Below are 144,179 nucleotides of genomic sequence, written 5' to 3'. Positions count from 1 at the left end.
AAAAGCTGGTGGTATTGTGCCCAAATATACAATTAAAAGCAATATGGCAAAAAAAAAATCGGATGCTGGGAGTGTCATTTCAGCTGTAAAGAGTTTAAGAAAAAGCTGTCTTACATAACAAGTTAAGATTCTAAATGTCAACAATTACACTACCTGAGTTATGGGATGACTCTTCTTTAACTTGTGTGCTTACACGTAACTGGCATGGTATTTTCTTGTGCTGAGCAAGATTGTGGAGACTTGTGAATTGAAGTTTACAAATGCCACAGATAAGAACATCTGGCCCTATTAAATATTTAATGAAAAAGATGTATTAAGATTCAAGCTCATTAAAGTTGTGTCAAATAAACTGTCATGTATAGAAATGTTTTTAGATACATTTTAAAGAATATTGCCAAATCTTTGTCATTTGCATAAATAAAAATATAAAAAATTGCGAGTATTTAATTTTTTTTTTTTAGTAAAAGACTGGATATAATAATTGACATCCAACATTTCTGTTAGAACAATCATGTTTTATTATGCGTTGTTAAATATTATACTTATTTAGGAAAAAGCTTATAAACTTTGGTCCCTCATATGTTCACCAAAAAGTGAATTAAAGGTTTAATAACTTCTCAAAAAGTCAAATGATTTTGAAAAATAAACAAATTGATCAGCACAAACTTTTGCTGGGTTGTAAAGAAGTAGAAGCCGATACAAACAAAGTAAACCCACTATTTGCTTCTATCACCATAGCCTGATTAGGGTAAGATGGAGCTTCCACCTGAGCAGCAAAAAATGACATTTTTAGAGGCCAATTGCTTCACATGTCTAGGAAGTGTAGTTAGCAAGGATTAGGGAATAGATGAGGCCATCAAAAGCCACATCAGCACCCTCGCATAATGTGGATGTTAAGAGCACTGGCTATGCTTTCCAAAGACAACTGTAATAGTCGCACATTTTGAACATCAGGTTGCCGGAGAAAATTACCAACACCAAACTATCAAAGAAAAAACTGGGCGAAACCCCATTGGCAATGGAATACAAAAGGAGAAATGGGGATGTAGTGGACACACCTTGCATAAACCAACAAACATTACCAGAGAGTTATTAGCTTGGAATACCCAAGGAAAGTAGGAGGATCAAAATGAACTTGGAAAAGATCACAAAAAGCTGTGGACCCAACATGAAGAAATTGTCCGAAACAATTGAGCTGTGCTTGCATCCCTATTCTCCACAAAAATGATTATGTAATGTCTTTTTAAAATTCATTTTTCAATGCTTTTAAAAAGCCGTATTGATAATCACAATCATTCACCATAACTCGGGGCATCAAAATTTTAAAATTACAGCACAAATAGTAAAAGTATGCAGCCGTATTTGGTTACATCAGTTACCTATGAAAAAGATATATATCCATTTTGCAAAATGAAAAAGGGAAGAATGACAATATTAGGCTTGCATGTATAGTCTAATGTTTAATAAGCAAACCCAAATTAAAAAAAACTTACATGTAGTTTTAACAGCAACAGGTTTGTTAGCAATGTCTGATGGTTTTCCTGCACTAGTTTTGCTGGATGATGATGTAGGTCTGACAATGGCAGGGGATTTTGTTACTGTCTTCTTAGTTACTGTAGCCAAAGCACGCTTAACTGCATTATTGGCTGCCATCTACAACAAAATATACTTTTAGTTAGTGTGACACAGTTAACAGTTTACGTTGCTGTTTCGGATAATTTCTAGAAATACGACCAAGAAAGATGTGACATTATTCTTTCTAAGTGTGATGAAATTACCAATCAATCTCTTTCATGATATAAATATATGCTTTTGTAAAATATTTATCAAAGCATATGTATTTAAAAATGAATCTACTTTATTCAATATTTTAGAGTAACCGGGATCTTTTTTTTAAAATGCTTGATGTATGTGTATATGGAACATATTCTGACTTTTCCTGGACACAAAACCACCCTCCTTTTTTTTTATCTCTGCAGTTTCTTTTTTCTCCCTGAGCAAAAATAGACGTTTTGAATTTTCAGATGAATGCCCATGCATAGAAGCTAGTCATAATTCCTATCACTCAACTTATTTCAAAATGTATCATGTATATAGATATTTGAGCACACACTTTTAAAATTTATAACTTCTTATAGCATAAACTAAAAAGGTAAAAAAAAAATACTTATTATTTATTTTATTAAAACTCAAACTTGTTTCGATGAAAAAAAAAATGCCTAAAGCATTACAATTTTGCATTAATACCTATTTAGATTTCAAAGTCGACACAGTATGTTAGTTTGCATTAGTTTAGAAATCAGCAGGCCAATTGAGCATTTGTTACTCAGGGTCACAGTGAGTTCACATCAGCTTAAAAATCAGAGACTGTTGCTACAAGGAGGGTCGTCTAACCATTAAAAATTAATTTGAGGGGTTGAAATTAAACAGTAAGCAGCAGGAAATGTTAAGTTTCAAAATGGAAGGTGTACTAAAACTACAGGTAGATAAATTATACCTAGACTATCATGCATGAGAGATTAAATGTAAAGAAATTGAGCTTGGTAGATGTACATTTCCCCTTTATAGATTGACTATATTAGATAACACTTTTCCAAATTTGTTTCTTGTAAATTTGCCAAAATTTGGATACGTCACATCTCTGATAAAAGACACACAGACATATGCTTTCATTTATGTATAAACTAGCGTACCCGTCCCCAAGCTATGCCGCGGGGATAGAAGAAAGTCTGACCAAATATATAAGAAGGGTTTCATCAATACGTTACCAATCCTATATTCTTTGACGTGTGACATTATTTTCTAAAACTAAGTTGTGTCTGCGCTTGGATCATATTTTTTATCGTGACACGGGTTTTCCTACACTACCGCTTGGAGGCCTTGAGTGTACGTTAATCACTCAGCGAAATAATGAGGTAGAACACACTTCGGTGACTGCCCATGTGTCAGGGACGCAGAAGCCCCCAATTACACAACCGCAGAGACGCCATGCATGGCCGCTGGCTACTTAAAACTAACATACGCGCGATATATCTCACAGGATAACCCAGAGCACCAAACACATCCTGGAACAATGTTGCAGATTACGTCATTCGCTAAAGTGACACAAATCAACGGGATTTTTTCTTTAACATGTATAAAAAATTATTTGACGTGCTAAAAACATCAGTGTGACTGATGCAATTTGTTAGCATTACTAATGGTGTATAATTAGATGCTTGATCTCAATTACTGATAGGAGCTTCTAAAAAATAGATACATATTTTGTTTAATGACCTAAAACAATGCAGATCTAGATTTTTTTCTTAAATCTAGTAGTAGACCCTTATTAAAAATGACCACGTTAAAATTAGATAAACAGTGCTTGTAGAACTGCTTAGACAGTGAGACACAATTGTGCTCGCGTGGTCTGCGCGACCTTGAAGAAGCAGGAAAGAGGTGGTAAAAAGTGTCCATAAAGTTGAGTGAAAACAGCACAGTTCTGTTTCATACATAAAATAGTCCTTCAATAGTTCAAATATATGTTTCTTTTCTTTTAGCAATACCAGACAAAAAAAATAAATATTTCAGTTCTTTTTCTTAAAAGAAGATGACTGGCGATGCTAGTATAGTAAGCTTGTTATGGTTTGACATATTTTTATTACACATCCTAGCGGTAGCCCATTGATGAGGTCACGTAAATAATGCAAATTTTACCCGCAACCCATATAACAATAAATAGCCAGACAGCCACACCACGAATGACATTGAAAAGTTCCATCTACAGCCTCACCCGTCTGATACAGCCGATTTGTATTTAATTAATTTTTAACGTACATAATGAATAGGCCTATTGACATTAGGAAATCTTGTAGGTTAATAGTTACAGATCTAGACCCACCACTATACTATACTGAGAGGTCACGGTAAGTTAGGATAGACCTAGAAGACAACCTAAGGTCGCAGAGACCGAAACGTCCCCATGATGTCGATTAGACAAAGGCCACGAAAGAGACTGCGTAATAATTACAATAATGCTAGGTTTACACAGCAGTGGATATTGTACTATCGACGTGTAAAAGGCGGAAAGGGCCATTAGTGGGAGTCTTGACGATAAAAACGATTTCTACACTACCAAAATTTTCAAGCTGAACACTATGTTAATTTTTTATTAAACTGCAAACCCAGAAATTTTCAAACTCAAATCTTGCAAATCCAGAAAGGGAAAAAAATATGATTCTCAAATCCGGAAATCCAGGATATCCCGGAAAAGTGGCACCACTAGCGGGGCGCCACCCCTGCGAATTTGAAAAAAAATTTCCAGCAGAAACCTCCCAAGGAGTATGCTCAACAACTTCCAGACGTTTCATGCTGATCGGATGAAAGGTGTAGTAATGCATAAAAGACAAACAAACACCCACAGCTTTTTATATATATAGATAGATTAGCCCCTTGACCAGTAAAATTAAAAACCATATGCATACCTCTAGATATTTAATTTTCTATTGATTACTTTTGGGGAAAGTTATAATATTATGTACAAATGCACAATATTTTAGAGAAAATAAAAGCTTATCACTACAACATTATATAACAGCACAATAATATTACTTGTCAAACAGTTATAACTAAATAACTGAATTGTTATACATACTCTTTTATTTGATTCAGTAGCTCCACTCAGCGTGACAAGTGTTCTCTGCAAGGACTGATTAGTTCCTGGATTATCAGTGCGCGATTTTTTAGCTGGACTGCTGAGAATACATACAGTAAATGGAATAATTATTTTTTGTAAATGACTTTTAAATATCTGCCAAAACCAGTATTTTTTCCAAGTGCTTAGAGATTAGAAAAAAGAATATAAATAGCAACACAAGCAACTTTCAGACATCCTTAAAAGAATACACTTCATTTAACAAATGGATGATGCTGTAACATACTAAAATTATTTAAACTAGAAATTATAAATCTACAGTAAATAAAGGCATATGAAACAACTACTGTACAGTTTTTGTCTGAAATAAAAGCAGCTTAGAAATGTACAATAACATTATTAAAAATGGTATTTTGCATACAAAAAAATACTTGACATTGGTAATTGAACTGAGTCAAGAACACAATATTGTATGTAAGTTACGCCTTTAAAAACAGAATTAAAAACATTGACAATGTTTAAAAAACAACTGTACATCCATCAGAATAAAATTTGAAAGCAATTTTACTTTTACGTACAATAACTTGAATAAGTTGCTTAAACTTAATGATCAGCATTGATGACAAAAAAACTTAAAGGTAGGACAAAAATGTTTAACTTTTTTTTGGTTTACATTTCACAATGAAATGTATGCATAGAAAAATCTAAGCTATTACAATGTAATGAAACTAATAGTTACATTCACACAAAAATACTTGAGACTATTTCTTACGCCATTTATTAAACTATATTAAAGCAATTGATACTACTTGAGGAGAGAGACCATTCTTTGCAAATGAGGGAAATATGTAAACAAAATTAAAGCAATAAAAATGATAATTCAAAAATTTATATTTTTTCTTAAGTACAAATATCTTTCTTATTCATAAATTTACTGCTTAAAACCTAATATAGTTTGACATTAATCTAAAATAGGGCTATTACTTATTTTTAGTTTCACAACAACAACAAATAGAATTTTAAAAACTTACCATTTAATACTATGAAAATTTTACTTTAATTAAATATTTAAAATAAATATCCAAGTATTCAATGTAAAAATCGAAAATTTATTATTGTAATAAAGCTTAGAAGTAATACCTAGGAAAAAAAACAAAAAACTATTAAATATTTTCAATTTAAAAATTCCCACCCTTACCATAAAAAATGTATTTTATTTGAAAAGTTTACTAAAAAACCTGTTGGCTTATTTTTAAAAAATACAAAACAAAAAAAAAAAACAGATTTACTTACGTATCATTAACAGTTCTTCCACCAGCAGAGCGCTTGAGCGCATTTCTGTTTTTAGGCTGAGACACTATATTGATATCTAAAAAACGGGTAGAAAAATGGGTGACCAATAGAAAAAAACCTCTAATCCCTTGAGGTAAATTAGCAGCATGGTCTTATAAAAAATTAACTAGATCTTGTTTCATCAAACTTATTTCAACATCGAGTTAAATTATTCTAAGAAAAAAAAGTATTCAAAATTTATCTTATTTTGAAAAATGTTTTAGCAATTTCAGCAAACTAAAAAAATCCCAAATTAATTTAATTTTTAAAAAAATTATTAAGCAAAGCTCAGCATGCACTTTGCCAGATTTGATTTTTCAAGGACAAAAAAAAATTAAGTTTAATATTGCCAACAGATTCTTCCATGGGTGAAATTCTCCAAAAGTGAGACTGAAAAAAAGTTAATATGTTACAAAGTATACCCTTCTCTTGATCTGTAGGGTAAAAAAAATGAGAATATAAAAATAGTTACACAAAATCACAAGTTCTGCTCTCCTCATTTGTAATAACCACGGGAAAAAATACCAAAAATGAACTTTTCTGCATAAGAAATCATTCTGCAAATGCATTACGCCAAAGAATAAGAATGAAATGTTTAAGTAAGTACAAGTGAATAGTATGGTATGAATTGAAAACTATGAGGGAAAAAAAAAAAGATACAAAAATTTATTTTGTTAAAGCTGTCTGCCACTGTAAACGACAATGACAAATTTTAACTGACTGCTGATTAAATACTAATATTTAAATTTTATGTATTTAACTTGATATTATTTTAAAAGTCACACATACACTTTTAGATAACAAATTGGTTTTATAATTTGCAACTTAAAAAAAACTGAAATTTTGGATGTGTGAATTATGAGGAAAAAAAGCAATGGAAGAAAATGAGACATAACGGGGTACATCTGCACCCCTTCTCAGCATATTTCAAGAAATGCACATAGAAAATGTGTCTGAGCCCAGTAAGCTGAACCAGAAGATACATACAGAAGATACATATCAAGTAAAACTAAAAAATTATTTCTAAGGTTAAATGTATGAAAACTTTCAAGTTTTAAATAAACCATAATGCATGAAATTATTGTAAAGATGAATGTTTATTTTGCTAATAAAAAACATCACTTAAATATAAGTCTATAACAATTGTTTGCCAAATGTAACATCGTTATAGAAATTTATCCATTTCCTCAAGTTTTTTAACACCTATAATTTCAGCAGAAATCAACATCTCTTGCATATTTATGTTATTTATAGTTTACTTAGTTTTGTTAAAAACAAAATGTTTAAAAGAAAGGATTAAGATGAAACTAGGTATAATACATCATAGGAAGTCACTTTTCTTAGAAGAACATCCCTGTAATAAAGTATTATCAATACTGGACTAGAAGCCTCAGGAAGAGACATGGCACAAACATTGAGTACAGAGACCTTAAGCAGCAAACTAAGTTGGAAACTAGATTTTTGTAGAAAAAAAATTGATTTACAACTGAAAGAATTTGTTACTGAGGACACTATAGTTATACCAAAAAATATTACATCATAATATTCATGTGAAACTGTCATAATAAAAAACTGACACATGCCATAAGAGTATGTGCTATGCAGAATGTTGGAAGTAGACAATTTTAATGGCCAGAAAATTACTTTAAACTACTTTTGTACTTCAATTATACTCTAATTATCTAATGAAGTTTATTATTAGGGATAATGCACATATTGCACACTTAATATAACAGAAGAAAAAATTTCCTTGCTATACTGGAATGGGAGGGGTGATATGGTGTTATAGAAAAAAAGCCTTTGATTTTTAGTCTACTATCTATATATATAATTATCTTCTGGGATCAGTTAGAAAAAAAGCTGCAAGCGCGCCTTTGCAGTCCCCTCTCTTCCTCTCTATCACTATCACTACCACCCCCACCCCACATGATCTGGTGAGCGGTGTTCACTCTGTTTACATTTTACAATCATAGAGACGGGTTTGGTGACGGCTATTAGGGGCAGATAATTTAGTTTGAAACGATTTTAAACTTGGAGGAGGTAACTAAGAGGAGGCTGCTTTCACGTGGGGGGGGGGGGGGGGGGTAGTGTTTTTAAGCAAATATTTTCAATGGCAGCATTGGTACTGTCGAATTCACAAATTGTAAATTACTGAAAAGTAGAAAAAAAAAAACTAAATAGCGGCGTATGATACGCAGCGGGTCGGCTCGTACACTAAATTTTTGTAATGCAGAATGGTTGGTTGTGCAAGGGGACACCACAGGCTTAAAAATGTTTCTTTTTTATAAGCTTTAACTTTCTTCCTCTGTCTGTCTGAGTCGAAACGGGCAAGCAAAATTTTGACCTCCTCTAGCCAACCTATTTTTCCCAAAACTTGACAAATGGGTGAAAACCAAACAATCTGACATAATTGGATGTTTTATATTTAAAGAATTAATTAAAATTTCTTATATAAAGTACAATTTACTACGCTATTATATACACATTTTACGAGTTCATGTAGTGTGCTGTTGTTTTTAATCTTACTCAGCAACTCTATTGTAATAAATATTTTAAAGTACTGAAAAAAATGTTTTTATAACAAGCTTTTATATAATTATGCACGAAAAAGGAGATAATAAATGATTTCCTTAAAAAATATAATAATGAAATACTATTTAAAACGGCTAAGTCTAGTCCTTTTAGTCACATTTTGCAATGATTTCAATATTAATTCGAGGTTACGAAACAATATAGAAGACAGAGACTAAAAGGATAGATGGGATAGCTTTAAAAACAGAGGGTGAGTTAGAATAAAGTTAGACTACTGCACATGCAATATTAATAGTAAAGAAACCAGGCTCGGGAGATGTACTTTTCATATAATATTTTAAGAGAGGCAAAAAAAAAAAAAAAAAAACAACTTCGTTCTGAAAAATTCTGAGAACATCAGAAAATCTCTATCTTGACAGACATTATATCTTAATATAGCACCACCAGACCTACTGTAATCGTTTCAGGTTATTTTTTATTAATTGGGGGAATAATTATGAGAAGATGAAATTAGCGCAGGAAATAGCAGCTGAAACAGAATAATTGGATTTTTGCTAAAAATTGGAAAAGTCACATCTTTGAATTGTTCAGCTTTACTGTAATAAGTATGTAAAAAAAAAAAAAATGGTGATTCCCATGACCCTAACACTAGAACATCCATTTCTCCCAAAATAATGGTGCAACAAATATTAAGTAACATAAATTAAAATATAAGGATCTCATAACTTTAGACAAAATCACGGGTAACTTTTCCACTAGAATTACTTAGTAGTTAATCTGTTAACCAGTTGTGTGAACCTTCTCATCCAATCATTTCGCAAGATAAAAACACTAGGCAGTATTAAATATCATTGATTTCTACCACCACTTAACCTATATTAACACAACTGCAACGAAATGATGAGACAATCCTTGGCCCTTTAGCTTAGTGTAAAATGTGTATGATCCCAGACATCACCTATATGAAATATATTTGAACTTTTAGCCTAATCACAAAATAAAATATACTCCAGACCAAGATATAAATTAGTCATTTTAAATTAACATACATCATGGATCTTGTCAGAGGTAGAGAGGAAAATATCTTGTAGCAAAAAACATTATGAATATTTGTTAAAACATTACATTTTGTTGTGAAAAAAAATATAACTGGAAAAAATGACATAGCAAAATTGTTTTGTCAATTGTGTTACAAGTGCTAATAGATAAAGTGCAAAATTTATACTCTGCTTTGATAATATACTGATGTTATAAAGAAGCAGAGAGAATGTATTTTAAAAGTGTGGTTTGATCAACATAAAACATCAAATTTTTACAGGCGATTTTGTTTCATAAAAACTTCACTTAAAACAGAGTTTTTGTAACTTGTTCAAATGTGACGAAATGTTTCCAGCTTACATTCCAGAAATGGAAATATTGATGAATAAGGGGTCATCCATAAATGACGTCACGCTTTTTGACAATTTTTTACCCCCTCCGTCCCACGTCGTCACAAAAACCCAGACCCCGGCTCCTTAAAATGACTTTACACCTCAGCCTACAACACCCCCTCAAAAATGCTGTCGAATTTTTCTTAAAACATCGATATTTTTATAAAATCTTGTCAGAACTCTGTCAACATAGAGTACTTTGATTCAATCCCAATTACAATATGTCAAAACCGTTTTCTAAAACGCGAAAAAACGGCTAAAACTCATTTTCTAGCATTGCTTTTTTATAATGCAAGAAGTGACGTCACACCACCTGAACCCCCCTCATCACACACCGGCACAAAATTACGGGCCCCCCCTCCCCCCTTTGAGTGTGACGTCATTTATTGATAACCCCCTTAACAGAAATTTAATCTGTCATGTGTCTTGTAACTGAAAATTAGTAACGTTAGTGTATGGTAACAAATTTAAGAAAATTCCAGTTCCTTGATGAAAACTTACAATGTCAATGTGTTTCTAAAAAAGTGTATATGTATATGTATATATGTATATATATATATGTATATATATGTATATGTATATATATATATATGTATATATATATATGTATATATATATATGTATATATATGTATATGTATATATATATGTATATATATATATATATATATGTATATATATATATGTGTATATATATATGTGTATATATATATATGTATATATATATATATATATATATATGTATATATATATATATATATGTATATATATATATATATATATATATATATATATATATATCTTAATTTTTGCCTCGATTTGAAATGAAGTAGATGTGGCACCTGATTGTGAAGGAACATTTTTTCTTCTTCAATTGAAATTCATATATAGTTTGAAAAATTTGTAACAGCATTTTTACCTAACCTAATCTGCAGGCTGCTCATTTTATTTAGTAGTTATGGACACCTATTCAACATTTCTCTATTTAAAGATTTCTGGCTACTTTGTTAAAAAAAATTTTTTGGAAATAAACAGTGTAAATTGCAGTGTAGAGTTTAATTATTGCAATGAAATCTATTGTCTTAGCTCTTAGATAGTGAAGTTAAGAATTTTGGGAAGAAAATTAATTAGAGAAAAATGCTACAAAATAGACATCTACTTACAAGTAAAATATCTATGGTATAAATTAAACCCCACTAAATAGTCTAAAATGATAAAGTTTGACCCAAAATGCAATTTAAATTAAATTTTGATTTTACAATTTGTGAGGAATAAAATTTCTGCTATCACTAATAACACCTAAAATAGCAGTTGAGGTGTATAACCAAGTGATGAAAAGAATCATTTCTATTCAATGAATTGCTATCTGTCTTTACAATACTTTTTTTCTGTACATTTGTCTCATTAGGGTACCGAAAAAACACAATGTCTAAAGTTGACCGTACATTGTTTTTAATTACAAGTTGCCAATTTAAGTAATAGCTGGATTATCTGCTGGTTTTCTTTAAAAACAAAGTACAACTGTTTCTGGCATGTTTGTGAAAATATTGTATTTAAAGCAACACATTGTTTGGCCATCTAGAGAGATGATCTGTTTTTTTTTTCAATGATTCTATGTCTTGTACATGGGCATGACCAGCATAAGTGATGTTAAACTGAGGTAGAATAAAATAGGATATGTATGAATCAAGCATTTTCCCACACTCATGCCGCCAGCCTCTAGACCAGTTTTATTTCTTCCAGGTTCTTACTTTATAACAGTGCATTGCATGTTCAGGTTCTGGCAATAGGTGTAAATAACCCACAGCCTCAAGCCAAAGTACAGAATTTCTGACTTTCAGGTTAGCAAGCTAACTTTTCTGTTTAAATACTATTGTTATGCTTTTGACTGAAGTTGTAAACAATATCTCTCCTACATTGCAATAACCCTAACCCTAAAACCAGAAGATTACATAAATTATGAAATATGAGATTTACAAAATGAGAAAGAGAAGGTTAAAAATTGAAGTTTTCACTAAATCCTATCTAAAATAGCCTTTTTTTAAAAAAAAAAAAAAACTGAAAACAAAATCTGGTTACATGGTTAAAAAATTTAAACACAAATCTGAAAGTATTCACATGATCATTTAGGCTCAGTTTTTGTGACTAAAAGGTTTTAATACACGTTACCTATTGCTTGTCCAGCATAATGTTTCCCATCCTCACTTGCTCCTGCTCGCCTAGCTTCATCTGGATGACTAAACTGAACAAATGCATAGCCCTTGTGCATTGATATTCCCATTATCATACCATAGCGACTGAATATTCCTTCAATAGCTTCTTTGTTTAATACCACTGTATTTAGATTTCCAACAAACAAACGAGAGTCCATGGAAGCTGGATCATTTGAGTTAGTGCAACTACTGACCATTACACCAGGACCTGGAGGTGGACCCATGCCAGGCAATGGTGGCATTCCAATGCCAGGAATTGGTGGACCCCTTGGTCCTAAATGTGGAGGTCCTCTTGGACGCATTGGGCCCATTCCAGGTGGCCCCATTCCTGGAGGACCCATTGGAGGTCTTGGTGGGCGACGCATCATCCTATTCTAAACAAAATAAGTAAAACAAAACTTTACACATTTATTGAAAAGCCTTTTTCATTAATTTTTTTAATGATACAGTATATCTGCTTTTTATCTGTGTATACCTGAAACAAGACAATAATTATAGGAGGAAAATCACAGCTGAAACTGAAAAATTACTTCCCTGATCTTTTTAAAAGGTCTTATCATTGCACTCTAAATGACCTAATGTCAACTTGGTGTTTTGGGCCCTTAGTAACTTTAAAAGGCTGGGTGTTTTGATCATTTAGATCTACTAGATATAAGTTATAACTTAAGATTAAGTCGTAAGAAACTAGACTATCCACTTGATATTCCTCGAGAAGTAAAAATGCTGCTTTGTGGTGGTTTTTAATGACCATGTTGTTTAATAAATATGTTAACCTTAAAACAGTTAACACTTAGCAAGTCAGCCAAGTCACAGTGCGCATCCCAGATGAAAAAATTGTTGGAAGTCATGAGTCCGGTGATGACGCCATATTTGTGTTAGCAACCGGTCTGGCCTCCAGGTTAGCCAGCAATACTTAGCAATAGGCCTACATGCTCATTTTTAAAATATAAATACTTTTACTAGTATTGCTCGCTACCCCGGAGGCGTGGCTGGTTGCTAACAACAATATGGCGTATAGACCGGATGCATGACTTTCGACGATTTTCATCTTAGTTCCAGATACCTTAAAATTACTTTTAAAACTGTTTCCACAAGCAAAATATGCTATAGGTGGCAGGGCTAAATATGCCAGAAAAGCATTTTAAAATTTGCTCTGGAGAATGAAGGCTAAATTTAAAAGTTGGTGCCATTAAAAATAATAGAACTTTTTAAATATCCACCCGGGGAGTACAAAATAAATTGGAGTCTGTAGAACTATTAGGTTTATCAATCTATGAAAAAAAAATCAAATACCGCAAACAACTTATTTTATAAAACATGGCTTTTGAATGACAACCAAATTTTTTTTTTTTTAAACCACATGACTGCTATTTGGTGATCACTAGTGAGGAACTCTGCTGTATAGCCAAATAAAAAGTCAAACTGGATTTGTGGTTTGACTTTACTTCAAATGTAAGAGTGATATAACAAGTGTTGTCATGGAGAGGTGGGTCATGCATGGCAGTGAGTGCCAATAAATATTAAATTAAGTAATTTAGTTTAAAACAAACTAAAAACTTCAAAATTAGTGCCTAATGGATTAAATATGGATGTCTATTATTTTATGATTTAGTCCTAGTGGTCATGTTTAAATTGAAAATTGAGTAAATTTTAGAATTTAGTAATAAAATCAAATTCTTACACAGGGTTCGTACACCTTTTTGAAAGTGAAATTCCAGACTTTTTTTGAAAAATTCCAGACATTATACAGATAATGTGTTAGCGAATAATTTATAAAATTATGCAACATTTGTACTCTCATTATAATTACTTATACTAAATTGACATTTATTTTAGGCAAATGAGCTACATTTATATTTATATTGAACTTTCTCTAGTCAAATTGACAGAAAATCACTTTTCTAGGTTTGCCTACTACATTCCACCTAAAAATTTTAATAAGTAAAATAATTGATTACAATGATGCACCTATTTTGTTTCCAACATTAGAATTATGTAATCTGTTCATTATCTAATTGCTTATGTTTTCAATTAAACTATTATTAAAATGGTATTGCATAATAGTGAGAGTAAATTACTTTAAATAGGCCTAATAATAATGTATTAATTTAGGTCTGCTCTTGTTGAGTAGCCTAATATAGGCTACTTGTAAAGAAAAAATTGGAGCAAAAAAAAAAACTACATTCTGCAGGCTAACCACACCATTCACTGTTTATGCTTATAGCTGAGAAACGGGTCTGCAATAAAAAAAAATACCAGTATCCTCCCCCCCCCTTCCACACACACAAGACACGATGGGTTCTGTTCCATGCTGACGTCCACTAGTTGCACTCAACTTACATTCCAAAACAAACATTAAACGTGTATCCTGCGTGTAGAAAGTAAAATTAAGGCAACTGTGCTTGTGTTTTAAAAACCATCTTAGCGTGTAAATAAAGCACGGTATTAGTAGCTACCTTAAACATTATTGCACGAGCGTGTCGTCAAACTTTCTGAAACGCTCCTCCTGACTTTCCGGAGTGTGACGTCATTTATGCACGACTGCTAAATAAAATAGTACCTCTTTGGTAAGCGACCACTGAAGCAAACAGGTATGAACCCTAGGAGGCCTTGCAACGTACTAATCTTATAAATGCTAATATTAATTATTACATCCAACGAAAGTGAACGCAGTATTAATCTTATAAATGATAATATTAATTATTACATCCAACGAAAGTGAACACGTGAGGATAGGGACGGGTCTAAAATCTGAAATTTTATTGGACGTCATAAATTTTCATAAATTGATAACCCCTTACAGACAGATAAATTATAACTAAACTACCATTCACACACCTCCCATTATTTTTTGTTATGACTGCCTGCATGCAAACTCAAAACAATAAAAAATAGCGGGTAAAATTGAGAGCCTAACAATTCTGAGGGCGATTATTCTTCCATTAACTGACAATTTTAAATACTCGTAACACATTTACACGGTCAGTCGCGCCACAAAATATCTCTTCCCCTTCCTTCCCCTCCTCTCCCAATGACGTAGTAACTGAGCATGTTGTTTTTTCTGCGAACTAGCGAAAAACGTCACAACACAGTGTAGACTTGTGCAAAAGTGCGGGGAAAAATTTGAGTAAATATGGACTTAGTGGAGGAGTTTTGTTTCTAAAACTGGATTCCAGACTTTTTCCAGACTTTAAAAAAATCCAGCCCAAAAACTAGCGATTTTCCAGACTTTTTTTAAGTCTGAAATTCACTTTTCTAAATTCAAGACTTTTTCCAGACTGCGTACCAACCCTGCTTACATAGGCCTAATTCGGTCTAGTTCTATATAATTAGTTAATTGAATCACTTGTGATTCTTATTTAACTAGTTTAATGTAAATAGATAATTTTTTTTGAGAGAATGTTTATTCCGGTAATTGAATCTCCTTTAAAAAGGGGGTTAGCCTACTGGTAGTTAATTAAATACACACATGGCTGGCTAATGTCAATGCTAACCCTGTCTATAACCCTAACATACGCCTAACCCTATTTTCTAACCCAAAAATTAGTCGAGATTACAATACTACTAACAACCCAACACCCCTTTTTAAAGAAAATTCTATTAGCGGACACAGGTATCTATAATCATCCGCCTAATTAGTCATAGTTTTCGAAATAAAACTGCATAGGATTAGCAACAATTTACAAAAGATAATTCAATTACGCCTAGTTTTCTAAAAAAAAAATTTTATAGGCTAGAAAATGTAATAATAGCGTCCTTGATGCCGTCCTAAGTGTTAGGTTAGGCCAAAGTTAAACACAGTAAGCCGATCCAGTTAGTAAGTAGGCCTAAATGTATTATATTTTGATCAATAAGAGGTTGAACAGTGTCTGTAGGACATTTTAATTTCGCTGGGGCATAAGTTACCTTTTTTAAATGATTGAGCTCAAAATGCGCTAATTAGGATAGAGTTTTACTCAAGTGCCTCGGGTAAGACAAAGAACATAATTAGGTCACGAGCGCATTTTATAAGTCGTCATTAACATATTTAAATATAGGGGTCACTTCCACTGCAGTTAAGCGATAACTATGAAATTCTCATTTTTAACAACTCAGTACTAGATCTAGATCTACATGGGACAGGATATTGAAGCCATTTTGGAAAGTGCTTCCTAAACGAGGATAATATGATTATAAAGTTATAAACAAACATTGAAATCGAAAGCAGACGAACCAAACAGCCTAAAATTAAAATTCATTAATTCCCTCTCCCACACATTACTAGATCTAGTTTAGGGCAGATTAGGCCGAATTTAAGACGCTAGACTAAGGTTTTACCCAATATTCAATAGATCTAAATTAGATCTAGATTCTAAATCTAGTTAGCATCTAGAAATCTATTAGAATTTAGATCTAGATCTAGATTCTAGATCTAGTACTAGATCTAGTACTAGATCTAGTGATCTAGACTAATCATTCATTCTAGAGTCTAGACTTGTGATCAAATTCTAGATCTATCACTATCATCATCTATCTAGACTCTAGACCTAGATAGATATTGTAGATATCTAGATCTAGATAGATTGTAGGCCTAACTCTAGTCTAGTAAGTCTAGAGATCTATTCTAGATCTAGAGTTAGAAGATTCGGTTTTGATTAGCGAGTGAGTTGTGTGTGGCGCGGCGACCGACAAAATAATCTTATTCTAAATTCGAAGGCCAGCCAGAGTCAGTTGATCACGTGCTATTTTGAAAATAATTTAGGCATAGGTCTAACAATTCTAAATTTCTACTGTTAAACTAGCCTAGATTTTATCACACTGAAATACTTTTAACTGGATAAAATTTACCATTTGATGAACACTTAGATCTATTTTCCGACCTGGATAATCGATTACAATTTCCTAACTCTAGATCAAGAGGCTTAGGCCTAGGATAGGCGAACCAATTTCCACAGACTTTACTTATTTAGTGGGGGAAGCTAACTCCGCACAGAAATAAAGTTAACCGAGTATCTAGCCGAAACTACTTCCACGTTTCCAATGGCGTGCAAACTTTAGTCCAAAGTTGGAACAAAATAACCAAGCATATGTAGATCTAATAATTTATGTCAATTTTAGTTTGGTTTATTTTTTAACGTGTACACTAGGTCTAGTAGGCACTGTGAACTTTTGTTTACATTGCCATTGGATTAGGGTTAGGCCGTTAGTAACAAACTTATTACATAATATACAGATCTATCTTGATCTATATCTAGACCTAGATTTAGATCTAAAAGAAATAAGACAATAAGTAACATCGACCATGTCATAGTAATAAAATTTCAATCGCGTGTAGATAATAAATACATAATAATATAAAATAAAAGTAGCATTTAAATATTGGATAAAGATAGATCTATATTTGCATAGAATCTAGTTAGAGTAGACAATGCAGTGAAATATAATTAGATCTAGATCTAGATGAATAAGAAGGTCACGAAGTAGTTTTTTTTTTAAAATATAGATCTAGATCTATTTTCACTTACATATAGTCTAGATCTAGATTTCTAGACCTAGCTTTATTGTGTTCAGAGTAGGTGAGGCTATGACTGATAAAATTATTAAAATGTATATAGTTATAATATAGGCCTAAGCCCTACACTAACCCTAACCTTAACCCACATCCGACATGTAGCCTATACTAAAAGTTTCTAGAACACAAACCCCGCCAAAAGTTAATTTTATCTGTAAACATCTTCACAGAACATGCATACTTTAGCGTCCGCAATTGGAGAAACTTGTTACAGAACATTTTTAGCGCAATTTCCATACTGACAATTGCGATTATTAACACGTCAAGGATGGATGTGTGTCCGATGTGTGTCCGCAGCTTTAAGTCGTATCTCCTCCTCAACGAAGCAATATCGAGGACTAGTTCCAAAAGCAAATATGTTAAGCAAATTCCGAGGATGATTGTGGGCCAAAAAAATTCCCGGAATTCCTTCCTGGATTTCCCGGAAAAGCCAAAATAAAAACTCGAAAAATGCAGTTTTTGGCCCATATCTCGGCTTGAAACATTTACCAATCGATTCCTGCCATAATTTAGAACAATATTGCCGAAGAAAGTTTTCAAAAATATCCTTTCGTTCGGTCACAAAAAATTAATTAAGGAAATTGCGCTTAAATTATCACTAGACTTTTTATTAACTTGTTTAAACAAACATGTGACCTGAAGGGGGTGTTGGGAAATTGCGAGACGCGAAATGGCAATGCGGTAAACTGCGAGAACCGTCGGTCACGTGGCATTTTTGCCTCGCATATTATCACCACAAGATACTTACGCATTGTTGTGGTAGAATGCGAAATATCTGCGAAAATGTTACCGCACCCGATTTACAATGATATTTGATGCAGACTTTGCATTTCGTTTACATTGTTAAAACTTCCGATTTTTCCGTCGCTAAACATTCGGATGATTTGTGCAGAGTCTCTTCCAGGCATCTCTTCGGGGGGGGGGGGGGGGGGCGAAGAAAAACCTACCGCCCCCCCCCCCGAACGAGATGGAATTTATATAGTAAACATATTTTTACTAATGTCCGCCCCCCCCCCCCCCCCGAAAATATCTAGTGCCCCCCGGAGAAAATAAGTCTGGAAGAAACACTGGATTTGTGAACTTCACCATCTTTTGTGTCGACTTAGCATACCACCTTAAGGGTTAGGGTTAGGACCGCCCGAAATACCGACGACGATAGATCAACTCTTTGTGTAGAACAGGGGTCTCCAAACTTTTCAGCCAGAGGGCCGGATTAACTATCAAATGTACGTTCGGGGGCCAGAATTTCTTCCAGGCATCTCCTCGGGGTGGCGAAGCCCCCCCCCCCCAACAGAATATATATATATATATATATATATATATATATATATATATATATATATATATATATATATATATATGCAAATTTCAAGTGCGCGCCACCGAGAAAAAAAGTCTGAAGAAAGAAACACTGTCGGGGACCGACAACACGCTCGAGGTCCAAGTTTGTTCTCAAATTGTTCTTCCCGTAGGCATACTTCATTCTTGATAAAGTTTGTATGTTGATCCAACATTTGAAAGGTACTTTGAGGCAAAAGTTTGAATATTAGGAAAGTCTTCCTTGGGCAAATACTTGCCCTTATTTGAACTTGTCTTTAAAGAGGTCATTTGCTGGGCAACTGGTCACATTTACTTCGATGTTATTTGCGCCCAATGCTACATTTTCAATTTGTTATGAATTTTGCTCAGCCACCTTCAACAAACATTTTTTTTCCGCGGACAAAAAGATCTCCAAGGGCCGGATGAGAGGACCTCGCGGGCCGCATCCGGCCCGCTGGCCGTAGTTTGGAGACCCCTGGTGTAGAACACCGAGGCCGTCTGCCGCCATTAACATATTGTATTGTTGCAAAGTAATTTTTTTTAAAATTTCGTAGCAGAACGAACCCCCGATGTAGCCTCAACCACCCGGCGGGTTACTCCATTGAGTTAAATATAAACTCAAAACAATAATATATTTAATAGGTCAGGCCACATACCACACACGCATAGTGTTGTGTGTCGTGCCTTAATAAATTTTAACTAAAAAAAATAAAAATAAAATATCTCCCTCAATTTTCTTTAGCGGTTAGGTAAATAAACTAAATAATTAAGTAATGAGATTACAAATTTCCTGTAGGCCTATAATTTATTTTTACTATTAAAGAAACAGCTTAATTGTTTCAATACCACCCGCTCCTATTCTTGAATCAAACGTTACACTTTGACACCGACCTCGTTAGTAATTTTTAAAAAAATGCGGTGAAGAAGAGAGGGGGAGGGCCTATATACTGACTGAAACCGAGCGAAAAATAATTCACCGAGGTATTGACCTTGAATGACGTTGTAGCATGCGGGTATACTTTTCCCCCTAAAAAACAAACTAACAAGACAGAATGATATTAAGGTCGCGCAGTGTCTTGTCACGAGTTAAAGTGGGACGGCTTGAAATGTATACCGTCCAGTGGCGTAGGCAGGGGGGATACACCCCCCCCCCCATGGACCCCACTGTTACTTACTTAAATCTATTTCTGAATCAGTATATATGTATAAATGCATAGAAACCGTCATCTAAAAACTGAGGCTATGTTCACTCTGATTTGGTTTCCCCCAACCCCCCAGCCCCCCCCCCCCCCTACTTCACCACCTAAAACGGGACACAACATTAATGTCACACCTAGGTATACGCTGGGTAGGATAATTGACCTAAAGTGAATGAAGTTGAACACCCCCCCCCCCTCTCCCAACCCACCCCGAACTGATCTATTAAGTACATTTGGGAAAAAGCGTAAAGAGGTACCAAAGTACCATGCCGCCTGAATCATAATCATAGCTTGTGAAACTGGTAAAACTCTGTAAATATTGTTTTTGCACTTACCACTGAAGAGGTGTGCAATACAGTGATCTAACCATACCTTATCATTATGTTCATTAGATTTTAAAAATATAGTCTTAAATAATATTCTCTATATCAGTGGTTCCCAATTTTTTTCTAATGTCGACCCCCCTTTCATAAAAATTAAGTGACCTGCGACCCCATAGAGTTAAAAAGTGGAAATTAGTAAGGAAATTAATCAGTGCTAAAATTTGACTTTCTAGTAGACTTTCAATGTGAATTATTATTGATAACTGTTTTAATACGATGAGTAAAAATGCATGCTATTAAATAGCCTCAGGGGTCGGCGTGGTCGAGTCGGTAAAGCTCATGGTTGCTAAACCGAAAAGTCTCGAGTTCGAACCCTCGGGCAGAGGAGGCTCGTTAGCTGGGGACAGCCACTCTTCTAGGAGAGACAACTCCAAAATTAAACAACTGCTGCCTTGTAGTTTGTTCTTGGTTGGGCAAAGGCTATGGAAGCAAATCCAAAAAGAAAAGCAGGCTGAAATCGGAGTCAATGGCCTCAATGGCGCATAACCAGTTGACACGTAACGCTTAATTGTGTTGGAGGCGTGGTCGAGTCGGCAAAAAGCTCACGGTTGATAAATTCGAACAAAGTTTCGAGTTCAAACCTACTGGCAGATAAATCTCGATCCCCTTCAACACTAATAATTAAGAACGAAGAAGAAGAAGAAAGAAAATAGCCTCGACATTCGCGGTTGAGGTTTTGTTAACGCCAACCTTATGTCATTCTTAACATTTAATTTATTTATTTGTTTTGTTTTTAATTGGAGAAGTGTTGAAAATCTATTCTAGCAAAGATATGTATACACAAAAGGAACTAAAACTCAAAAGGCAATCAATTTCACGTTTGGGTATGAATGGTGCATACTACACCAAAATTGTGTGAGCAGTTTATCATCTGACGCGGAATCATTCCGCACATTCAAGAATCCATCTTGTAACTCATTAGGAATGCTCGCAACATCAAGGGAAGCAGAGGATGGATAACGTGTCAATGCAGATTCTTCTTCTTTCAGCTCAGGGATAACGCCGCAGTTCGATGCCAAGAGATTCAAGATGCCCAGAAATCTTCGCTTTCAAATTTGTATTTACCTCACAATCATAATCACCAAACACGGCAATATTTCCAAGATTTATTTTTCTTCGCCAATTTTGCAGCTTTGATAGTCATGAAAAGATGGCGCACCATCCGTACAAACCCCACAGCCCTTTTCCCATTTTGATCATCCAGTTTTAAAAAACGTATTTATTTTCTCCATGATATCTTCACAAAATAGAAACTCTTCTTTCTCTTCTTTCCTATCATCTGAATGAATATATTTCACAAAGACCAGAAACTGCGAACTCGAATTCACGGCTCTTGATTCATCAACTCGAAAAGCAAACAATGATTAAAGCTTGATTTCATTTAAAATGTATCCTTTCACATCTACAGACATGTCTGCTATAAGCCGCTGAGTAGAAATATTAGACAGAAATATTTGTTGCATCTTTACTGCACAGAAATCCCCAAAAATGAATTTCACCATCTTCAACATTGAGGGTTTTATGAAATTTTCTCCTATTGTGTGAGAGTTTTTTTTTTTAAATTGGCTTTTTTAAGGCAACTTTATATGATGCTTCTGCTGTATAGGCTTAGATTAATAATAAAAAGAGTAGGCCTAATCAAAGTAAAATAAACAAGTAGATCTAAAGATATTATTTTATACGAGCCGACCCGCGGCGTATTATACGCCGCTAACCGCTATTTAGTTGTTTTCTTTTCTACTTTTCAGTAATTCATAATTTCTGAATTCGACAGTACCACTGCTGTCACTGAAAATATTTGCTTTAAAACACTATCAGTAAGTCGTTAAGGACGATAACCCCCCCCCCCCCTCCTTTCCCCCAATCCTTACCCTACCCCCTCCCCCATGAAAGCAGCCTCCTCTTAGTTACCTCCCCTAAGTTTAAAATCATTTCAAACTAAATTATCTGCCCCTAATAGCCGTCACTAAACCCGGCTCTACGATTGTAAACATTTAGCGTGAGCACAGCTCACCAGACTTCCTAGAGAGGAAGAGAGGGGACTGCAAGGCGCGCTTACAGCTTATTTTCTAACGTCTCCAAGAAGAGAATTATATATATATATTTAAAGAAAAGAATTTATTTTCTACTTTTAACCGCATTATTACATAAAAGCTTGTTATTAAAAACGATTTTATTACAAGCTTTTATTTAACTCACTTCCTCGTTAATTTGTCGTCAGTCTGTCTAGATCGAAACGCCCGAGCAAAATTGCAGGCACTTCTAACTGACAGATACGGTTCGTAGTTGGTAACCGCTTTTCTTTATAGTTATTTAAATAGTAGTGTATAATTTAATTTCTTCTTTTTAGTACATTAGTATATAAAAGATTGTTATTAAAACGTTTTTTTAATGATTTTTTTTTAACAAGCTTTTATTTATCTTGCTTCTTCTATCGTCATTCGTCAGTCTAGATCGAAACGCCCTATCAAAAATTCGGGCACTTCTAACTGATAGATTCGGTTCATCGTTAATACATGGGTAAAGACATAAAGACCATGCAACATGACATTAAATTTGACTTAATTGGATGCCTAATTAAATTTGTATGAATTAATTAAAATTTTGTCCAAATTATTAGGCTGTCTCATCAAACTATTCCGCGCTATTAGACACGCGTTTTCACGTTCATTAGGTGCGCAATGGTTTTTAGTCATGCAACTCTATTGTAAATGTTAAATAAACCGGAGTGATCTCCCCTAAACTTTCTCGAATATTCTTATATAACACTACAGGGGATGGCAACTCGGGATATAGACTTCTAGACATGATTTTTAATCCATTTTAAATACTCACATTTCTTAAAATAGAATATAATCTCGTAGAAAAAAGAAATGCACACCAAGTGAACGCGAAATAAAAAAGCGCATAATAGTGCGCAATATTATTAGTACTTTATAAATTTACATGCGTTTTTTGAGAAATCGGAAATAGCGTAAATAAGTACTTCCGGTCAACGGAAATTACTCAAAATTTGATAGAAGGTAGAGAATTAGCTCTTTTACTTACATATCAAATTTCATTTATCTATCTGAAATAGTACTCAAGTTATAGGCTTTTGAAAAATTCAAAGTAGAAAAAGTACAACTTCCGGTTATCGGAATTCGCTCAAAAGTTGATACGGTTCTACGATTTTGATAAAATACTTATATATGAAATTTCACCAGCCTAGCTGTAACGGTACTCAAGTTATCGTGTTTACACACGGACACACAGACACACACACACATACGGACAAGATTGCAAAATTATGTTTTTCCGTATCAGTGAGGTGTAAAACGTCGAGATTTGTAAAAATCTCGATTTTTTTTTTTTGCACGATTACAATACTTTCTCTATACTACGTATATACGAGAAAGTAAAAATTAAAGCACTGAAAAATTTTTTAATAAAAAAACGTTTTAATAACAAGTTTTATGTAATAATGCACTGAAATGTAGAAAATTAATTTTTACCCTACTATTTAAATTACTATAAAGAAAAGCGTGGGTCTCTTCCTAAATATTAGTAAAGGTGTCCAATAGACACTAAAGTGACCCACGCCTTTTTCTACTTTTTAGTGCATTATTACATAAAACCTTGTGATTTAAACGTTTTTACAAGCTTTTATTTAACCCACTTCCTCTGTCTAGATCAAAACGGCCGAGCGAAATAGCAGGCACTTCTACCAGACAGATACGGTTCGTAGTAGGAACGTTGATGATAACTCATTCACATCAACCGTGGCCTCAGTTGTAGCAATCAACAATGGTGAAAGTCTACCGCCCCTCAGAACATGGAATTTATATAGAAAACATATTTTTACCAGTGTCCGCCCACTCCCCCCTGTTGGGTTCTAGAATCTAGGGGTATATAAATAACAACAGACAAATACGACGTATACTACAATAACACTAACACTCTATAATAACAATAATAATAAGATATTTAATAATATATACAGTACTAAAATAATAAAAGGATCAAAAAGGGGTCTACAACATAGATACAATACTCAACACCACGTTCCACGTTCCACGTCCACAGCCACACCACAACTAACTGATTCACACACTGGCACACGCTCTGACACCCGTCACCTGACACACCTCACGTGAACACCTCTCGCTCCATGTAAACACACTCAACCAAGGGATACAACTATACACCAAAGGGAGGGTACCTGTCGTTCCAGCACACAACACACACACACACACACAAGCAGGGGACATGTAAGGGACGTAACATCCCTCCCCTCCACCTTCAGATCTCTTTTCCTTAAAGAGATCAAACATCTCTTGTTCCATTAGCCACTGTTGGTGCCCGAGCTCGACTATTTATTCTTCAGCCCTTAGGACGCCTCGCTTTGACCGGTGGGGACAGCGTTTGGCTTGTATCCAGCCTGGACAGTTCGGTCCAGAGTGTGGCTCGCATCCAGCCTGGACAGTTCGGTCCAGAGTGTGGCTCGCATCCAGCTTTAACATTTCGGTCCTGAGTGTGGACTATGGTTTTCTCCGGCCGGGCACCAAGCTCGTGGTCTGACTATCTCAACCTATGAAGATACATGTGAGAAGCCACAATAAAAAAATTTGATTTGCATAATCATTCTATACTGCATCAGTAATACCTTTCTCAAACATTTCTCAATATAATCATATCATAATGCCTCAATAGTAAATTCCTTAATATAATCATACTGTACTCCAACAATAATACATTTCTCAATATCATATAAACTAGTTGTCGTAAAACACTCGTGATAGAATGTCTGCTACAAAGTTCTCAGTTCCCTTGATATGTTTCCCAGTACAGGCTAATTCATGTAGAGCAAGGGCCCATCGGTAGATGCGTACGTCGCCATAGATGGTAATCTTTTCTTAAAGGCGATCAAACTTAGTTCCTTTCTCGATAGCCGTTTTAACTACATTAATCATCTCCAGCCCGTAATCATAATACACAGCTTCTGCAAAAAAAAAAAAAAAAACAAAGAAAAATTAACATTGATTGAATAAATTATCTTAACAAAAAAAACTTACCAAGGACACTACCTTTGTAAGGATACGCCTCCAAATTTCGTGCTTTACCTCGCTCTCATATGCGAGTCTTTAAGCCGGGAAAAATTTCCTAACATATCACGCTGAGCTGTGGGACACACCCGTGATATGTGACCAACACCACCGCAGCAATAACACTTGAGATCATCTGACCGTCGATGTACATTTTCAGTACGCCAGTTGCTCGCTCCACTGGTCCCGTTGGGACAGTTTCGTTGCATGTGGCCTGGCTTTCTACAGCTATAACAGGCGCCAGTATCTATATCCATACTGCACTCTTTGGCAATATGACCTTGTTCATTGCATTTGTAGCACCGATAAGGTCTTTTGTTGTTTCCATACTCCACAACAGCTCTTTTATCTGACCTTCTTCTTCTTCTTCTTCGTTCTTAATTATTAGTGTTGAAGGGGATCGAGATTTATCTGCCAGTAGGTTTGAACTCGAGACTTTGTTCGAATTTATCAACCATGAGCTTTTTGCCGACTCGACCACGCCTCCAACACAATTAAGCGTTACGTGTCAACTGGTTATGCGCCATTGAGGCCATTGACTCCGATTTCAGCCTGCTTTTCTTTTTGGATTTGCTTCCATAGCCTTTGTCCAACCAAGAACAAACTACAAGGCAGCAGTTGTTTAATTTTGGAGTTGTCTCTCCTAGAAGAGTGGCTGTCCCCAGCTAACGAGCCTCATCTGCCCGAGGGTTCGAACTCGAGACTTTTCGGTTTAGCAACCATGAGCTTTACCGACTCGACCACGCCGACCCCCTATCTGACCTATTTCTCCAAGTAAAGCCGCTATTAATATTGCTATGACAATCCCTGGCATAGTGTCCATAACGTCCACATGTGAAACATTTACTGCTCCGGCTGACCTTCCTAACACCATGCATAGGCTGTACACCAGGGCAAGTGTGGTGTCCTGGAGATCGCGGTGTCGTGTTTTGCAAAGGTATCCTCTCTGCTGTCGAACTAGCAGCGACGTACTGAGGGGTTTGATTTACTGGCCTCGTCACTCTAGCGTTTTGAGTGCTCTTATAGTTGTCAATAACTTTAAGATTATCTTCCACACTTACCTTAGCAGCACCATTCAGCCTCTCCAACAGATCACATGTGACCACCGATTTTATGCGATCAACAATCAGGAGGTTCACCAAGTCCTCAAACGTTTCCTTTGTTCCCGACTGCTGGACCCACGCTCTCAAAGCGGCTTCTGTGTTGACTGCGAAGCTTCTCATGTCGTCGTGTGTTGGTACTAGCTGGTGGAATCTGACCCTATACTTTTCCTCGTTGAAACCTGCGTGCGTGAATAGCTTTACCTTTACTGACTCGAAGTCATGATGCAAGTTCAGTCCCGTCTCAACGAGGAAAGTCTTCAGTTGTCCACTCATCTTGTCCGTCAGAAGGAGCGACCAGTCCTTGGGGTCAATGCCTTGTCTCTTTGCTTGACTCTCAAAATGCCTCACGTACGCACCCAGGTCCTCGTCTACCGTCATCGCCGCCACGTCCCTCAAGCGGGGTACAGGGTTACATACCTTTGCTACAACCTCGACCTTCGCATCTTCTACCCTCCTCAACTCTTCCTTTACCCACTCCGCCAAACTGTCATCGGTCAGCCCGATTAGCTTTCCCTCCTCCTTCAAGTCACTTATTAACTGTCTTCTGGCACTCCTGGTAGTCGCCATGCTAAACGGACGAGCCCCCAAATGTTGGGTTCTAGAATCTAGGGGTATATAAATAACAACAGACAAATACGACGTATACAACAATAACACTAACACTCTATAATAACAATAATAATAAGATATTTAATAATATATACAGTACTAAAATAATAAAAGGATCAAAAAGGGGTCTACAACATAGATACAATACTCAACACCACGTTCCACGTTCCACGTCCACAGCCACACCACAACTAACTGATTCACACACTGGCACACGCTCTGACACCCGTCACCTGACACACCTCACGTGAACACCTCTCGCTCCATGTAAACACACTCAACCAAGGGATACAACTATACACCAAAGGGAGGGTACCTGTCGTTCCAGCACACAACACACACAAGCAGGGGACATGTAAGGGACGTAACACCCCCCCCCCCTGGAGAAAAAAGTCTGGAGGAAACACTGGCAATATAAAACTGGAAACTCTTTTGTAGGGGATAACATACAGCCACTCCACCCCCCCCCTTCTGGCATGTCCCCAAACTGTCTCCCCTCTCCGAAATTCCACCCATTATTACATTTGTTGAGTAAGTCATTCCTTTGGATTCATCCGCATACAGTGCTTTCAAGAGTTTAGTTAGGTCAATTTTTAGAAAAAATCTTTTCTATTTGTATTCTGTTTAATAACATAATTCATGTTGTTGCAATGTATCTTTTATTGTACTGCTATTAACACTTTAAACACCGTATGATATATATATATATATATATATATATATATATATATATATATATATATATATATATATATATATAAGGTGTGGGGGCATCTTCCCTTGGGTTGGCCCCGGGCATCGAAATAGCTCTGCACGCCACTGGTCGGCAACCTTTTGAGACGGAAGATCCAAAAGTTACATTTTTAAAAAATTTACAGTTTCTAAAGAGCCACTAACATTTTTATTTCAATAATATTATGGCATTTAATTAGGATTAGGTAAATAAATGTTATTTTTTATTTGAAATATATAGCTTTATATATACAAAATATTTATTCGTTTAAAACACACAAATGTTTTGCACAAAACATATTAAAGTATTTTAGCTAGCTCTGTTGTGACAAAATTAGTAATCAAATAATATAACTTTCACAATCCATTTTAGAATCGAATACATTTTTTTTGTCTTTCTTTACGGACATCACCGGCTCAGGGGGTGTTTCCCATTAGCCAGGCAGGCCTCAATACGGCAAACGCCGACTAACTGGCTTGGATGTTGGTTTGATTACCGTATCGGTCACTTCTGTCCTTCGTTTCACACCCTACTCGTACCCCACCGTCCAGTACCCGGCTCAACCGTAGGAAGTTAATAACTAAAAAACTAAGTCACTCGGGTCTAACTAATACATACTGACCGATAGAGAAATGCATTCTGAATAAAATAACATTCCCTATTGAACGATATTTGAAAAAGTCGACAGTGGCAAGCATGGAACAGTCGTCACTGGGTTGGCTACAGCACGGCGGTGAGGCTGGGTCTGGTGCCCAAGCGGCTATAAGCTGTCCGTATACTTTCTACCTCACCTACTCTCATTGTTCTCTGATGAGTGTTTTTATCCCGTTTTTACTTTACAGTATAATATTTTTAAATGAGTTTTGAAAAAGAAATAACGTGTGTATGGAACTCCAGAGCCGCATCTTGACATCAAAAGAGCCGCAGGTTGCCGACCCCTGGCTAAGACATTACCCACCAGCTATTACCATGCCCTCAACCCACAGTAGAATTGTCCCTACTCGCCCCCACCCAGAGACGTAGCGAGGGCGGAGCGTGTAACACCCAGGCGAAAAATTGCAAAAAAGTAATGAAGAAAAATGTTTTTTTGTCAGATCCATTAGTGATTAATTAAATTCAAATAGTCTTTTAAGTACAAATTAACAATTATTGCAAAATGGCAGCGTATTATAGGCCTGTGTAGGCCGACACACACACACACATATATATATATACTTTTTTCTTTTGGGGGTGGGTGGGTGGGTGAACGCGACCAAGCGACGCCAATGCCCCCACCCAATGGCAGGTAACCATTTCCATAGCTTACTGTCATTTTAAGGTACTTGTAACTGGAGAAGCATGTAGTTTTCTGATGTACCTTTTCAGAATTAAAAAGTTAACTAATGCCGAAATAGACTTCAAAAATTAAAACAAAAACACCATTAACTACTTGAGTGGAGAGGAATTTTTTGCTACAATGCAATTACCCTCCATCGCCCAATTTTGGAAAGGTTCAGGGGTCACTATCAAAGCATTTCATGATTTTACGAGATTTCTAGTTACAATTCCAACTATCTACAAGTACACTACACTGGCTATGTGTTTTTTTTAGCGCAATTTCCATTCTGGAGAATTGCGTTTATTAACCCGTCATTTCTGGATGTATGAATGGATGGATGGATGTGTGTCCGCAGCTTTAAGTCGTATCTCCTCCTCAACGAAGCAATATCGATGACTAGTTCCAAAAGCAATTATGTTAAGCAAGTTACGAGGATGAACATAGGCCATAAAAATTCCGGGTTTCTTTCATGGATTTCCCGGAAAAGCCAAAAAAAACCTCGGGAAAAAAGCAGTTTTTGGCCCATATCTCGGCAACCAGACCACTTAGCGACTTGAAACATGTACCAATCGATTCCTGCCATAATTTAGAACAATATTGCCGAAGAAAGTTTTCAAAAATATCCTTTCGTTCGGTCACAAACATTTTTTTGAATTAATTAAAATTTGGACCGAATTAGTAGGCATTTTTTCCAACCACACCACACGCGTCATCACGTTCAATTGCTGCGCCATCACGTTCAATGGCTGCGTCATCACGTTCAGTAGCTAGGCGTGCAATGGTTTTTAGTCATGTAACTCTATTGTAAATAAAACATGTAAAATACTGAATTTTTTAAAAATAAAAAACGTTTTAATAACTAACCAATGGTTTTACTAACCCTGCTCTTGATTTACGCCACGACAGAGCTATTTTTAGATAACATAAGGAAATTGCGCTTAAATTGTCACAAGACTTTTTAATTACCTTGTTTTCTTTTACCTCAGTGCAATTTGTATTTTAACTGGGGATTTCATCCTGAAAGATGCATTGCACACGTGAACCCTCTTTGGAATATGATTTTTTTTTCGGGGCAAAAGATAAAAGCCATAACAATTAACATGGTCAACTAAAATTATTTCAGGCAATGTAAATAGTAAATTCTTAAAAGTTATTTTAGAGCAAACTGGCCGACCTCATCATCTTTTTTTTTAATAGCAAAAATTAAATATACTGATATTTGTGATATATACAAAGAATAACGGACACTAGACAATCGAATAAAAAACAACAACAACAAAAAAGATCAATTCCAAAATTTAATTATGCAGATATGACAGATTCTTTTTTTTTATTTCTAACATTAGCTTGTAGTTTCATGTCTCGCTGAAACGTAAAAAATATTTTTATGAATTTTATACACTGACAGGCTTCAAAATTATAATTTAAAATTTTTACCAGCTGTAAAGCTTGTCTACTTACAGGATTAAAAAAAAATGTGTGTCTTCAATAGTCAAGATCAGTTCTCAAAGATAAAGTTTCATGGAGACATGGAATGTCAATATATAATTCATCAAATTGAGTACCATTGAAAATCCGCTAATCTACCGCCCGTCACACACACTCCCGACCTCCACGGATGTAGCCACCCATTCCGGCGGCGGGGTGAACTATCAATTTTACGCCCCTTCCCCTATTTAATACTATAGAGTCATCGTTGAAACAGAAAAAGCATCTTAGCCGAACACCCCCATTTTAACATATTACTTACCAACTAAGTCAAATTACAATAAAATATTGTTTAAGGTATTCCTAGGAAGTCGTTTCACTTAACCCATCACGTGGTTAGGGTTGGTGACATTGTAGTGTAGAATACTTCTATTCGAATTTTTTTTTCTTCGGTGAAAATATATAGATGAAAAATATCAGAGAAAATATTCGGAAATCCGCCGATATTCGGAAACGTCAAATACCTAATTTTGTACACTTCTAATTTTTCGATCGTTGTAGCTTTTTTTTGGATAAAATATCTGCTTGCAATGGGGTATACATAAGAGCGACATTTTTCGATAAATGATTAGGAAAACACAATTAAAACAATATTTTACCTCTCTTTTTAGACAGCGCGACATAACCCTTTCAGCTTCATTGCATGCCCCTAGAAACTTTTTCAGTGGATGCTGTATTTATAAAGAATTTCAAAACAATTAATTAATTTTAAAAAAGCTAATAAATGAGTGAGCTCTAATCCATATTTGAGTGTTTCAAAATAGCATTTTGATTGTTAAGTACAAAAATACTTCCCTATAATAAAGACAGCTAGATTCAGGTAGCATACCTGCCATTACCCAATTTCTATGACATATCCCAAGTTTAAATTTTACTATAAAGACCAGAGTACCCGTCTTGGGTTGCCGCGATATCAAACTGACGTAATATTAAATGCGTTACCAAACAGTATTTTTAGTCGTGTGACTTTGATTACAATTAAATAACTCGGTTCTAGAAAACAATGTTGGCACTAAATTTCATGGATTTTTGTTACTGACAAACAGCTTCATCCACTCCACCGCCCTGACGCCCCAATGGTGATGAATGAAAACCTTGAGTGTACGTTATCACCATCAGGAAATGTGAAGTTCGAACATTCCCCAGTGACTAGAGAATGTTAAGAAGGGAAAATAGTTTGTGAATGATTATTTCATTGTCGGCCAAGTTCTTTACTGTGTATCTCAATTTGGTTGAACATCTAGTCCTTTTTCTTTTTACTACACTCAGAGATTTCCGATAACCAGTTTGCCTAATATTGTATTCAGTACTAGCGTGCCCGTCCGCGCGTTGCCGCGGTGTCAGAATAAAGTATGACGTAATATTTTAAGAGGTTTTCATCATTGCGTTACCAATCCTATGTTCTTAGACCTGTGACCTTGTTTTCTACAACTGAGTTATTTAAATGTAAACAACGACTGTGCTATATTTCTTGGATCATATTTTTCGGGACACGGGTTTACTTACACTACTGCATGGAGGCCTTGCGTGTACGTTCATCACTCACCGTAATAGTAATAATAGTGAGGTAGAACACTCTTCGGTGAACGCCCATGTGTCAGGGACATAGAGGGGTGCTCTCACGAGCCCCCGATTATACTACCGGCCGCGTACGGCCCCTGGCTCCTTAAAAACTTAGGTAGGCACCATAGTGCTTACAGGATAACCCTGGGCGCCCAATCGTTCACGGGATAGTCCAATTGCACTCTGCCGGGGCGCCGACGAACGCGCCTGATACAAGTTAGTTAATAACTATAACGCCCATCTTATCGATTCTATTTTTCTCTTATACAGTATATAAAAATAAATGTTTTTTTTTTATTTTGTAAGGGCGGCGCCCCGGAACGGTGCGATTTTTCTCTATAAATGGTATGTTTTTTAAAAAGTGCGAAAGACTATGCAGAAGATGAGCTAATAGAGTCGTTCACCCATCGTAGTCTCGTGCGTCCCCCGTCGCACCGGCAGAGATTTGGCGCTCTGGGCTATCCTGTGAGCGCTATGGCGCCTTCGTTCGTTTTAACAGTGCGATAGACTATGTATAAGATGTGTAATTATAGTCGTTCATTAAATAAAATCAAGCGCGTCCGCAGGCGCAGAGGGCTATCATGTGAGCACTATTGCGCCTACATTAACCCTAACCCTTACCCTACAATATTGACATTGTGGCACACGACATTCGATGATTAAACCTAGCCAGGAGCCGTGCGCGGCGCCCCTACGGTAGTGTAACTGTGGGCTCCCTAGAGCACCCTTCTACTTCCCTGACACCTGGGCGGTCGCTGAAGTGTGTTCTACCTTAACTTCTTAACTTTGACTGTGTATAATTAAATACTTCAGCATAAAATGAGCTTTTTGTAAAAAAAAAAAATAGATCCCTTTTGATCAGGGCGCCCCCCCCCCCCACTATGCCAATGAGTAGTTAAATATATAAATTATATAAATGTGACACTTTTCTTAAACAACTACTCACTGTCCATAAATTAAGCCTGTTTATAAACCCCCCTCCCCAGCACCAGTTCTAAGGCCTGTTGTCACAAATTCATCTCATAAATTTCCCACCCTCCCTAACCACAAAAGAAATAAATTATACAGAGATGTAAACAGACTATTGAAAATAACAGTTCTTCTTTATTATCCCACCCACCCACCTCCCAAAAAAAAGGAAAATTTCACAAATTTAAAAATATTAGAAAACAATTTCAGCAATAAACTAATTTAAAATGTTAATCAATTATATGTTTGCACTTTTGTTTTCAATTCAATGATTACTGAAATAGTGTGAGTAAATTCACTTAGTAAAATAATTATAAATTATTTTAGATGTTTGCTACTGAGAAACATATTGAGCCTAGCAATCATAGCTATATCCCAGTGTCAAGTGACGTAACACCTCACCAATGTCATCCGTACTAACAATGTCAATTATAAACAAACAGAACAGCTGAAACCATGTCTTGTCTTTTAAATAATTATCATTAAAAAAGTTTTTAAAAACCCACGTTTTCTGATTGAACTAAAAAGTAGAAAATAATTGCTATACATCACAATAATGCAAGCGATCACTCTACTATAAGTAGTATAAGCGATGAAAAACGTGGGGCGCCGAAGTAAAAGTTTTTTATCGGTCATTGTTAATATAAGATAAAAGTTATATTACTATTGATTAGATAATACTATTGACTTTTATTAGGGAGCTTGTAGAGAGTCAACAGTATTAGAAACTGTAAGAAAATCACAGCGCCCCACGACTCGAACACGCCTCCAACACAATTAAGCGTTACGTGTCAACTGGTTATGCGCCATTGAGGCCATTGACTCCGATTTCAGCCTGCTTTTCTTTTTGGATTTGCTTCCATAGCCTTTGTCCAACCAAGAACAAACTACAAGGCAGCAGTTGTTTGATTTTGGAGTTGTCTCTCCTAGAAGAGTGGCTGTCCCCAGCTAACGAGCCTCATCTGCCCGAGGGTTCGAACTCGAGACTTTTTGGATCAATTTAGTAATAATAATAATTGAATATTGTATTGTGATCGGAAACAAAGCTTCCCTGAAAATTTCAGCGCGCTAGCTAACTGGGAAGTGCCCGAAATTTCGATCGCAAGATTTGATTGGAAAAACAGACGCGAAAGCAAGTTAAAGAAAACGTGGGAAAATGGACATGGCATTGTGATTTAAATGGGAGTCTTCAACAGTAAATAGCCTAACTGTAATTTTAACTTTTTATCATTTGATGAACAAGTAGATCAACCTGAGTAGCTTAGATTTGTCCTACTGGAAATAAACTGTATACTATTTAAACTGTATAGAAAGTAGATCTAGAGCCTATCGGACTGTAGATTCAAATTAGCTGCGCAAAAACTAGATTTTGGCCTAGGCCTACTTGAAATTTCCAATTTTAAAAAAAAGTCAGGCCTATTAAACAGAGCCGCACACATAGAAAGACGTGAGAAAAAAAAAATTAAACCAAACCCACATGTTAAAGACAGCTTTAGGTCTATATTTTAAAATGTGTGCCTTGTAATGCGAAGAATTCTAATGCGAGAAAAAAAATATTCGCTAAAATTATCAATGCGAGTAAAATTCCAGGAAATATTACAAAATTTCAGGAGAAATGTTAAAATTCCAGGAGAATTCCAGGACTTTTCTGGGTTTTTTTTAAATTCCATGAGAATTCCAGGACATCCTGGAATTTTAGGAGGCCGCGGGAACCCTGATATAGAAAGTGTTCTCAATTAATCAATTCAAACCAATGCTTAAATACTCCATTTATAAAATACTCACATCATTGTGGCATTTGTGTAAAGCTTCAATGAGAACATTACATTCCGCTGTATGTAGATGAGGCGACAAATCTGGATGCATCACAAATCTGTACAGTATAAGTATAAAAGAAAAAAAGTAGCCAGTCAACCATCTAACAATATAAATCTATTTTATCTATTGGTCTATTGGGCCTATATCCTTTTTTTGTGCAAACGGTCTTTGTTTTAGTCATTTAAATAGTTGCGGAGTCACTTTCCAAAATTGACGCCACAGTTGGAAAATGTATATAATGCTGTGTTTAATCTAAATGAGCAAATGCAATACCAGAGGTTTGTTTAGGCATGAGAAGTAAATCAGTAGTAATATGATCATTTTATCGCCCAAACTGTAAGAATACTACTACTTCATCGTGATGACAATGACGTTGTTAACCGTGTCAAAATTTTCCCCACCGCTACGCAGCTTGCCCATAAGTAAATTTAAATAGCGGTGCCACATCAGTTGTATTTGTTTCTGTATTGTAATTTTCAAAAAATTAATCACACGATTCAAACTGTATATATAAAGTAATTATGTGTGAAGTTTTATGAATAACATTTTCTAATGCAATTATTCGTAAGCAAATACATTATACAGTTGCCTTAAACTTAACACCTCTCTTGCCAAGTGGTACTACCGTTAGAGGATTTTTTAAAATTCCAATGCATCGTAATGGTTATTTTAAGAATGACAAACTGATGCAGCTGTTAATACGTGTTGTAAACGTAGACACTACTAGACTAGTACAATAATGCTTAATTGCTGCATGAAAAGAAATCTTGTGATTTACATAGAATGTTGATACCAAATACCCAAAACATGGGGTTGTCCATAAACGATGTCACATACGCTATGCTAATGTGACGTTAACATACGCAGGATGATCGGGGGGAGGCATGCGTGACGTCTATTATGGAAGACTTCTATAAAGCTGTGCTATATGAAAATGAGGAACATAAATGATAAAAGGTTCGGTTTTATGCATACCTTTGCTCATAACGAATGATCATAACTATTTCATGCCTGTTGTCCTAAGCGGTGTTAAACAACCTCAGTACATCATCCCCGCCAAAAAGGGCCTGCCACTAAATGCCTACCGACGAAAATAGGCCGCACTATATTGACTCCAAATGAAATAACTTCTGGCAATAAGGCTCAAACCAAGTTGCTCCTGGCAACAATATTCGACAAGAGTCCAAAACAGTTAGTGACTTACAGGTAAAATTGGACAAAACAGCAAGTTTCACGACATGGGGCATAACAAAAGATGAACTCTTAATAAGACAGCAGCAAATGTAAAGCCACAGCTCAGTATAGGCTTTAGTTTAACATAAAATGGTGTTAGCCGTGGACAGCCTCTAAGGCGGTGCATTAGGAATACGGCCGTCGGCAAAACGCCCGAGTCCGACGATATCTGAAAATCAATTTTGTCTTTTATGAAGTGTGGAGCACCTTTAAGAGCTGAGCTTGTCCCCTGTTGACACCACCACTAGCGCCGCTTATGTCCACATATTAATCACACGTTTTGCGTGGAGCTTAATGGACAGACGAAGTTTATAGGTGGGACCGGGAGCCTACGTGCATTTACGGATGCCGCTGTGTCACGGGCATTTTATAGCCGATCGTCTCAGGGCAGCAGGTTGCAGAAATTAAAAGCACGTGAATTTGTATAGTAGAGGGAGAACAGCATGCCACTGTAATAAATTAAACACCAATATAATTTACCGAACTAAAGTCATTTAGATCTATTCGTCAGGCTTAACGTCGCTAAAGTCTCATCGCCATAGTGATTTAGTGCCTGTTTTGATTTTTTTTTTTAAATTATGCGGTATCTCTTTCTTTAACATTAGCCTAATGACAAATGCCGTCACGCGCGCCGCCGCGAACTTGGAGACGTCGTGCTTAGAGGGGGATGAAAGGCGGGGTTGAGAAAAATGACGTATTTCTTTTTTTTTTAAACAGACGAATTAGTGATAGATTCTAATTTTCCTACAAACTATAGGTTGATCTAGTTTTTTTTTCTAGAGAGAGATATTACTACATAGTTGGTGTTTTTGTTATAATGGATGGGGGGGGGGGGGGGGGGGGGGTAAACATTGACTACTGAACAAATCAAAAACTGATGAAAGCAGTAGGCAAAGAAAAAAAAAACAACAACCATGTGGTAATCAAATGTAACTTATTATAATTTAAACCTAGTTTCATAAACACAATAATCTTAATTCAGAAAAAGTCTAGGGGGTCATCCATAAATGATGTCACACTTTTTTGACGATTTTTACCTCTCCTCCCTCCCCTATTCCACACGTCATCACAAAAAGCCAGCCCCCCCCCCCCCTAAAATGACGTCACAGCTCAGCCCACAACCCCCCTCCTTAAAATTGCAGTTGAATTTTTTTTTTAAACATCGATATTTTTTCTAAAATCGTGTCTAAACTCTGTCAAAATAGAGTATTTTAATCAATTCCTACTACAATTTCTTAAAACAGTTTTCTAAAACGCGAAATAACAGTCTAAAATTCGTTTTTAACATTGCTTTTTTATATATGCAAAAGTGTGACCTCGCACCATCTCAACCCCCTCCCCCCTACGAGCGTGACGTCATTTATGGACGACCCTTAAGCCTAATGTCTACAGACAAAATAAACGACTAGGCTTAAATGGATCACCCATAAATGACGTCATACTTTTCCCAATGATTTCCATCTCCCCCAATCGTCACTAGAAGCAAGATGATAATTTAATATTATATCGCAGTTCTACTAAACCCGAACCCTTAACCCTATAACGAAAACAAATATATTCTTCATCATTAAAAAAAAATATTTTTTACACCGTCCCATTTTCAGTCCAACATCATTTATGAGGAATATGGACGACCTAATAATTGACAAGTTAATCAGTACAAAACTGTTTAATAAATGTTGGACCTCCCAAAATTTTGTGAGATCTTGGATGTACATACATACATAGCCTTCATTTCACTTGAAATTAAAGATAAGAAGACGGCCCTCTGTCCAACTTATATTAAGCAAGACAGGTATGTATATTAAACAACGAAGTCAACACAATATACATACGAATAGACATTTTTATCAAGGGAAACTACTCTAAATTTTATTTCAAAAGATGGCCGCTGTTGTTTTTTTTTTACTAATATTTATCTCAAACACCTAGTTTAAAGTTAGTTTCATGTTATTTTACATTGTTTTGGTCACTGATTGTTATTTTTAATCAATTATCGGTTATATTTTGTAAAATTTGACTTAAATATAGTATTTAAACAAATATATTCATCAGTTACACCTCCCGCAGATTACTACTGCAGCCGAATTGATTAGTCAGATTACGCTATGCTAACGATAGATTACCAGAAATAGGGCCTAATTCATTTAGTTACTTAGTTACCTCCACCGCACATTGCTAACTTCGTTGTAATTTACGACGCTAAACTAAGGTTTTACCTATTATAAAGACTTTTTTTCAGAAATATGAAAATGTAAAAAAAAAAATTTTAAAAATCCAAAAAAAAAAAAAAAGAGAGTTCTACCTCACCTCGACCTTCTGCGTAACCAGATAAAATTGTTGAAGTTCGACCAAAACAATCAGAATCAGAGGAACATTGGTGGCAATTGGCCGGCTCTCTTGGCCAAAGCCCGAAGAGCTTTGCACTGAGAGCGTATTTCGTACATTGGCCGGTCAATGCGCGCACTGGCAGGGACGTACTGGCCAAAGTCCGAAACGCTTAAACTTGACAGTATATTTGACACATTGGCCGGCCAATGCGCGCACTGGCCGGGATGTTGTGATCGCGTTTTCATTATTCTGGGTGCGTTTTCTTTGTGAGTAATAACGTATTGTTTGGCTCTTGTTTGTATAGAATTCTATATGCAATGCGACATGGACCAAAACGACCGTCAGATCAAAGATAGACATACCAGATGGCTGCCAAAATAAATAATCCAAATCCTAATGGAAAAGAATTTGTGAATCAAGTTATTTCTGAACTAAAGAACATGTGGCATAAACTTCACAGAAAACCAAGGCATAGCCAAAGCCAATGTTCAGTAGAACGTGCCAACTAAGATGTTCAAAACATGATGATGACAAGGATGCAGACAAATGAATCAGCTTATTGGGCTGAGAGTCTTAAATTAATTCAATTTATGAAAAACCGTAATTTTCGTCAAGGAATCCAACAATCGCCATACGAAAACTTGTTTGGGTGCAAAGCAAAAGTGGGACTTAGCACTCCAAATCTACCAAGAGAGGCTTTCGATAATTTAGCTACTGATGAAGATCTTGAGAACATTGAACAAGAAATGGAGGTTGCCATAAATGCAACGACATCCTCAGTTAACACACCTGCTGCCGTGGCGCAACTTCCAGACCAGCTGCGTGACAATAATAAGGCCAACAGATTCTGTGTAGTTTGTGAAAAATATTGTAGTGCAGCCCATTCTTGTGGATCCTGTGGCAACGATGTCCATGCAATATGCGGAATAGCCAATGAAGCAGACTAAGGGTACGGAGGGAACATTACTTTCAGGACATGTCACAATAAACATGAAACCATGCACAAGAGGTCAGCATCTTATACTACCTTGCAAACTCAAGGTGCCAAGATGCTAACAAAATTTAAACAAGCTGAAGTGGGAGATACTGGTCGCATCCGTATACCAGATGTTGACAGAGGTCGCGGTGATCCTCGAAGCGTCATTGCAGTTGTCATGAGCGTCGAGGGCGCTTTCTACAAGCTAGGAACGGAACATGGTGTATTTAAACAGCTATATGCTAGAAGTGAGTTTTCAATTCTTCACGAAAAACTGCTCTCATTGTCGCCCGCTGGCACTGAGGTAAATCACTACGAACCATCGCATCTTCACAATCACTGACCGGCGGCCAAGGCTACATTTACTGCAATTGCACAACCTATTGCACAACAAATCGCTGCAAGCGTAAAAATAACAATCTAATTCTAAATAATAATCAACTTAGACTTAATTTTTATGATCCTTACGGTATAAAAAAATCAAAATCTGCTCGTGATCGTCTAATTCGGACTTTGACAGGTCGTCCCTAGCCAGATGATTTTCTAATTCGGACTGGCCGGTCCACCATGGCCGGTCAGCGGATTGGCTGCCCAAAGGCCGAAATGAAGTAAAGTTTCGGACTCTGGCCGATCAATGAAAGGCTATATTGGCCAATGCGCGCATTGGCTGGCCAATGCGCGCATTCGCCGACTTCGGGCTTTGACCCTAACAGATCTATCTAGTAGGGAGAGGTAATCGATATGAATCACGGTTAGCGAAATAAATGTTCACAGGGAAAGCCATAAAGGAAACATTGTATAAATAAAACGGGAGTGATCACCCCTAAACTCGAATATCTGTATATATAATTCTCTTCTTGGAGACGCTAGAAAACAAGCTGTAAGCGCGCTCCCTATCATCCCACCCCTACATGGTCTGGTGAGATGTGGTTCACGCTAAATGTTTACATTAATCTTAGAGCCGGGTTTAGTGACGGCTATTAGGGGCAGATACTTTAGTTTGAAACTATCTAAAACTTAGGGGAGGTAACTAAGAAGGGGCTGCTTTCACGGGGGGGGGGGGGGGGGGGGGTAGGGTAGGGGTTGGGGGAAAGGAGGGTGGGGGTAGTATCGTCCTTAACGACCTACTGATAGTGTTTTAAAGCAAATATTTTAAGTGGCAGCATTGGTACTGTCGACTTCACAAATTATGAATGACTGAAAAGTAGAAAATAAAACAACTAAAATTCTTATATAAGACTACGTGGGATGGCAACTCGGAATATAGACATGATTTTTAATTACTTAAACTTTTTTTAAAATTTCATAAAAAACGTTTTAATAACAAGCTTCTATGTACTAATGCACTAAAAGGTAGAAAATAAATTATAGACTACTATTTAAATAACTATAGTATAAAGAAAAGCGTGGGTCACTTTAGTATCTATTCTATTGGATACCTTTAGTGGAACTTTACTAATGTTTAGGAATAGACCCACGCTTTTCTTTATAGTTATTTAAATAGTAGTCTATAATTTATTTTCTACTTTTAAGTTTATTAGTACATAATAGCTTGTTATCAAAACGTTTTTTATGAAATTTTTTTTAGTACTTGTTATGTTTTTATTTACAACTAGCGTACCCGTCCCCACGCGTTGCCGCGGGGATAGAAGAAGGGTTTCATCCATACGTTACCAATCCTATATTTACCTACACTACCGCGTGAAAACCTTATGTGTACATTAATCACTCACCGAAATCATCAGGTAGAACACACTTCGGTGACCACCCATGTGTCAGAGACGTACATGGGCGCTCTCAGGAGCACCCCCCCCCTCGATTACACTACCGCATAGGCGCCACGTACGGCCCCTGGCTCCTTAAAACTAACAGGCGCCATCTTGCCAAATAGCATCCTGTTAACAATGATGCAGATTGCGTCATTCGCAAAAGCGACACAAATGAACAGGATTTTATTTTGCACGTAAAAAAGTATTTGACGTGTTTTAAACATCAGTGTGACTGATGTAATATGTTAGCGTTACTAATAGTCTATTGTTAGATGCTCGATCTCAATTTCTGATTGCCTGTCTAAAAATAGATGCAAATTGCATCATTCGCAAAGTGACGAAACTGTTTGAATTTTTTACGGACAAAAAGAAACACCCCAGTTAATAATCTAACCTTGGTTAGTTTTTCTGGTTATTAAAATAAAACGTATTACATGGCCCTCAGCGGCCCATGTGAGCCTTTGGGGTACGAAACTGAAATTTTTGTTTGCAGCCAAATTGCACCCTAACAGGGCGCCGGCGGACACGCCTGAATCAATTTAGTGAGCGTTTGTAACGCCACATCCTATCCATTGTCTATCACCATGTTTAGACCCAACGTAGTCACCAAAGCGCTCACGGTAAAGAACAGGGCGCCAAATGGCATCCTGCCGGGGGGTCTCCCGTGCAAAATTAAATCCCCAGCAATCGACGTTTATTTTTATATACCGTATATAGAGACAATCGCACCCTCTTGTGGCGCCGCCCTTGCGAAAATAAAAATGACTTTTTTTTTTACAGAACCCTTCCCTGGAGTGTTCTAATCGAGTCCCTGAAGTTTGATGGCTATCGGATAAACGTTGTGAGACCGCAATCGACTTTTATTTTTATATACCATTTATAGAGAGAAAACAAATCGCGCCCTGCCGGGGCGCCACCCCTGCGAATTTAAAAATGTTTTTAGCGCAGAACCTCCCCAGGAATATTCTCAACATCTTCCCAAAGTTTCATGGCGATCGCGTGAATGGTGTCACCGTAATTCACTTTTACTATTTTTATATACCGTAAAAAGAGAAAAATCGCACCCTCCCGTGGCGTCGCCCTTGCGAAATTAAAAATTATTTTTTTACAGAACCCTTCCCTAGAGTGTTATAATGAACTCCCCAAAGTCTCATGGCTATCGCGTGAACGATGTCAAACAAAAAATCGACTTTTATTTTTATATACCGTATATAGAGAAAAAACAAATTGCGCCCTGCCGGGGCGCCACCCCTGCGTATTTGAAAAAAAAATTCCGCAGAAATCTCCCCAGGAATACTCACAACAACTTCCCAAAGTTTCACGGCGATGTAATGAGAGGTGTAGTAATGCATAAAAGACAGACACACACACACACACACACAAACATACATTGCTTTTTATATATATAGATAGATAGATAGAGTTTCATGACCAAAAACCATTGCGCGCCTATTGAAAATGATGACGCGCTATTGAACGTGATGACGCGTGTGGTGTGGTTCGATAGAAATGCCTACTCATTTGGTCCAAATTTTAATTAATTCATACAAAATTAATTAGGCATCCAATTAAGTCAAATTTAATTTCAGATTGCATTGTCTTCATGTCTTGACCCAGTGCCAACTGTGAACCGTATCTGTCAAGTAGAAGTGTCCGAATTTTCGCTCCGGCGTTTCGATTTTAGTTAAGGACGATTACACCCCCCTCACCCTCCTTTCACCCAAACCCTACCCTACCCCCCCCCCCTCCACCGTCAAAGCAGCCTCCTCTTAGTTACCTCCCCTAAGTTTAAAATCGTTTCAAAATAAATTATCTGCCCCTAATAGCCGTCACTAAACCCGGCTCTACAATTGTAAACATTTAGCGTGAACGAAAGCTCACCAGACCATGTGGGGGTGGAGGTGGTAGGAATATGCCTATATAGAGAGGTAGAGAGGGGACTGCTAGGCGCGCTTACAGCTTGGTGTTTTCTAGGGTATCCAAGAAGAGAATTATATAAATAGACTAGCCGTCCCGGCCAGGCCCTGCTCTGGCTTCTGTGAAAAACCTTTCTGTTACAGACCATTACCTGTGTGTTTAGTAATCATCATAAACCCGGCATTGCCCACCCAAACCACAACCAACCAAAGCAACAAAACGCAAACATAACGCTAACACAATTACAAATACAAAAGAAAACAAAAACCTAACAACAAACCCAACCACGACCACAAACACCAATACAAACACAAAGAAAAAACAAACAAAAAAGCAAACGAAAACAAAAACCTAACAACAAACCCAACCACAAACACCAATACCAACAAAAAAAAAACAACGAAAAAGCAAACGAAAACAAACCAAATCCAAACGCAAAACCAACCAAAAACACAAATACAAACCCAAAGAAAAAAACACAAACAAAAACGAAAAAAGAAAGAACAAAAACGAACCAAATCAAAACGCAACCACTAACGCAAACCCACATAAACACAAAGAAAACACTAACGCGAACATAAACGCCCGGGGCGGAATCACCTGTTTTGGCTTAATGAACGACTATAGTACCCCAACTTATTCATAGTCTTTTGCACTCACTTAAACGAACGCGCCTGTTTCAATTTAATGAACAATTTTAATACTCCAAGCTTATCCGTAAAATACCTACAACATTTGCACTTGATCAATCCCCGCTAATTATGTAATTATTTTTATTCCCAACACCAAAACAAAGTAATTAAAAAGTAAATTATTTTCGACTAATGCAATGGTTTTATAAAGGGAAGTAATTGTGTTTTCCTAATTTATCAAAGGGAAGTAAGTGCTATAGGACTAAATAAAGACATAATTAGAATTTTTGTAAAAGATGATATTTTTTTAAAACTTGTGTTTAATGAACATGCCGACAATTATTACTGTAATTTGAAAAATGAAAATTATTTCCCAACACTTTCAATAGTAATTTTTTAACTCATAAATTTAGACAAATGCGCACGATAATTGTCTAACACTTAAATCCATCCAAGACCAACGACAAACATATGTATTTTTACATACAGAAGTGAGCTTTATATATTAGATGAAAAGCTTATGCTTGTTTAGTTTAAAACAAAAAAATATTTTAAAAATATTAAATAAGCAATAAGCAAAACTTTTTTTCGCAAAAGGTGTCTCACTATTTACCCGTGATTCCGCAGGTATGTCTCGCATTATCTTCTCGTAGTTTACCGCCTCGTATTTCGCTTTTCGCAATTTCCCAACACCCAGTATATTAAACTTTTTATTAAAGCTATAGGCCTATTTATTTACTATTTTTAGCCTTTGTTATTTATTTAATTTACTAGATCTAGATCTATTTATTTTATTTAGAATCGACTTCTGCTCTGGGAGCTGGTTTAGTGACAGACTTTGGCATTGTTTTACTGTTTTTTACTGCTATACTGCAGCTATACGATTCCGGAATAATAACCGACGCTAAACTAAGGTTTTACCATAAGTTTTTGCTGTTGAGATGTCAGAAAAACGCAAGGTTTTTGAAACAAAAGAAATTTTGAAATCAGTGATTTTGAGATGCAGATCCTCAACAGTTAGAGATACAGTTACACAATGGGGAAGAATAAACAATTCTCAGCTTAGTCTTGAAGTTTTTAATGGAACTAAACAGCAGGTTGTTAAAAAAATTCTTGATCTTGTTGAGGTAAGAAAATAAATAATAAATAGGGCCTACTGTAGGGATTTAGGTAAAAAAACACTAATCATCATATAAAAATAAAAATTACATATTCTTGTAGAGCTCAACTATATGAAAACAAAACAAAAAAGATTTTCTGTCTAGCTCAAATAGTTTTTTTTTGGCGAATTTTTTTGTGAGGGGTGGAATCCCCTTGCTTTTGCATTGGCCAATTGTGACAAATCATGGTATACCTGAATAAATTGAGCATAGTTATTTTACTTGCAGTTGTATTTTGTTCATATTTGCAGAGTTTAACTAGAATGATATATAGAACTTGTAAATGCTGTTGAAATTAATAAAAATAATACAGAACTTATATTTTTGTGTTGGCTTCCTCCCATAACCCCAAAAAACTGTGTGCTGCGCAAATATGAAAATGTTTCTAAAGCCATATTTTATATAAATACAGCAAATGAAAGAACTACAAAGTTAGAAATCTAAAGTAAATGACTTGAACACTGTTATGTGCATATAATTGCCTCATTATTTTGGGCAGGTGAAGTAGAGTCCATCTTTAAGCCATTTTGTTATAAAACTGCTGCGCAAATATGAAAATGTTTCTAAAGCAATATTTTATATAAATACAGTGAATGAAAGAACTCCATAGTCAGAAATCTAAAGTAAATGACATGAACACTGTAATGTGTCTATAACTGCCTTGTTATTTTGGGCAGGTGAAGTAGAGTCCATACAAAAGCCATTTTGTAATAAGTGAAATGAAGTTATCAGATCAATGTTTTTATGTGTGAATTGTGTATGGATTCTGATTTTCAGCATATAACTATATCTAAGGGTAAGTAGAACTTGAATACTTAAAATTACAGTTAGCACAATGTTAGTGTATAGCAACAGACAGGTAACCTAGATCTAGATCTAGGTCTGACTCTTGTCAGTCTAGAGTCTAGTCTGACAAAATTGGATTTTTAGGAAAAACATATTCTAGAAAACTAGAACTAGAGCTGAAAAAATTAAAGATGGGTATGTAAATATATTTTGAAATAAAAAATTAGATTTGTTTGCACATGCCATAAGATTGCTGTTATTAGTGGACCAAACTTAAAGGCAGGAAGATCGGGATGAAAAAATATAACAATGGTGGCAGCGTGACCTACATACAGTGTCTACGTTCGGAGGGGTATAACTAATGTCGGAGTCAAAATATCCAAAAACAAATTTCATTTCCAATTACTTAAGATATGTCTGATCAGTAATCTACTCTCATCTAGAGGAATCTTTTAAAAAATCGAGATTCCAACGTATTTGAAACTAACCTTGATACAGGGGGAAGACCAAAGCAGAGACAGCATGCAATCAGGTCGCAAAGCCATTAAAACTAAGGGACAACCACTCTACTTTTTAATTAACCTTAGGAAATGACCTTTTAAACTTAATTAATTACCATAAATTAAAAACTTATTAGTATGCAAAACCAAATCTCGTGGGTCCGGTATCAGAAAGTAATGGGCGATTTCGGGTCATGTTTTTACCGCGAACTCGGCGGATGCCGACAACCCTACTACTAGATTCTAGATCTAAATACGGCTACGGTAATCTATCGTTTTAGGTAGGATCTAGCTTCTAGATCTAGATCTACGTAAAATCGCCCGCGACTAGTAATGTGAAAAACAGGGGACTCCTTAAATTAAAAATTTTAAAATTATTTCACATTTTGCGGAGGATTTATGTTTTGAAAAACACAAAAATGTTCCCTTGTTTCATTTATTATGTAGATTCTACCTGTTTTTAAACAATTGAATTAAAACTATTTATATGAAGACTAGCGATGGTTCCAACAGATGCAACCATGCTCATTTACTATAGCAGCCAATGGCTGAGCCATCTTGTTTATTTTTTTTTTATAGTAAACGCGCAAGATTCAGGGGAAGCCACTCTAACTTACAGATGGCCGCTTTTTATATAGCAAATCCTGCTCGCAAACATGCTGTTTAAAGATAATTTCTTGCCTATAACTATAAGCCTATTGATATATTTAGCCATTGATTTAGGTTTATTATTCATTTATCTATAACGAGCCGACCTGCTGCATTTCATACGCTGCTATTTAGTTGTTTTATTTTCTACTTTTCAGTAATTCATAATTTGTGAATTCGACAGTACCAATGCTGCCACTGAAAATATTTGCTTTAAAACACTATCAGTAGCTCGTTAGGGAGGATAACCCCCTCTCCTTTCCCCAACCTCTACCCCACACACATCTGCCCCTTATAGTTATAGCCCTCACTAGTAAACCAGGCTCTACGATTGTAAACATTTAGCGTGAACCACAGCTCACTAGACCATGTAGGGTTGGGGGTGGTAGGGAGCGCGCTTACAGCTTGGTGTTTTCTATCGTCTCCAAGAAGAGAATTATATATATAGATATTTGACACAAATATATCACTATATACTTCTATTAAAGCCTTGACAATGAGCTAACTTTTTTGTACATTACTAGCCGCGAGTGATTTTACATACCTAAAACGATAGATTACCTAAAATACTTCAAAATACTTCAAAATATTATTAAATAATAGTAGGGCCTAATAATAAAGTAATAGTTTATTTAAGTTTATTAGTAGGCCTATTAGATCTACTATTGCCAGACTATTGGCTATTAGATTTATAACAAATAGATCTAGATCTAGCTATACTACAATAGTAGGCCTATAATTAACTAGCTGCATCCCGTGCTCCGCCACGGTAAATCTTTTTTAAATGTACCAACTTGGGAACAGAACAAAACTAAACACAACACAAATGAACGCAAAAAAAAACGAAAAAACAAACACAACACCCATAACATAAACACAATTTAAATGCAATCATAAAGGCATATTGCTCACAGTCTAGCCCGTAGCGCCAAATCGCGCCCTTTCCGGTGATTTGCAACCCCCTCAATCTTTCGATTTGCACCCCTCTCTCTCCCCCCCCCCCCCCCCGCCCGCCCTAAAACTTACGATTTCCACCCCCCCCCCTCGCAAATTTTTTCCAACCCACTTTGGCGCCCTCTAAGGTCGGCACCCGGGGACATATGCCCCCCCCCCCCCTCGCTACGCATCTCCTATAAAACCCGAAAGATAGAATAATAATTAGAAAACAGTATAAATAATAGGCAGTATCTAAAATATCCTAACAATAATTTCCTCTTACACATCCGAATAATTTGCATTCACATTTTGCTAATTATATTATTGCAACACTAATTCCTTCTATGACGAACGTTTATTTGCATTCACATTTTTTATTAGCGTGAGTTTAATGTATTTTTAAATTACCTCCTTTGTCAAAATTAGAAAAGAGTTAAATTAATTTGATTTTTCTACCGTACTGTTATTATCTTATTAAAATGTATCCACTTTTTCTGGGAACCTAAACGAAAATGATATTTGACATTAATCTTTTTAATACGTTTTAGCAGTTTGCGTGTATTTAATATTTTCTTGACGTTATGCGAAAGAGTAAAAACCGTGGCAATTATAAAATAGCTCTATGCCGCTATATAAACAAACCCTACTCTAATACTTATAATAAGACACTGCGGTGCACTGAAAAGCACAGCATGGTGCGAATGTTTACTTTTATGGTTCCAAAATCTATAGCGATGACGGAAGGAAGGAAGGACTGACACACTACCAGCAGCGTTATATTATAGATAATCACATAATTTATCAAATGATAAATATGTTCAGTTTTGACATTTATTAAGCCTATATTATTTTATATTTATTATTATTTAATAAAAAATATTTATGGCTAGCCATTTATCGTCATTTAAGCATAGGCCTAGGGCCTAGATGTTTAATTTATTAATTTAATTTAAAGTATCACTCTTCTTCATTCTCTTTCTTAGTTGTAAGTACTTAGTAAGTGGCTATTAGGACCAGGGTCCCAATAGTAATAGCCCTGGGCTGCTTTTAGGACCCGGGTCCCTATGGCCATGGCCGCTATTGGGCCCCGGTTCCTAAAAGCCCCAGGCCGCTTTTAGGACCAGTGTCCTATAGGGACCCAGGTCCTAATAGCAGCCATGGGTCCCTAAGGCCATGGCCGCTATTCGGACTTGGATGTTTATTTGATTTTTCTTGTTGATTTGCTAGTATTTTGTTGTGTTTTATTGCAATTAGTTATGTGGATTTGCTTTTGTTAGTTCTTGTGTCGCTATTTCTAAATATCCTAGATTTAGCTGTATATACAAAATCATTAAATATTTATTAATTATCGTAAAATGTCATGGCTGAGCGGAGAACACAGTGCCTCACGACTCTCGATTACTTACAGGATCTGAACCAATCTAAGCTCTCGCTTTTGCGAGAAGCAATGTGTATTTAAGTTTAATGTTCAATCTCGATAGCTGAGTTGTTTGCATAGGTTTTTTTTTTTAAAATTGTTTTTTTAATAGATTATTTTTTTGTGTGCAGATTTGGGTTTTTAAACACGCCAATTATGAACAGGTCCCAGGTCCCAATACCAGCTGTGGCATCCTAATTGTAATATTGGACAGAATTTCCTCCAACATTATTTAGTAGTATGTGTCAATCTGTTAAGTGCCAAATAGTCAGTTGTCTATGATTTCAGCCTGCTTTTCTTTTTGGATTTGCTTTCATAGTATGATATCCTTTGTCCATCCAAGAACGAACTACAAGTCAGCAGTTTGATTTTGTAGTTTTTTCTTATAGATGAGTTTCAGTACACAGCAAGCAAGCTTTATCTGTCCGGGAATGTACTTACTACTAGTGTGCCTGTCCCTGCGCATTGTCGCAGTGTTAGAAGAAAGTCCCAGGATAGCCCAGGGCAAATTCCACCCTGCTGCGGGCGCGCCCGATTCAGTTTAGTGAAAGACTATTAAACTATCTCTTATCCATATTTAATCACACTCTTTAAAACGAACATAGGCGCCTATTGCGCTCATGGGATAACCCGGTGACCCAAATTAATTCCTGCCGGGACGCCGCCGATGCAAAATTGAAATAAACCTCCCCAGGAGAATTCTCAACCATTTCCCCTAAATTTCATGGCAATCAGATGAAAGGTGTAGCAATAAAAAATAAAAAAATCTAAAGAAGGCTTTTCATCAATGCTTTACCTACCCTATATTTTTAGACGCCTGACCTTGTTTCCTAAAACTGAGTTATTTAAATGTAAATAATGCCTGCTTTTGGATCATATTTATCAGGGCACGGGTTTACTTATAATACCGCCCAATAAAACCAGGGGTGCCAAATCGCAACCTTCCGGGGCACCGTCAGACACACCTGATTATGTTTAGCGAATGACTATGAAACCCAATCTTATGCATACTCCGTCGCAATGTTTAAAACTGACGTAAGCATCATATTGCTCACAGGATACCCCGGGGGGGGGGCCAAATTGCACCCTGCCGGGGCGATGGCTAACTCGCCTTATTCAATTTATTGAACAGCTATAATGCCCTATCTTATCCATAGACTATCACACTGTTTATAATTTATGTAGGAGCCATGGTGCTCAAGGGTAAGCCAGGGGTGCCAAATCGCCCCCTTCCAGTGCGCCGGAGGACTAGCCTGATTCAATAAAGTCTATAGCCTTTTTTTAAAACGAAGTTAGGTGCCATAGTGCTCACAGTGGAGTCCAGGGCGCTTCGCTTGTCTCATTGGCTTCGCCTATTGAAGTTTTAATGCTGAATATAGTTGTACCCCTTATCCGCTATGCAGGACGCCCGATTAACGGATACCAAGTGCTTAGATAGCTGCCCTGACACTCTGGCCGCCAAACTGTGTATTGACAAAAATCATACCTTCCCGGGCGACACATAAGAGATACCTTCGAGAGAGTAATTTGATCAACTCCCTAAAGCTGATGGCACTTGGATAAACGGTTTCGAACTGCATCTGACTTTTATTTTTTAGGTACGGTATATAGAGAAAAATCACACCCTCCCGGGCACCGCCTTTTAAAAATTAAAAAGATTTTTCTACAGAACCCTACCCTGGAGCATTCTAATCAACTCCCCAAAGTTCAGTGGTGATCGGATGAACAGTGTCAAACCGCAATTGACTTTTATATTTACATAGAGAAGAATAAAATCGCGCCTTGAAGGGGCGCCACCCCTGCAAATTTGAAATTCTTTTTTTGCAGAAAATTCCCCAGAAGTATTCTCAACAACTTCATAAAGTTTCATGGCGATTGGATGAAAGGTTTAGTAATGCATAAAAGACACACACAGACACACATATATATTTACTCTCAACCTTACCCATTCATTCATTCCCCCCCCCCCCCCCCCCTACTAACAATCCTGATGGGAGATAGGAAACTCCATGACTATTCTCATTATTATGCTGAACATGCTTTAGTATACTATTTTTCTTCAGGTTTATTTAGCCCATAATTACTTATTGTGTTTTAGTTATTAAAACTATTCACTATGAGAAAAATGGCCTGTTGAGGAAGGATACAACGGGTGCTAGATTGATAGTGCTGTCACCACCTTAATTCAATTTAACCGGAAACGAAAAATGACATTGAAAACGCATTTTTTATCCAGAATCGGTACTTCAATCTGATTTAAGCTTGATCTCTACCTAGTTAATGCACATTGATACTAAATATAGTTGCAGCCATACTCCTAAACAAATCTCAATCATGACAAAAGTCGCATTTAGAGTTTCTTTTAGGCGACTCTACTTGCCCCCCCCCCCCCCCCCCCACACACACACATCTCAAAGCACATCTACTGTCCCATTCAACAAAATAGAATTTATATAGAAAATATACTCACCAGTGTCCGCCCCCTGCCCCGAAAATTTCAAGTACCCCCCCCACTCAGGGGAGGAAAAAGTCTGAAATAAACACTGATCGTATTTGTTGATCATACAGACTAAAGGTAGAGCTTACTTCTATAATTTAGACCTCGTTTCCTACTTTCGGCCGATAAACCTCACTCTCGCAGTCAGTGTTTCTTTCAGATATTTTTCTGGGGTTGGGGCACTTGAATTTTTGCAGAGGCGAATAAAATTTTCCGGGGCGCAGGAGCCAGACACTGGTAAAAGTATAATATATTTTCTATAGAAAATTATATATTGTTTTTTTAGGGGGAGGGATTAGACGTTCTACCGGGGGTGGGTTAAATGGGCTTCGCCCCTACCCGAAGAGATGCATGTAAAAAACTCTGCTAGCAAACCACTATTTTGATTAGACACATGAATTAGGCAGTAATTTTATTATAGAGTATCAATGACGACATTTCTTTTGAGTGGGGGGGGGGGGGGGTTAGACGTTCTTACGAGGGGGTGGGGCTTCGCACCTACCCTAGGAATTGTATGAAAGAAACTCTTCACGCAAACCACTTTTAAGATTAGACAAAATTGGCTTTTTAATTCAATGTTTACTCGAGAATCAATGACGTCATATTATTGTGTGCACTCCCCAGCTTTAGACTTTTTCCCACTATATGCTCTATGTGACGTCATGTTTCGTTTTCATTTTACTATGAAAGTTTTTACTCTGCTTGTGTTTTCTCTATAGCGTTCTTGACAGATAGATACACAGATAGATACACAGACAGACAACGAAACTATTATTATAGATAATTATTATTTCCTAGTAACATAAAAATAAAACTCTTATTGATTCAAAGCTCATTCTGAAACTGTTAAATTATCAAAATGTTGTAAATGAAACTATGTAAAACAAGAAATAAATTGTCTCATTAGTCTTGTGTGTTAATAGTGTATCCTCTCTCTTGTATATTTTCTATTTGGGTAGTGGAACAATTACTTTATATAACATTTATAAAACAAAATTATTTTTGTTGAGTTACTGAATTTTAATCAATTAATACATGTGGTTCATTTAAAAAAATACATTTTTGACAGGATGATGAATTGAATCATGAGACTGTTGGAGATTTGGAACTTGTGTGTAAGTTTTATATTTTGATTTTTAAAAGCTTTATTTTGAGGGTTTGTTGTCAAATCCTGTAATTGAGTGTAAGTTTCTTTGAATTAAAAATGCATCTCAGATAATAAGAGAGAGAAATTTTTAGTGCATTCAAAATATTGTTCTACATGTTTTCTCAACAGTTTAAGGGAATTAAATTTCTGATGTCAACTTGAAAGGGGGTGGGGTGGGTGGTGGGTGGTAACAAAGAGCTTTACTTGTTTTGATTTATGTAAGCTTTCATATAGTGAATTTAACAACCACAAAACATCAATCTGCATACAAAATGAAGCGGTACGTAAGCAATAAAAGAAATAGTAATATAGGTCACGAACTTGAGTTGACCTTACAACTTGTTATAATACTGTGTAGACTACATAGACACTACTTTTAAAACTTCTCTTTCCAATAGCCGCCGATAGCCGTTACACGTGAATTATAGGCCCATATATTTTAATTTTATACTTGTTTGAGAAAAATATTTTATAAAAAGTTACTGGTCAAAATGCAATGTGCTTTACTACACTTTGAACGGTATTAGTGACAAAGCAAATAAAAAACTAAATAGTTAAAAATCTGACATATTTAAAATAACATAGGCTACCAATACCTATTAGAAAAACCAAATTATAAACATTATTAGTCAGCACAACACCATATTAAATGCACACACTCTTTAAGAGACTTAAATGATTCCATTAAAAAACCGGCTGTTCAATGGTATTCATGCTGGTTTTGAAAGTAAGTTGTATTACTTTTGGCCAAGAAAATTGTATACATTACATAGAGTACATCTTGATAAGTAGATCTATAGATCTAAATCAAATTTGAATTAAATAGTTCATATTCTAAAATTGGTTTTGTGTACTTTCCATAGTGACATCATTATTATTTGCGTTCTTGTCACAAAAATAAACAGTTTTAACAATCTGTACCAGTTTGTAGCTCATAATTTGATTTTAAATTTTTTTGGGGTCTGTATCTCATTTTTAGAGCCATCTCTGGGGGTCTGTATCTCATTTTTAGAGCCATCTCTGGGGGTCTGTATCTCATTTTTAGAGCCATCTCTGGGGGTCTTATCTCATTTTTTGAGCCATCTCTGGGGGTCTTATCTCATTTTTAGAGCCATCTCTGGGGGTCTGTATCTCATTTTAAGAGCCATCTCTGGGGGTCTGTATCTCATTTTTAGAGCCATCTCTGGGAATCTGTATCTCATTTTTTGAGCCATCTCTGGGGGTCTTATCTAATTTTTTGAGCCATCTCTGGGGGTCTGTATCTCATTTTTAGAGCCATCTCTGGGGGTCTTATCTCATTTTTTGAGCCATCTCTGGGGGTCTGTATCTCATTTTAAGAGCCATCTCTGGGGGTCTGTATCTCATTTTTAGAGCCATCTCTGGGAATCTGTATCTCATTTTTTGAGCCATCTCTGGGGGTCTTATCTAATTTTTTGAGCCATCTCTGGGGGTCTGTATCTCATTTTTAGAGCCATCTCTGGGGGTCTTATCTCATTTTTTGAGCCATCTCTGGGGGTCTGTATCTCATTTTTAGAGCCATCTCTGGGGGTCTGTATCTCATTTTTTGAGCCATCTCTGGGGGTCTGTATCTCATTTTTAGAGCCATCTCTGGGGGTCTTATCTCATTTTTTGAGCCATCTCTGGGGGTCTTATCTCATTTTTTGAGCCATCTCTGGGGGTCTTATCTCATTTTTTGAGCCATCTCTGGGGGTCTGTATCTCATTTTTTGAGCCATCTCTGGGGGTCTGTATCTCATTTTTAGAGCCATCTCTGGGGGTCTTATCTCATTTTTTGAGCCATCTCTGGGGGTCTTATCTCATTTTTTGAGCCATCTCTGGGGGTCTGTATCTCATTTTTAGAGCCATCTCTGGGAATCTGTATCTCATTTTTAGAGCCATCTCTGGGGGTCTGTATCTCATTTTAAGAGCCATCTCTGGGGGTCTTATCTCATTTTTAGAGCCATCTCTGGGAATCTGTATCTCATTTTTAGAGCCATCTCTGGGGGTCTGTATCTCATTTTAAGAGCCATCTCTGGGGGTCTGTATCTCATTTTAAGAGCCATCTCTGGGGGTCTGTATCTCATTTTTTGAGCCATCTCTGGGGGTCTGTGCCTTGCATCCATACAAGATGGACCTGACCAGTGACTGGATGAGGTTAACTATGAGAAATCTTTCTGTCACACCAAATAGCTGATGCAGATCAAACCACCTATGCTAAAGTAAATCCTTACCCATGGATAAATGTTTACCTTTTTACAGCCTGACTAATAAAATGAAGAGATATAATACTGTCCCACAAACTGTCAAGATAGAAAACTCCAGAAGATTTAACACTCAAAAAACTAAAAGTCAAAGAAAAAAGAAACATTTGCAATTAGAAGTCAAAATGGAGGACTGTAGAAATGAAAGTTCAGAAAAAAGATTAAATAATTAGACCAGCATTAGCAAGGAACTAAAAGGAGAAAAGAAAAAAAAATGACTACTATCTATATATATATAATTCTCTACTGGGAGACGCTAGAAAACAAGCTGTAAGCGCCAGTGGCGGAACTAGAAAAAAAAGGCCCCCCCGCAGATTTTTTTTGTGCCCCTATATATATATATATATATATATAAATATATATATATATATATATATATATATATATATATATATATATATATATATATATATATATATATATATATATATATATATATATAAAACAAGGGTCGCTTTAAATTTTTAAAAAATGTCCATCTGGTACACGAATAAATCAGCGGTTTACCAACACACGAGCTGGTCCCATTAAGTTTTCCAAGTGAAAAGCACGGACTCTCTAAATCTAGTCCAACACACCAAACTGGCGCCGATTTTTATGAGGCTTTCATCAAAACGTTACCAACCGTGTATTTTTTAGACGTGTGCCCTGTTTTCCAGAAGTTGAATTAAATATTAACAATGTCGGCAGTTCATGTCTTGGATCTTAGGGCACGGGTTTGTCCACACTACCAACTAGACCTGCTAGGGCATGCTGTAAGCCCAGGTGTCCGGGGAGTCACGGGGCTTTTGGGAGCTACCGGTTACATTACTGCAAGGGTGATGGGCGTGACACATTGTTTCTTCCGGCAGTCTGGAAGAAACATTTGTGCAACACTTGATTAGATTTAGTCAGCGAGTGTAGTAGCGAGACTTATTCCTAGTGTTGTGGGAACGTTTAAACGACTGGATGTGGGGGCCAACCTGCTCATATGTGATACGCTCAGGATGACACTGTCGCCGGTGGTTTCAAGTAGTAACCTCATCCGCTTATGCAAGATCTCGGGGCGCTAAATCACATATTTCCGTTGGGCGTCCCCACTCCAATTGTAAACAAATGTTAGGCCTATAACAGAAACCTTTGCGGGGCTGTACTCAACAGCTTCCCAAGTTTTCATGGCGATTGGGTGAATGATGCAGTAATGCATAATAGACGGAAAAATGTTTTTCCCATTTACAACTGTATGTGGCCAGCTCACGCGTCGGATAACCTTATGATTTAGGGGGGGGGGGGAATCCACAAATGACGTCACATTTTTTAACGACTAACAAAAAGCCAGACCCTCACACACCCCCACCTCAATGACGTCATTTATAAATAGTAATTGACTATTAATAATGTTCAATTAATTCTAAACGTTCTAATTAATTTCTAAAAATAATCTTACCTTCCCTGTGTTGTGAATTAGATGTGCCTAATACTATACAAGTAAATTAATATCTGTTGACTAGTGCTGTCTAGTGTCTGACAAAATGTGCTGAAGTGGTGAATCGCACGGTTAGGAAGTAGTTCATAAACGATACATTGATCTACTCGATACTTGCGAGGCTAAAAAAGAGGGATGGGATGGGGTTGGCTGGGGAAAAAATCTTGAAAGAGACAACAACACGCCTATGAACGTCAGCATCGGCCATTGTAAAATTTACTCAGGGGAGATAATTCCAATTTAAAAGTTAACTATGCTATCCTAATATATAATGGCCCATGTGCGCTCTTCTCTCTCTCTGTCCGCAAAATATTTTCGCCTGACATCACGACAGAATCGGCAGCGATATATGAACTTTTTACGGACTTTTGTTGAAAATAATATGTTAGATGTTTTAAATGTATAACCACAATTTTATCTAAAGAAAAAAAAAAAAAAAAAAAAAAAAAAAAAAAAAAAAAAAAAAATAAAGGCGTGTTCGAATATGGAGAAACAGTATTATTTATGCAACCGGAAAAGTGTATAAACTTGGGACAAGAACGCAATTAACAATGACGTCGCTTATTGTTTACACTAAAAAAAAAGAGCATGAAACTGATGACGTCATCTTCCGAGTTTAGAATAAAAAGAAATGAGCTATTTCATTCAAATATGAGGGTCGGCGTGGTCGAGTCGGTAAAGCTCATGGTTGCTAAACCGAAAAGACTCGAGTTCGAACCCTCGGGCAGATGAGGCTCGTTAGCTGGGGACAGCCACTCTTCTAGGAGAGACAACTCCAAAATTAAACTGCTGCCTTGTAGTTTGTTCTTGGTTGGACAAAGGCTATGGAAGCAAATCCAAAAAGAAAAGCAGGCTGAAATCGGAGTCAATGGCCTCAATGGCGCATAACCAATTGACACGTAACGCTTAATTGTGTTGGAGGCGTGGTCGAGTCGGCAAAAAAAGCTCATGTTTGATAAATTCGAACAAAGTTTCGAGTTCAAACCCACTGGCAGATAAATCTCGATCCCCTTCAACACTAATAATTAAGAACGAAGAAGAAGAAGAAGAAAAGATTCAAATATGATTTAGAGCTATGTACGCTATGAAATGTATACAATACGATTTTCTCGGCCTAAACTTTAAAAAATTATTTTATCTATTTGGATTCTAGATCTAGAGATTCTAGATCTAGATATTGATCTAGATCTATTCTAGATCATCTAGATCTAGAGATTTTAGATCACATAGATCTAGAGATTCTAGATCTAGATCTAGATGATCTATAAAGCTAAGTTGTCGGGTGCCCGATAGGCAGGATCTTGCCTTGGGGCGACAGAACACGGGGGCCGGTTGGCCGAAAAGTCTACGATGAGGGGGTCAAAACTGACCTCGACTAACCGGCGCCTTATATGGGCGAATTAATTAAGCATTCAAATTGTCAATGTTTTCGAAAGCCTAAGCGAAGCTGGGCAGCATGCCTAGTTTCTTGTAAAAGCAAAAAAAAAAGTAAACGTATATAAAAACGAAGTTTTTAGTATTATATTCTTTTTTATTATTGTAGGATACAAGATAGTACAGAATACAAATTCAACCATTATCACAAACATTCGGGTCCCTAACTAATGCCGCAAAGAAGAACCGCGCATCATAAAAGCCCACTTCATATGTAGCGGCTTCTCGTGCTATTGACTTTGTTGTTTTTTTTTTAAAAGAATTTTGCCGGCGAAAGCGTGTTTGATTGTAGGGAAATAGAACTCGGCGTTGACGATGGTTAAAAAATACAACTATAAATAATTTTTTGTTTGGTCCCCATCCCCTACCCCATCCGCCACAGTACACTTTGGATGATCAGTCAAACAGTTACGTGTCCTCTATTTCGCTATCAAAGGGGGGAAACGAGTCAATTAAATTCAAAATAAAAAAAAAAATTTAATTATGGTCAGCTGTGGGCCCCTAAACGGCCTAGTAGTTCCGCCCTTGTATAGATCTGTTGGCTATTTTTAGGCTTAAAAGCTAGATCATTGAATCCTAATTTTTTTTTAACTTTAATGTATTTAGTGTTAATAACTAATGTTAAATTAATACGTGTACTAATTATAAAACGATTAATAATATAAAGACGAGTCTTGCCTTCCTTGTGTGAATTAGATTCGTCACCAAAATACTTCATCGGGTAAATGAACAACTACTGACTAGTATCTTTGACAAAATGTGCAGAAGTGGTCAGTTTACAGTTCAGTAGTTCATAAACGGTTCGTTAATCTATGCATTACATCTTATTGTAAGAGTAAGGGTGTGGTGAGGGGTAGAGGTGAGGGGTAGGGATGAGGGGGGGGGGGCGGGAGGGGCGAGAGTTGGGAAGGTTCAAGGGAAGGGGACAAGAAAGCGCCGATGAACAACTACATCAATAGTGCCGACTTTTTCCGGTCGTCTAGAAGACCAGGATAGTTGCCGCAACATCCCCCCCCCCCAGCCCGATTTCAAAGCGTGTCGGCACAGTCAAATTTTAGATGCTTCGCTGAAGGGAGATAACTTAAACTTTTACAAATTTATTGATACAGTTGTTAAAGTAAAAATGAACGCAATTAAAAATGTATGAGATCGAAATAAATAATTATATTTTTTGTAGAATTCAGGCCAGTAGTTTAAACACACAATCATAGATATGTATTTAATAATGTAAACAATATAACAATGCTTTTTTGCTCTCCTAATCGACGCCACAAAAAAGAACGGTAGGCTACGTCTTTGAAGTTGTCTATATGTCTGGCGGTCTCTCGAGCTGTATAGTCTGTGCATTTTTCTCAAAGACGTTTGCCGACTATCGTGTTTGTTTGTAACTGTAGAAGAAAGAAAACTTGACCTCCAGCTAATTTTTAAAAAAAAATTTACATTTTTTATTTATTTTTTAATAATTTAGCCAGGATTTTTGGGCCCCCAAACGGTCTGGGCCCCCCCCGCATTGCGGGGTCTGGCGGGCACTGTAGTTCTGCCCCTGGTAAGCGCGCTCCCTACCACTCCACCCCTACATGGTCTGGTGAGCTGTGGTTCACGCTAAATGTTTACATTCGTAGAGCCGGGTTTTAGGGGCAGATAATTTAGTTTGAAACGATTTAAAACTTAGGGGAGGTAACTAAGAGGAGGCTGCTTTCACAGGGGGGGGGGTGTAGGGTAGGGGTTGGGGGAAAGGTGGGTGGGGGTAGGGGTTGGGGGAAAGGAGGGTGGGGGTATTATAGTTCTTAACGACCTACTGATAGTGTTTTAAAGCAAATATTTCATTGGCAGCATTGGTACTGTCGAATTCACAAATTATGAATTACTGAAAAGTAGAAAATAAAACAACTAAATAGCGGCATATGATATGCCGCAGGTCGGCTCGTTTGTTTGAAAACAAATTTGGCTGATGTATTTTTGTTTTGTGTATAATTAAATCTGAACATGGAACTTGTTAATGACTGGTTTGGCTCTTTGCAGATATCCAGCTGCACTCAACAACCAAGCTCTGGAAAGTCTACAAGCTCACAGGTAGAAATATATTTTATTCAGTCTGTTCTATAAACTCACAGGTAGAAATATTTCATTCAGTCTGTTCTTTTAGCTAACAGTTAGAAATATTTTATTCAGTCTGATCTATAATCTCACAGGTATAAATATTTCATTCAGTCTGATCTATAAGCTCACAGGTATAAATATTTCATTCAGTCTGATCTATAATCTCACAGGTATAAATATTTCATTCAGTCTGATCTATAATCTCACAGGTATAAATATTTCATTCAGTCTGATCTATAATCTCACAGGTATAAATATTTCATTCAGTCTGATCTATAATCTCACAGGTATAAATATTTCATTCAGTCTGATCTATAATCTCACAGATATAAATATTTCATTCAGTCTGATCTATAATCTCACAGGTATAAATATTTCATTCAGTCTGATCTATAATCTCACAGGTATAAATATTTCATTCAGTCTGATCTATAAGCTCACAGGTATAAATATTTCATTCAGTCTGATCTATAAGCTCACAGGTAGAAATATTTCATTCAGTCTGATCTATAATCTCACAGGTATAAATATTTCACACAGTGATGAATAATTGACATCCATGGCACAATACAATTGGACATCGGAGAGCTAGATTTTTCACCTAAAGAAATTACTATACATCTTTAATCCTATTGATTAAACTCTTAAGTTATACTCTTAATTTAATGAATTATTAATTAAGGTTAACAGTAATCTTAATCTAATGAATTATCTTGGATAGAAAGAATCCTAATCTTCTACTTGCACACTGTTAAAATAGAGTGCCCATTTTTATATCAGTTTTATGTATATACTTATTAAAAAAATGGATGCTTGCTAGTGCTACCTTACTTTACTCAGATTTTATTTGTCAGGGAATGATCTGCAACTCAGTATTGACCCTAGAACATTACGTTCCAAACTTGTACGCAACCTTCAGCTGAAATGGAAAGACGGTTGGGTTGTAAGTTAATCAGGTTTATTATATGTATTGGTATATAAAGTATGTATGTGTTGGTACTTGGGTCTTTTATGCAATACTACACCATTCATTTGATTGCCATGAAACTTTGGGAAGTTATAGGGGACTCCTGGGAAAGTTTCTGCTGTAAAAAATGTAAATATCTGGGTCTAGTACCCCAGCTTTAAAGTTTGGGAAGTTATAGGGGACTCCTGGGAAAGTTTCTGCTGTAAAAAATGTAAATATCTGGGTCTAGTACCCCAGCTTTAAAGTTTGGGAAGTTATAGGGGACTCCTGGGAAAGTTTCTGCTGTAAAACATGTAAATATCTGGGTGTAGTACCCCAGCTTTAAAGTTTGGGAAGTTATAGGGGACTCCTGGGAAAGTTTCTGCTGTAAAAAATGTAAATATCTGGGTCTAGTACCCCAGCTTTAAAGTTTGGGAAGTTATAGGGGACTCCTGGGAAAGTTTCTGCTTTAAAAAATGTAAATATCTGGGTGTAGTACCCCAGCTTTAAAGTTTGGGAAGTTATAGGGGACTCCTGGGAAAGTTTCTGCTTTAAAAAATGTAAATATCTGGGTGTAGTACCCCAGCTTTAAAGTTTGGGAAGTTATAGGGGACTCCTGGGAAAGTTTCTGCTTTAAAAAATGTAAATATCTGGGTGTAGTACCCCAGCTTTAAAGTTTGGGAAGTTATAGGGGACTCCTGGGAAAGTTTCTGCTGTAAAAAATGTAAATATCTGGGTGTAGTACCCCAGCTTTAAAGTTTGGGAAGTTATAGGGGACTCCTGGGAAAGTTTCTGCTGTAAAAAATGTAAATATCTGGGTCTAGTACCCCAGCTTTAAAGTTTGGGAAGTTATAGGGGACTCCTGGGAAAGTTTCTGCTTTAAAAAATGTAAATATCTGGGTGTAGTACCCCAGCTTTAAAGTTTGGGAAGTTATAGGGGACTCCTGGGAAAGTTTCTGCTTTAAAAAATGTAAATATCTGGGTGTAGTACCCCAGCTTTAAAGTTTGGGAAGTTATAGGGGACTCCTGGGAAAGTTTCTGCTGTAAAAAATGTAAATATCTGGGTGTAGTACCCCAGCTTTAAAGTTTGGTGCCCCGGAGGCAGGGTGTGGTCCCTTGGTGGCAGGGTGTGGTCCCTTGGTGGCAGCGTGTGGTCCCTTGGTGGCAGGTTCTGGTCCCCTGGTGGCAGGCTGTGGCACACTGGTGGCAGGGTGTGGTCCCTTGGTGGCAGGGTGTGGTCCCTTGGTGGCAGCGTGTGGTCCCTTGGTGGCAGGTTCTGGTCCCCTGGTGGCAGGCTGTGGCCCACTGGTGGCAGGGTGTGGTCCCTTGGTGGCAGGGTGTGGTCCCTTGGTGGCAGGGTGTGGTCCCTTGGTGGCAGGGTGTGGTCCCTTGGTGGCAGGGTGTGGTCCCTTGGTGGCAGGGTGTGGTCCCTTGGTGGCAGGGTGTGGTCCCTAGGTGGCAGCGTGTGGTCCCTTGGTGGCAGCGTGTGGTCCCTTGGTGGCAGGGTGTGGTCCCTTGGTGGCAGGGTGTGGTCCCTTGGTGGCAGGGTGTGGTCCCCCGGTGGCAGGGTGTGGTCCCTTGGTGGCAGCGTGTGGTCCCTTGGTGGCAGGGTGTGGCACACTGTTGGCAGGCTGTGGCACACTGGTGGCAGGGTGTGGTCCCTTGGTGGCAGGGTGTGGTCCCTTGGTGGCAGCGTGTGGTCCCTTGGTGGCAGCATGTGGTCCCTTGGTGGCAGGGTGTGGTCCCCCGGTGGCAGGGTGTGGTCCCTTGGTGGCAGGGTGTGGTCCCTTGGTGGCAGGGTGTGGCACACTGGTGGCAGGCTGTGGCACACTGGTGGCAGGGTGTGGTCCCTTGGTGGCAGGGTGTGGTCCCTTGGTGGCAGCGTGTGGTCCCCCGGTGGCAGGGTGTGGTCCCCCGGTGGCAGGGTGTGGTCCCTTGGTGGCAGGCTGTGGCACACTGGTGGCAGGGTGTGGTCCCTTGGTGGCAGGGTGTGGTCCCTTGGTGGCAAGTTGTGGTCCCTTGGTGGCAGGGTGTGGTCCCCTGGTGGCAGGCTGTGGCACACTGGTGGCAGGATGTGGTCCTTTGGTGGCAGGGTGTGGTCCCTTGGTGGCAGGGTGTGGTCCCTTGGTGGCAGGATGTGGTCCTTTGGTGGCAGGGTGTGGTCCCCCGGAGGCAGGGTGTGGTCCCGCGGTGGCAGGGTGTGGTCCCTTGGTGGCAGGCTGTGGCACACTGGTGGCAGAATGTGGTCCTTTGGTGGCAGGGTGTGGTCCCCCGGAGGCAGGGTGTGGTCCCGCGGTGGCAGGTTGTGGTCCCTTGGTGGCAGGGTGTGGCACACTGGTGGCAGGATGTGGTCTTTTGGTGGCAGGGTGTGGTCCCTTGGTGGCAGGGTTGTTCCCTTGGTGGCAGGGTGTGGCACACTGATGGCAGGGTGTGGCACACTGGTGGCAGGATGTGGCACACTGTTGGCAGGCTGTGGTCATGGGTACAATTTGACCTAAGGTCCAACTACACCAGAATCATCATTATGGTGCGAACATTTTCTAAAGAGCACCTCAATTGCTAGAGACATGGTGGGCTCTACGTTAAAGAAACGGAATCCTGTGCTAGTGTAACAGCTAACTCCCGAGATGGAACATTGACACCCCTAACACCTGGGCAATTGTCGAGGTGTGTTCTAGCTCACTATTACGCAGGGTGATAAGTGTACACTCAAGGATTTCATGCAGTATACCCTTTGTAGACAAACCCACACCTCAAAAACTAAGATACAAGAAATATAGATCAGACATAGTTTACATTTAGTTACCTCACGTCTGAAAGTACACGCTTGGTAAGTTAATGCCTGATGGGTAATCTAGTTGTTTACTAGACTACCCGTTATCTAGTTAGATAACTGTGGGTTTCGGGGGGGGGGGGGGGGGGTCATCCATAAATAACATCACGTCTGCCAGCACTTATCATCCCAAAATAACCAGACCCCACATTCAAAAAGACGTTTTTTATATTTTAAAAACTCTACTAAACTCTATTTCACCTGCCCAGTGCCCCACCATGTCTCAGGCATGTTTGTATTTAAAAAAAAAAAGATTCCGGCCGAGCATGGCTCTGACCACACTATCCCTTCATATGCTGAGAACATAGAAACAGGTGAACTCTACTTCACCTGCCCTGTGCCTTGCGAGGTCCTGATAGTCAACCTTATCATTCACATATAGGCCTTAAGAAAAAATAATTGAAACATTGTTGTAAAAAATAAATAAATAAAGAAATGAATATTTTACTATTACTAAAGTTATTGTTGTAAACTTTTATAATTAATGTGGTTAATCTACCTATGAATATATCAATAAATTAATTAGCAGCTTTAAATTAGTTTGTAATTAACAGTGTGGTTAAGAAAGAACAATATTTACCACCCAAAATCCTATTTTACAGCTCTACACATAATGCAGATTCTCCCCAATAACAAACAAAAAATGAGTTATCAAACGTCACTATTCAGTCAAAGTTATGCCATTGTTCTAAAACTTTAATTTTAAAGTGGTTAATCTACCTATGAATAAATCAATAAATTAATTAACGTCTTTAAATAAATGTGTGATTAACGGTCTATCTGCAATGAAAAATTGTTCTCTACCTACGTACTATTTTACAGCCCCCCACGTAGAGCAGTTTCCTTACAGTACGAAATCAGACAAACAAATAAATATTCAAACATGTAAACAAAGTTGAGTTTTAGTAGTATATATAGATATAGATATACACAAATGTAACATTTCCAAATTTTTAAAGAACTTTTTTTTTAGCCTTTAGAGAAAAGTTTCCACTATTTTTTTTATTAGAGCAAAATGTTTAAAAACCATCCATTTAGATTCTAGTAACTGTTTTCGTCTTAAAATTTCTAATTTCCCCCTATAGATAACTTATATTGTTTAGGTTAAGGTTTGGCTTAGAAAATTAGGTTAGCATTAAGTATATCACCCTGGTTCCAGAAACTTACCCTAACCCTATAACTTTTGGGCTCCTTTGTAAGGTATTGTGTTAGTTAGGGTTTTAAAAATGTAGTTTCTCAATTGTTTTACTTAGCATATATATATTGTTTTCTTGAAGTTTGGCAATGTTGGATTATTTGCTGGTGGAGTTTGGCTTAGAATCCATGTGAGTTCTGCATCAGCACATGGGAGAAAAGAAGCTAAAGCTTACAACCCTCACAATTCTCTGTTTGCCGTGACCTTCCCAGGTTCTCCATATGTCATAATAAACAAATGTGGGCTTCGTAATCTTCACTTGATCACTGAGGTGGGTCAGCTTTTTACAAGCTTTTTACTCGTATAACTAGTGGTTATATCTTCAAACCCATTTCTAATCATGTAATTTAAATTAGCCATTCCAATTTGAAGTCAATATTAATGATTACAATACAAAATGAAAACAAACTAGACCCATCTGACAAAATTTTATCAATCTTTGAACTACTCAGTAATGGCAGATCTGTGTGCTATTAATAGCAACTTCGCAATGGAGAAATGGTGACAAATACCACTTGTTTTTTAGAAAACACATAGTGGCTAAAACTGCTGTTTTATGAGAATATGCTATAAAATTATCAAAATTCTTGATGATTTTGAGAAAACAAATAATTTACCACTTATGATAGGCTGTCGCCTGACCTATTTTTTTTTACCGTCGTCATGGTAATGATGGCTGCCAAAAATGACTGTACCAGATTTCGGTTTTTTAATTTTTTGTTGTAATCTCAACAGCACATACTTGTAATTGGATTTCCGGTGAAAAAACTGAGACTGTTTTATTTTTGTAATATTGAACTATCATAGCTGTAATAGAATGAAGGAAGACCTGTACTGAGACTGTTTTATTTTTGTAATATTCAACTATCATAGCTGTAATAGAATGAAGGAAGACATGTACTGAGACTGTTTTATTTTTGTAATATTCAAGTATCATAGCTGTAATAGAATGAAGGAAGACATGTACTGAGACTGTTTTATTTTTGTAATATTCAACTATCATAGCTGTAATAGAATGAAGGAAGACATGTACTGAGACTGTTTTATTTTTGTAATATTCAAGTATCATAGCTGTAATAGAATGAAGGAAGACATGTACTGAGACTGTTTTATTTTTGTAATATTCAAGTATCATAGCTGTAATAGAATGAAGGAAGACATGTACTGAGACTATCATAGCTGTAATACAGGGATCTCCAAACTACGGCCCGCGGGCCGGATGCGGCCCGCTAAGTCCTCTCATCCGGCCCGCGAGGATCTTTTTGTCTAAGGAAAAATCGTTTGTTGGTGATGGCTGAGGAACTGTGCCCAGAGAACTCAAAGTAATGGCTGGAAGAAACTGGCCCCCGATCTGAAATTTGATAGTTAATGCGGCCCTCGGTCTGAAAAGTTTGGAGACCCCTGCTGTAATAGAATGAAGGAAGACATGTACTGAGACTATCATAGCTGTAATAGAATGAAGGAAGACATGTACTGAGACTGTTTTATTTTTGTAATATTCAAGTATCATAGCTGTAATAGAATGAAGGAAGACATGTACTGGTTTTTAGAATGAAGGAAGACATGTACTGGTTTTTAGAATGAAGGAAGACATGTACTGGTTTTTAGAATGAAGGAAGACATGTACTGGTTTTTAGAATGAAGGAAGACATGTAATGGTTTTTTGAATGAAGGAAGACATGTACTGGTTTTTAGAATGAAGGAAGACATGTACTGGTTTTTAGAATGAAGGAAGACATGTACTGGTTTTTAGAATGAAGGAAGACATGTACTGGTTTTTAGAATGAAGGAAGACATGTACTGGTTTTTAGAATGAAGGAAGACATGTACTGGTTTTTAGAATGAAGGAACACATGTACTGGTTTTTAGAATGAAGGAAGACATGTACTGGTTTTTAGAATGAAGGAAGACATGTACTGGTTTTTAGAATGAAGGAAGACATGTACTGAGACTGTTATAGCTGTAATAGAATGAAGGAAGACATGTACTGGTTTTTTAAGTGAAAGCTTTTCTCCCCAGGCTGTAACTTCAACATTGAACGCGGACAGTTTGATTGACATACAACTAAGTGGACGACATGTTGCCTCCCTTGCTGATATTGTTTTAAAAAACACTACGGTAAGACATCTTTATTGGTATGGCTATTTCAGCCCCGCTTACTGCATTAAGTGGATGATAAGTTTTTTGCAAATCTCGACGTTTTACAGCTCTCTGATTTGGAAAAACATAGTTTTGCAATCTTGTCCGTATGTCTGTGTGTGTGAATATGTGTGTGTGTCTGTGTGTGTATCTGTAAATACGATAACTTGAGTACCGTTACAGCTAGGCTGATGAAATTATATTAAAAGTATTATATCAAAATCGTAGATCTGGATCAACTTTTGAGCTATCTCAGATAACCAGAAGTGGAACTTTTTCTACTTTCAATTTTTCAAAAGCCTATAACTTGAGTACTATTTCAGATAGATAAGTGAAATTTCACATGTAAGTAACAGATCTAATTCTCTGTCTTCTATCAAATTTTAAGTAATTTCCGTTGATTGGAAGTAGTAATTTTCGCTATTTCCGATATCTCAAAAAAACGCATGTGAATTTATAAAGTACTAATAATAGTCTGTACTATTATGCAAATTTTATTTGGCGTTCACTTGGTGTGCAATTCTTTTTTCTTCGTGATTTTATTCTATTTTAAAAAGTCTAAGTATTTAAAATTGATTAAAAATCATGTCTATATCCCGAGTTACCATCCCCTGTTGTTTCACATAAGAATATTCGAGAAAGTTTAGGGGAGATCACTCCTGGTTTATTACAATCTACTATTTGAAACCTTTTAAATACTAGGGCTTTTTAAAAATTAAGAATAAAAGTAGATCTCGTTTTTAGAGTAGGGCCTATGACACTCATTCCCCCCTCCGACTACGTTTCTTTATGTTAATTATTTCTCATTTTAAACCTATATAAATTAGCCTATGACTTTTTTATCTGCCTGTTTTTAAAGTCAGTTGATTATGTGTGATCCCATGAGCACATATGGTGGGCCTATAGATTTATTCATCTCAGACAGAAAATGAAAATATGTTGATACACTTAAAACAAAATATTGGTCAAGGAAAAATTGGAAATAAATTTGGTTAAATTATATTTTTTAATTAATTATTATTTTCCTAATTAATACCTAATCTGGTTTTAAGGCAAAATTGTAATGCCTTAGACATTACATTATTTCATTAAAATGTGTTTGGGATTTAATTAAAAAAATAATAAGTAATTATAAAAATAAAATGTAATTTTTAGTAGGGACTAGAGAAGTTATAAATTATGAAATCGTGTGCTCAAAAACTCAAGATCAGTATATTTAATTTTGCAATCAGCCGAGACCTAGGATGCGCTTACTACTTTTGCGATGCATGCGCACTCAACTAAAAATTCAGAACATGTCCTATGTTTTCGCTCAGCCAGCAAAAACGAAAACTTGACCCAGAACATAAAAAGGGGTGTGGTTTTGTGCCCTGGGACACAGAAGATGTTCCATATACCCGTAACATGTTTAGTATATTTCTTAGATCTTAGTAGTGAGGTGCAGGTTTGTTTCTAGGTATCAGATGACTGGTATTAGATGACTCTAAGTATTAGATGACTCTAAGTATTAGATGACTCTAAGTATTAGATGACTCTAAGTATTAGTCTTAGATGACTCTAAGTATTAGATGACTCTAAGTATTAGATGACTCTAAGTATTAGATGACTCTAAGTATTAGTCTTAGATGACTCTAAGTATTAGATGACTCTAAGCATTAGATGACTCTAAGTATTAGATGACTCTAAGTATTAGATGACTCTAAGTATTAGATGACTCTAAGTATTAGATGACTCTATGTATCAGATGACTCTAAGTATTAGATGACTCTAAGTATTAGATGACTCTAAGTATTAGATGACTCTAAGTATGAGATGACTCTATGTATCAGATGACTCTAAGTATCAGATGACTCTAAGTATTAGATGACTCTAAGTATCAGATGACTCTAAGTATTAGATGACTCTATGTATCAGATGACTCTAAGTATTAGATGACTCTAAGTATTAGATGACTCTAAGTATTAGATGACTCTAAGTATTAGATGACTCTAAGTATTAGATGACTCTAAGTATCAGATGACTCTAAGTATTAGATGACTCTAAGTATTAGATGACTCTAAGTATTAGATGACTGGTATCAGATGACTCTAAGTATTAGATGACTCTAAGTATTAGATGACTCTAAGTATTAGATGACTCTAAGTATTAGATGACTCTAAGTATTAGATGACTCTAAGTATTAGATGACTCTAAGTATTAGATGACTCTAAGTATTAGATGACTCTAAGTATTAGATGACTCTAAGTATTAGATGACTCTAAGTATTAGATGACTGGTATCAGATGACTCTAAGTATTAGATGACTCTAAGTATTAGATGACTCTAAGTATTAGATGACTCTAAGTATTAGATGACTCTAAGTATTAGATGACTCTAAGTATTAGATGACTCTAAGTATTAGATGACTCTAAGTATTAGATGACTCTAAGTATCAGATGACTCTTAGTATTAGATGACTCTAAGTATTAGATGACTGGTATCAGATGACTCTAAGTATTAGATGACTCTAAGTATTAGATGACTCTAAGTATTAGATGACTCTAAGCATTAGATGACTCTAAGTATTAGATGACTCTAAGTATTAGATGACTCTAAGTATTAGATGACTCTAGGCATCAGATGACTCTAAGTATTAGATGACTCTAAGTATTAGATGACTCTAAGTATTAGATGACTGGTATTAGATGACTCTAAGTATTAGATGACTCTAAGTATTAGATGACTCTAAGTATTAGATGACTCTAAGTATTAGATGACTCTAAGTATTAGATGACTAAGTATTAGATGACTCTATGTATCAGATGACTCTATGTATCAGATGACTCTAAGTATTAGATGACTGGTATTAGATGACTCTAAGTATTAGATGACTCTAAGTATTAGATGACTCTAAGTATTAGATGACTCTAAGTATCAGATGACTCTAAGTATTAGATGACTCTAAGTATTAGATGACTCTAAGTATTAGATGACTCTAGGCATCAGATGACTCTAAGTATTAGATGACTCTAAGTATTAGATGACTCTAAGTATTAGATGACTCTAAGTATTAGATGACTCTAAGTATTAGATGACTCTAAGTATTAGATGACTCTAAGTATCAGATGACTCTTAGTATTAGATGACTCTAAGTATTAGATGACTGGTATCAGATGACTCTAAGTATTAGATGACTCTAAGTATTAGATGACTCTAAGTATTAGATGACTCTAAGCATTAGATGACTCTAAGTATTAGATGACTCTAAGTATTAGATGACTCTAAGTATTAGATGACTCTAGGCATCAGATGACTCTAAGTATTAGATGACTCTAAGTATTAGATGACTCTAAGTATTAGATGACTGGTATTAGATGACTCTAAGTATTAGATGACTCTAAGTATTAGATGACTCTAAGTATTAGATGACTCTAAGTATTAGATGACTCTAAGTATTAGATGACTCTATGTATCAGATGACTCTATGTATCAGATGACTCTAAGTATTAGATGACTGGTATTAGATGACTCTAAGTATTAGATGACTCTAAGTATTAGATGACTCTAAGTATTAGATGACTCTAAGTATCAGATGACTCTAAGTATTAGATGACTCTAAGTATTAGATGACTCTAAGTATTAGATGACTCTAGGCATCAGATGACTCTAAGTATTAGATGACTAAGATGACTATATGTATCAGATAAGTAGCCTGTGTATCTGAACTTTTTTGTTCTTGAAATGTTTTAGTGCCAGTCATACAGAGAGCAAGAGGACAAAGAGAATCCACTCATCAACAAACAAGGAAAAAAAAGAAAGGGTAATAGTTTTATTCTTCTTGTAGTGGTCAAGTAGCATTGACCATATTTTAACCAGAAAACTCCCTGCTATTAAAAAAATTTCCCTGCTATTTTTCATATAAATTTCAACGCGCATAACCATTGAACTTGCCAAATTAAATTAAACCACACAAAAGCAGATGTTTTTTAGGGGTGCGACTCATTTTTAAAAAGTGAATCATATCCTAAAATTCAATCCCAAAACTGAATTTTTTAAACCCTGAAAGTTGATGTCGCGTCAGAAATTAAAAAAAAACCTAACCCCAGCGGGTGCCAAAAGGGCCAGAAAGATTAATTTAAAAGTGCCACAAACCTTTCTAACTGGGGGAGGGGGAGGCGCTTTTACACAGACAGGAATTACTATATCCAGAAATGGGATAGTCTGCCACAGACAGGAATGACTATATCCAGAAATGGGATAGTCTGCCACAGACAGGAATGACTATATCCAGAAATGGGATAGTCTGCCACAGACAGGAATGACTATATCCAGAAATGGGATAGTCTGCCCCAGACAGGAATTACTATATCCAGAAATGGGATAGTCTGCCCCAGACAGGAATTACTATATCCAGAAATGGGATAGTCTGCCCCAGACAGGAATTACTATATCCAGAAATGGGATAGTCTGCCACAGACAGGAATTACTATATCCAGAAATGGGATAGTCTGCCCCAGGGAAAAGCGCCTCTGCTATAACATACATCATAACATGAATAACTGCTATTTTAGATAGTTGATGATGTCACTTTATCTGAATCAACATGTGGGCCTACTTGGGTTCACAGTGAGTTCAAGCAAGCCCCATTTCCTCCAGTTGTTACAATTTTTATCTCTCATCCCACATGAAATAATTGTAGTTGACCCCTACGCATTTGAGATTGTTGATGACATCACTAGCCTTTTATTTGTTTATTTATTTTCGTGAACGTAAGAAAAGCTGGCTTTCGCAAATTTCTTTTTTTTATTCTGTGTTTTTCCGAAATTCAGTATCACTGGCTAACCATGAAATAGCCTGAAATAGTCTGCCAAAACGGTTATCCTTAAAACAGGTGATAATATGAAATAAGACATCTGCCAAAACGGTTATCCTTAAAACAGGTGATAATATGAAATAAGACTATTCAAACGCGATCCTAGTAATTTAATATTTATTTAGGTCCATGAAATAGCCTGAAATAGTCTGCCAAAACGGTTATCCTTAAAACAGGTGATAATATGAAATAAGACATCTGCCAAAACGGTTATCCTTAAAACAGGTGATAATATGAAATAAGACTATTCAAACGCGATCCTAGTAATTTAATATTTATTTAGGTCCACCTCTAGGCTACACTGTAATTTAATATTTATTTAGGTCCACCTCTAGGCTACACTGCGAGTTCACGGCAAGTTCAAATAAGCCTTAAAAAAAATCACGTGTAGCCTAAACTAAATCTTATACCAATCCTGAAAAAAAAAAACCAAAGAAAAAAAGACATCACACCAATGTTTAGTAACCCTAAGCTAGCATTGTGCGATTGGCGGAAAACAGATCAATGGTAAAAATGCTCCAGAGTCTTAATAATAAAAACGATTTCTAGAACCATACGTCAAGAGTCTTGTTTTGTTTTATAAATTCAAACCCGGCCATTTTAAAACTTAAAATTTTGCTAACCCGGACAAAGATAATCCGGAAACATGGCACCCCATGGCACCCCTGAAAAAAAAATTGAAAATTGTAGCACTGATCGCAAATGGTCGATGATTATAGTTTGCTACCCAAATTGGCTAAGATCTAAGAATAGCAGTGGTTGTTACCTCAGAAGTAGATTAGCTGTTTTATTGGGGTTTTTGTAGGGGTTAAGTGGTCTCACATTTGTTACTGTTGTGTAGATCTATTGCTACTAACTTGATGTAAATAATCTATATTATATTACTGCATTATATGTCAACACGAATATAAGGATCTTCAATTCCTAATAGTTTTTTTACGTATCATTCCTGTCCGAGCGAGGCTCTTAATATATGATAACCACATTTTGAGACACGCCCAGCACTGTACAACAGCTGATTGTTTACTGGCGATGTTCACCACCATTGCGGCGGACATAGGTATCACGTGAATTAGGTCAGTTTGCAAGGGGTCTATACCACGAGACTAGTTTTGTGCGCCTTCACTCTAAACCACGAAAACTGGCGAGACTACATCAGGCTAGGCTCAAGCTTAGTCCTAATCTCATGGTATTTCAAGGGTGAAAAATATTCACGGCTATTATGAAATTTTCCTGACATAAAATTCCCATTTTTTTCCCTGGTTTCCTGGCTCTGTGGGAACCCTGTTTGTAGCAGTACATTCCTTTGTTGTGATTTTTGGCCCCCTTGAGAAATGTATATTTACCAAGTCCTAACTGCATGTATTAAAATTTGTAGGTTTTGATAATGAAAATTTTGAAGATACAGAGATGATTATAAATGGAAACAGTGAAGAAAAACGTCGCAGGATTGAAAAACTCAATCAAACATTTGGAGAGGACCCACAGCCAATATTAGAAAAATTGGAATACAAGGTTTGGGCAATGGATTATGTTATGAAATTTGTATGAATGTTATAAAATGTTCCATTTATACAGTAGGATGTGTAAGTTGTGCTGTGCCCTGTTTACAGTAGGGTGTGTAAATTGTTCGATTATTACTGTTTTTTTATAATTGTTTTTTTATTCTCAGTTTGACCTGAAATTTTATGGTAAACCAGCCAGTGAAAGTGTGTGCAAATCTACTGTGGAAATTAAAGGCAAATCTGTACTGGATGGTTTATGCCAACTGGCACGAGCAGGAGTACTCAAATTCCCTTTACCAACCCATTTAACAAGCACCAGTACTGCTCATCGCAATAGTTTTATGATACAAGACAAAAGAAAGTAGTTTTTGGACGTATTCTCCTTAAATTTACTGATGAATTTTACTTTATCTTCACAGATGAACAATATTTGCTTTTTTACCATCAGATACATTTTTGGATTTAAATTATTTTTTAATGGCAAATGCATTTTAAAGTTACATAAGAAATATTTTTAAGGGTGACTTGATGTATTCCAGTCATGTTTTATTCCAAGCTTTTATTTGGTCACTGTTTTGGTGTGGTTTATGGTCACTTCTTTTGATTAAAGTTTTGTCCCATTTCTAACTTCATACTTCAACCCAAGAATATCTTATTTTAATTCTAATTAGTATTTATTAAGAATTAATTTAAATATCACAAAATCCAACAACAAAAGGGGAAATAATTAAGCTATTCTTGAGTGTTGGACCACCACTGTAGCCCATATAAATCAAAATGCGACTGTTTTGTACCATCACCGTACGCCACTTTAACTGTGCATATTTGTGTGTCCTGCCTATAATTTACCTTACAGTGTAGATAGTGTATTTATAAAATATTTATACCAGCATTATTTGCTAATGTTAATTATAGTTAATGGTCCAGTCTGTTTAAGAATCTGTTTCTAATTTGTCTGCACAATAAAGGGCCGCAGTGGGGAAAGGCTGAAAAGTTTTATTTAAATATTTAAAAAATCAGTGGAGTGTTATTAAAATAAAATAAATGTAGTTTATGAACTAGGTCATGAAGCAAAACATGTTTTTTTTTTTAAAAGTTATACTACAACACCAAAAACTTGTAAACCCCTATTCTAGATCTATTTAACCAATCAAATGATATAATTAAATAATATTGTAGCCTTAAAGCAAAAAAAACAAAACAACAAAAACAAATAGATTTTAAGTTTCTCTTCATTTGCACATATTTTAACAATTAAATTGATTCTTTAACTTTAAGTATAAAATTTCTGAATTTTCTCAGCCTTTTTTAAAAGTGGCAGCAGAAGACAACATTGATATGAGAAGGGGAGGGTTAATTAACAGCATACTGAAAGTAATAACAAACAGTCTGAATAACAAGCTAGAGTAATTATTTAAAGATTTGTAGATATAATAAATAATTATAATTATTTGTATTTACCGATAACTTAGGTGCCATTTCAGCAAGGTGGACTAAATTTCACACAAGTATTAGCTCCTTTTGAGCAATTTCTGATAACTGGATGGCTTATTTTACTCAGATCTAATTTGATAATTACAAGCTTTTATTTTGTTTGATTCCTCTGTCTTTCATCCATCATGGGCAGAAACTTGTAAAAATTTTTCTCCTACTTTCTACATTACTGATTTCTTTTAAACTTCTCACATATGTCAAGACTTTATGACATGCATTGTGATGCAAAATGTGACCCTATTAAATATTCAATTGTTTCCACTCTATTATACACATTGTTTGTGTTAATTTTGTGCACCTTGTGTTTTTAAAATTCTATTCTATTAAAAAACTAGCCATCGGTAACCGTTAAGTGTGAATTATAGGCCTATATATTGTTACTGTTATACTTCTTTAAGAAAATAATTTATAGAATAGTTATTGGTCAAAACACAATGTGCTTTACTACACGTTGAATGATGATAGTGACAAAGCAAAGAAATAACTAAGTAGCTAAAAATCTGACACATTTAAAATAACATATGCTACCGATACCTATTAGAAAGATTAAAACCAAATTATATACATTATTAGTCAACACAACACTATATAAAATGCACTTATTGATTAAGAGACTTTAATGATTCATTTAAAAACATCGCTGTTTAATGGTATTCTTATTTATGTTGTTTTTAAAGTAATTATTAGTTTTGGGCGAGAAAATTGTATACATTGTGTAATAAAAATGTTTCTACATTCGAATATGCCTTTATTTTTATATTCCTTCTTTAAATTTAAATAAAATTTAGTTTTTAATACAACCAACAAAAGTCTGTGTCATTTAGTTCTCCATAATTACATTGCTGAAGATATTGATCTCTTAGCCTTGGAAAAAATGTTGCTGACAGAGAGTGAGACATGTGTGCACTTAAAAGAATAATAAAAAAACCTTTTAAAACATTACATTTCTAAAGAACTGTACACACTTGTTTTTTTCAACTTTCATGTCATTTTTTGTTAACAGGAAGGGGTGTTTTAATTTTATACCATAGTAGCAGAGCAACTGAGCTGTGCGAGGTAGCACATTCCTTGTGTGTATGCATTAATGTTGATTTGTATATTTTTCTATGCAGGTAGAGGTAGCAATACTAGTAGCATGTCCTTGTGTATGCATTGCATTGGTGCACCCCATTTGTATTTTTTATTTGGAAACAAACTTTCTTGTGTGAACCTCATATGAGTAATAAATTAAATTATTAAACCAAAAAAAAAATAGCAATAATTTAGTGCCATTCGAATGCTTTAAGATTTTCCTCTGTCCACTTTCTTGGTGGGAACATTCAAACAAAAAAATTGACAATACCTACTTAGGTTCCATATTGTGTATTATTTAGCATACTCTCCATAATAATATAGTAAATAATTGTTTTAATTAAATTATATCCTAATTTTAACTATTCCAATGTTAAGATTAATGTGAAATATTTAAGGGCTGAAATAGTTCAGTAAAAAACTCAGTTATTGTGTTATCTAGATTCTAGTTTCTCTGATTAACTTTAAGCTAATGATGCATAAATACTATTTGTTTTTATAGGCCTGAATATTAATTATTTGTTTTAAAGTGAAGCCCTGACCCATGACCCTAAGTTTAGTTAGGTTTCTGGCACATTGTCCTTGTTTAAGATCATCAAATGCTATTTTTAAAGACTTTTTGCCCTGATGGGTTTTCTCGAAAAATGAGTACTTTTTATCACAAACTTCTTTCTATATATCTTTAGCTAAATTGTACTGTTCTACAAGAATTAGAGTATCAGAAAGTTTAGGGGAGATTGTTATAACTGGGATTAACATAGGATAGAAAACGGATAGAATATCGTTTAAATCTTAATAGTATTTATGTCCACACTATTATATTGTTTAACTGTAGATTAGATAGATCATAATAACTGTAATAGGAATAGCCCTTAGTGTATTTGATTGAACGTCCCCTTACTAGATACAAGTCAGAATAGCCTGTAGTTGTCCCAGTCGTAACAAAGTTTGAGTTAATGCATGCAGGTCAGGCACCCCGCCCCTCGCAGGACTGCTGGGGTTAGGCAGGGGTTGGGTTACCTTAGGGTGAAGTTGGGGCCGCGTGAATGAATTAAGTAAGTTGAATGCTAGACTTGTTATCGTGTGGAAGTGTGTGTCTTGTGCTCCGTGGCAGAACTCTGTGCTAGTTTATTTCGTTTATTAAAAGTCTTAAAATTGTACGTGTGTTGGCATTAAATCAGGGCTTAAACTGTTACCTCAACCCTCACTGCAGTCATCACCACCATCAAAACAAAGCACACAGATGACTACATAACAGAGATCACTTCCACTTTATTCTATTACTACAAATTTTTCTTATTGAGAGCTCAGTTAAATAAAACCTGATTATTGCATTGTTAGGATATTGTATCTGCAATAGTCATGCATCTCAAGAACTCTTAATTTCCAACAAGTTTGTGCAGTTCCCAGTAAGACTACACTAAGGCCATTGTCACAGAATTATTGGGTATGTTTATTATATTGTGTTTTACATGAAGTTGCATGAATGTAGAGTACCTGGCTAACGGAAGGACTGTCTGAGCGACTCGTCATGTATTTTCCCATGCTTTTGTGAGATCGCTCATTGACGTAAGGGGAGAGAATGTAACGTATAAAAGGTGGAGCACAAGATGAACAAGGGTGCTTGCCTGTGACTGTGTAGTAAGATGTCACCACGTCAGTTTGTTCTAGACTATAATGTAATAATAATATTCCACAGTAGAAAAATTATTCTTATGGATCCATGTAAATAAAGTTTGAAGTTACAAAGCACTGTTTCTCGTATTCTTGGATGAACGAACCCAAAACAACAGTATCATCCTTATCAGCAATATTACTGTTGTTAAAGCAATCAAGTCGAGTTTTTTACTTGATGCACGTGTTCCACGGATCCGCTGTCACACACAGAGTCCATTTGAGCTTTATATATTACTAATATAAAAAGCACTTAAAAACTTGTGATATACTTTTTTGATTTGAAAACTATATAAAAACACTTTTTAAAGTTGAAATAAAATTTAAAAAATACCTGATGTAGTTTTACCATTTGAAAACAAATTTTATTTTCAATTAAAATGAGCGCTGATCAAAAGCTGTGTAATAGAAGTTAAAAAACGCAGTTGTTACAAAGTTTAAAAAAAAAGGTTAACATAAGAACACAAAGTGAAATTGATGTTTGAATGTGATCAGATGTTCAGACCTCAACTAATGACAAGGAATACATCATGTGCAAAGATCCTTTCTCACAATTTTATTCTTCAAATTTTTCAAACTATTAAAAGGTTTAAAAATATAAAAATACATGAAGCAGATTTTTTCTTACATTTGATAAATGACTAACTTAAGTATTTGCGCCTTGAAAACTTGTTTTGACCAGTGAATAAGGTGTAAGACTTGCAGTTTAATTTGTTAGAGCTGACAAAATAAAATTCCAATAGACTTCATCAGCCTTGAAAAATATTTTGATAATATGTTAGAGGTCAAACATGCATCTACTAGAAACAAAAAAAAATAGTTTATAATAAATTACATAAAGTTTATACATGTAATGAAGAAATAACAAAAATATAGCGTTCAGCATTTTTTCCTTTATCATATTTTAAACACTGATTAGTGACTACTCAACTAGATGTTTTATTAGGAAAAAAAAATCTATGGCTATGAGAGCTGATTTTATTTAACAACATTTAAAAATTTCCCGTAACATGATTCGATGACTCAGAAAATTGCTGATCCATAGCAGCTTGTAATTGGAAACATTTATTTTCACCAATATTAAATTTTCCCAAATCTCTCATTTAAATTTTTTTATTTAGAATCCAAGTATGTTTTAAAGCTTCAGCTGATTTTAAAATTGTAATATAAAAAAACACAAATCAAACAAAAAAGAACATATTGCATGATTCTTTTATTAAGTGACAAATCAAATGTCAGCTGCCTTAAGCAACATTTGGGTTAGGTGCACATTATTTTCTACATGTTAGATCAAAAAGGTAAAAAAAAAATGCCACAGGCATAACTTTGGGTCTCCACTGAGGAGATTCTAGCAAAGAAGAAGCAACTTATAAATATTCTTACATGACATGCAAAAAACATCAAATTGTTGACATTAACTGGTTAGCCAGTGGTAATCAAACATCAATATGACTGGGCTAACGCAAGTAGGCAAAACGTCAGATATGAAAACATGCAAACAGCACAAGCAGAAAAAAAATGTTTAGACTGATCAGCTAATTAGATGCTGAGCAGACATGAACACATGAGTTGGTCTAGTCCTGATGGACCAAGTCTTTTAGGAGTACAGTACAACATGGGATTACAATACAACAACTGAGGCACTCAATACTTGTGGACAGCATTTAAGTGCACATCATTTTTGTTCAATCTCTTGCCATGTGCAGATAACTGTTGATGAATCTATTGCAGAACAAATTTGTCTCTTCAAAGATGCAAGAGGAGGGCTCATCTCTAGAACAAACCTTTCTTGGCCTTTTTACTGTTTAAAAAAAAATAAAATAGCTAAAGCAGAATTTTAAAAAGTACACACAGCACTTCTATATTTGTTATTACATTGGAGCTGCTAACAGTAAACCCTCATATTGCTAACACAAAAGTGTTGAAATAAATGAATTGCGTGTGTGTGTAAGATGTCTTGTGTCAACCCAGCTCTGATGGGTACTGTGAAAAGTAAAGGTGGCTGGGCATAGTGCTGATCACACAGGTGGCTGGGCATAGTGCTGATCACATGATCCCTTTATTTGTCCTGGGTAAAAACAACTGCCACAAACTTTTCTATAACAAGAATATTTTATTCATCTTATTGTGATTTTAAGTGAATAGTATATAGATGGTTGAATACATTTCATAGATAACCTCTTTGAATATAAGCTATAACTGGATCTATCTTCATCATATTTTTAAAAGTTAGAATTTAAAAAATTTTAAAAGTAGAATTTAAAAATAAAATAACCCGAAAAAATAAAAGTTATTTAAAATTATTAACAAAAACCAATTATTAGTACAAAAATAAAACTGAACAAATTCAAATGGAACCTCAAATGCCTACTAAAGAATTTTTCAGAGAATTGAGAGCCCCTAACCAACCCAGGGGACTGTATAGAGCCCCTAACTAACCCAGGGGACTGTATAGAGCCCCTAACCCAGGGGACTGTATAGAGCCCCTAACCCAGGGGACTGTATAGAGCCCCTAACCCAGGGGACTGTATAGAGCCCCTAACCAACCCAGGGGACTGTATAGAGCCCCTAACCCAGGGGACTGTATAGAGCCCCTAACCCAGGGGACTGTAAAGAGCACCTAACCAACCCATGGATGGGACTGTATAGAGCCCCTAACCCAGGGGACTGTATAGAGCCCCTAACCCAGGGGACTGTATAGAGTCCCTAACCAACCCAGGGGACTGTATAGAGCCCCTAACCAACCCAGGGGACTGTATGGAGCCCCTAACCCAGGGGACTGTATAGAGCCCCTAACCAACCCAGGGGACTGTATAGAGCCCCTAACCCAGGGGACTGTATAGAGCCCCTAACCCAGGGGACTGTATAGAGCCCCTAACCCAGGGGACTGTATAGAGCCCCTAACCCAGGGGACTGTATAGAGCCCCTAACCAACCCAGGGGACTGTATAGAGCCCCTAACCAACCCAGGGGACTGTATATAGCCCCTAACTAACCCAGGGGACTGTATAGAGCCCCTAACCCAGGGGACTGTATAGAGCCCCTAACTAACCCAGGGGACTGTATATAGCCCCTAACCAACCCAGGGGACTGTATAGAGCCCCTAACCAACCCAGGGGACTGTATAGAGCCCCTAACCCAGGGGACTGTATAGAGCCCCTAACCCAGGGGACTGTATAGAGCCCCTAACTAACCCAGGGGACTGTATGGAGCCCCTAACCCAGGGGACTGTATAGAGCCCCTAACCCAGGGGACTGTATAGAGCCCCTAACCCAGGGGACTGTATAGAGCCCCTAACCCAGGGGACTGTATAGAGCCCCTAACCAACCCAGGGGACTGTATGGAGCCCCTAACCCAGGGGACTGTATAGAGCCCCTAACCAACCCAGGGGACTGTATGGAGCCCCTAACCCAGGGGACTGTATAGAGCCCCTAACCAACCCAGGGGACTGTATGGAGCCCCTAACCCAGGGGACTGTATAGAGCCCCTAACCCAGGGGACTGTATGGAGCCCCTAACCCAGGGGACTGTATAGAGCCCCTAACCCAGGGGACTGTATAGAGCCCCTAACCCAGGGGACTGTATAGAGCCCCTAACCAACCCAGGGGACTGTATAGAGCCCCTAACCAACCCAGGGGACTGTATAGAGCCCCTAACCAACCCAGGGGACTGTATAGAGCCCCTAACCCAGGGGACTGTATAGAGCCCCTAACTAACCCAGGGGACTGTATAGAGCCCCTAACCCAGGGGACTGTATAGAGCCCCTAACCCAGGGGACTGTATAGAGCCCCTAACCCAGGGGACTGTATAGAGCCCCTAACCAACCCAGGGGACTGTATAGAGCCCCTAACCAACCCAGGGGACTGTATGGAGCCCCTAACTAACCCAGGGGACTGTATAGAGCCCCTAACCAACCCAGGGGACTGTATAGAGCCCCTAACCAACCCAGGGGACTGTATGGAGCCCCTAACCCAGGGGACTGTATAGAGCCCCTAACCCAGGGGACTGTATAGAGCCCCTAACCCAGGGGACTGTATGGAGCCCCTAACCAACCCAGGGGACTATATAGAGCCCCTAACCCAGGGGACTGTATAGAGCCCCTAACCCAGGGGACTGTATAGAGCCCCTAACCAAGGGGACTGTATAAAGCCCCTAACCAACCCAGGGGACTGTATGGAGCCCCTAACCCAGGGGACTGTATAGAGCCCCTAACCCAGGGGACTGTATGGAGCCCCTAACTAACCCAGGGGACTGTATAGAGCCCCTAACCAACCCAGGGGACTGTATAGAGCCCCTAACCAACCCAGGGGACTGTATGGAGCCCCTAACCCAGGGGACTGTATAGAGCCCCTAACCCAGGGGACTGTATAGAGCCCCTAACCCAGGGGACTGTATGGAGCCCCTAACCAACCCAGGGGACTATATAGAGCCCCTAACCCAGGGGACTGTATAGAGCCCCTAACCCAGGGGACTGTATAGAGCCCCTAACCCAGGGGACTGTATAAAGCCCCTAACCAACCCAGGGGACTGTATGGAGCCCCTAACCCAGGGGACTGTATAGAGCCCCTAACCCAGGGGACTGTATAGAGCCCCTAACCCAGGGGACTGTATGGAGCCCCTAACTAACCCAGGGGACTGTATAGAGCCCCTAACCAACCCAGGGGACTGTATAGAGCCCTTAACCAACCCAGGGGACTGTACAGAGCCCCTAACCCAGGGGACTGTATAGAGCCCCTAACGAACCCATGGATGGGACTGTACAGAGCCCCTTACAAACACAGCATTAAAATAGTTAAAAAAATAAAATACAAAAGCTGATACACCCATGTTATTATCTAGAGCCAAATGTTGAGAAATGGATATGTGACTGTCAATTAACAGATATGTGACTGTCAATAAACAGATGTGTTACTGTTTACTTATGGATGTGTGAACAAGCACAGGTGTATCAACATAGAACTAATAATACCTTGAGTGACATCCACTTCTTGGCCCTGGATGTAGGGGAGCTGGCACAACATCCAAATTGGTTAACATTCAGGGGTAATATGGGTCACAGGTTAAGTGTCAGAGGTCATATGGGTCACATGTTAAGTGTCAGGGGTCATATGGGTCACAGGTTAAGTGTCAGGGGTCATATGGGTCACAGGTTAAGTGTCAGGGGTCATATGGGTCACATGTTATGCAGGGATGTGACAAGACCTTGAAAAATAGGACATTAGTTTGGAATGGGACTTATATTTGTTTTTACCTTGGTTAAAGAAGTCTCACACCTTTATTGTTGTACTAATTAATTTAATATTTTATATAGCTAATATTTTAAATAAAATAACAGTCCAGTCAACTGCAATTTAATGTTACCAGTGTGAACGACTTTTAAAAGTTTACAATTTGATTGACAATTTATTATAACATTAAGCTAATTTAAATTGTAATGATCTATTTGTACTCTTGTTTTCAATTTTAAATTATGTCTAATATCCTTAAGGTAAACATGATAAAAAAAGTAAGTCTTCAATAGTAAAGAGCCAAGATCTAGACTAATAGTTCTAGTTCATGTCATGGATTAGCTGAAATTAGAAAGGGTCTAATACTTATCTTAAAAAGTGTTTTAGAATTAAGACATGCAAAACTAAAATAACCATTGTAAAACTTGTTATCATATTTTTTCTCACACAAATGAGACATGTCATAACATGAACATTGCTATTTGAGACTGACTGTGACATCCCTTTTATATATCCTCCAAACCTAAAAAAACAAACACGTACGTGGGGTCATGGTGAGATCACATAACTGAAGGCAGAGAGACTGTAGAGTGGGTAGTTTTTAAAAACAGAGGGTGAGTTAAAATACCGCAAAGGCGTTGGCGTGGTCGATGGTTGCTAAACCCGAAAAGTCTCGAGTACCTTCAGAACTAACGTAATTGTCTAATTGAAAAGAAATGCATGTATTTGATTGTCCGTTTGAATGGAGTGACAAAAAAAAATGAACAATAGATCTGGAATTGTTAGACTAAGCATAATACTCTATTTAAATAGGAAAGCATGTAATGCCCATGTTGGCTGTTTCCGTAGAGGTCACTGGTTTTTTCCTGAATTTTTAAAATGTCATAAAAAGCAGCAAAAAGCTAAAATAAAAATAGCAGAATATGTTAAGAGAAAATAAAGTTAACTCAAAAACAGAAAAAAGTAGATTTTCAATTTTTTTTTGAAAAGTCACATCCCTGTTCATGGTTCATATGTTAAGTGTCAGGTCAAATAATCAACACCGTAATAACAATTTCTATGACAAGAACCTGAATAGTATCTCCACTACAATTTTTTTTAAAATTTATTTCTCTGGGTGAACACCAGGTCTGACAGATAGACAACAATTTACTCACTCTTTTTGGTTCTCTAGAGAGCGTCGCCTCTCCCCCCATTGCTCCTCCCATGATGCTTTCTCCTTCTCAAATTCTTTCCATTTATCATCAAGTTCTTTCTGCTGCTGTTCAAGACTTTTTTTCATTTGTTCAGAGCGTTTTTGTAGCTAGAAAAAAGTAAAAAAATAGTGGGAACAAGTTTAGTGACATCCTAATATATAAAAGCCTATGTGCGCACTTCTCTCTCTCTCTCTCCGCAAAATATTTATCAAGACATACGCTATGAAATATATACAATTTTATCGGTCATACTAATTCAAATTACTTTTAAAAAAACAACAACATAATAACTATTTTATAAAATATTAGGATATTGGTAGTCTTTGTTTATTTAAATGTGCCGGATTATTAGCTATTTAGTTATTTCTTTGTTTTGTCACTAATATCTCAACGTGTAGTGTAGCATTTTGATCAATAACTATTTTATAACTTATTATTTCCAAATGTTACCGACTCTATTTGCTTGTAGTGCCAAATGTTACCGATTTCACTGCTGACAGCGCCAAATGTTACCGAGTGTATTTACTCGTGCTACCTTTGACCAGCACACAACATCGACCACAACATAGATACTCGGAAATGCAGGTTTACATTGATCTCTTTATTACATGAATCAATAGAAAGGCTCCACATAACAATGCACCAATGTTCCACAAGAATACAATGAACCAACTGACCCCCACTGTCCTCACTAGTCCTCACATAACAGAATGCACGTGTCCATAATTCCTATCCTCACATAACACAATACGTCTACCCCGTTCAGTAACCAACTTGATACTCCTCCAACACGTCTCTACAGTTCGGCTTCCACTTCTCAACTCTCGCCTTCCTATATATCCCTTGTATTCGTAATCGTATTCGTAATCTATTCTAATCGTTGCATCAGAATATTAATTGCGCAGCTCTGTCGTACAGTCCGATTATTAGACCACCTGCACTATTACGTCAGACTGTGACTGCGCAGCGGCTTTGTCGTATTGCTTCCCAAAATACGCTGTGGCTTATCAGTCCAACACCTGTTGCATCAGACTGTAATACGTTCTTACAATAGTATGGTAACTACCCTAGTTACATCCACCCCCGCCTTTTTTTTGTGTGTTTTCAACCACAAACAACGCTTGGCAGGTGCACTCCTTCAATGTCAAGCGCAACACCGTAAAAAAAAATTTATTGTTCCACTCACTGTCAATGTCGTCACATTCGTATAAGATTGACAGTTATCCCTATTTCACATATCAAATGTGTCTACATCATATTCCTCAGACACAAAGCAGTTCTAGAATTCACATCCACCTCCGCCTTTTTTCGTTTGGTGTCTTCACCAGTTCAATTTTATAGCTTTTGAACAGTCTGTTCTCATCCCAGCGCGACCATGAAAGAATTGATGGTTGCTGACGAAAAATTTCGTATTCTTTCTGTTTCTCAAACTTCTCCGCGGACCACTTATCTGCTGTTCTACTGTCTCTCTGCTTCTGGGAGGACCGGGATCCTCATTGTTGCCGTTATCCTCCACTTGTGTATCGCTGTTGTGCTGTTGATGGTGACATGGTTCCGGGATGGGTATGAGAATTTCCGTTGTAGTTTCCGGTTCCCTAATTGTCTTAGGTTTCTTTGTGTGTAAATGCTCTTCTTGACTATGCCAATATTTCTTTAATTGAGCAATATTCGCCCACCGATCCGGTTTGGTGTGATTGGTGGGTCTTATTTTAAAGGGGCAACCTGCTACTTTAGGCATCTCCACGACTTGCCATATCTCCTGTCCCCAGAGGTCGTGGATTTTGTTTCTGCCTAATGGGTGGCTACGCAGTTTGTCGTTTAGTTGGAGTGGCGGGTCTTTTGTCTGTACCCGCGGTTCTCTTCGCCGTGCTTCATGTTCTAGTCTTCCTTGTACCACCCTGTACATTTCTCTTATTCGTCTCATATGTTCATTCACATATTCCAGTGCGGTGTATGAGCCAGTCATACTTTCCTTTTTTCCTAGGAACAAGTCCAGAGGGAGTCGAGCCTCCCGTCCGAACAGTAACATGTGTGGTGAAAAGCCGGTTGTGGCATGGGGGGTGCAGTTGTATAGATATACCAACTCTGGGAGAAAATCAGGCCAACGTTTTTTCTGTTCAGGTTCTAGAGTACGCAGCAAATCATGCATGCTGCGGTTGAACCGCTCGCACTGTCCGTTTCCTTTAGGATTATATGTGGTTGTTCTAGATTTGTTGATCCCGTAGTGGCTGCACAGTTGGTTAATTACTTCTGACTCGAAGGCCCTTCCTTGGTCAGAGTGTAATTGTCTTGGTATGCCATATTTGATGAACCAATGTTCTATTAAGACCTTTGCCACTGTTTTGGCCGTCTGATCTCGTGTGGGCACCGCCACAGTCCATTTGGTGAATACATCAGTCACTACCAACACATGTTCCGTCCCATCCGATGATTGCTCCAACGACGTAAAGTCCATAGCCACAATCTCTAGTGGTTTTGTCGCTAATAGGTGTCCCGATGGCTGTCTCATTTTGACAACTGGCATTTTCGCATGCTGACACCTCACACAAGCCTCACAATGGCGTTTGACCTCCATCTCCATATTGGGCCAGAAGCACCGCCGTCGTAATATTTTGTGCGTCCTGTCCTGACCCTGGTGTCCCGCCCTGTCATGTGCCAACTTTAGCACTTCTTCTCGTAACTGTCCAGGCACCACCACCTGGTGTATTGTCCCGTCTATTTGGTCATGAATTCTCCGCATGAGAACACCATCCTTTATACTGAGACGGTCCCACTGACTCAGTATTTTCTTTGTTTCCCGACCAAACTGTTCTCTTTCCCTTCTTCTTGGGAATTTTTGTTCCTGGACGTATTTCAACAGCGGCTGTAACCCACTATTCGTTCTCTGGGCATCTCTTATCTCTTTGTGATTAAGGCAATTAAAATCACCGATGTCCATATGTCGGGGCTCTGTGGATGTGTGCTCCACCCCGGTCTGCCCGTTTTGCATCACTTGCACCCCGTGAGGGATATCTGTTGACGCTCTGACCTCACATATTCCTGTCAGTGTTTCTTCCTCATCGCCCGGTCTCTCGTAAGGATTCCTTGATAAAGCGTCCGCATTGCCATTGGACCGCCCCGGGCGATATTTTATCTCTAGGTCAAAGAGTGCCAATTCTGCTGCCCATCGCTGTTCGATGGATCCCAACTTTGCTGTCTGTAGGTGACTCAGGGGGTTATTGTCAGTGTATACCACACATTTAGCACCTAATAGATAGTCCCTGAATTTTTCAGTCACAGCCCATTTCAATGTCAAAAGTTCTAGTTTCATGGCGCTGTAATTTGTCATGTTCTTCTCTGATTCCTTCAGAGCTCGACTGGCATACGCAATAACCCTGAAACCTTGCTCTTGTTGTTGTGATAGTACAGCTCCCAGACCTTTAGAGCTGGCGTCAATTTCTAGCCGAAATGGTTTGTCAAAGTCTGCGTATCCTAATATCGGCGCCTCTGTCAAAGCCTTTTTCAGTAGCTTAAACGAGTTCAGGCATTCCTCAGTCCATAATTCACCTATCAGTTGTGTTTTGCCTTTCTTTTTCTCCTTACTGTGTTTCTTTGTCATTTTGTTTACCAAGTCATGCAACGGTGCGGCAATTTTTGCAAAACCAGGTACAAATTTTCTATAATAGGAAGCAAAGCCCAAGAATGATCTGACCTCTACTGTGGTTGTTGGCTGTTTCCATTCTTTAACAGCTGCAATTTTATCTGGGTCAGTGGCGATGCCATCCGACGAAATCACATAACCCAAAAAACGTACCGATTTCAGACCGAAGCCGCATTTGTCTGGGTTCAGCTTTACTCCTATCTCTCTAAGACGGAGAAACACTTGTTCTAATCTTTCTAGATGGTCCTCCCAAGTTTTTGAGTAAACTAGTATATCATCCAAGTACACCAACATTATTTGAAATAGAAAGTCACTCATAGCACTTTGCATTACTCGCTGGAATGTAGCAGGCGCATTATTTAGACCAAACGGCATACGGGTTTACTCGTACAGTCCTAGTGGAGAAATAAATGCAGTCTTATGTTGATCGTTGGGGTGCATGGCCACTTGGTGGTAGCCACTAGCCAAATCCAAGGTAGAAAAAAATCTTGCTCCCCCCAACGCATCAAGACATTCATCAATACGAGGCAAGGGGAATGCATCCCTTCTTGTGATATTGTTCAATTTCCGGTAATCACAACACAGTCTTATCTCCCCTGACTTCTTTTTTACCACTACTATCGGTGCCGCATACAGGCTTGTGCTGGTTGTAATAATTCCCTTTTTTAGTAGATCGTTCAGGTGTGCTTTCACCGCAGAGTAGTGACTTGGTGGTAATCTTCGATAAGGTTGCGCCACAGGCTTGTCTTGTAGTAAGGGTATCTGGTGTTTTATTACTTCCGTGTACCCCAAATCACCCTCGTACGAGGCAAATATATCCCTGTACTTATTCAGTAATTCATTTAATTTTGGGTCCTCAGTTTCCGGGAATGTATATGATCGGCCATCCTCTTTCTTCACCTCGGCCGTCACATTGACCGACCTAATTGTTACTTCATTACTGCTGGTATTGATCAGTTCGATGCACTGTGCCGACCTTTGTACCTCGACGTTCTGTGGTACTCCTATCAGAGTGTTAGGCGGTATAAAAATTTCCTCATCCAATACATTTGCCACTAACCCTAGAACCAGTCCATTTTCTGCTGATGTGTATGTCCGCAGTAACATGACGCCTGCCCTCAGTGCGGCGCCACATGGTTCTATCATCACATCACCATTCACGCTTCTCTCACCAATTTGTAATGTGATTGCCTTGACCGTGTTTGCCGGGACTGATGTCCTTCCTCTGGTCTTGGCAAACCTGGCCAACTTGGATCCCCGACCTGGTGTGGTCGATCCGACAATATTTGTAAGAAATTCTGGCAACTGGCCAAGGATATTCATTCCCAACAGGCAAGGTATATTTGACACATTTGTCTCTAGGTTGTGTTTCGTAACGAACACCCCAACCTGCTTCAACCTATGTCCCGCCACCACGACATCCGCCAGAAAATAACCACAGTATGGAATGGTTAATCCATTAGCTGCCGTTAGGCGCATGCATGTGTCAGACCTCAACCTATGGTCTTTTCCTTTCATCCATTTGGTGTAAAATTGTTCCGTAATTGTCGTCACCTGGGAGCCTGTATCCACAATTGCCTTCACCGCGATGTCCCCGATCGTAATCATCATTTCGGGACAGACTCCCATCATTTTGTTTCTTAGGCCATAACCTCGCCCCTCTGTAGCCTGACCCTGCCTTACAGAGTGCCATCGTTTCCCCGAACAGTACCGTGCCATATGTCCGGGTTGTGAGCAGGACAGGCAGATTGGTCGACCGTCAGCTGTCCACTGGAGTGATGGACCAGCAGGTCGCGGCTGTCCAACCCGTCTATGTTTTGTCCCGTTTTTGCCCTGATTCTCTGCTGTTGACCTGCTTTCTAACCTCTCCAATCGTTGGTCAACCTTATCCAGGTGGGCCAACAGTTGAGCCATCATGGTTTCCATCGTGCCGGTCCCTGTGGGTGGGGATTGTTTCTGTTCCGGCACAGAGACTTTGTCTACCTAACAGTTCGATTGGTCCTCATCCTCGGACCTGCGGATCGCTGAGTTCCTGACCTGAAGGAAGGTCAACTGTGGGTCTTTGTAGACCTCTTCTTTCAAATATCTCCTTAAGATAGGGGTTGCTAGCCCCTCGATGAAATGGTCCCTCAGCAGGCGCACATCAATGTCGGGTGTTTTGCCCTTTACCGCATCAAAGGCCCTGTTCATTCGGTGTGAATATTCCATCACACTCTCCGCCTTTCTCTGCTTTAAGCCTACGAAACCCGATAGCAGTTGCGATCCCGACCGTCTCTCCCCAAAGGTCTCCTCAATTAGATCTAGCACCTTATCTGGATCTGTTTGGATGGTTTTATCGTGGCATTTGACCTCTGCCCTAACCGTCTCTCCTATACTGCCCATCAACAATCTTAATCTTTCCTCTGGTGCCATGTATCTCGAGGCCCAGGCAGCTTTGACCTCTTCACTGAACCTGTTGGTTAAGGTTGGATCACCGTCCCCGTAAAATTTGTTGATGTGGGACTCTCTGGGCAGGACCACAACATGGGTCTGCTTCTCGTCCAGAGTAGACATTCTAATTTTAATTCTTTGAGTAAAAAAAAAAGACCTTTCCTACCGTGTATGTAAGAATACTTTTCCCTGTTCCTGAATGTCCGAATTCACACACACGAAACAGTTATTAACTAGGTTGACTAAAGGTGCCCTAGCGGCTGGTCTAGTTGAATTCTTCTGCTCGACAACGCCAAATGTTACCGAGTCTATTTGCTTGTAGTGCCAAATGTTACCGATTTCACTGCTGACAGCGCCAAATGTTACCGAGTGTATTTACTCGTGCTACCTTTGACCAGCACACAACATCGACCACAATATAGATACTCGGAAATGCAGGTTTACATTGATCTCTTTATTACATGAATCAATAGAAAGGCTCCACATAACAATGCACCAATGTTCCACAAGAATACAATGAACCAGCTGACCCCCACTGTCCTCACTAGTCCTCACATAACAGAATGCACGTGTCCATAATTCCTATCCTCACATAACACAATACGTCTACCCCGTTCAGTAACCAACTTGATACTCCTCCAACACGTCTCTACAGTTCGGCTTCCACTTCTCAACTCTCGCCTTCCTATATATCCCTTGTATTCGTAATCGTATTCGTAATCTATTCTAATCGTTGCATCAGAATATTAATTGCGCAGCTCTGTCGTACAGTCCGATTATTAGACCACCTGCACTATTACGTCAGACTGTGACTGCGCAGCGGCTTTGTCGTATTGCTTCCCAAAATACGCTGTGGCTTATCAGTCCAACACCTGTTGCATCAGACTGTAATACGTTCTTACAATAGTATGGTAACTACCCTAGTTACACAAATATGTATTACATTAAAAATATATAGGCCCTTATTCACGTGTAACGGGTACCGAAGGCTAGTCAGAAATATTGGGCACAAATTATGAATGATATCTCAGTGTATTGCAAGGATATGAGAATTTGTGTGCTGACTGGGTGACGAGGTGCGTAAGGACGTGCATTTGGATCTGGTTGCTGGGGGAAGTAATTTAGGACAGTCTTCGTCCTGTTGTGTTAGGGTGTGGAGGTATTCATCTGTCGTGAATGTAGTTGTCTTCGTTTAAGTTGTGAAAGTCATTGTCCGTGTCTATTGAGCTAGTGCACAATAAACCATGGAATGAACCAATGCAATCCTGTTGAGTCATTTGTATCAAATCATAAAAACCAGGCTATAGTGTAGGGTCGATCGCGTTGTGCGTGAAAACTGCCAATGACAAAATGGCCGTAACATAAGAGTCCTGTCAAATGGACCCCATCAAAAGGGTCAGCGACTAATGGACCCTGTCATATAGGCTCCCGTTATATAGGCTCCTAACAAATGGGCTCCAGTCAAAAAAGCTCCCATCATGTAGGCTCCCAACATATAGGCTCCAGTCAATTTGGCTCTCGACAAAATGGCCCCTGTCATTACGACTCCCAACAAAGAGGCTCCAGCAGGGCTGCCGACTGTGACCTACTGAGGTCTTTTTTATTTATTTATATTATTTAGTCTCCTGAGTTATGTGATTGACCTTGGGAGAGTTGTTAGTTCACCGGTTCACATCGGTCAACTGAACTCCGTCACGTCATGTGATTGGATTGTTTAATCCCTAGCAGATCCTCGACCAATGATCTTGCGACCGTGAGGATCCTTAACAAATCCTCAACCAATAGTCGTATGATTTTTGAGTGATCTCCCCTAATACTGAGTTGTATTTAATCTCAGATTTTCATGTCTTGGGCAGCCAGATTGACCTTTGGACTAGGAGAGATATGTGCCGTATGTTAGGTGCGCCATTTTCAGTGGTGTAGTTTGTGGCATGTTTTATCACCTTTGTAAAGGTATTGTGTGACTATTTGTAGTATTAATGATATTTTGTTTTGGTGTATAATTGCACCCTTTGTCACATCGGTGATAGGTTGACCTTTTTTTGGTTTTCTATTGTTGTAGAGACAATGTCTCTTATTAAGATTTGTGGTATTTATAATGCCATTCAGTTGTGTCAAGTAATGTTCTTTAATGGTGTTTAATATACTAATCCACAGCTGTGATATAGTGATTTTCTTTAACTGTAAGTTGGAGTGTTGAGTTTATTTATTGTACTCTTAAAGTCTGTACATTTTGTACAAACCCAGTGTCGTAGTCTTGTACACTTATTAAAAGGGTATTGACAGTTTTAAGTCGTGTTGAGTCTCTTCAATTTGTCGTGTTTTACCCCTAGACATCAATAACGAGCTCACGTCAAGTTGTTGGGATTTCATTAGTGTGACTTCTGTCAGTGCCATCCCGAACGAACCCGGGGTGTCCGCTCCCTCCGCGGCTGTCGGAGAGCGGTCATTACACTACCCCCACATTTTTTTTCAGTAACAGGAGTATAGATTTTCTGTAATAATTGGATACTGTCCTCAACTTTCAGTATTTGTTCACATACAATGTAAATAAGACCAATTTCATTCAGGCATTTAAAATAGGTTATAGTTGTAGTGGAGGTAGGACAAAATGACTACTTTTAGGCCAATAGTGGTCATATGATTCATTTGTCTCGAGCCAATATGTTGGGAGTCATTTTGTCGGGGACCAAAATGTTGGGAGCCCCTTTATCGTTATCGTGAGCCCTTATGTTGAGAGCCAATATTTCTGGAGACAATTTGTCCTGAGCCCATTCGTCAGGAGCCTATATGTCGCGGGTCAAATTGATGGGAGCCCATTTGATGGGAGCCAATATGTCAGGGCACTCTTACCTTGTTCGTTTTGACGGGTGTAATATTGATAGGGCTGTTTTGACGGAGCAACGGTCGACCCTGTGCTATTTTTTCGCTTTGTAACAGTGACATTTGAAATATCAGAAACAATTTTGGAGACTTAAGAAACATTGGGGAAAAAGTTAATGTAAAATGTTTCGTTAAGCTTGAAAAATGAAGATTTAATTAAAAAGTAAATTCTTAGCTACTTACATCTGCTTCAGAATCTTTGAGTTTCTGCCGCTTTTCCTTTACTTTCATTTCAAAGACTTGCTCCATTTCAGCCTCCATTTTTTTCATCTTTGCGTTATGTTCAGCTCTCTCCTCAGCCATCTGACTTAATGGATCTCTGGAGAAAATCAAAGCCTTTTTATCTAACAATATAGCCAAATTAGAGCAAAAAATTGAGATAAAGATTACCAGTATTAGAGTGGGGTTATACTACTTTAGATAACAGGTCCAGTGAAAAATTATTTTTAACCCTTTGTGTCCCATAATGTTTTGATGCACCAGAGTTATGTAAAGATTTTATTTAGTTTTGTGACGACTTCGTTTCATACTTAATGAAAGAATGTGGCTTTTGCCAGACATGAATTGGTTTTGTTGTTCAGACACTTTTTAAAATTTGGCAATCTTTTTTGGCCATTAAGTTTCCAAAGATCAAGATCTCTATTAAAACATGAACTGATGACAGGTCTAGTGGTGCAGGATCTTCTCCCTCCTTTACAAAAGGGAGACAACTCAATTTCTTGTACATGGCATCCATTGCTTACACTGGTACACAACACAGCTGGGTGAACCCTGGGACATCCTACACACTCTGGGATCTTGGGTTGTCAGTGCTCTGATACTAGGCTGGGTTGTCTCAGGGGATCTTGGGTTGTCAGTGTTCTGATACTAGGCTGGGTTTTCAGTGCTCTGATACTAGGCTGGGTTGTCAGTGCTCTGATACTAGGCTGGGTTGTCAGTGCTCTGATACTAGGCTGGGTTGTCAGTGCTCTGATACTAGGCTGGGTTGTCAGTGCTCTGATACTAGGCTGGGTTGTCAGTGCTCTGATACTAGGCTGGGTTGTCAGTGCTCTGATACTAGGCTGGGTTGTCAGTGCTCTGATACTAGGCCGGGTTGTAGTAGTGGTGGTGGGTCACTGTTCTATGGCCATTACCACGAGATGTGTTTGCAGTTTGCATGCTTGATTTTTTAAAACTTATACCAATAAAAACCTTATTTATACTTGATTACTAGTCCTTTTTACTTTGGTTGAAACGTTTTCTTCAAATTTGTTTAAAAGCTTTTTTCATTGCAAATTTTTAAAAGGCCCTAATGCACTGGAACTACCCACAGTATATTTATTTACCCGCAGACAAATGTTTCTTGTTATTACCTGACAGTACAAAAATGAAACTAGTTTTTATGCCATGAATGTTAACAGTTAAAGCTATATTTTATAGAATAGTGCCAAAGAATGTCTTACTTAGTGAGTGACCCTGGCTTGACCTTATTTCCCTCAGCTGTAGATGGTGCCAGCTTATTGTATCGGAAGTTTTCATAGTGGACATTGTTGGTAACATCTTTCAGATCTTGCATGTGAGTCCTGTGGAGAGAAATGTATTTCAGGACTTTTTAAAGAAAATCTTCAAATTTTACCTCCCAAATTGTACAAATCCTGAAACTAAATATAAAATTTTAAAAACTTAAATGTAAGGTAATTTAAATTTTCTTTTAAAATCCAGGATATTTTCCCCAGTACTTTACACCTTTTGATTCATATAACAGGGCAGCCAGACATCTTCCCAAAAGACAGTTGCCCGACTGCAACAAACGGCAAAAAAAAATAATTGTAATACGCTTTTACTGTCATTTTAGAGGCTCGTATATTATTTAAGTGTCAACACATTTCTAAGCCGGCCCTGTCATGCGTTGCTGCGATCTCAGAAGAAATTGAGAGCCCAAGCAGATTCACTTTAAATTGGTTTTAATATAAATTTTTATTGATATTTGGCAGACAAAAGTATTCTCATGGACGTCCGCCTCATTGCTTCATACCCTCAAATTGGAAGATCAGTCAGTAATGAAAAGTTATAATATTGTTGAAAACTTATAGAAATAGCAAATAAATAAAAGAATGCTTTATAAAGCAGGTAACTTTTGAATGGACAAATCTAGGGTTAGTATCTCTAGTATCTGCTTTAGTATCTCTAGTATCTGCTTTCTTGCCAGGTTAGCTTTGAAGACAACTATTTCCTGTACTTGTTGAAAAATATTTTCTCCACTTACATAATAATTGAATGTGCTTTTCTTTGTCTTTATTTTTATCATCTTAAAATATAATATATTTTATACACTCAGTGTAATGATCATATTTTTCTCAACAAAAGCACGTATCCTTAAGGTCTACACATATTGCTAATGATTCTGAGCTCAGCGTCATAAAGTGTGGCAGACAAATGGAGAGAAGTGCACATATGGGTTTTAGATACCAGGATCATATGGAGGTTTGTATGTGTTGTGTCAACATAATTCTAAACCTAGTGCACATATGGGTTTTAGATACCAGGATCATATGGAGGTTTGTATGTGTTGTGTCAACATAATTCTAAACCTAGTGCGCATATGGGTTTTAGATACTAGGATCATATGGAGGTTTGTATGTGTTGTGTCAACATAATTCTAAACCTAGTGCGAATATGGGTTTTAGATACCAGGATCATATGGAGGTTTGTATGTGTTGTGTCAACATAATTCTAAACCTAGTGCGCATATGGGTTTTAGATACTAGGATCATATGGAGGTTTGTATGTGTTGTGTCAACATAATTCTAAACCTAGTGCGAATATGGGTTTTAGATACCAGGATCATATGGAGGTTTGTATGTGTTGTGTCAACATAATTCTAAACCTAGTGCGCATATGGGTTTTAGATACCAGGATCATATGGAGGTTTGTATGTGTTGTGTCAACATAATTCTAAACCTAGTGCGCATATGGGTTTTAGATACCAGGATCATATGGAGGTTTGTATGTGTTGTGTCAACATAATTCTAAACCTAGTGCGCATATGGGTTTTAGATACTAGGATCATATGGAGGTTTGTATGTGTTGTGTCAACATAATTCTAAACCTAGTGCGAATATGGGTTTTAGATACCAGGATCATATGGAGGTTTGTATGTGTTGTATCAACATAATTCTAAACCTAGTGCACATATGGGTTTTAGATACCAGGATCATATGGAGGTTTGTATGTGTTGTGTCAACATAATTCTAAACCTAGTGCGCATATGGGTTTTAGATACCAGGATCATATGGAGGTTTGTATGTGTTGTGTCAACATAATTCTAAACCTAGTGCGCATATGGGTTTTAGATACCAGGATCATATGGAGGTTTGTATGTGTTGTGTCAACATAATTCTAAACCTAGTGCACATATGGGTTTTAGATACCAGGATCATATGGAGGTTTGTATGTGTTGTGTCAACATAATTCTAAACCTAGTGCGCATATGGGTTTTAGATACCAGGATCATATGGAGGTTTGTATGTGTTGTGTCAACATAATTCTAAACCTAGTGCGCATATGGGTTTTAGATACCAGGATCATATGGAGGTTTGTATGTGTTGTGTCAACATAATTCTAAACCTAGTGCGCATATGGGTTTTAGATACCAGGATCATATGGAGGTTTGTATGTGTTGTGTCAACATAATTCTAAACCTAGTGCACATATGGGTTTTAGATACCAGGATCATATGGAGGTTTGTATGTGTTGTGTCAACATAATTCTAAACCTAGTGCGAATATGGGTTTTAGATACCAGGATCATATGGAGGTTTGTATGTGTTGTGTCAACATAATTCTAAACCTATCATTTTCTACTTTTTTCATAAATGTCACCCCCACCCCCCAATCATTTATTTTAAAAAAAATTACAAATGTCACCCCCCCCCCCCCCCCAATAAATTTCTACTTTTTTCGCTTTGTGTAAATTTAAGATGGATGTAAACCAGAAATACATGGTAATGGAGCAGAAATTTTAAACAGCTGAATATAAAACTTGGATCAGAAACCAACATTTACTACTAAAAAAAAAAGAAAAAACTCACAAATTTACTCTGACGACAATTTCAATTTTTACAGAAACAAAAAGTGTAACCGTAAGGCATACTTGTAATTCTGTAACATAGGCTGGAAGTTTAATATTTGAATGTATACTAACCTAATGACCATATTCCTTAGAGCAATAAAATCATTATGCTCCAGGTTTTCCACTTCAACTATTCCCCATGGGTACTGACGACCTCTCACTCTTTTACCTCCGACCTCAAGAACTCTGTTGCTGCCAACAACTGCAAAGGGCACTCGATCCTAATGAGAGTAAAATTAATGGTGATACAAGAGATATGTTTAGGAGTTAAGTGACTCCACTAGACAACTGTTCCATGGAGCAGATATGTTTAGGAGTCAAGTGACTCCACTAGACAACTGTTCCATGGAGCAGATATGTTCAGGAGTTGAGTGACTCCACTAGACAACTGTTCCATGGAGCAGATATGTTCAGGAGTTGAGTGACTCCACTAGACAACTGTTCCATGGAGCAGATATGTTCAGGAGTTAAGTGACTCCACTAGACAACTGTTCCATGGAGCAGATATGTTCAGGAGTTGAGTGACTTCACTAGACAACTGTTCCATGGAGCAGATATGTTCAGGAGTTGAGTGACTCCACTAGACAACTGTTCCATGGAGCAGATATGTTCAGGAGTTGAGTGACTCCACTAGACAACTGTTCCATGGAGCAGATATGTTCAGGAGTTGAGTGACTCCACTAGACAACTGTTCCATGGAGCAGATATGTTCAGGAGTTGAGTGACTCCACTAGACAACTGTTCCATGGAGCAGATATGTTCAGGAGTTGAGTGACTCCACTAGACAACTGTTCCATGGAGCAGATATGTTCAGGAGTTGAGTGACTCCACTAGACAACTGTTCCATGGAGCAGATATGTTCAGGAGTTGAGTGACTCCACTAGACAACTGTTCCATGGAGCAGGTATGTTCAGGAGTTGAGTGACTCCACTAGACAACTGTTCCATGGAGCAGATATGTTCAGGAGTTGAGTGACTCCACTAGACAACTGTTCCATGGAGCAGATATGTTCAGGAGTTGAGTGACTCCACTAGACAACTGTTCCATGGAGCAGATATGTTCAGGAGTTAAGTGACCCAAGTAATAACCATGTTCTAAAAATGTTTCTAATACCTACTGACCCGTAGTTTTTTTTGGATCTTCATTTCTTCTTCTTCTTCACAATCAGGGAACTCATAGATTCTAATCTTGTGTTGAGCTATTTCATTCAAGATCTGGAAGGTGTGAAAATCATTCTATCATCTAAACACATTAAAAGGGGACAAAATACAAAGAGGTTATATAAGTATGAAAACAAAATGATCTGAAATGAAAATATGACTGACAGTTTTTTTAAATTCCCGGCATTCATCTGGAGTCAAAGTATCAGCCTTGGCAATGAGAGGGATAATGTTGACTTTGTCATGTAGTCTCTTCATGAACTCCACATCTAAAGGCTTTAATCTGAAACAGAAAACCAGAGTCTGCAAGATGTGTCAGTGATACGCTAGACATTTTCCCAAAATGTTACGAACATAAACATAACATTTTTATAATTTTTAATGGAAATTGAGCTTCTTGTAAATACACCGTATGAAAGTAATTTTTACAAATAATTCAATTGACCAAGTACTTAAAGGCATTTTAGGTCTTGTAAATTACAATTGATTAGTAAATTCTTTAAGCACTTGTTCACAAATGACTTTAGGTACAATTTTTGAAGTCGACCTACAGAAGTGTGCCCCTGTAGGGCAGATTTCCTGTAAACGTAGGGGTGTAAATGTGCCCTTGTAGGGCAGATTTCCTGTAAACGTAGGGGTGTAAATGTGCCCCTGTAGGACAAATTTCCTGTAAACGTAGGGGTGTAAATGTGCCCCTGTAGGGCAGATTTCCTGTAAACGTAGGGGTGTAAATGTGCCCCTGTAGGACAAATTTCCTGTAAACGTAGGGGTGTAAATGTGCCCCTGTAGGGCATATTTCCTGTAAACGTAGGGGTGTAAATGTGCCCCTGTAGGGCAGATTTCCTGTAAACGTAGGGGTCTAAATGTGCCCCGTAGGACAGGAGATGGCCTGAGACAAAAGGTTTGAATCAGATTGTAACATTGGACCAATGAGTTGGTCTAACTCTGATCGGGGTTGGCTAAGTCATTGCATATCCTTAACATAGGAACCAGTAGCTTGCTTTTGTTGTTTATTGAATTAAGGATTTTTGTGTTACACATTTTTCAAACTGATGACATCGATGTACAAAATCAGCAAAAGTGCGGTTTTGTGGGGTTTAACATAGATTATGTAAGATGCATCAACCATAGTTTGACCACTACACACCCATCTGTGCACCACAATCATGTGTAAACGCTGGTCTAGTGACTTTCTCCTTTGTTCTAAAAATAAGTGGGATTAACGTCTTCTAGAAAGTAAAATTTGACATTGAGCACCATATATGAGCATAAAAGTAATAGTGATTTGGAAGAGATTTATTGATTCAATTGACCAATTGTATATTATGGTATAGTAAACCTAAGCAACCCAAGGTAGGTTAGAGACTAACCAGACGGCCATCTTGTTATCACATCAACAACAGTCTGTCATATTTACTGTCATATTTTTGCCTTTATCTTTAGTTTAAATATTATGCAACAGCTTTTCAGTTGCTGTTTTTTTCAAATTTGGTGACAAAGGTACAGTTTTTGTTATGAGAATAATAGTAAATACTAGTTTATTTCAATTAGGCTAAAGTAATGCGTTATGAACATTTCTGTAAGAAGAAATAACAAACGCCCATCCCTATCTTTCCCCAGCTAGCTAGTCAATCCACTGCCAGTTTATAATCTTGATGCGTCATTTTACGATATGCTTGAACAGACTTGCAATCGGACTTTAAACGCCTAATGAGTTAAGGACCTTGGCTTAGTGTAGGGCTTTCTAGCAACAAAGACAAAAACAGAGACTATGTACGGAAAAGTAATAACAGACAGTGATTATTTAGGTGTGTAGGTGAGTGATATAAACAAAACCTACACTTTAGGCTATAGGGCGGCGTGGTCTAGGGTGGAGTGCTAAACTGCTAACCCGATAGTATCGAGTTCGAATCTGGGTTCAAGTTAGTGGAATGTCCACCCAACTCTGATGGGTACCTAACTCGCGTTAGGGAAAGCAAAAGCGGCTGGGCATTGTGCTGACCACCTTATCCCTTTACACGCAGAGGTCAAGAAATATATGAAATACACTTCATCTGCCCAATGCATCGTTAGGTCAAAAGAGGATTCTTTACTTTTACACTTTAAGGTGAGTGATATAAACAAAATCTACACTTTATGGTGAGTGATATAAACAAAATCTACACTTTATGGTGAGTGATATAAACAAAATCTACACTTTACTTGGAGTGATGTAAACAAAATCTACACTTTATGGTGAGTGATATAAACAAAATCTACACTTTACTTGGAGTGATATAAACAAAATCTACACTTTATGGCGAGTGATATAAACAAAATCTACACTTTATGGTGAGTGATATAAACAAAATCTACACTTTACAGTGAGTGATATAAACAAAATCTACACTTTATGGCGAGTGATATAAACAAAATCTACACTTTACAGTGAGTGATATAAACAAAATCTACACTTTATGGTGAGTGATATAAACAAAATCTACACTTTACTTGGAGTGATGTAAACAAAATCTACACTTTATGGTGAGTGATATAAACAAAATCTACACTTTACAGTGAGTGATATAAACAAAATCTACACTTTATGGTGAGTGATATAAACAAAATCTACACTTTACAGTGAGTGATATAAACAAAATCTACACTTTATGGTGAGTGATATAAACAAAATCTACACTTTATGGTGAGTGATATAAACAAAATCTACACTTTACTTGGAGTGATGTAAACAAAATCTACACTTTATGGTGACTGATGTTAACAAAATCTACACTTTATGGTGAGTGATATAAACAAAATCTACACTTTATGGCGAGTGATATAAACAAAATCTACACTTTACTTGGAGTGATGTAAACAAAATCTACACTTTATGGTGAGTGATATAAACAAAATCTACACTTTACTTGGAGTGATGTAAACAAAATCTACACTTTACTTGGAGTGATGTTAACAAAATCTACACTTTATGGTGAGTGATATAAACAAAACCTACACTTTATGTTGAGTGATGTAAAGTACCTACCCGTGCCCTGTAGGAGAAATGAAATACAAACAACAGTGGACTCGTGTATCTGCACTTGTTGACCTATTGACCCTGGACTCAGCATTCAGGTATTCCTCATATTTACTGTCTATGAAGTCTGTCACAGGGGACCAGCTGAGTAAGAAAACAAAAATGTTAGTGTCTCAAATATTAAATGGTGTCTCAAATATTAAATCTCAAATATTAAATAGTGTCTCAAATATTAAATAGTGTCTCAAATATTAAATAGTGTCTCAAATATTAAATAATGTCTCAAATATTAAATAGTGTCTCAAATATTAAATAATGTCTCAAATATTAAATAATATCTCAAATATTAAATAATGCCTCAAATATTAAATAGTGTCTCAAATATTAAATAGTGTCTCAAATATTAAATAATATCTCAAATATTAAATAGTGTCTCAGATATTAAATAATATCTCAAATATTAAATAGTGTCTCAGATATTAAATAATATCTCAAATATTAGGTAATGTCTCAAACACAGACTCAAACATTAAAAAAAATGACTGTCTTCAGAATATTAAAAAAAAAAAAAAACAACAAAAAAAACAACAACAAAAGATTGTGAGTACAATATCTACACTGTCTATTATTTGTAGTGTAATAATTAAATTGTAAAATTTAATTTTGGAAAGAATGTAATTTATTTTCCTTTTAAAATATTAGGTTACCAAGTATGATTATTTTTTTGTTTTCAAAATTTACATTGAAAAATAATAAAAACGAATGTTCAAATCTAGTAAATGTATTGGCTCCAACAAGTACAACTGACCAGTTACTATTATCAACTGCATCCCCAAAGCCTGGTGTATCCACTATGGTCAGTCTCAGCTGAACACCATTCTCTTTTAAGGTCACTTGTGTGGTGTCAACCTGTTATTAAAAGACATGTGTGTATGTAGTCTTACACCCACATACAAGACATGTGGTCTCACACCCACATACAAGACATGTCTTGTATGTAGTCTTACACCCACATACAAGACGTGTGTGTAGTCTTACACCCACATACAAGACATGTGGTCTCACACCCACATACAAGACATGTGTATGTAGTCTTACACCCACATACAAGACATGTATGTAGTCTTACACCTACATACAAGACATGTGTGTAGCCTCACACCCACATACAAGACATGTGTGTATGTAGTCTTACACCCACATACAAGACATGTGTGTATGTAGTCTTACACCCACATACAAGACATGTGTGTATGTAGTCTTACACCCACATACAAGACATGTGTGTATGTAGTCTTACACCCACATACAAGACATGTGTGTATGTAGTCTTACACCCACATACAAGACATGTGTGTATGTAGTCTTACACCCACATACAAGACATGTGTGTATGTAGTCTTACACCCACATACAAGACATGTGTGTATGTAGTCTTACACCCACATACAAGACATGTGTGTAGTCTTACACCCACATACAAGACATGTATGTAGTCTTACACCCACATACAAGACATGTATGTAGTCTTACACCCACATACAAGACATGTGTGTAGTCTTACACCCACATACAAGACATGTATTTAGCCTCACACCCACATACAAGACATGTGTGTAGTCTTACACCCACATACAAGACATGTGTAGTCTTACACCCACATACAAGACATGTATGTAGTCTTACACCCACATACAAGACATGTGTGTAGTCTCACACCCACATACAAGACATGTGTGTAGTCTTACACCCACATACAAGACATGTATGTAGTCTTACACCCACATACAAGACATGTATGTAGTCTTACACCCACATACAAGACATGTGTAGTCTTACACCCACATACAAGACATGTGTGTAGTCTTACACCCACATACAAGACATGTGTGTAGTCTTACACCCACATACAAGACGTGTGTGTATGTAGTCTTACACACACATACAAGACGTGTGTGTATGTAGTCTTACACCCACATACAAGACATGTATGTAGTCTTACACCCACATACAAGACGTGTGGTCTCACACCCACATACAAGACATGTGTGTAGTCTTACACCCACATACAAGACATGTGTGTAGTCTTACACCCACATACAAGACATGTATGTAGTCTTACACCCACATACAAGACATGTATGTAGTCTTACACCCACATACAAGACATGTGTGTATGTAGTCTCACACCCACATACAAGACATGTGTGTAGTCTCACACCCACATACAAGACATGTGTGTAGTCTTACACCCACATACAAGACATGTATGTAGTCTTACACCCACATACAAGACATGTATGTAGTCTTACACCCACATACAAGACATGTATGTAGTCTTACACCCACATACAAGACATGTGTGTATGTAGCCTCACACCCACATACAAGACATGTATGTAGTCTTACACCCACATACAAGACATGTGTGTAGTCTTACACCCACATACAAGACGTGTGTGTAGTCTTACACCCACATACAAGACATGTATGTAGTCTTACACCCACATACAAGACATGTATGTAGTCTTACACCCACATACAAGACATGTGTGTAGTCTTACACCCACATACAAGACATGTATGTAGTCTTACACCCACATACAAGACATGTATGTAGTCTTACACCCACATACAAGACATGTATGTAGTCTTACACCCACATACAAGACATGTGTGTAGTCTTACACCCACATACAAGACATGTATGTAGTCTTACACCCACATACAAGACATGTGTGTAGTCTCACACCCACATACAAGACATGTGTGTATGTAGTCTTACACCCACATACAAGACATGTGTGTATGTAGTCTTACACCCACATACAAGACATGTGTGTATGTAGTCTTACACCCACATACAAGACATGTGTGTATGTAGTCTTACACCCACATACAAGACATGTGTGTATGTAGTCTTACACCCACATACAAGACATGTGTGTATGTAGTCTTACACCCACATACAAGACATGTGTGTATGTAGTCTTACACCCACATACAAGACATGTATGTAGTCTCACACCCACATACAAGACATGTGTGTATGTAGTCTTACACCCACATACAAGACATGTATGTAGTCTTACACCCACATACAAGACATGTATGTAGTCTTACACCCACATTCAAGACATGTGTGTAGTCTTACACCCACATTCAAGACATGTGTGTAGTCTTACACCCACATACAAGACATGTGTGTAGTCTTACACCCACATACAAGACATGTATGTAGTCTTACACCCACATACAAGACATGTGGTCTCACACCCACATACAAGACATGTGTGTATGTAGTCTTACACCCACATACAAGACATGTGTGTATGTAGTCTTACACCCACATACAAGACATGTGTGTATGTAGTCTTACACCCACATACAAGACATGTATGTAGTCTTACACCCACATACAAGACGTGTGGTCTCACACCCACATACAAGACATGTGTGTAGTCTCACACCCACATACAAGACATGTGTGTTGTCTTACACCCACATACAAGACATGTGTGTAGTCTTACACCCACATACAAGACATGTGTGTATGTAGTCTTACACCCACATACAAGACATGTATGTAGTCTTACACCCACATACAAGACGTGTGTATGTAGTCTTACACCCACATACAAGACATGTGTGAAGTCTTACACCCACATACAAGACATGTGTGTAGTCTTACACCCACATTCAAGACATGTGTGTAGTCTTACACACACATACAAGACGTGTGTGTATGTAGTCTTACACCCACATACAAGACATGTTTGTAGTCTCACACCCACATACAAGACATGTATGTATTACACCCACATACAAGACATGTGTGTAGTCTCACACCCACATACAAGACATGTGTGTAGTCTCACACCCACATACAAGACATATGTAGTCTTACACCCACATACAAGACATGTGTGTAGTCTTACACCCACATACAAGACATGTGTGTAGTCTTACACCCACATACAAGACATGTATGTAGTCTCACACCCACATACAAGACATGTATGTAGTCTCACACCCACATACAAGACATGTATGTAGTCTTACACCCACATACAAGACATGTATGTAGTCTTACACCCACATACAAGACATGTATGTAGTCTCACACCCACATACAAGACATGTATGTAGTCTTACACCCACATACAAGACATGTGTGTATGTAGTCTTACACCCACATACAAGACATGTGTGTATGTAGTCTTACACCCACATACAAGACATGTGTGTAGTCTTACACCCACATACAAGACATGTGTGTAGTCTTACACCCACATACAAGACATGTGTGTAGTCTCACACCCACATTCAAGACATGTGTGTAGTCTTACACCCACATTCAAGACATGTGTGTAGTCTTACACCCACATACAAGACATGTGGTCTCACACCCACATACAAGACATGTGTGTATGTAGTCTTACACCCACATACAAGACATGTGTGTATGTAGTCTTACACCCACATACAAGACATGTATGTAGTCTTACACCCACATACAAGACGTGTGTATGTAGTCTTACACCCACATACAAGACATGTGTGAAGTCTTACACCCACATACAAGACATGTGTGTAGTCTTACACCCACATTCAAGACATGTGTGTAGTCTTACACACACATACAAGACGTGTGTGTATGTAGTCTTACACCCACATACAAGACATGTGTGTAGTCTTACACCCACATTCAAGACATGTGTGTAGTCTTACACACACATACAAGACGTGTGTGTATGTAGTCTCACACCCACATACAAGACATGTGTGTATGTAGTCTCACACCCACATACAAGACATGTGTGTATGTAGTCTTACACCCACATACAAGACATGTGTGTATGTAGTCTCACACCCACATACAAGACATGTGTGTTGTCTTACACCCACATACAAGACATGTGTGTAGTCTTACACCCACATACAAGACATGTGTGTTGTCTTACACCCACATACAAGACATGTGTGTAGTCTTACACCCACATACAAGACATGTGTAGTCTTACACCCACATACAAGACATGTGTAGCCTCACACCCACATACAAGACATGTATGTAGTCTTACACCCACATACAAGACATGTATGTAGTCTTACACCCACATACAAGACATGTGTGTATGTAGTCTTACACCCACATACAAGACATGTATGTAGTCTTACACCCACATACAAGACATGTATGTAGTCTTACACCCACATACAAGACATGTGTGTATGTAGTCTCACACCCACATACAAGACATGTGTGTAGTCTTACACCCACATACAAGACATGTGTGTAGTCTCACACCCACATACAAGACATGTGTAGTCTTACACCCACATACAAGACATGTGTAGTCTCACACCCACATACAAGACATGTATGTAGTCTTACACCCACATACAAGACATGTATGTAGTCTTACACCCACATACAAGACATGTGTGTAGTCTCACACCCACATACAAGACATGTGTGTAGTCTTACACCCACATACAAGACATGTATGTAGTCTTACACCCACATACAAGACATGTATGTAGTCTTACACCCACATACAAGACATGTGTGTAGTCTCACACCCACATACAAGACATGTATGTAGTCTTACACCCACATACAAAACATGTGTGTAGTCTTACACCCACATACAAGACATGTGTGTATGTAGTCTCACACCCACATACAAGACATGTATGTAGTCTCACACCCACATACAAAACATGTGTGTAGTCTTACACCCACATACAAGACATGTGTGTATGTAGTCTCACACCCACATACAAAACATGTGTGTAGTCTTACACCCACATACAAGACATGTGTGTATGTAGTCTCACACCCACATACAAGACATGTGTGTATGTAGTCTTACACCCACATACAAGACATGTGTGTAGCCTCACACCCACATACAAGACATGTGTAAAATAGCTGTCTGACACAGGTAATTATCAACTCCCTGCTTTGTGTACATTAAAATATCTTGTTTATGTTTCTTGGCATCTGGTTTTCCCTGAGGAAAATTTTAAACTTTGTAATAAAATGGGTTAATGCCTACCTTAACAGTTTTCTGTATTCTGTGTGAGGGTCCTGGGTACTCAGCACTGTACAGGTCAGTTAGAAACAATGAGTTGATTAAAGTTGATTTTCCTAAACCAGATTCACCTGTTGAAAAATATTAGAGCAGGTTTGACTAAAGCAGAATTGGAACATTCCCTAGACTACACACCAGTCTCCAGAGTCCATATATAACAGGGCCAGTAATGGGGAAAGAAGAAAGCTGCAAGTATCTAGTTGTTATATAGACTACTAATTTATGCATGCAATGTTTTCAAAAGTGGAAAAATGGAAATAAATTTTGTAGGTTAAGGAAAAATAATGGAAAGTGGGAAAAAATATGGTAAAAGTGAGGAAAAATATGGGAAAGTGGTTTGGTTTTTTTTTCTAATAGGTATTGATAGTATATGTTATATTAAATGTGTCGAATTTTAGCTATTTAGTTATTTCTTTGGTTTGTCACTAAATGCATTCAACATGTAGTAAAGAACATTGCGTTTTGACCAATAACTATTGTATAACATTTTAAAAACTTAGGCCTATAACTCATGTGTAAAGGGTACCAACAGCTAGTATATAGATAATCTTTGAAACATGGAATTTTAAAATTTTGAAAGATATGGCATCTACAATGTTAGAATCCTGAATTATAATGACATTTAAAAGCTCTCTGGCAGTTTTAAATCACCAATTCTTTAAATGTCTGCCTGTGACATCAAGGCAAACTATATCCCTAATGAAGTAGTTTCTTTAAGTGTGTGTGTGAATAACTTACCAACAACCATCAGGGTAAACTCAAATCCACGTTTGACAGATTTTCTGTACACTTGGTTAGGTAAATTGGCAAACCCAACATATCCTTCCAATTCTTTGCGTGTCTCTGCACCATACTTTCTCTCTCTCTCTTTTTCTGTTTCTATATTAGGATCCTCCTTTCTAGACAGACCACCATATCTTGCTGTAGGGTCAAATTTTGTTGTTGGCCCATCACCACCAGCTCGGAAAAAAGCATCTCTTTTTGCTGCATTCATCTGTAAATTAACATTTAGATCTATAGGAAAATCATAAAATTGTTAACAAAATCAATAAAGATAGAGTAGTGAAATTGATGAAGCAAGATTTAATGGATTTTAAATGGGCTTAAAATGTTCTAGTATGTATGCTTTAGCACAGAAGTGAAGCTTGCCCCTGAATGTCATCTATCTATATACTACTAAAACTCAAGTTTGGTTACAAGTTTGTATATTTATTTGTTGTTTTTGTTTGTCTGTTTGGTTCCATGCGAGCATCTGCACTATGTGTAGAACTGTAAAGTATGTATTTATGTAGAGAATAATGTTCTTTTTTACCAAAATGTCAATAACAAATTCATTTTAAGACGTTAATTAATTTATTGATATATTCATTGGTAGAAACACGACTTTAATTACAAAAGTTCAGAACATTTTAGTTTATTTGATTCATTTACTTTTTACAACAAACATGGCGGCTTCATTGGAAGACAGGGTTGCCCATTCAAAAGTTTAACACATTATAAAGCCAAATTTTCTGTTGGCTATAGCTTTAACCATACGTCCTTTTGCTATTTTTATTAGGTTCCAACACTATTATCAATTTTCAACAGTTCATATAATTTGAGTAGGCCTATACAATAAATTTCTCTAGATCTACAGATAAGCTGTCGGAGGAAGGGAAAGTCAAAGTAGAACTAGATCTAAAATCTAGGTCAAGCCAAAATTAATTAGATAAAAATAAAAACAATTAATTAAGTAGAACTAGATCTAAAATCTAGGTCAAGCCAAAATTAATTAGATAAAAATAAAAACAATTTAAAAAAATCACAATAAGCCGGGAGTGATCTCCCCATAACTTTCTTGAATATTCTTATATAACACTATGGGAGACGACAGAAAATTAGATCTTTTATTTATATGTAAAATTTTGTTTATCTGAAACAGTACTCAAGTTATAGGCTTTTGAAAAACTAAAAGTAGAATAAGTCCCACTTCTGGTTAACAGAAATTACTGAAAAGTTGACACAGAACTGCAAATTTGATATAATACTTATATAGGAAATTTCATCTACTTAGCTGTAACAGTACTCAAGTTATAGTGTTTACAGACATACATACACACAGACAGAATTGTAAAACCCAGTTTTTCCGACTCAAATACGCATAAATTGCTGAAATTTTGATACATTTGGATTTATAATTCCCCCCCCCCCCCCCCGATTAAAATAAGTCCCCTATACTCTGTATGTGATGAAGTACTGAGGTGTCAAATGGTAAAAACTGTCAAAATGTGATTTTTGTCTCTGATTACAAAGCTTTCTCTTTACTCTGTATACCAGAATAAATTATTGAGTTTCTTTAGTAAACTATTTTAGTGTGTATACCAGAGAGTAATAAATTATTGAGTTTCTTTAGTAAACTATTTTACTCTGTATACCAGAATAAATTATTGAGTTTCTTTAGTAAACTATTTTAGTGTGTATACCAGAGAGTAATAAATTATTGAGTTTCTTTAGTAAACTATTTTACTCTGTATACCAGAATAAATTATTGAGTTTCTTTAGTAAACTATTTTAGTGTGTATACCAGAGAGTAATAAATTATTGAGTTTCTTTAGTAAACTATTTTACTCTGTATACCAGAATAAATTATTGAGTTTCTTTAGTAAACTATTTTAGTGTGTATACCAGAGAGTAATAAATTATTGAGTTTCTTTAGTAAACTATTTTACTCTGTATACCAGAATAAATTATTGAGTTTCTTTAGTAAACTATTTTAGTGTGTATACCAGAGAGTAATAAATTATTGAGTTTCTTTAGTAAACTATTTTACTCTGTATACCAGAATAAATTATTGAGTTTCTTTAGTAAACTATTTTAGTGTGTATACCAGAGAGTAATAAATTATTGAGTTTCTTTAGTAAACTATTTTACTCTGTATACCAGAATAAATTATTGAGTTTCTTTAGTAAACTATTTTAGTGTGTATACCAGAGAGTAATAAATTATTGAGTTTCTTTAGTAAACTATTTTACTCTGTATACCAGAATAAATTATTGAGTTTCTTTAGTAAACTATTTTAGTCCTTAAATGTTTGATATAAATCCTTGCTTTTTAGCTTCCAGGATCATCTAATTTGGGAATACAAGGGATTTAACTAGATAAAGAGCTTCAGAAAAACTAGACTTAAGTCTTAAGCCAGCCGTAGATTCTAGATCTAGATCTATGTCATTAATGATTGACAGTGGGAAGGGGAGAGGAAAGATAAAAAGCGTTCAACAAACGTGACATTATTTATGGATGACCCCCGAAACACATGGTTATTAAAGAATAACGGGTAGTCTAGTGGAACCTAAATATGGCCAGAAATATACCTGCTAATATCTTCAAAAATAGAAGAATAATCTGAACAAGAACATATTGAAATTTGCACAGCCTGTGATTATTAAAGTTAGGTAACGTCTTCTGCAACTAAGGAGATTTTTTGCTATAAAAAATAACATCACATTTCTTGTAAATTCAATTATATGTAACCCTTCCCCTCCCAGCACACATGTTTAGGAGTATGCTGTCATTTTTTGAGTGTGTCAGAACATTTGTGCTAAGCATGGACTTAGCAATTGTTGTATACTGTTAAGATACTTAAACTTTACAAGTAGAGTTAGGGTAGTAAAATAGCTTGCTTGAGGCACTATGGGATCAATTAAAGTTGTTTTTATGAAGTTAAATGACTGCTAAAGCATAACATGTTTAAAACGTGGTACTAAAACTTATCCTTGTTTAATTAGGTGATATAATTGCAATTGCATTCAGTTATTTGAAGTGAAAGTTCATTACTCAGTTTTAATGCATAAATAATCTGCAATGCTTGCTTCTCTAATATCACAAAATGGCTTAGCAAAAAAAAAAACAACAACAAAAAAAAAACAAAAAAAAACAACACTGAACAGAAATCTATCAAGAGCAGCTCACACTTGACACAATCAAGAGAAAAATGTGTCAGCTCACATACACTATGAGTGCAGTAGAACAGGTCATCTCTATTTCATAATGGCCATCTGAACTCACTACATGATCATGTTGACCTCATTGTACTTGGCCACCTGAACTCACTACATGATCATGTTGACCTCATCGTACTTGGCCATCTGAACTCACTACATGATCATGTTGACCTCATCGTACTTGGCCATCTGAACTCACTACATGATCATGTTGACCTCATCGTACTTGGCCATCTGAACTCACTACATGATCATGTTGACCTCATCGTACTTGGCCATCTGAACTCACTACATGATCATGTTGACCTCATCGTACTTGGCCATCTGAACTCACTACATGATCATGTTGACCTCATCGTACTTGGCCATCTGAACTCACTACATGATCATGTTGACCTCATCGTACTTGACCATCTGAACTCACTACATGATCATGTTGACCTCATCGTACTTGGCCATCTGAACTCACTACATGATCATGTTGACCTCATCGTACTTGGCCACCTGAACTCACTACATGATCATGTTGACCTCATTGTACTTGGCCATCTGAACTCACTACATGATCATGTTGACCTCATCGTACTTGGCCACCTGAACTCACTACATGATCATGTTGACCTCATCGTACTTGGCCATCTGAACTCACTACATGATCATGTTGACCTCATCGTACTTGGCCATCTGAACTCACTACATGATCATGTTGACCTCATCGTACTTGGCCATCTGAACTCATTACATGATCATGTTGACCTCATCGTACTTGGCCACCTGAACTCACTACATGATCATGTTGACCTCATCGTACTTGGCCACCTGAACTCACTACATGATCATGTTGACCTCATCGTACTTGGCCATCTGAACTCACTACATGATCATGTTGACCTCATCGTACTTGGCCACCTGAACTCACTACATGATCATGTTGACCTCATTGTACTTGGCCATCTGAACTCACTACATGATCATGTTGACCTCATCGTACTTGGCCACCTGAACTCACTACATGATCATGTTGACCTCATCGTACTTGGCCATCTGAACTCACTACATGATCATGTTGACCTCATCGTACTTGGCCATCTGAACTCACTACATGATCATGTTGACCTCATCGTACTTGGCCATCTGAACTCACTACATGATCATGTTGACCTCATTGTACTTGGCCATCTGAACTCACTACATGATCATGTTGACCTCATCGTACTTGGCCATCTGAACTCACTACATGATCATGTTGACCTCATCGTACTTGGCCATCTGAACTCACTACATGATCATGTTGACCTCATCGTACTTGGCCATCTGAACTCATTACATCAGGGGTCTCCAAACTTTTCAATCCGAGGGCCGCATTAACTATCAAATTTCAGTTCGGGGGCCAGTTTCTTCCAGGCATGTCTTTGGTTTTTCTGGCCAAAGTTCTTCAGCTATCACCAACAAACGATTTTTCCTTGGACAAAATGATCTCCGCGGGCCGGATGAGAGGACTTCGCGGGCCGCATCCGGCCCGCGGGCCGTAGTTTGGAGACCCCTGCATTACATGATCATGTTGACCTCATCGTACTTGGCCACCTGAACTCACTACATGATCATGTTGACCTCATCGTACTTGGCCATCTGAACTCACTACATGATCATGTTGACCTCATCGTACTTGGCCATCTGAACTCACTACATGATCATGTTGACCTCATCGTACTAAAAATGTCAAACTTAATCAAATGAAAGGTTGGGTATTTTGGTCTTTAAAACAAAAATTATTGATTGGAGAAAGTTAGAAGCTAATTTCTAGGTTCTACTCTGCCAAATGGTCAAAAAAGATTGTCTGATATAGAGGTGAACAACATCCAACAGAGAAGCAAATGGTCAAACATCAGACATGCCTTAGTTCACATCAATACATTTCAAAAGAAACCAATAGAGCATCATTATTACTATTTGACCATGCTGACAAATAAATTGTTTGGCTGATGGATTAGTGTGTCTCTGTTAATCCATGCTGACAAATTGTTTGACTGATGGATTAGTGTGTCTCTGTTAATCCATGCTGACAAATTGTTTGACTGATGGATTAGTGTGTCTCTGTTAATCCATGCTGACAAATTGTTTGACTGATGGATTAGTGTGCCTCTGTTAATCCATGCTGACAAATTGTTTGACTGATGGATTAGTGTGTCTCTGTTAATCCATGCTGACAAATTGTTTGACTGATGGATTAGTGTGTCTCTGTTAACCCATGCTGACAAATTGTTTGACTGATGTATGTCTACATTGATGGGGCTAAACTGGTGAGAGCCATGCCCTTAAGCTAGGCAGACCACAATAGGATACTCCACTTGCCAGCTGCTCAAGTTACTTCCTGACATTTGATTCATGCTTCCTCCAGTGCATTGCATTTCATGCTTTAGATATGGGGGCAGTTTAGTTTTCATTGAAAATTAAATATGACAAAGGTTCAAATCTTTTAAGTTACACACAAATCACGTACACACAGTTATATCATATAGACCTTACCAATAACTCTCTTTGAAATGCTTTTTTTTTTTCAAATTGTCTTTGAGATAGTCTAGTACACATTTAGCTATAAACATCAATAAAAAACAAACAAGAAAAAGCATTGACAACTATACTCACTGCCTCTGTGGTTTCTATCTGCTGAAATGAGAAGGAGCCATTGTGAATAGATGATAGCAGACATGGAACACTTTCTAGTCTAATACACAACTCACTCATCTCACCAATGGGAACAACTCACTCATCTCACCAATGGGAACAATTCACTCATCTCACCAATGGGAACAACTCACTTATCTCACCAATGGGAACAACTCACTCATCTCACCAATGGGAACAACTCACTCATCTCACCAATGGGAACAACTCACTCATCTCACCAATGGGAACAACTCACTCATCTCACCAATGGGAACAACTCACTCATCTCACCAATGGGAACAACTCACTCATCTCACCAATGGGAACAACTCACTCATCTCACCAATGGGAACAACTCACTCATCTCACCAATGGGAACAACTCACTCATCTCACCAATGGGAACAACTCACTCATCTCACCAATGGGAACAACTCACTCATCTCACCAATGGGAACAACTCACTCATCTCACCAATGGGAACAACTCAGGGAACATTTCTTTGTATGACATGAAAGAGTTTACATGCACTGATGTCCAGCTGAACATGGTATGCAACAAAAAATGCAGCTTGGCAATAAGCTTTCTATTAGTCATTTATCCATTGCTATTGAACTAGCCCAATCAAAACATGTTAACAGTGCAAAGACCCATCCCTTCAACAAAAGAGTGCCTAGTATAGAAACAAATCACTCCAGTACCAACTTGAAGTCTATTCAATTGCAAATTCAGATATTTAAATTGAAGTCATTTTTTGGCATGTTTATAGGGCTGGTAAGTAGGTCACCAACCAGTTCTACGGCTCAATAAAAACTTCATGAGCCATAGAACTGGTTGGTGACCTACTTACCAGCCCTATAGCATCCTAAGTCAACACAGCAGCCACAAAAATACCAGCTGCTATAAATACAACTAGAAAAATCCAGGGTCAGAGGTGAGTAGTAAGGGTATTAAAGGTAAGATGCCAAGAGAGCAAGGTTTTTCACCATAGGATTGTTTGAAACAGACCTACACTCACTCATACACATGCACACACTCAGGCCTACATGAAAATGTTTTCATCCTGTTTTGTTCTTGAGTCATATTTGAATCATGTCTCTCTTTACCAACACAACTAGAAATGGTTAAAAAACAACTTATATATTGAATAGAGCTAAGCACCCAAGAAAGTGGAATTAAAGTAATAATATAATGAGAATGATGCATGCCTTGAATATTTCCTTTTCATAATATACGCCTTTAATTTAGCCTTTTCCATTAAAGTATTGACAAAAAAACAAAACAACAATTGAATTTACTTTTAAAAATAAAACCAATAGAATACCAAACTTTTGAAAGAAGAAAATCGGTTAAGTACATTATGTAACAACTCGTAACATTTAGAATGGCTACTTCTTTTCTATTGTTTAAGTTATCATACAAGTAGGTTAATGACTAATACTTCTTTTTTATTGTTTAAGTTATCATACAAGTAGGTTAATGACTAATACTTCTTTTTTATTGTTTAAGTTATCATACAAGTAGGTTAATGACTAATACTTCTTTTCTATTGTTTAAGTTATCATACAAGTAGGTTAATGACTAATACTTCTTTCCTATTGTTTAAGTTATCATACAAGTAGGTTAATGACTAATACTTCTTTTTTACTGTTTAAGTTATCATACAAGTAGGTTAATGACTAATACTTCTTTTTTATTGTTTAAGTTATCATACAAGTAGGTTAATGACTAATAAAAACAGAACGAGCCAAGAGCAGTGACAGGCAAAGGAAAAAAAATTGCAATCAACTGTAAAAAAGGCTTTAGAAAATTAATTCCTGCATGATTGCTTATGTTGCATATATAAAATTATTTCTTTTTAATCTGCATTATTCATTTTAATAAAATTCAGATATTTGAATATTTTTGGTTTAAAAAACCTAACTGGTTTTTGTGTGAATAATATTGGACATATTTGATGTTTTTAGTATTTTCAGCTGTTATTTTTATTAATAGCTTGGTGACATAAGTGGTATTTGTCCCATTCTGGCAAGTGTCAATTTGGGAAATGGCCTTCTGGAAAATGTCAGACTCTGGCAGGAGCCCTAGTGTGATGTCTGTGGTAGGTTGCAGGAGCCCTACTGTGATGTCTGTGGTAGGTTGCAGGAGCCCTAGTGTGATGTCTGTGGTAGGTTGCAGGAGCCCTAGTGTGATGTCTGTGGTAGGTTGCAGGAGCCCTAGTGTGATGTCTGTGGTAGGTTGCAGGAGCCCTAGTGTGATGTCTGTGGTAGGTTGCAGGAGCCCTAGTGTGATGTCTGTGGTAGGTTGCAACAAACCTGACATTCATTTACTCAAAATTGCTCTTACAACATTTATTTTAGAACTATTTAGTGTACAAAGAAAAGTTGGAAAACGAAGAAAGAAAACTATTTTTTAACTCAAACCTTTTTTTCCATGGCTTCAGCATCCATTCTATTCTTTCCTTAGACAGGTACAAGCTGCTTATATTCCAAAAGATTTGAGTAGATTTGCAATTACCCCCGAATTAAACTTTTTTTTTTAAATTACAAATCTCCACAAAAGAAAAAATGTTTTTTTTTGCACTTGTTTTCAGTTTCTATCTATATTTTAAAAATGTAAATATTCAACAGCAACGACTTTTAAAGGCCTAATCTTAATTCATATGGTAAACACTATATGTGATCCACCAGAACAGCAAATTAAAGAATTAGGGAACAAGATACGGTCAAGGGGTTATTGTGAGTTCACTTCTGTTTAGAAACCAGCCTGCCTGTAACACGCCTTATAGCCTGAGCTAGCAAGGACGTTAAGCAGCATCAAACAGGGATAACGGTGAGTACACATCGCAATTTAAAAATTAGCAACTGTTACTACAAAGAAGGGTTGTTTGTCACTTTTTTTTAAACAGAAAGAAGCAGGAAATGCAATTAGAGGTAGCTAACATTTAGAAACGGAAGCTGAATAAAAATACGAGTGGGTAGATTATAAATAATTTGCAGGTCTTGTTGTTATTCTAGCAGTACACCAAACCATCCTGCTCTTTTGTTTTTCTGATGTGCAACCCCAAGTCTCCTTTGGCTGTTTTACTTTAATAGGCCTAGTTTAAAATGAGTGAAGGTGCAATAGTGTATATGAAATGCCCACCAAAGGCCGAGACATTTGCAACTTTTGAATCAAGTAGTATCACTGACCCAGTGTGTAGGACGCCAAATCAAAACTACCCTGACTAATCAGCCCCTGACAAAACGACCAAGTCAAAAGGGCATATAGACTACTGTCAAAAGGGCATATAGGCTTCTGTCAAAAGGGCATATATGCTCATGTCAAAAGGGCATATAGGCTATCGGCAAATGGGCTCCCGACATATTGGCTCATGACCTATTGGCTCCAGACAAATAGATAAATAGATTACCGACATATTGTTTGTCTGCCTGCCCCCCCCCCCCCCCCACCAAAAAGATGCCTGAAAGAAACTCTGAATGTGACTTTTGTCAAGTTTGAGTTTAGGGGAAAGGTTTAGGTGGTATGACTACAACTATAATTAGAATGAATGTGATGTAACTAAGTGTACATCAAGGTTACTAGAAAAAGAATTGTGGTAATGTCTATATTTAGCGTCTATACACAAAATAGAATGGCTTCATTGATTGTTGAATAAAAAATAGAATTAAGAATCAAATGCCTAATTTAGTTGTCTAACTTTAGAAGCTAACAAATACTGGGAAAGTAATATCTATAATATAAGGCTGGTGGTAGTGTGTCAGTCATTCAGTTTCTTTCATGGCTATAAATTCTAGAACCATAAAAGTAAACATCAACACATGCATTTTACTTGCATCACATTGTCTTATTTTAAACCATGTAGTGGGGTTTGTTCATATAACAACTAAAATTTTTTGTATAAATGGCACAGTTTTTTCTATTTCGCATAAGGTGAAGAATATATTAAGTAGGCCCTACACGCACATTGCCTACACATATTAAACGGATAAATGTCAAATAATATTTTCGCTCAGATTCTTAGAAACAATAGATACATTTTAATAACAGTAGGGTAGAAAAAAGTAATTATTTAAAATATTTAATAAATATGCCAGGGGAGGTAATTTAAAATAAAATTCAACTAACACTAATACAAAATAAACCGGAGTGATCTCCCCTAAACTTTCTCGGATAATCTAATATAAAACTACGAGGGATGGCAACTCAGGACATAGACAATATTTGTAATCCATTTTTAATTACTAAAACTTATTATAATAGAATGGAATCTCGTAAAAAAAAAGAATTGCACACTAAGTGAACGCCAAATAAAATGTGCATAATAGTGCGGGATATTATTAGTATTTTATAAATTTACGTGCGTTTTTTGAGAAATCGGAAATAGCGTAAATTAGTACTTCCGGTCAACGGAAATTAATCAAAATTTGATAGATGGTAGAGAATTAGATCTTTTACTTACATGTGAAATTTCATTTATCTATCTGAAATAGTACTCAAGTTATAGGCTTTTGAAAAATTCAAAGTAGAAAAAGTACCACTTCCGGTTATCGGAAATCGCTCAAAAGTTGATACGGATCTACGATTTTGATAAAATACTTATATATGAAATTTCATCAACCTAGCTGTAACGGTACTCAAGTAATCGTGTTTACACACAGACACACACACAGACATACGGAAAAGATTGCAAAATTATGTTTTTCCGTATCAGTGAGGTGTAAAACGTCGAGATTTGTAAAAATCTCGTGGGTTTTTTTTGCACGATTAGAATACTTTCTCTATACTTCGTATATACGAGAAAGTAACAATGTGAATGAAAATTGTTGGAATAATATAATTGCCTGGATAGGTAAAGTGCAATATGGTAGTTAGACACTGATATTTTAAATACTGCCTTTTATTTATTTTATACACTTAACATATTGTTTACTAATTATTATTTTTAATCAATAACAGTTTAGAAGCCCTCCTAAATGCCCTCTATGCTTACTTCTATCTTTTGGTTTGCGGAAAAGCTGTTTTTTTTTATAGTCATTCACTAAATTGAATCAGGCACGTCCGCCGTGCCCAGGCAGGGGCCGATTTGGAGCCCTGGGCTATCATGTGAGCGCTATGCGTTTATGTTTGCATTTAAGTTTGTGTTTATGTTATGAATTATTGTTTGCATTTAGGTTTGCATTTGCATGTGCTTTTTTTTTGCGTTTGCATTGTATTTGTATTGTTTTTGATTTTGTGTTTTCTTTTATGTTTGTGTTTATTTTTGTTCTATTCCATATTTGCTACACTTTAAAAAATATTCACCATGGTGGAGCACGAGTATGCAGCTAGTATATCTATATATAGTACGCTTTAGTATCAGGGTTTAGGTTTATTAAGTGTTTTATTTCGAGTTAAATTTCCAGAACCGGTTTAAATGCAGACTCTGAATAAAATATGTTTTTAAGAAATTTTTTGTTTCCGGTTAAATATGAGATTTTGGTTTTGAGAAACAGACACAACTATCAACCTAGTGCCCATTGCATTACTCTCTCAACAGGCCATTTCTTTAGTATTTAAATAACTATAACAACATTTAAACCAAGCTCCATTGTTATTTAGTGTTTGGCTGAATGGCTGTAGACATCACACTTTTGGACGATTTTTACACAAAAGTCAGACTATAACCTAAAATTACCTCAAGACTCAGCCAACAAAGCCTCCCCCCTCACCCCCAAATTAATTTTTTTAAAGCATCGATTTTTTTTTTTCAAATATTGCCCGAGCTCGACCAACATAGGGTAGTTCAATCAATTTCTATTAGAATTTATTCAAACATTTATCTAAATCGTGAAATAACCGTTAAAATTCAGTTTCTAGCATACCTTTTTAAATTGCAATAGTATGACGTCACACTATCTGAACCCCCTTCTCTTCTCCACCATCACACGTCTCAAAATTACGGACCCCTCCCCCCACCCTTGTGATGTCATTTATGGGAGACCAGTTATCAAAAACAGTCGGTATGGTATTTTTTAGTCAAAAAACAAAAACGCAGGCGGGTCTGAGTCACGTTGAGTTCACATTCGTTCTTAAATTTGTAGGCCAATGCCTGTAGCACACGTCATAGCAGGAACATAGCTAATCTAAAATAGACTGACGTCATTTTTATTTTTCTCTAAACAAGCAGTACCAAACACGTACTTGGGGTCAGAGTGAGGTCACAAGAGCCACCGTTGCAACAAAGAGGGTCGGGTTAGTCTAGTGATCGTAGTCATCTTTTGTAAGGATTTTAATAGTATCTCAGAGATTGCGAAATAAAATAAACAAATGAGAAGCAGAGAGAAACGGTACATTTTGGTAGATAAATTAGGCTATGGTTAGACTACCGAGCATACGAGATTGACGGTAAAGAAACCAGGCTTGGGGGGTTACATTTGAAGAGCGGTATTATTTTAGATAGCCTTCTCCCGTGTTTTTGATAAATATTCAACTGAGTATCCGCGGATAATTTGGAAATTGCGTTCTGAAAAATTAGGAAATCCGCTGAGATTTTAAATCTTGACCTACATTTATTCTTAATCTTGCACCGCCAGACCTAGCGCGTATTCGATAGTCTGTTCGACCTAAGTAATATAATACTCGATTTAAATAGGAATATGTGGAATGCGTGAGTGGGCTGTTTCCGTATAATTTATTCAGTTTTTACTTTCTCGTATATACGTTGTATAGAGAAAGTATTGTAATCGTGCAAAAAAAAAATCGAGATTTTTACAAATCTCGACGTTTTACACCTCACTGATACGGAAAAACATAATTTTGCAATCTTGTCCGTATGTCTGTGTGTGTGTGTCTGTGTGTCCGTGTGTAAACACGATAACTTGAGTACCGTTACTGCTAGGATGATGAAATTTCATATATAAGTATTTTATCAAAATCGTAGATCCGTATCAACTTTTGAGCGATTTCCGATAACCGGAAGTGGTACTTTTTCTACTTTGAATTTTTCAAAAGCCTATAACTTGAGTACTATTTCAGATAGATAAATGAAATTTCACATGTAAGTAAAAGATCTAATTCTCTACCTTCTGTTAAATTTTGAGTAATTTCCGTTGACCGGAAGTAGTAATTTACGCTACTTCCGATTTCTCAAAAAACTAATGTAAATTTTAAAAGTACTAATAATATTGCGCACTATTATGCGCTTTTTTATTTCGCGTTCACTTGGTGTGCAATTAATTTGTCTACGAGATTTTATTCTATTTTTAAAACTTTAAGTATTTAAAATGGATTAAAAAATCATGTCTATAGCCCGAGTTCCCATCCCCTGTTATTTTATATAAAAATATTCGAGAAAGTTTAGGGGAGATCACTCCCGGTTTATTTATCTTAATTTTCAAAATACAAAACTATTTCAGGCCTTAATTATTTTATATTATATTTATATAAATCTTTGTTTAGCTATGGAATTGGCTAAATTAGAATATAATTTCAATTGAAATAATAGGGCCTATTCGCGTAACCTAAGTTTCTTACGTTGGTTTTAAGTAGGGGTGTCAAACTGATTTTTTAAAACGGAACAAGAGCTTTTTTGAAAGTTGCTATGTCAAGAACCCATGATTCTAAGATAGTGGGCACTAAATTTGTTCATATATCTCAAGTAGTAAAAAGTTTATGACGTTTTAAAAAATTGGCTTTTAACTTTAACACCCTAAAAAGTGCCATGTTTGAGAGTAGTAGAACTAGTAGTAGATTTAAAAGTAAGAACATTTATTTAGAATGCCTCAGTCGATGAATCTTTATGTTATGTTATTAATATGTATTTATACATAGCTGGTTCAACAATTTTTGCGATATGGTAGGGCTACACCAAAATACACTTGCTTATTAAATACAACTACGTAGGCTAAATAGATAACCACGAGCCGACCGGCGGCGTATCATACGCCGATATTTACGTTTTATTTTCTACTTTTCAGTCATTCAGAATTCGACAGTATCAACGCTGCCACTGAAAAGATTTGCTTTAAAACACTATCACTAGGCCGTTAAGGACGATACCCCCCCCCCCCCCACCCTACTTACCCCAACCCTACACCCCCCACCCCCGTGAAAGCAGCCTCCTCTTAGTTACCTAAGATGTTTACAATCGTAGAGCCGGGTTTAGTGACGGCTATTAGGGGCAGATAATTTAGTTTGAAACGATTTTAAACTTAGGGGAGGTAACTAAGAGGAAGCTGCTGTCACGGGGGGGGGGGGGGGGGGGTAGGAGTTGGGGGAGAGGAGGGTGGGGGTAGTACATATATACATGTACATATAAATATACATGTACATATAAATATACATGTACATATAAATATACATGTACATATAAATATAAATATACATGTACATATAAATATACATGTACATATAAATATACATATAAATATATATATAAATATATATACATATAAATATATATACATATAAATATATATACATATAAATATATATACATATAAATATATATACATATAAATCTATACACATATAAATCTATACACATATAAATCTATACACATATAAATCTATACACATATAAATCTATACACATATAAATATACATATATATATATATATATATATATATATACATATATATATATATATATACATATATATATATATATATATACATATATATATATATATACATATATATATATATATATATATACATATATATATACATATATATATACATATATATATATACATATATATATACATATATATTCATATAAATATACACACACAAATTATATTTAATGACGATAGAACTAAAATCAGTTTTGAAATATGAAAATGGTTCAGTTCAGTGCGGTAAAAAATCCCTGGCGAAGTGATTTTATACTGGTTGATAATCTCTTTATTAGTCCACAAAACAGATGCAAAAATTACTCCACTTCCACCACACCTACTCGGGTATGCGCAAAATAATGTAACAATTGTGGCATGTTTTCAATTTAATAAATACAAACCATCGTGAATCAGGACTTGAAAAAAAAAATGAAAAATGATTACGCGTGTCTAGTCCATATCGAGCTAAATTGAGGCATTCCAGATCGAGATCAAACAAAATGTAAATGAAATTTTAAAATCTATCACCATGTTTCACAGTAAAATTTTGGGAGAATGCCACAAGTTGAAAAAATAAAAAAGCTCCACTAGAAACTGAACAGCAAACTCACGAAGCTATCTAGAGATGGTAAGGTGTAATCGCTGCCCCATACGGCACTGACTAATCGCGGCATCGCTTGTTATAGCCAGGTTTTTCTTTAAATATCCAGACCTTATTTTTTTACCGCGTTCTCGGCTCGCGCTGCCTTCGTTAGAAAACAACATTCAATAACAAAACCACATTCCAGAGGTCTAGCCAAACTTCGCAACGCGCGTGGCCAACTCTCAATTTGGCGCCCCCTGTATATATATACAAAGATATCGCTCAAAAGTTGATACGGAACTACGATTTTGATATAATACTTATATATGAAATTTCATCAATCTAGCTGTAACGGTATTCAAGTTATCGTGATTTCACACAGACATACGTACAGAATTGGATAATCCAGTTTTTCCGACTCCATTACGCATAAAACGCCAAAATTTTGATATATCTGGATTTATAATTTTTGCCCGATTAAAATAAGTCCTCTACATCCCGGATGTGACGAAGGACTGAGGAGTAAAACGATGAAAACTGTCCAAATTTAATGTGATTTTTGTGCACGATTACAAGACTTTCTCTATACTTCGAATATAAGAGAACGTAAAAATGTATACGATGATAGAATCACATGGTAATTTTCAAATTTCTTAGTTTTTTAAACATTTAAAATATTTTGTCCATTAAGCATTTTTTCCCCACGTTTTCTTTAACTTGCTTTCGTCTGTCTTTCCAATCAAATCTTGCGATCGAAATTTCTGGCACTTCCCAGTTAGCTAGCGCGCTGAAATTTTCAGGGAAGCTTTGTTTTGGATGACATTAGATTAGAATATTCAATTGTTATTATTACTAAATTGATCCATGGAAACATTTTATTGAGCATTTTAGACCGCTATATAATCTATATATATAATTCTCCTCTGCGAGCCATTAGAAAACAAGCTGTAAGCGCCTCCTTACAGTCCCCTCTCTTTCTCTCTATCACTATCACCCTACCCCACCCCCACATGGTCTGCTGAGCTGTGGTCACGTTAATGTTTACAAACCGTACAGCCAGGTTTAGTGACGGCTATTAGGGGCAGATAATTTAGTTTGAACCGACTTTAAACTTACAGGAGGTAACTAAGAGGAGGCTGCTTTCACGGGGGGGGGGGGGGGGGTGTAGGGTCGGGGTTAGGGGAAAGGAGGGGGGTTAGTGTTTTAAAGCAAATATTTTCAGTGGCAGCATTGGTACTATCGAATTCACAAATTATGAATTACTGAAAAGTAGAAAATCAACTAAATAGCGGCGTATGATATGCCGCGGGTCGGCTCGTTGTAGTAAAAACGTGGGGAAAAAGGGACATAGCTCAGTAACTGTAATTTGTGTACAAACAACCGTAACAACTGGTGGCCAGTATGGGGGAGACGATATGGTCGAGTGGTTGGGCACACGATTGCTATCCCACTCGACACGGGTTCAAATCTATGTGTTCTAGTCAGTAACGTATTCACACAACGTGTTTTTTACGAGTTGTCTTTTTACGAGTTGTCTTCGTTTACCCAAAAAAAAAAAGTGAAAAGATAAAATCGATAGCAAGATTTTAATGCAAACAAACAGACAAAGACTAAAAAGTAGAAAATAATAATCATTTAAAAAGTTTAAAAAAACCCACGTTTTCTGATTTAACTTAAAAGTAGAAAATAAATGCTATACATCACAATAATGCAAGCGATCACTCTACTATAAGCGATGAAAAACGTGGGGCGCCGTGATTTTCTTACAGTTTCTAATACTGTTGACTCTCTACAAGCTCCCTAATAAAAGTCAATAGTATTATCTAATCAATAGTAATATAACTTTTACTTCGGCGCCCCACGTTTTTCGTCGCTTATAGTAGAGTGATCGTTTGCATTATTGTGATGTATAGCATTTATTTTCTACTTTTTAGTTCAATCAGAAAACGTGGGTTTTTAAAAACTTTTTTAATGATTATTATTTGTTTAATATCCAACTAAAGGCTTATTCAATTCTGAAAATTTTACAGGTATTTGTAAAGAAATATGTTGAACGGTCAAAAAAGGCCCGCGAGTTAAATGAGAGATGGGTCAAAATCCGTTACTCGACTGCCGTCGAAAAATCATCTCGGTAATAGTTATCAATTGGTAAATGAGATATATTGTTTAATATCAACAACTATAAAAATTACACATAATTAGAGGGCTTAAAATCTACTTTTTAATGGTACCAAGCTTATTACTATACGAGCCCTTTTTATTATCGAAACTATGAAAAGAAAAGCTACTATATTTGGGCGACGCGGGCGAAAAATTCGTTTTTTTTACGGCAGCTTGACATACCTAATTATAGAGGTCGCTGTTTGTTTATGAATCTACCGCTCCACGCAATAGTACCATAATCCAACTTATGATTCAATAAATGCTTCATTCATAAAAAACCAACCTGCTCTTTTATTCTTTAATTAACAGTCAACGTAATTTGTATCCTTGCTAGCTAGTTCAAAAGAAGCTTTATTATTTTAATAGGGACATTTTTAGAAGATGAATATTGTCGGGCCAGATGAGGTTGTGATCTGTTATCAACCCTAAGCATTTGTAACTGTTAACCTGTTTAATGTTTGTATTTTTATAGTAATGTGTATTAGGGTGGATGGAAGACGATGGCGTTTCTGAATCAACCGCCCCCTCCTCCCGAACGAAATGGAATTTATAAAGAAAATGTATACTTTTACCATTGTGTCGTCGTCCCCCCCCCCCCCCCCAGCAGAAAAAAAGTCTGGAAGAAAGTCTGGTTTTATCGGAGTGAATTTTCATTTTGTTCAATTTTGCCCAGTTAACAAGCTGATTGGCACATATTTGAAGTTCATACTTAAGTGAATCCGTTTTTTAAAAATGTTTTAAATATCCTTTATGCATTTCAATGACATTAGTTTGCTACATATCGATGGTCTCGGTCGCAAACCGTCTAACTCAAATAAATTCAATTTTCTGTTTTTTACATAAATCAAAAGCCAGTATCATTCCCCATAATTCCTGAAAATATTATAGAAATCTGTAGAATGATTATCTAGATATAATAATTTGAACAAACCGCCTATTATTTCTAGCGCTAAAAATCTCGGCGCAAAACGAACATCGCTATATTTGTCAGTACACCTTTGATCGGAAACGCAGTCGCACGCTGCAATCACACAATTTTACACCACAGCAGTCAAATTACTTATTATTGGTAAGAATATTTGATTAATTTCATCTATTCTATTATATTTTATCATTTGAAAAAATAATAAACATAGAGTATTTGTTTAACTATATCATATCTATATATATAATGCTCTTCTTGGAGACGCTAGAAAACACCAAGCTGTAAGCGCGCCTTGCAGTCCCCCCTCTTCCTCTCTAAGCATATCCCTACCACCCCCACATGGTCTGGCGAGCTGTGGTTCACGCTAGATGTTTGCAATCGTAGAGCCGGGTTTAGTGACGGCTATTAGGGGCAGATAATTTAGTTTGAAACGATTTTAAACTGAGGGGAGGTAAATAAGAGGAGGCTGCTGTCACGGGGGGGGGGGGGGTAGGAGTTGGGGGTAGTATCGTCCTTAACGACCTACTGATAGTGTTTTAAAGCAGCATTGGTACTGTCGAATTCACAAATTATGAATTAATGAAAAGTAGAAAATAAATCAACTAAATAGCGGCGGATGATATGCCGCGGGTCGGCTCGTTTGTTTAAATTAGCCTATTTCCAGTAGATTTTCGAGAACCAAGCTGATTTGTTTACATTTTCATTAGGCTAACACAATGCTTTGAAACTAGATCTTCATTCTAGAATCTAAATCTAGAGATCAATCAAAACAATATTATTCGAATTATATTTCCACAAGCTTGTGCTATAAATTTAATTATTGTTAATTCACTAATAGCTTTATATTGAGGGTTTAGCTACGTGTTAAGAAATGTTTATATGGTAGGTCACAAAATGTTTGGCGTACATGTTAAACAACATGCTTAGTTGTCTTTAGTAAATGCCTGTATGATTAATTTTGATATTAATGGCCAACTATTGAGATGGCTATTCAGTTCAATAAATAATAAGCATGCTTCAATGTATAAGTATAACGCATTAAAACATGAGCTTAGCAATTAGCTTACTACAGTGATGAGTATTACATGTTTAGATTTCAGATCAAAATTGAAATTATTTAATCACATTATATGACATTGTATTGACAGATGCTACCATACAGCAGAGGGAGAAGGCTATTTAAACTTAGCTAGCAATCTCAAGCTGTCAAGTAACAAAATGATGTAATTTTATTAGTCAAACAAAAGATTCCAGTCTGACTGACCAAAATAAAAAATCAGTTTTATTTATTCAAGATACCAGCCTCTCTCTCAACAGACCATTATTATTATACAATAGACCAACCTCTCTCAACAGACCAGCCTCTCTCAACAGACCAGCCTCTCTCAACAGACCATTATTATTATACAATAGACCAACCTCTCTCAACAGACCAGCCTCTCTCAACAGACCATTATTATTATACAATAGACCAACCTCTCTCAACATACCAGCCTCTCTCAACATACCAATCTTACCATACAACATACCAGACTCTCTCAGCATACCAATCTTACCATACAACAGACCAGCTTCTCGCAACATACCAGTCTTACCATACAACAGATCAGCCTCTCTCAACTGACCAATCTTACCATACAAGACACCAGCATTTCTAAACTGACCAATCTTACCATACAAGACACCAGCATTTCTAAACTGACCAATCTTACCATACAAGACACCAGCATTTCTAAACTGACCAATCTTACTAAACGTGACACCAATCTCACTTAACATACCAGTTGTAACATGCAAAAGACAGAAATCTCTCAACAGACAAGTCTTACAATGAAATAGACCAGCCTCCCTCAACTGACCAATCTTACCATACAAGACACCAACTTTTACAACAGTCTAGTCAGACCTATTAAGAATTTAATACGACAGATATTCGTGCACTACAGTACAACGTTGATGCTACTATCTACTTCAAAGTGAATTAGCAGAAAGCTGGCAACTGCTAAACTAGGGTAGCAGCCTTATGATCTCATCTGTAGCCCCTGACCAGTTGTACATGGGCACAAAAAAAGATAAAAGCTGTCATATGAGCACCTAAAACCAAGTCATAAATACACATTTTTATAAACATATTGCCATTTTAATGTTTCTTCGTGCGATGTTTATTTAAAGAATAAATAAACAAACACATTTTTATTTGGTTGCATTTTGTGAAATAAGTAAACCTTTAGTCATTATTAATATAGTTAATGTGTTATGTCTCGTTCATATAATATCTGACAGCAAGGTTTGTATTATTACTATTATCATTCTGCAAATGCAGCACCCACCAGTTTAAGTAAAATAAACTGTGAGAATAGAAACATAATAAAAAAAGCATAACCTTCAACAATTAACACGTATAGTGCTAAATACAGCCATAATGAATAAACAGTCGAAAGAGATAAAGCCATTCTAAAACATCTCTACTAAAATTAAACTAATCCCATAAAGTAGAATAAACTCAAATAATTAAAATACGAGCCCTAAATTATAGTCTAAATATTATAAAGTGTTAATTCTAGCATAAAAAAAACAGAAACATAACTAAATCACGTTCATTGAACAAAACGAATGAACGTGGCTGAGACCAAAATTCTCGGTTCGAAACAACTAAGTCTGCGAGCGCAGAGATAGACAGTTTGGCAGCGTGAGTTTTAGACCGAGCAAAACCGACTATCTTTTAAACCTGCTATAATTTTGTAAATATCAACAAAACCATTTAAAAACGCTACTGTATAGTCGGCAGAGAGGTTCTTCGCACATATCGATTTTAAAAAACTGTATTAGAGCGATCAACTATGAAATAATCAGTTTTTTGTCTCCGCTGTAAAATTTACATTTTCGGAGTTAGTCGGTTTGCGACCGAGACCATCGATATCCTCTCATACATATCTTTTAAGTACATAGTTTTACAACCTATCAAAATAAAATTAGTTCAATAAATATCTATAGAGTCTAATGGACTAATTTTATACTAATGTCTAAAGTATAAATAACATGCATATTAAGAGAAAGACAAGTAAATACATACAGGCTGTCCACCAATAGTAGAGGTCTTGCCATCTGTTGAGGTGGGTGAGTCTGCAGTTTTATGGAAGGATGAATTGGATGGAGGAGATGGGGATCTCTCACCATTAACAGATCCACCTTCCTGCTTTTGACCGTTAAGTGTGCGATTATCTGGTTTCTCTGGAACTTTAGGTTTTTCTAAATCATCTTTCCTAAAGCTAGAACGCAGAAGTCTAGTTCTTTCTGCCACCGATGGTGGTTTCTCAGGCAGGGGTGGAGCTGGGCCTCGTGGTGGACCGGTTACTTGGTCCCGCGAATTGCTTATTTGGTCAGACATATCCAAAGGCACAGAACAAGTGTTTCACAAAAGTCACAATAAAGGAAATTACAGAGGGGTCAACTAGACAAAGTCAAATAAAGAGATGTCAGCCATACACACTTTTATGATTTCTAGTAAAATTTAGAAGCCAATGTGAAGAAATTATTATCCTACAAAATGTAATTGTTTAGAAAGTATGATTTATACATTTTGCTAAATAGGCATATATATATGTATATATATATATATATATATAAGTAATACGCACCTACAGTATATCGCTACTATTTTTACTAGCTACAACTTTAGCATAGCCCCAACATATTACATACTAAGCCCTAGATTAACACTAAATGTATCCCTAATCTATATACTACTAAAACTCAAGTTTGTTTTATTTTTTGTTTGTCTGTTTGGCGTGCTGTAAAATACATATTTATGTAGACAATATTGTTCTTTTTTAACAAACTGTAAATCAAAATTTTATTTAAAGATGTTAATTAATTTATTGATATATTTCTTAGTAGAATCACCACTTTTACTTTTATTATAAAAGTTCAGAACAATTACTTTATTTATAGTGAAGTCACAATATTCATTTATTTTTTTTAACAAAAAGAATGGATTATTCCATGGAAGATCATATTTAAAAGTTTAACGCATTATAAAGCTAAATTTTCTGTTGGCTATAGCTTTAACGCTACCTATTTGCTATTTATATTAGTGTATTAGGCTCCAAAACTATTATCAATTTTCAACAGTTCTTCTAATTTAAGTAAACAAAAAATTTCTCTAGATCTACAGATAATTACCTAAAAATAAAAACAATAATAAAAACACAATAAATAATTGCGTTTCTTTTTTTAACTATTTTATTCTTTAAATATTTGATATAAATCTTTGTTTTTTAGCTTTACAGATCATGTAATTGGAGAATACAAGGAATTTATCTAGAGCTAAGGAAAAACTAGCAGGCGTAGATTCTACTAGTCTAAATAGAGAAATCTAGATCAATCTAGACCTAGAATCTATGCCAATAATGAGTTTCTATACCAAACTATTTCAGGCCTTAATTATTTTATATAAAATCTTTGTTTAGCTATGGAATTGGCTAATTTGGGATAGGGTATAATTTAATTTGAAATAATAGGGCCTATTTGCGCAAAGCAAAATCCTTACACTGACTCTAGATCTAAGTATATAGTATATCACCCACTAACTATGCACATAATCAGAAGTGCCCAGCTAGCTTAGTTGATAGTGTAATAGTTACCATGCGGGTAGTACGGGTTGGAGACACATCATGTTATGTGAATGATAAATTTGCCTATAGGGACACGGGGCAGGTGAAGTAAAGTACACCTGTTTTTGTCTTCTCAGCATATGAAGGGATAGTGTAGTCAGACCCATGCACAGCCCAAAAACATGTCTGTGGTGTGACATCTTTTTGAATGTGGGGTCTGGGTTTTTGTGAAGATGTGTGACAGTGGAAAGAGAAAAGTTAAAAATCGTCAAACAAACAAGCCATCATTTATGGGTGACCCCGAAACCCACGGTTATTCAAGAATAACTGGTAGTCTAGTATAAACTAAAATGCTGTTGCTAATGTAATGCTGTTTGAATCTACTAAAAAATCACTCATAATCTAGTGTGGTAGGATATGGACAGTCTACTGTGGTAGGATATGAACAGACTACTGTGGTGGGACATGGACAGTCTTTTGAGGTAGGTCATGGGCAATTAGTGTGTCCATGCAGAAATCCTGCATTAATGAATTTAACTTGTATCTCTGCTTTACATGTAGAGATCCTAGTTCAAGTTCCTCAATGCTTTAACTTTAACATTCATAACTGATCACACCTCCTGCTAAATATTTCTGTTTAACATAAGCATCCATTGTGCATAACATTTTGAATTCTACAAATGCTAAAAACTTTATCCATGTGAAAAAGTAAACTACTATTTAGTTCAGTTTATTTCGAATCATAAACAGAGCCAACAGTAGTGAGGACTTTTATTTATATACTAATGTGTAGAACATATATTTGATATATCTTTTCAAATAATGTACAGATCTTGCAGTACAGCAGCACCATATATAAAAAGTGTAGGTTTATGTCCTTCGCTTCAAATAATGACTTCTTCACAACAATACATTTCCTTAAGTACTTTAACAGATAAACTAAGTAATTAAACCACATAAGTAGTGACATTTTAAGGTTAATGTTAAGCATTCTCAAGTTTTGGGGAAGGAGGATGGGAAAAGTTTCTACTTTGACAAAGTTCTTTAAATGTAGGTTCAGATCTATTATCATAGGCAGAGTTAGCAAATGCATGTGCACAGTAATACTAATATGAAAGAGTATTGTAGCTTTGATTTATAGATAACTAGCGTACCCGTCCCCCGCGCGTTGCCGCAGGGATAGAAGAAAGTTTGACAAAATTTATTAGAAGGATTTCACCAACGCGTTACCAATCATATGTTCTTAGACGCGTGACAGTCTTTTCTAAAATTGAGTTATTTAAATGTAAACAATGACTGCGCTTGGATCATAAATATCGGGACACGGGTTTACCTACACTACCGCATGAAAACTTTGAGTGTACATTAATCACTCACTGAAATAATATGTTAGAACACACTTCGGTGACCGCCCATGTGTCAGAGACGTACAGGGTCGCTCTCAGGGCCCCCAACCCCCGATTACACTACCGGTACCGCATAGGCGCGGCGTACGACCACTGGCTCCTTAAAAGTAATAGGCACAATCGTACCAAATAGCATCTTGTTAATAATGATGCAGATTTCATCATTCGCTAAAGTGACACAAATGAACAGGATTTTTTTCTTTAGCACGTAAAAAAGTATTTGACATGTTTTAAACTTCAGTGTGACTGATGCAATATGCTAGCGTTACTAATGGTCTATTATTAGATGCTCGATCTCAATTTCTGACTGGATTGTCTAATAGTAGATGCTTATTGCATCATTCGCAAAGTGACGAAACTCTACAGTAGGCTCCTCATATTCAAAAAGTTATTTTTTCATATTTGGCAAAGTGACGAAACTGTACAGAAGGATTTCCTCGCGTTACAAAGTTATTTTTAGAAGACTGTTGTAGTTTTACCGCTGAATATAGTAGTACCGCTTACTCGCTATGCAGGACGCTCGAATAACGGATGCCAAGTGCCAACATAGTCGCTCTAAAACTCTGGGCGCCAAACCGTGTATTGACGAAAGTTGTACCCTATATGGCGCCGCCCATAAGAAACTTCAGTTTTCTTTTTCGCAGAAATATTCTACTTCCTAAAGTTTCATGGCACTCGGATGAACCTCATCTGAGTTTTATTTTTTATATACTGTGTATTAAGTGATCTAATCATCCCCCCAAAGTTTCATGGTACACGGATGAACGATGTGAAACCGAAATAGACTTTTATTTTTATAAACCGTATATAGAGAAAAATTGCAGCCTCCAGTGGCGCCGCCCTTGTGAATTTAAAAAAGGATTTTTTTTTTCAGAACCCTTCCCTGAATTGTTCTAATCAACTCCCCCAAAGTCTGATGGCTATCGGATAACGGTGTCACACCGAAATCGACTTTTTAAAAAATATACCATATATAGAGAAAAATCGCACCCTCCCGTGGCGCCGCCCTTGCGAAATTAAAAATGATTTTTTTACAGAACCCTTCCCTAGAGTTTTATAATGAACTCCCCAAAGTTTCATGCCTATCGGATGAACGGTGTCACTGCAATTCACTTTTATTATTTTTATATACCGTATATAGAGAAAAATCGGACCCTCCCGTGGCGCCGCCCTTGCGAAATTAAAAATTATTTTTTAACAGAACCCTTCCCTAAAGTGGTATAATGAACTCCCCAAAGTCTCATGGCTATCGGATGAAGATGCCAAACCAAAATCGACTTTTATTTTTATATACCGTATAAAGAAAAAAACAAATCGCGCCCTGTCGGGGCGCCACCCCTGCGAATTTGAAATTTTTTTTTCCACAGAAACCTCCCCAGGAATATTCTCAACAACTTCCCAAAGTTTCACGGCGATGTGATGAGAGGTGTAGTAATGCATAAAGGACACACACACAAACATACATTGCTTTTTATATATATAGATAGATAGATAGATTTAGAACACATTTTTTAAAAAGTTGTTATCCCTTGCATTTCCTGCTCTTATTTCTCTAGGACTAATTTAATGTCGACAACTCAGAAATGATAAAAGAAACAATTGCTGAACTGAATTAAATATAGATCTAGGCCCTACTATTTTTTTAAAAGATAGAGTTAGATCTATATAGTATACACTAGTATATAGGACTATATATTTTTAATAAATGGGATTTAATGCTACTATACAATAACTAGGCTATATATAACTATAGGCTAATAAGGCCTACTGTTATTATTAAATTAATTAATAGGTCAGATGAAGGCAATTTATTATTTTAAAGAAGTATGACTAGATCTATGATAGTGATAGAGAGAGTAGATCTAGTCTAAATCTACCCCCACCCCTTTTAAAAAAAAAAACTGTGTCCCATTTCTTACACCACATATAAGATTCTAATTCTAGATCTACATAGTACATAGATTCTAGGTCTTCTACCATTCCCACTAGTGAAAAAGCTGATCAGACCCCCCCCCCCCCCTAATACCCCAAGTTGTGTGTGACGTCACGCATGGACAGCCCCCTTAAAATATGCAACAAGGGTGACTACTCAGCCTGCCGACTGACACTACGAAAGCACATTCCACGGTCTAGCCTAGCGGGAGTACACAAGAAAGGATGTAAATAAAGGAAAATGTGTCCAAACTTGAATAAATTCCGGCCAGATTAACACAAGGATATAAACGAAACTGATAAACTCTAATCCATCAACAGATCAACTTAAAGTTAGAACAAATTCATTCACAAAATGTAAAGCCGTTTTCCTACAGACGCTATCATTTAGCAAGCTTTCATTCAACACAGTACACATGTTGTGCTCATTCTAAGTGGGCGGTATCGATACTACGAAGTGTGGGGTTTTTTAAAATGAATACGTTTCAATACATCGAAAATGTGTGTATATAAATGTATATATATATTTATTGCCAAATTGAAATAAATCCATTTACATAAATGAGATAGAAGAAGAAAATAAATTGTCGATAAACAAAGATTAATGTCATAACAACTTGTGGCCAGAATACCAGATGAAAATCGATTTTTCCACAGTGAGCGTGCAGAACTACACGTGACACGCGACGGAGAGAGCAGACCAGTTCAGGAAGGAATGGCTGCATAGCGAGGCCGGCGGAAATACAATGAGTACGATACTCAATAGGATTTGGTAAAGCATTACTTGAGACTGGTCTGTCAAGCGGCAATCATGGTTAATAAAAAGTATTTTGAATGATTATTGATTCAGAACAGTGGTGGATTAAGGCGGCAGCAGCCCAGTGACTCACACAATTTTTACCAACTCCTTCACAATCAAATCCCACTCCATAAACAAAAGACACAGTTTCGCCCAAAACATTTTTTTTTTAAATTCAATTCTCACCATTATTTACTTCCAGGTTTAAGTTTAGCTAATATAGTTTTGTTTTTCTTGTAGGCCTACGTGAGTTCCCGGTCTGGATCGTTGTGCATATAGATATATATCATCTAAATAAGTTTCTTCTTAGTGAGTCAGGGATGCCTACCCCAAAACTTTTTTTTTCCGTAAGAAGAGCATAGATTTTTGTAATAAATAAATACTGTCCGTAGCTTTCAGTATTTCTTCACAGTTCTAATACAATTTAAGTAAGACCAATTTTATATTATCGCAAAACGCATCAGCGTAATGATGACAATCGGCGACGTTACACATGCTACTTTTTATTTTAATGAAATTGACTAAGGCAACAATGGAAAATCTCAAATAGGAATGGAGACAAGCGAGTTGACGAGATTCCTTCCATAGTGTTGTTGACATGGAATAAAAACGTGCTTTGTAGATTTAGACCGTAAAAAAAATAATAACTTAAGCCTAAAATTAATTTAGAAATTTTATATTTTTAGAATAAATGCTATAAAAGTTGCAAATCCAGAGAACTTGAAAATAATTTGTTGAGTTTAAGGCTACATTTCTATTTATTTTCATCAAGCCTAAGTTATAACCGGATGTTTCACTTTCGTAAGACAAATATTGATTGGCTGTACAGTAACTTAGTGATCGATAACTAGAGTCTATTTGTTTACAAAACTTTGCAGATCAAGTTTTTAAATAACAATGCAAATTTAAAACCCCATGACCTAGTTTTCTATTTTTAGCTTACAATGTGTACAATAAAATTTATGTCGACCTATCCAATAGCAGGATGCCATTGTTTATGTCGTCATTACACGTGAAAACCAAATTGTTTTTGCTTTTTTTTTTTAATTTTTATTTAGTTACCGAAAATATTAAAAACATCAAATACGTCCAATCTTTAGTAAGGTCCGAAAAAAACCAGACAGACAGGATTTTATAACCATATTAATTGTAACTACGCCGTGCAAGATTTTTAAATTAATTTATGCACCTCTCAATTACCTTTGAGACTTTTCTCGCTGGTGTCCATTGTTCTTGCTATGAGTAGTATGACGTATGCTATAGGCCTACACTACCGATATCTTATTTAAACCAATGTGAACTCAGTGACCCCTCGACCGTGCCAGTTTTTCTTCCTGCTCACAAGAAAACGTGAGAGGTCGATGAAACGGTTGATAATGTTTAGAATTAGCACGTGTCTTGTTGAATATTTTTTTAAAAATCTAGATGTTATATAGGTAAGGTTTAGAGTTAGGGTAATTTAATATTTTCAAAAACAGCCAGGCCCGGTATTTATTTATTGCTTGTTCTTTAAATAGTCTAATAAGGGTGCCGATAAAGCTAATTGAAATTGTTTATATATACTATATATATAATAGGGGGCCCGGGGAAAAAATCGTTTGCCTAGGGCGCTAAATAACCTGACGCCGGCACTGATTAGCAAATTACACTCAGGCAGCAGGGGTATGGAACCTAAGCAGCAATTATCAATTTTTAAAACATTTCTTTAATATTCCCACCCAGAAAGTGGACAGAAAGAAATCTCAATCATCAATGCACTCTAAATCATTGCTATTTTTTTTTATTGTTTGGTTTGAAAATGTATTTATTATTCATATGAGGTTTGCGCTAGAAAGAAATCAAATGTTAGATGGGCAGAAGTAAGCTCAGCACGGTTGAACAAGCTAATTCAAAGGAAAAAAATGATGAGTAAAATACTAATGAAGAAATTAGTTCACGGCTGGCAGCCCTGTCTCAACAGGAATTGCTTCACTGTTATGGAGACGATAGCTTGTGTGCTCCATATCCTGTAGAGATGGGGAAATATTCACAGCAATGAGACGCACAAACAAGGAAAATGCTACCACCACCCAGCCCAGCACAGCGCTCTGCTTGTATATCTCTAGTTATTATCAGGGTGTGTGCAACTGTACACAGGAGACAAGGCTAGTCAGCTGAGAGTATCAAGTAGTAAGTTACATGGAAAGTTTCTACTAAAGAGCAGTTGTAACTGTTCACATACATAGCTTAATAAAGATGGATATGGTCCTAGCACTCTGTCAACATCATAAGGGATGGATATTTGCCTTGAACTATGTTTATACATACTTGTGAAACTTGCTCTAGGTATTAGCCTTGAGTTTACATTGCCATGAATTACATAGGAGGCCTAAGGTTAACTATTGATGTAGTTTGTCCAACAAAGCCCCATCTTTACTACTCTTACATTTCCTTTTTAGAAATTGACAGATTAATACTCATTAGTTCAAGAATGTCATTTAAGGCAGTTTATTTAATAGTATTCTCTTTAATATTCTGCTCTTGTTGGTTCTCTATTACAATTAATAAGAAATAATAATTAAATATTTTGTCAGGAACAGTTCCAGGAAAGCCAAATTGTAATTAATTCAGGTTTTGTTTGGCAGACCCACTTATTTATATCTCTTTGTTAAATGTGGCATCCAGAACTACATTACTTTCTATAAAGGAGAAGGATTCAGTCAGTACTGCTAGAACTGTTAGCTGTATGATAGATGATTAAATTGATTAGGGTCATTACAATGTAAAAGTCATCAAGCTGGTCCTATAAAACCCATGACTATTTGTGCATGCATGTAGATGTCTTTTTGTTCAGCTCATAGGCAAATAATAAATAAAACTAAGGTATCATTAGTCAAAGATGTAAATGCCTGTCATAGAAAGAAGTGGAATTTTTTTTTTACAGGTGAAGTTATTTCCTCACAGTATTCCCAGATTTTTAAAGCGTTTCGATAAATCACAATAACCAAATTATAGTAGGCTTACAGTCTTATTATTTTCGTAGCTTTATACTATTACTACATAAATCATTTAATAACCCATTACATATTTGTAATACATGTCAAACTAACAACATTGCGGGTTTGTTTTCAACTAAAAAAGTTAACTCAGCATGGACAGGTAAAACAAGGCTGAGCTTGCCTGTTTAACCGCAAGCACATTGCAGGCCTCGTCAAATCGACAAAGGCGTGCACTGATTTTTTATACGGTTGCGTGTATCAAAAATGTACACAAAGTTGAATAAAATAAGAGAACTGCGCTTGGCTCTGTTTCATACATAAATACTATGGTCCTTCAAATAAATTTGCTTTTGGCAAAATAGAAATGGATTGGTGAAAGAAAATAACTCATTTAAAAAAAATTCAGTTGATGGTAAAATATTGATGTACAATTTTCCCTAAATAGAAAAAAAAAATGATTCTATAAAAGGGTGATAGCCCTCACCCTTTTCAGAATTTCAGATAATGTGCTTCCAATATAATGATAGCTATAGCCAGCACATTCAAAATGATTATCTTCTAATGTTATCAGATTAGGGTTAGGACAAGGTAAAGAAAAACTGGATCTAAACAATGAATAAGCCTATAGTATACACAGTGTCGATCTGTGCAATGTAGCAGAGAAAAAAATTGAAGTACAACTACTAAAACTACAAATTTATAAGTCGAAAAATACAGACATCTTAGAAAAGTTTTACTTCCAAAATAAAATTCTTTTAACCTTTTTTTTAACCTAACCTTAAAATATCTATTTTCCACACTTTTTAAGTCTGGAATATCTTTTCTAAATTCCAGACTTTTTCCATACTGCATACGAACCCATGCATAAAAATATGATGTAGGGTGTTTAAAAATTTCTGCTGCAAAATTAATTAAATTATAAAAAATATGTTAAGGCCAGTAAAGAGAAAAGAAAAAACACTCACCGACGATGCTGTTCCATTGGAAAGTATATGAAAAAGAGAAAAAATAACAGTGAATGTATAAAACATGTTTACAATTATTTATTGCATATTATTATTGAATTGCATATATCCTCCCTCACACTTCTAACCATGATATAGACACAGGTATCTGCCATGTGATATCCAAGGATATGGACTTTCATTAAGATGCACACTTAAAGTTAAAGGGGGACTGACAAAAACTGCACTAAAGAAATAAATTATTTTTATACATTTTTTTAATAGAAAGAAATTGTGTAGAAAAAAGAATTCTGCACTAAATGAACCCAAACAGTGTGTATATAAAAAGCAGAAAATTAGTACTTTATAAAAGAAAACAAGGATTAATCTTAACAAGAATTAAACATATCTATTTAAATTTAAGACACATTTTAAATCAAAATGCAATGTCAAAGAGTCTTGATTTAAAAGAAAACATTCTGGTGGGAGTGATCATATTTTACTTGCAAGTTTTGCTCATGACAGGCAATACAGAGAGGAATCAATTTAATTTTAAATAAATGTGTATGCTTTTTGAAAAACTGGAAATAACGTAAAGTACTACTTTCAGTCACCAGAGTTTGAAACAGTACTCATATCATAATCTATATAGTCGGTTTTGTAATAAAAGGACTCTCTTTAAAATAGCAAAATCTGATTTGGCATAAAAAATCTATAATATATCTTAAAATGATATCAACTGATGTAGTCTGCTTTTATACAACTTTTAGTGAAAAACTTGAAAATTTGGTCCATACCCTCCCAGTATTTTTCCTCTTATTATAGGGTCTATCCCAGCTTTTTAAGCCTAAAAGACCCTTCTTTGTTTATGATCAGATTTAAACAATTCAAACTGATATATAATCAGTTTGACAGCTTCTATCCAAATATGTAACTATTATAATGTTTTACTAATATAAAAATTTTGCATTGGCCAAGCTATTAGATTGGTAAGGACTCGATTATTTTTAGAATTAGCCCTAGACAATGTTCCAAAGAAACAGACTCGTGTGAAGGTTGTTTTATGATAAGTCAAGTTCTGCAACGTGTGCGTGCAAGGAGCAAAGATTGATTCCTCATGACCTATGCAGTTAAATTTTTTTTATTGAAATCTGCATTCTCCAAGATGCTGAAGTATTATAACTCTATGCATTTGTTTTTTTCTATCTATATATATAATTCTCTTCTGGGAGACGCTAGAAAACAAGCTGTAAGCGCGCTCCCTACATGGTCTGGTGAGCTGTGGTTCACGCTGCTAAATGTTTACATTCGTAGAGCCGGGTTTAGTGACGGCTATTAGGGGCAGATAATTTAGTTTGAAACAATTTTAAACTTAGGGGAGGTAACTAAGAGGAGGCTGCTTTCACAGAGGGGGGGGGGGTGTATGGTAGGGGTTGGGGGAAAGGAGGGTGGGGGTAGTATCGTCCTTAACGCTCTAATGATATTGTTTTAAAGCAAATATTTTCAGTGGCAGCATTGGTACTGTCGAATTCACAAATTATGAATTACTGAAAAGTAGAAATAGCGCCGTATGATATGCCACGGATCGGCTCGTATATATAAAAAGCAATGTATGTGCGTGTGTGTGTGTCTTTTGTGCATTACCACACCTCTTATCACATCGCCATGAAACTTTAGGAAGTTGTTGAGAATATTCCTGGGGAGGTTTCTATGAAAAAAAAAAATTCAAATTCGCAGGGGTGGCGCCCCAGCAGGGCGCGATTTGTTTTTTCTCAATATACGGCATTTAAAAATAAAAGTCGATTTTGGGTAGCCACCATTCATTCCATCGCCATCAAACTTTGGTGAGCTCATAAGAACACTCTGGGGAAGGGTTCTGTAAAAAAAAAAATCATTTTTAATTTCGCAAGGGCGGCGCCACGGGAGGGTGCGATTTTTCTCTATATACGGAATATCCTAATATATAAAACCCCACGTTCGCACCTCTCTCTCTCTCTCTCTCTCTGTCTGTCCGCAAAATATTTTCGCCGGACATCACGTCAGAATCGGCAGCGATATATGGATACCTTTATACGGACTTTTGTTGAAAATAATATGTTAGATGTTTTAAATGATTAACCACAATTTTATTTAAAGAAGAAAAATAAAAAATAAAGGAGTATTCGAATGTAGAGAAACAGTATTATTTATGCAACCGGAAAAGTGTTTAAACTTGGGGACAAGAAAGCATTTAACAATGACGTCACTTATTGTTTACACTAAAATAAGAGCACGAAACTGATGACGTCATCTTCCGAGTTTAGAATAAAAAGAAATGAACTATTTCATTCAAATATGATTTAGAGCTATGTACGCTATGAAATGTATACAATACGATTTTCTCGGCCTAAACTTAAAAAAAATTATTTTATCTATTTGGATTCTAGATCTAGAGATTCTAGATCTAGATATTGATCTAGATATTCTAGATAATCTAGATCTAGAGATTCTAGATCATATAGATCTAGAGATTCTAGATCTAGATCTAGATGATCTATAAAGCTAAGTTGTCGGGTGCCCGATAGGACACTTCCCGGCGTCGCAGGCGCTTCAAATTTGACAGGATCTTGCCTTGGGGCGACAGAACACGGGGGCCGGTTGACCAAAAAGTCTACTATGAGGGGGTCAAAACTGACCTCGACTGACCGGCGCCTTATATGGGCGAATTAATTAAGCATTCAAATTCTCAATGTTTTCGAAAGCCTAAGCGAAGCTGGGCAGCATGCCTAGTAAAAATAATAAAAGTGAATTACGGTGACACCGTTCACACTATCGCCATGAAACTTTGGGAAGATGTCGAGAATATTCCTGGGGAGGTTTCTGCGCTAAACCCCGGCAGGGCGTGGTTTGTTTTCTTTTTAAATATGGTATATAAAAATAAAAGTCTATTGCGGTCTCACAACGTTCATCTGATAGCCATCAACTTCAGGGACTTAACCCTTTGAGCCCACCAGGCCAGTAAACCGGCTTCAACATTAGGCATATATGTCGGAAAAGCCGGTTTTCCGGCCCGACGATTTAGGGTCATATTCCTAGTGGCCGGTATACCGTCTAATTAAATATAATTAGCGGAAGACTGACTAAAACTGCACATATGCCTTTTTAGTGCGGGATTATGATTCTAAAAATACATTTTAGGAAAAGTGAAAGTGTTTACATTTCGTAGCAATGCCGCCGAAATGAAAAGCTGAGCCACAGCCATCGACTTTAGCACATAAAGTTGGTGCAAACAATGAAGCAAAAGTCCAAAATATCAACAAAAGAGGTCTCAGACAATACAACTACTTATTGATTCTGATGAAGAAGATAAAATTCCTAGTCTATTGTGATGATAGTGACGTTGAATTTGAGACTGAACACTGAACACAGTGACATTGAAATTGACAGTGACAATGAAACTTTTCAAGTACGTTCTGATGCATGTGGTGCCAAGGACAAAGACTTGCCGAAACGGAAAAAAACTGTTTACTGATGCAAAACATTCGAAGTTTTTCTTTGCATCGGGTCGGCAGTGATAACTGTTTTGAAAGTTATCACACAAAAGTGGACTTCTGGCTATGAACTAGTATGGCCAGGTATCAATAATAACAAAACAATTGCTAAATGTAAATTTGTTTCTTCTATGTTCTATCAAAACAATAATTATGTGTTCGATTTATATACATTGTTCTGTTCATACATTGTAAAAAAATAAAGAATTTCAGAATCTTGCTGAATTGCTGTTTGATCCTGAGTCTGGATACCAAATTTGGCTTAATTATCTCAAACGGTTCAAAAGTTATTGGCAAACTTAGAAGCAGATAAGTGAAAATTGGTTTGGCCCTGGGAGCTCAGGAAATGGGAGAAATTAGGCCTGGGAGGCCCGGGCTCAAAGGGTTAATAATAACAAGAACATTCCAGGTGAGGGTTCTGTAAAAAAAATCATTTTTTATTTCGCAAGGGCTGCGCCACAGGAGGGTGCGATTTTCTCTATATAGCCTACAGTATGTAAAAATAAACGTCGATTGCGGTTCGACACAGTGTATCCTGGTGCCATAAAACTTTAAGGAGTTGATGAATACTTCAGGGGTGGGAGGGGGGAATAGGGATGGGTGGGTGGTGGAAGAGGGGGGATTTAATATTGCATGGAAGGCCCCCCGCAGGATGCGATTTGGCGCCCTGGTCTTTCCCGCGGGCGCTATGGTAACTACTTTCGGTCTAAACAGTGTGATAGACAATGGAGAGGATGGGGCGTTACAAACGCTCATTAAATTGAATCAGGTAGGGTGCGATTAGGCTGCAAATAAAAATATCTGTTTCAGCCCCCAAAGGCTCACATGGGCCGCTGAGGGCCATGTAATCGCTTTATTTTAATAATCAGAAAAATTAACCAAGGTTAGATTATTAACTGGGATGTTTCTTTTTGTCCGTAAAAAATCCAAACAGTTTCGTCACTTTGCGAATGATGCAATTAGCATCTATTTTTAGATAATCCAATCAGAAATTGAGAACGAGCATCTAATAATACACCATTAGCAACGCTAACATATCGCATTAGTCACACTAATTTTTTTTACGTGTTAAATAACAAATCAAGTTCATTTGTGTCACTTAA

At 36.8% G+C, this 144,179-nt stretch overlaps 4 protein-coding genes across 17 annotated transcripts in view; 1 reads left to right on the top strand and 3 right to left on the bottom strand.

Moving 5' to 3' along the window:
• LOC131927230 (uncharacterized) overlaps nucleotides 1-17,099 on the bottom strand; it is a 25,215-nt gene extending 8,116 nt beyond the window's left edge. The window contains exons 1-7 of one of the 4 annotated variants that reach the window (XM_059282989.1): nucleotides 16,967-17,099; nucleotides 14,596-14,683; nucleotides 12,096-12,513; nucleotides 5,927-6,002; nucleotides 4,634-4,733; nucleotides 1,494-1,653; nucleotides 154-285 (exon numbers count right to left, since the gene is read on the bottom strand). In XM_059282989.1, coding sequence (XP_059138972.1) covers nucleotides 154-285; nucleotides 1,494-1,653; nucleotides 4,634-4,733; nucleotides 5,927-6,002; nucleotides 12,096-12,513; nucleotides 14,596-14,604 — 895 coding nt within the window. In that variant the 5' untranslated portion in view covers nucleotides 14,605-14,683; nucleotides 16,967-17,099. The remainder of the gene's footprint in view (nucleotides 1-153; nucleotides 286-1,493; nucleotides 1,654-4,633; nucleotides 4,734-5,926; nucleotides 6,003-12,095; nucleotides 12,514-14,595; nucleotides 14,684-16,966) is intronic. The other 3 variants (XM_059282990.1, XM_059282991.1, XM_059282992.1) reach the window with 3 other exon arrangements.
• Nucleotides 17,100-24,676: 7,577 nt separating this feature from the next.
• LOC131927227 (uncharacterized) lies at nucleotides 24,677-28,068 on the bottom strand. The gene is made up of 2 exons (XM_059282982.1): nucleotides 26,738-28,068; nucleotides 24,677-25,573 (listed from the first exon to the last, which is right to left on the bottom strand). Exons 1-2 carry the CDS (start codon nucleotides 27,344-27,346, stop codon nucleotides 25,541-25,543), a joined length of 642 nt encoding a protein of 213 aa, XP_059138965.1. The 5' UTR covers nucleotides 27,347-28,068; the 3' UTR covers nucleotides 24,677-25,540.
• A 16,810-nt stretch (nucleotides 28,069-44,878) lies between these two features.
• Nucleotides 44,879-76,184, top strand: LOC131927226 (centromere protein N). The gene is made up of 9 exons (XM_059282981.1): nucleotides 44,879-45,262; nucleotides 53,149-53,194; nucleotides 60,408-60,458; nucleotides 61,340-61,428; nucleotides 65,542-65,730; nucleotides 67,479-67,577; nucleotides 71,328-71,397; nucleotides 73,829-73,965; nucleotides 74,123-76,184. The coding sequence occupies exons 1-9, from the start codon at nucleotides 45,077-45,079 to the stop codon at nucleotides 74,318-74,320; spliced, it is 1,065 nt and encodes a 354-aa protein (XP_059138964.1). The 5' UTR covers nucleotides 44,879-45,076; the 3' UTR covers nucleotides 74,321-76,184.
• A 2,350-nt stretch (nucleotides 76,185-78,534) lies between these two features.
• Nucleotides 78,535-139,574, bottom strand: LOC131927224 (septin-7). Of its 11 annotated transcripts, none has more exons than XM_059282969.1 (15): nucleotides 135,079-135,244; nucleotides 129,948-130,375; nucleotides 114,583-114,603; nucleotides 108,695-108,950; nucleotides 107,921-108,027; nucleotides 102,664-102,764; nucleotides 101,865-101,999; nucleotides 99,005-99,122; nucleotides 98,801-98,893; nucleotides 97,752-97,900; nucleotides 95,012-95,131; nucleotides 93,753-93,888; nucleotides 84,578-84,723; nucleotides 83,162-83,201; nucleotides 78,535-79,995 (listed from the first exon to the last, which is right to left on the bottom strand). In XM_059282969.1, exons 2-15 carry the CDS (start codon nucleotides 130,260-130,262, stop codon nucleotides 79,993-79,995), a joined length of 1,740 nt encoding a protein of 579 aa, XP_059138952.1. In that variant the 5' UTR covers nucleotides 130,263-130,375; nucleotides 135,079-135,244; the 3' UTR covers nucleotides 78,535-79,992. The 11 variants fall into 11 exon arrangements, with proteins under 11 accessions (XP_059138952.1, XP_059138955.1, XP_059138953.1 ...); XM_059282972.1 differs by having other exon boundaries at nucleotides 114,583-114,600; XM_059282970.1 differs by having other exon boundaries at nucleotides 129,948-130,325.
• Between the last annotated feature and the right edge of the window lie 4,605 nt (nucleotides 139,575-144,179).

Source organism: Physella acuta, unplaced genomic scaffold (genome assembly GCF_028476545.2).
Source record: "Physella acuta isolate Inbredline_101_S28 unplaced genomic scaffold, ASM2847654v3 ptg001384l, whole genome shotgun sequence".
In the NCBI taxonomy this organism is placed as follows: Eukaryota; Metazoa; Mollusca; class Gastropoda; family Physidae; genus Physella; species Physella acuta.
This window is presented reverse-complemented; position numbering and strand designations above follow the sequence as displayed.

What these genes read in the sequence shown, in the direction of transcription:
- LOC131927227 (XM_059282982.1), bottom strand. Translation starts at nt 27,346, where the DNA reads ATGGCGACTACCAGGAGTGCCAGAAGACAGTTAATAAGTGACTTGAAG. An exon ending in GGCTGAATGGTGCTGCTAAG is followed by an intron (nt 25,574 to 26,737) that starts GTAAGTGTGGAA and finishes TTTTTTTTGCAG; the next exon opens with AAGCTGTGTATTATGATTAC.
- LOC131927226 (XM_059282981.1), top strand. Translation starts at nt 45,077, where the DNA reads ATGTCAGAAAAACGCAAGGTTTTTGAAACAAAAGAAATTTTGAAATCA. An exon ending in AAATTCTTGATCTTGTTGAG is followed by an intron (nt 45,263 to 53,148) that starts GTAAGAAAATAA and finishes CATTTTTGACAG; the next exon opens with GATGATGAATTGAATCATGA. An exon ending in AATGGAAAGACGGTTGGGTT is followed by an intron (nt 61,429 to 65,541) that starts GTAAGTTAATCA and finishes GTTTTCTTGAAG; the next exon opens with TTTGGCAATGTTGGATTATT.
- LOC131927224 (XM_059282969.1), bottom strand. Translation starts at nt 130,262, where the DNA reads ATGTCTGACCAAATAAGCAATTCGCGGGACCAAGTAACCGGTCCACCA. An exon ending in GCAGTTGATAATAGTAACTG is followed by an intron (nt 102,000 to 102,663) that starts GTCAGTTGTACT and finishes TTTCTTACTCAG; the next exon opens with CTGGTCCCCTGTGACAGACT. An exon ending in TCTCTAGAGAACCAAAAAGA is followed by an intron (nt 83,202 to 84,577) that starts GTGAGTAAATTG and finishes ATGTTGTGCCAG; the next exon opens with CTCCCCTACATCCAGGGCCA.